We start from the raw sequence: 142,121 nt of genomic DNA, 5'->3' as shown, positions 1-142,121 counted from the left end.
TCTTCCTTTTAATCTGTAGGGACTCTCATGCTGCAGTATAACCCATTTTGTTGCTTGCTGTAACTTGTTTTAATTTGCCCTTTGCCCTCCTATAACTCTTATTGAATTCTTATATTCCGTAGTTGTACCACGCTTCAAAGAGTGGGTGTGGGGGTTTATGCGTGGTTTCTTTGGATTTTTTTGTTTAACTACTTGATTTATTTAACTTGCAGATGATCTGAATTTCTCGTTCTGACTAAAATGCTACCTAGTTGGAGTATTTTACCCTGGTGTCTGAAAACTGACAGTATTCTGCTTCTATTGAGCATAACGATGAATTTAGGAATTAACTTCAGCTTCTGGTGCTGTTTGGACCCTGATTATTCATTGTCTTTGTGCCCTATGGCCATACTTTGGTGGTTAGTGTCTGCCTCTCGGCGAGGATGACACACAGATATCCTGTCCAGCCTAATGCTGCCCTCTCAACGCAATAAAATGCTGCATGTCAGAAATGACTGATAGCCATCGATGATTACCATCCAGTTAGGAGTTCAAGAAACAAGGCAGCTTTAATCAACTACTTGTGAGTCTTCCTTTCCAGCCCACCCAACCCCGATTTTGTATTTTAATCTGTTCATTTCATATTTAAAGCTACCTTTTTTCTTTGATCCAACTTTTCAGCATAGCTGTACGAACTCAGCTCGTGTTGTTTGTGCTGAGTTGTGGTCATAGAGTTGCCCAGCCACTGAAATTAGGCAAAAAAAAATTAGGCCTTGCTTTTTCTGTTTTTCCTGTTGTAGGTCTTTGTCTTCAGTTATGTTTACATCTCTTGGGAGCACGAGGGGTGCCTTTCCAAACAGTCTGTGCTTTCTGGCTCTTCAGATCTTTGTTGACACTGTGTTGTCCAGCTGGTAATAGGAGAACAGAGGAACCTCTTGGCCTCTGATTTAGTTTTAGTAAGCTGAGTGTTTTGGGTTATTAATCAATTCGCTTTAAAATCATGGAGTTCTTGTGTCCCATTATATCTGGTATCTCACAGGATGATTTTTTCTCGTCTGTTTATATATTTTTCAATTACTTATCAAATTGCTCTGCAAAAGCTCAGTAAAGACATGACTGTATACGCGTACACTGAGGTGGATGTTGGACTTCTTTCTATTTTAACCTACCTGAATTTTCAAAATAGCTAAGCATAGCCTAGATGCTGTAATAGAAGCCTGCTCAAAATGGTTTGTTTTTTTTTCAGAAACGAAGTTCATTTTGTTGTAAGAAGAACACTTTCAAGAGCCCAATTCAGAGGGCTTTTTTTCCCTTCATTAAAAGCCTAAAATACACTATATGGAAGTCATTAATACTGTTTTTATGTGCATTGAAAAATACTTAGACAGTACAAGATGTTCAGATTTAATATTTGCGTGAGATGGATGCACTGTCATTCTGTTAATCCTTGAATTAGACAAACTCTTTTACCTGAATCTGTGGCAGGTGGTAGGAGTCAGGAATTACAGGCATTCCTGCTTTGGGCTGTGCTTGTTTTAAAAGGCACCCTGCTTCTGGCTGAAAAATACTTCTTGCTGAGTTAAAGTAAATGAATTAACCAAGGGGCAAAACTCAAAGTTTAGTTAAAAAGGAGAACAATTGCAGCTGGGGGGAACGACATGACTCTAAAGCTTGCAGCCTTTTGGGCAGACGGAAACTTGCCCTCATGCTGTTTTTTCATGAACCCGTGTTATTCTCCAGGCTTACAAATGCCTGCTTTTTCGGGCTTTTACTCAATGAGAAGTTCTGTTGAGGTCAACAGAGCTGTGTCTGAGTGGAAACGCGCACAGCTGGCAGTCTTGCTAGGTATGGCTCTTAAAGCTGTGCTGTGTGTGTTAACCTGAATGGTACAGGCATTGCGTAACATGCACACTGGAGTAGCTAATTCCAGTGAAAACTGCCCAGCCTTTCCTCCTTCTCCCCGGTATACAACACTTTCATGCATGATGGTGTGTTTTTTGCAAATCTCTGTGCGCTGCCTTTTGTTCAGTGCGTGCAGCATTGCCTACCGAGCTGGCTGCTGTCAAAGGGCTGATTGGCGCCCCTGAAAGGGAAGGGGCGCTTCAAGTATGCGCAGCAGGCAGTTCTTCAAGCTTGCATATCTGAACTTTAAACAAGGTTGCATGGCTTCAGTTGGTTGCTTATGTTTGCTTGTTTTCTTAGTATTTTTTTATATCTGGGTGAAATGAAGGACTGAGTTTTCTTTAGGTTGTGCTTGCATGTTTGGTGTTGGAAATTGTCTAGGTGACCAGTTGGGATTGTCTTACTGCTTAACATGAAATACTTGTGCAGGAATATATTGGATATATTAAACTTTCCTTTGGAAGCAGTGTGTGTCTTTTTTCATTAACATTCTTGCATTTAGCTTCTTATAATTGCCATGGTTATACTTAATGCATAGCCCAATAAATGCCCTTCTGAATAATTCAGGAGGCAGTATGCAGAAATACTTATGCTTCTTGCTGCAGGTGGGATTGAGCTGAGATGTTAAACCTCTGGTTTTGCTGTGGCTGGTCAGAGAGCCAGGAGGGGAGCTGCTGACTGCAGGGCCGCTTCTAGGCCAGCACACTCCATCATGCCAGGGGTCAGTAATGCTGCTGGGATGTGAAGGAGTCTCCTCCCTTTCTGGAATAAGCAATGACCCACCAGTAAGATTATTCAGGTTGATCTGATTTGCAGTAGTGCTAAAAGCCATGACCCATAGTAATTAGAGTTTAGGTTCTCAGGCCCTAAAGCTCATATCTTGGTAACTGTTGCTGTCTTTGGTTGAACCAAAGTTATTTGCTTGCTTGCTCTTCACATTGAGTATAAAGTACACGTTATCACTTCATCTGAGGGCTTCCGAACGTTTGTATTTAGCTGTACGGTAAGTCTGCAGGGAAATCTCTTCAAAGTAGACCTGCTGGCTTTGCTGGCATTTTAGAAATGGAGCTGGGGGGAGCACAGAGGCTGTGTGACCTGCAGCCAGCACCCAGGCTCTCAGCAGGCACCTAGGCCTGAGCTGGTGTGGAAGTGAGCATATACTTCTCCTACACGGCCGGGAGGCGGCCTGGGTGATGTCCACAGCGAGCCTGTTCCTCCCGAGAGGAGTGCCGGCCCGAGATCTTTCCCACAGATCTCTCTGCATCAGACTTTCCGCCAGTCCAGAAGGCCCTTTTAGTCTGTTTGATGAGAAAAGAGTTGAGAGATACAACCCAAATCACACCTCTTGTTATGATGAGTTAGATATCCTATTTCAGCTTCAGCCCTGATTTTAGCTGAGGGGCATGGGTGGATCCCTTAATTTCTTGGCACTTCTTCGTAATGGCACAAGCACTTCGCCTACATCACGTATTGTATCAGCTGCCTTCTGAGCAACTGGTGAAGCTGCACAGTTTTGCAGTCAGCATTATCTTGATTAATAATTATGATAGAAGCACTTCTGTTAAGCTTAAGTGCTTTATTTCCACCTACTAAATCCTCTTTTGGGAAGGTCTGAAAAACTAGGTTGATTTAAATCTTTTTTTGATACACTTAAGGCGTCTGTTTTGGATGAGCCTCAAGCACTCTGGAAAACAGACCTTCCACAAGCAGCAGGGCGAGTGTTCTCTAACAGAAATGTGAATCTTTGTCTTGTCCAGCACGGAAATATCACCGTAAGCTGGCTCCTACTACTGCAACTGCTAGCCTTGGTGTATCAGTTAGGGGCAAAGCACAGAAGCAGCAAAATGCTTTGCAAAATGTTCTTGTTGCTGATGTCCACGGTAGTTTACTATATTGATTTCATCATCTCATACCTTTGGAGAATAAGCACCAGTGGTGGTGTTTTGCAAGGCTTTCTGAGTAGCTGAACGCTGCTCTTAAGCCACGTAGATCCAGCAGTTACAAGCTAAGACTTTGTCAGTATGTGTGCACAGCGTAGATAAATGTTCCTTTGGAGATATGGAGACGGGTTTTGATAGCTAGGGTTGGAGACATCAAGGCTTTCTACACCTGAGGCTGGTAACTTTATTTTCAGGTAGAAAAAAATCAAAACTCTGAGATGTTGATAGCTGAGAGATTAAAAGCTGGAAGATGCTTTTTTGTTTTCTTCTGTGAAGTTTCCTTTAAGCTTTTCTTCACTTGTGTGACTCTCCTTCGTGCCTTAGTAGTGAGAGGGTCTCTTTGCAGGTGTATCCCATAGCCTTATCTCTTAACACATTGGACTGGAAAGTGGGCTGCAGCCAAAAAAAGGGGGGGGTACTTTTCCTGCAGAGGAGGTTCCCAGTTTGGGTCCTGTGCACTGGAGCATTTGCATTGCCCTCTTGTGGCAGGTGCCCCACAGCAGCTGGGACTGGGGATTAAACAACTGCAGTTTTCAGTCTGCTTTTTAATTCAGCAGTGTCTCTAGTGAAACCGTGGCTTTCCTAACCTAGAAGCGTGAGTTAGCATGAAAACTTGAAAGCAGAGCTGATGGGATGTAGGAAGTGAAACTGATAGCTCGAGATGCATTATCGAAATGATGTCCCAAAATACGTAGTCAGGATCTAATTGCATCTCTCTAATTATTTGCAGTTAAATTCGCCTGAAGGCTTTTGCAGTGCCTCAGTGATATTAATAGTTTCAGAAACCTGGTGTGGGGGGGAACAAAATAGAGAACAAAGGCTCTGAGAATTAGATAATCTGCGCTTTTTTCTATTAGCTAGCACTCTTGTTCTGCCAGGCATCAGTGATGGGACTAGATCCTGCAGTTGTTTCAAACCAATTCCCCACCAAAACCAGAGTTTGGGCAAAACTTTGGGCTTCCGGCCGGGCAAGGGTTGATGTCTGAATTCAACCACTTTCTGTAAATGGTGAGGGGAGGCTGTGTGTGTGCGTTATGTGTGTGCAAACACACGCCCCGCAGCCTTCCCTGGAGGGTGCTGCCTTGCAGACGTGCCCGCAGCCCTTGATGTCTTTGTTCTCGCCAGCGCTCGCCGTCCGCAGCCTGGCTGGGCCGCAGGAGTTTTATTGCGGCGGGAGCTGCTGCGCGGGTGAATTCCAGTGCGCGCCTTCCCCGGGCCTGCTGCCCCTCTAATTGTTGTGTTGTCAGAAGGCGTGTGCCTCCCAGAGCCTTATCTGATTCCTCCGGAGGCCTTGCAAGCAATTCAGATGTTGACCCCTTGAGCGCAAACAACTCCCTGCGCCGCCCGCTTCGGGGCATAGCTGGGAGGTTTAGCGCAAAGCCAGCCGCTCGCTGCGCTTTGTCACCGGGCTGGGGGGCACCTGCGAGGGGCCAGGGAAGGTGAAAGGCTGATGGGACTCGGAGGGAGACGAGGGGAGTCCGACAGCTGCTCGTGTCAGCGCTGGGATAAGTGCGAGGAGATTAATAGTTATTTAAGGAGCAAATGGGGACATGGCATTCGGCTGTGGCATGCGAGTGTATAAATGCGGTGGAATGGCTGCTCCGCTGGTAACATTTAGACAGATGGCCCCTGGACTGAGTGGAATGACAAGGATCTTTGATTCTCATAAGGATATCTTAAATTTTAATGGGGTACTTTATTTTTTTAATTGACGTCCGGGCAGCACCATCAGCATTTGCAGACTGCGCTGCCTCGTTAATGCTGACTGGCCCTTTGGTCATCTTTCCCCACAATCTTGAGCAGTCTGGGATTAGGAGAAACAGTCTTTAAGTGAAAGCTGAAACACTGTTGTTTTGCTGTCTGAGCTGGTTTAGGAGACTGTTTTCATCACAGTCGCCTTTTCATCATTCGGCTGGTTGGGGAGCGCGTCTGATGCTAATCTCCATGAGAAGTAAAACAACCGAGTGATACCTCGACGTTTTTTTTTTTTGAGGTGTCTTTAGGTGTTATTAGGGCTGGAGGTATGGGACCAATTTTGATTAAATGATCCAAAAATTTACTTTGTTTATTTGTATGATGGAGTAGAAGGGTGGAGAGGTTTTTTTTGACTACGCACGAAATTATTGACCAGCGAAAGTGTTCCTGGTGCTGCACATCAGCATCCCGGCACCTTCCTTACAGAACTAGCCTCCAGCAAAAACACGTCCCAGGTCCGTTAAATAAGTCATGGGTGGTTGAATAACCTGCAGGAGATGAGACATAACTGTCATCTGCACTGCCAAAGCTGCAATCTCCTCTCCATTTGGAGAAGGTGATCCCATACGGATCATTGTCCTGCAACAGCTACTTCGCATGCCTGGAGCCCAGCTGTGGGCTCTCTCCTCTAACAGAGGCTCTGGGACATGCAGCGTCTTCTCTGCTGCTGTGGATGGGGAAACTGAGGCAGAGAGGGTAAATGACTAACCTGAGGCAACACGGAGAGTCACTGGTTCATCCAGGATTAGGACTCAATATATAATTGCTTTTATTACTCCACTGCCTGGAGGCCTTAGCCAAAGCAGAGGCCCATTAAGCGCAGGGCTTTTTTACATAGCAAGGAGCAATCCTTGCCCTGGAGACCTTGCAGCCTCAAGTAGGCTGAGGGTGGAGGGGGAGGCAAGGTGGCTTGCCCAAGGACACGGCGTGCTGCTGGCAGAGCAAGGGAGCGAGCCAGCTGTCCCTCCTCTCTGCCTGTTCCCTCTGCAGACCATCCCAGCTCCCAAAATTAATTCCCCCACATCATTCCCCACAAGACCTTTTGCGTCTCAGCTTGTAATAGCAAGCCGCGCCATCTCTGCAAGATCCCTTTTGCCTCACTGAAGCCCCAATAGCACCAGCCTCACCTTGGGCTTTTGATTAAATGCTCCATAAAAATATCAGGCTTTTCCAGACAGAAGCAAAAAGAAGAGCCCAAGATGAGGCTGGTGCTATTGGGGCCTCAGCATGGCAAAGAGCCTTTGCTGCTTGGCTTATAATACAGGCTTGTCCTGGAGCCACTCTCTGGAAAAGGAGTGACTGTAGGAAAGAGGAGAGTCTTTCGCAGGCTGACTGAAGTACTGCGAGATACCCGAGCTTTATGGATTTGGGTGGGTTTGAAACTGTGGTATATGGAGGGAAATGGGGTGCCTGTCCCCTAAATGAAGGGAGGAGCCCAATTTCCATGTGCCATGTCCTCTGCTAGTGGCAGAACTAGGTGTGTTTGTCACTGCATGTTCCCTGGATGATCCCAGAGCCGATGGTGTGTGTGTGTGAACCACAAACATCTGTCCCTAAGATGGGCACAAACGATGCCCTTCAGATGAGCACAAGAACAAGACTACGTGTACCTGGCTGAGCCTCGTGTCCTGCTCACCTGCTGTCCTGTGTGTCTGCAGACAGTGCTTGCTCCTTTGGAGGAATAAAAGAATGGAGTAATTGTGTAACTCCTTCCCTAGAGTATTTTCCTAGCTCCCAATTATTTGCGGATCAGAATTTTGAAATCAGGTAGGTTGCCTTGATGGATTTTTCTCCATCAGAATTTGTCTGATGTCTTCTTGACCACATGTAGGCTTTCAGTATCCCCAGTATTGGAGTGGCCAGGTATAGGCGTGACTAAAGGCTCTGGGCCCCTTTGCCAGTGAGTCACACCAGTGCAGTTACTACCCAAGTTAGAGGTCCTAAGTGTCACCCTACATAGTATGGTCTGATCTGTGAGAAGAGGAATGGTCTTTGGGTAGAATACAAGACCATTGGATGATGTAGCCTTGTACAATATGGAGCCAGTTGCACTGTACTGAACCTGATGATTTTCATCAAGATATAGCAATCCCTGCAAAAGGTCTGGATCTGGGTGTTGGTAGACATGGGGAGCCTGCCTCCTTGTGATAGCTTGCTGCCCTGTGAATCATCTAGTATGCAATCTCTTTTCCCAGGTCGGTTACATGCTGTTGATCTACTGTGTGGCTGTGCAAAGCTTTACTTCTTTGTTTCAGTCACCGATGTAAAAGGGGGTATATTCTCTGCAAATACTCGTCCTCTTTGAGTAACACAGGTAGGGTGGTGCTGAGAGCATGCTGTACATCCTCCATCACAAAGGCCGTGCTGCTGCTAGCCAGACTGTGCTAATGTTGCTCCGTTAACGCTTCTGTGCATCTCTTTGCCTCTAGCCGCAGTACACGAACCTGGGGCTCCTGAACAGCATGGACCAGCAGATTCAGAATGGCTCCTCCTCCACCAGCCCCTACAACACGGAGCACACGCAGAACAGCGTCACGGCGCCCTCGCCTTATGCCCAGCCCAGCTCGACTTTTGATGCCCTCTCGCCCTCCCCAGCCATTCCTTCCAACACAGACTACCCGGGACCTCACAGCTTCGATGTATCATTTCAGCAGTCCAGCACAGCAAAGTCAGCAACGTGGACGGTAAGGATGCAGTGTAGCCTTGCTCCTTCACTGTCTTCAGCCCTGCAGCCCATAGCGACACTATTGGTCTGATACATATCCAGGCTTGTGCAAGAATGGAGTAACCTGTGTCCTCTTCAGTGCATGACATGTCACACACACACAGAAGGGAGAGATTTATCTTGGTTGCTCTGGGAGGGTGTGGTGGGAATTTAACCCTCAATAGCATTACTAAATCCCAGGTGAATAAAATGCCTTGCAAAAAGACAATTGCTTAAAGACCATGTGTGATGAAACAGTGGCTCTCTATTTGGGTCTAGCATATGCTGGAGTATAAACAGGAGATGGGCCTAGGGATAGCTTCAGTGCTTCCCTTGGCATTCTTCAGCATCCGTGGGTTTGCGTAAGGTTCAGGTTTAGTGTGCAGGGCTGTGCCAGCAGGATGGAGGTACGGGATGGAGATGTTGCTCCCTGATCTGACCCAGAGTGGGGCTTTTTCTCCACATCTTGTCCCCCTTGTAGGTGGTGTGAGAACCCCAGTGTCACCAGCTCTGGTCAGTCCTGCAGTATGTAGGTTAATTTTGTAACTTAATGTTTTCCTCTTGCTCTCAGAGTAGTGGCAGTGGTCTTTTGTTTGCTTTAGTTTATTAAATAGAAGTATAAAGCTTGAAATTTGAAGACTAGCTTTTGATTTCTGGAGCTGGCTTGGTTGTTCAAGCTCTTGGAACTTCATAACCTACAAGGCAGTAGTGCTGGAGCTGTGTGTCCTGGTGTGATTTAGGGCTCTGGAGGTGTTTAAGACAGCACTATTCTCCACTACAAAGATGATCAGTATTTGCCTTCCTCTACTTTGGGTACTCACGTTTGCTGCAGTGAATAATGCCCTATATGTGCTTCCCTGTGTAGTGAGTGAGGAGGGTTAGACAAGTGGAGCCTTAGTCCTGTGAATAATGCTAGAGTTAAGTGCCTAAATTGCGTGTTACCAGTAACCCCTGCTGTGCCTGATAATTAGGTAAACCAGATTTGAATCTGGTTTAAAGATTTAAAAAGATTTTTTTTAAATGCATACATTGATTCTTCAAGCATCAGCTCAAATCTCAGTGTTCAGCATATTATGAATTGTCTTCTATTTTTCTTCAATCAAAACTGTTTTGCTTTGAGTACTCTCATTTTATGGTATCTTTTTGTTTAATGGTATCGGGATTATCTAATGCTTTTTTTCCCCATCTTCTGAAGTCATTCTGGACAAAAGCAGTGACTTTTTAACAAAACAAAAAAGACTTCTTAATCAAAAGCTAAGAACAGTATTTTTTCCCCACTAAAGAACAACTTAAATCTCAAAACTAGTTACAGTTCCTGCTAGATTATATTTAACAAAAAGTCCTCAGCACTGCTGGTGATGAAGCAGTGGAACCTGTGTGCTCCTAATTTGCCAGATGGAAAGAGATGCCACATAACAGTAAGTCGGTGTAGTTTTGCATCCTTTGTAAATAAGTTTTTCAGAAAGTTTTTGTCTAAAGCTGCTAACAATAACCTTGGTTAAAAAATTGTTTCATGGGGTTAAAATGTATTATGTCTGCTTGAGAACAAATTTGTGATTGCTTATGTGTAAAAGGGTGGAAGCTTTTTTTAGTGTGAGGTTGAAATGCATCTTCTCTTTACCTGCACTGGGAGTGATGCCTCTTTCATGCTTGTTTTCATGCCCAGGTTTCTCCACTTACACTACACACTATTTATTTTGATATTTCCTTCCTTAAAGGGAAATAAGTCACGTCTCCTTTCCATTTCTCAGAGCAAGAAAACGCTGCCCTTGGATTTTTTGCAAGCTGCTCTGGAGAGGATCCTTTGAGGGAGATATGAAAAAGATGTTGCCTTTTGATACATATGTACAAAGAATTATCTAATGCAGCTGCAGGGAACCAATGTGTTTGCTGTCCTTTCAACTAGGAGAAGCAGTCTTTTGAAATGCATTTTGAACATACGTAGTAGGCTGTTCCAGCAGAGCTGAAGACAAGTGAGCTAATCCCAAGTGTAAAATGAAGCAAGCACTTGAGATGTTTCACTGTAGTGATAGTGGCTTTCTGGGGTCAGAAGTGAGGCTGAGATTTTAATGTGAATCTGTGTGGTAGTCAAAAATGCAGTTTCATGCTGGTCTTAAAAAGTACTCCTTGGTAACTGATCACCAAAAGTGCAACAGCCTGGGCACCAGCACACTTTGTTTTTTTTTGCCCCAACATGGGTGATGCTACAAACAGAAAATGTGCTGCCTGTGGCTGTTGCAATCTGCCTAGGGAAAAGTCTTTATTTTACTAAAGGGATAGACTCCTAAACAGCTCTCTGATCCTGGAGGAATGTCCGGGTGTCCCTGTGCTGAGTCAGGTAACCTGGATTTAGCTGCTTGTGCAGGAGCAGCATGCTGTGTGTTTGCAGTGGCTGATGACAGTCTTGTGGTGGCTGCTGGGGACCTTCAATCGATATGCATTTCACACTCAAGCATCTTTCCATCTTCGGAGCTCTGCCCTTGTGCTAATTAATCCACCAACTCATTTCACATGGGCTGTTGAGCAGTTGGTAATAGGTGTTCGACAGCTTTATCAGTGGGGTGGGCGGGGAGGGATGTGAAGGCTCTCTTTCCCGCTGCTGTCCTGAGAAATGTGGAAACATGCGCGAAATGTTGATGAAAGAAGGATTGCCCCATCCTCTCAGCAAGAGCAAGTTCTCTGAGTTGCTCATTCTTCCCCCCCCCCCCATGTGACTTCATGTGCTTTGATTAATGCCTGTTGACTTTTTTTAATGATGGATTAGGAACTTACCCAACTGGAAGAGTTTCTTCCACTGCAATGACCTATTAAAAGTTTAATTACTAGATGGCCCCACCCTTATTAAGAGTCCAAAACTTGAAAGCCTTGTTTCTTAGTTCTTTTTTTCCTCTTGTGTTCCCCAGGGCAATGGTATGAAGTAAGGAAACTCATTGTATCGCACTTTCCCCTGCTTGGGAGGGGATTAGCCAGGCTGACCCACCTTGCCCTGCTGGGAAGGCTCGGCGGTGGTGGTGGAGCTGGTGTCCTGGCTGGCAGGGCGCTTTGCCATAGCTCCTCTGAGCTTGTTCGGGGCTGAGTCATGTTAGATTAGGTCATGGGAGTGAAGGCTGTGGGCTTGGTGAGAGGACTGGGTTATTTATCCTGGAAAAGCAAAAGCTGCTTTGTGAGGGTTAGAGACATCTGAAGGTGCGTCAGACTTCTTGGTTACTTGTGTGCCTAGCTTTGGAGGGAATAATCTGAAGTCATACGTTAGATCTCCAGGTTGCTTCTAGAGGTGAGAGAAAGAAGGTACTACTAGCAAGTACCTAAATACCAGGCCTGTTCAAACAGCCCTAAATTCTACCGTCACCCCCCTAAAACCTGTTTTTCGTAGTGTTATTTTTCTCCAAGTTCTCTGGACTTCCTACAGGCAGGTTTACTTTCCTAGGACAGCACCAAAGTCAGCAGTATTGGTGTAGGATAAGCTGGTAAGGAGATGAATATAACATCAGGAGGACTGCTTCTCTGCTCAGGTTTGTGATGGGATCCTAATTAAAGGGGGGAGGGAACTAGCTAAAAACTGGAGAGAAACACCAGTTGCTGTGAGGTGAAAGAGAGATTTCATATGTATGAGCAGCTCACTTTGAAAATATTGCAAATTTTCTCTCTGAAGTCTTTCATGACCTTAAGTAGGAATTCCAGTAAAACATGCTGTCTAATCAGGTTAGCTCTTCATTTGTATGCAATGTTGAGCTAATTAATGATGACAAATTGAGATTGGATTGCAGAGGACTTTATAAGCATCCTTGATTATTTTTTTAATTAATGACCTGAGAACACAAGTAAGAATATAAGCAGGTTAATCAGTCTTTTCAGAAGGAAAACCTTTAACAATTGAAACTCTCTTGAGGTGTTTAAAAACAAAAGCCTTAGCAGTCTAAATTGAACGAAGTTTCTCACATGCATACTGGGGGCAAGCAGCTCATGTTAGAGCAAAACCATCTGGAAAGCTATGCTGCAAAGGATCAAGCAGTTATCGTTTTGTAATGCTGAGACGGTTGTTAAGGTTGAGAGAGAAGCCCCATGAATTGGGTGAAGTTGGGTGAAGCTTATCTGGAGCTGTCATTTATTGTGGGATACTTCCTCTGTGAGAATTCTCATATACCCAGGCTTGCAATATCTCCTCCCATTTCTGCAGCAGAAGCAAACAAGAGGTTTCAAAAGTGTGCCACCTCAGACTTTTTTTTATTAGTGGAAGTAACTTGTGTGCAGGTTTCCCCACCCACTCTGAGTGTAAGTAAATAAATAAATAACTGTACTGGCTTTTCCCCCTTAAAAAGGTTTGGCAATCACCTGTTGCCAGCAGAGCTTCTTACATGGGGAACAGCGTGGCTGCAGCAGGAAAGTAAAAATTAAAATTGTGTGTCAAGGTAAGTAAAAGTTAACATTACTGCCAAACTCAAGCTATCAAAAAAACAGATCGGATCCACCCATTCCCATAAGCAAGATACCACCGTATAAGTCATGAGACTTTTTAAAAGACAAACAGGTTCTTCATATTCTCCCCCAGGTTTTTGAGCCTTTAGGGTGCATCTACTAAATCTTCTAAAGCTTTTCTTGGTAGTCAAGAGGGTTAAGGATAGAGCAGAAATAGTTTTTCAGTTTTTATATGAAAACTGAAATTTATTTGCAATTTTTTGATTTTGCTGAAGACAGCTAGCCCTGGAAAACTTGCATAATTCAAATGTTGGCAATATCTGAGTGTAGCAGTTTATTCTCATGCCCTGCAGTAGTTTAGAAATGAGCAAGGTTGGTCCATGCTTTGTTATGAAACGTGGAGCTTTGCAAAGCTGCAGTCGACGTTCCAGTCGGGCACTGGTTCTCCTGTTCTCAATAAACTCAGCTGTACCTAAAGCTGTATGAAATATTCAGATTTCAGACTCTTAAATAGCAAAGCTGGTTAACAATTTGTGCAACATGCAAAAAAGCAACTAAATGTATTATGCTGGCTGGAGGTATTGGATTTGGAAAGGCTGTGTTTCTAAGGAGGGCAAAAAGAATGCACTCAAATTAGTCTGTGCTAGCAAGAACAGGTTTCCATGGTGGAGAGTGCAGATTCCTTGGCCGGTCCATCTCAGTCTTATTTCAATTTCATTCATTCCATTTTCATTTTAGACGTATTATCTTGAACCACCTGGTAAAATGAGATTTTTTTTCCCCCCTATAAATAAAATGAGTTAGAAGTTGGTGCATGGGGACACTGCAGCAGAGAGAGGGTGTTGCCTTGACTCTAATTGTTCAGTGTTCTCTTAATCTGCTCAAGTAATGAGTTGTTTCAGTAACACCGGTAATGTCAAGTATTGCTCCTACTGCTGATCAGCTTTCTGCATCATAAGTGACAACTCTCTGAAGGCTGGTGACTCTTCCAGTGAACTTGCACATGGTGCTGTACTAGGTGTTCGTGTGAAATCGTAGCTTTGTTATTCTTCAACAGCGTGCCACTCGCACAAGCTAGGTGTCTTCTGGTCAGTGTGATTTGAGTTTTCCCAATTTTACCCTTGAATATTCTTTAAAGCTGTTAGGAAATTGAGAATGGAAGCAGTCGTGTTTCAGGATTTTGAATTTCCCTTTCTTTGGAGACTCTGAGTCAGCAGTGGTGAGTGCTTTAGCTGTTAGCATAGGGTGGTTGGGAAGGGTCTCTGTAAAAGAGGCTTGTTTGTGCAGACAGTCTGCAGATGTCTCCAAGCACTGAAATTGGCCATCTTCTGGACACGTTTTGCTAATGTTTTCATGGCTTTAAATGTAGGTTTTCTCTTCAGCCCATCTGCTTGTTGATGCATACGCTGTAGACTGTTAAGAGAACTGATGCAATGGTGTGAGCTCAGGGCTTGGCTCTGCACTGATCTCAGCAAAGCGGGAGCATTGCCTTATTTGGGCATTTGTCTTGGGCAAGAAGTGGTAAGAATTGGCTTCCTAAACTTCCTTGCAGCTGTACCTGCCTAAAGAGGCTGTTTTCTGGTGCATGCACCTCTTCCCTGCTTAGAGCAGACAGGATGGGGTTTGGTTGTAGTGATGGCTCTCGTGCATGAAGAGGTGTTGACCACGCTTTCCTGTTTGAATAACTTGGAGTGTTTCCCTCTCTGATATTACAGAGCCTAATATTAAGGCTGTTAAGGCATATGAAACTTGTCCTAGGTCACCTACCTGGAAAGAGGGCAGCTAGGCTTGTTGTCTTTGAAGGAGGTGCCTTTCTCACGGCAGGGACGTGTTTTCAAGCTAGCAGAGCTGGGAAGAACCAGTTTCCCTGTGAGAACCAGTCCAGGAGGGGCCTGCTGGAGTCTGTTTTGCTTTTTGTGCTTGAGTAAAAGGAGATCTGAGTGCATTAGGTTCCCATTAAAATGTAATTGTTCCTTTTCCCCCTAGTCTCATTGTCATGTATATTTTGTTTGTGTTAGCAGTTATCTTTTTCTGTTACTCCTTGCAAGCAGCTGTACAGCTCCTTGTAATAGTTACCAGAAAAAGTCTTGATGTGAGTTGGCTCTTTTTTTTCCTTTATTGTTTTTTAAATCCTGTTAAGGCCATGCAGTCAGCCCATATGAGCTGCTCTTGCAGTGATAGGTTTTGAAGGATGCTCCCTTTTAGACGAGTCCCCTTTATGATGGTAGACCTTTATTGTCATATAACTGACTTCAGGAGCCTGAACGGGGCTCTTAGTGCCCAGGGATGCTTCCTCTACAGACATTTGGACACAAGGAAGGCATCTAAATTGATGGTGTGAATGTCCTTTTCTTTCAGCCAGGATTTAGTCTTCTGGCAGCTGTGCCCGTGCTGACTCTCCCAATTTAACAGGAGACCAGTTAGAGCTCACTACAGGTCTCCCAGGATCCGCAAGTGCAAAACCCTGAGACATTAGGGACAGGCATAGTAGGATGGAGAAAGTAATTGTGGGAAGGGCTTGTGTCTTCCTTAGGATCCGCAGGGGCAGCAGATCTGTCTGCTGCTTTGCACAAGCAATTTCTAGCTCTACCGGCATCGCGCTTGGTTTTTTTTGTTTCTTTTCTCAAGGATTTGGCAAAAGTTGTCTTAAAGTTTGTCCTTTCTGAAGAGAAAATTCAGAGGGAGAGAATTAAGTGCAAGAATTCTTTTTGTTTCTTAATGGGAACTTTTTCTGTCTATGTGGAGAGAAAAAGTTAATTAAACATAATTTTCATCAATGCAACTTGCACAAAAAAGCCCCACCTACTTTCATGAGAAAGGAATAAAGAGAATCGTAATCCTGGATTAGGTATCTTTCACTACACACATATAAAAACAACACCGTGTGAAAAGGGGGAAAATATATATGTATACACACACACACACTAAACATACCAATGTGCCTCCAGCAGTATTACCAAAGGAATTAACTTTACAAGAAACAGCCACAGCCTGGAAGGAAGCCACTTTTCAAATAAAAGCTGAATGAGACTTGTGGTTTCTGAGAACTCTGAGAAGGAAGGGTTAAAAAAACATCTTACAGATAAGAATAGCTGGTGTTGGGAGATGAGTGAACATCTACAAGTAGGGGAGGGTCACTGTTTAAATCCTCTTTTCTTTTTTTTCCCCTCCTCTTAGTTAAAAATTGGCTTCTGCTGAGAACAACATGTAGGATTAATGTAGTACTTTAAATCTTCAAAGTGCTGCACAAACATTACTTCCCTAATCAGCAAACACCTTAGCTCGGTAGGCAAATCAGGCGTGTAGTCGCCATCTTAGGGAGGGGAAACCAAGGTGCTAGGAGTCTGCAATATTTCCAACTAGTAGTCTTTTGGAGTGTGTTGGGCTTTTTTGATGCTTTAGGGTCTCTTGTACTGTTCAGCATGGGGGATGCCTCTCTAAAACCTGCTGAGCTCTCCTGGATTTCATAAGCACGAAGCATGCAAACTGCAGTGTGGCTCAAGCAAGACATCTGATGAGTTGCCACCTTACCTTGCCAAACATCACTGCAAGCTGGACCAGAAGGGAGGCAGCCCACTCTGGGGCACAGAGTTTCATAAAGTTTTCTTTTAAAAAATAAAATAAAATAGCCAGTTCCCCCATGCCCTTGAGTTGTATTACTTAAGTTGTCTCAGTTGAACACTGTTTCACGGTACTTCAACCAGAAAAACACCCCCAAACCCAAAGGTTAGGAAAAAAATATTTGAGTGACTTAAGTTACTTTTGATGTAAGGATTTTCAGGTCGGCTGGTGTAAGAGTTATTGCTCACCTTGCAAACAAAGACCAGCCTTGGATATGATCATTCCTTTCCCTAGGTTGGTTGAAATATTCCAGTCGATGTAGATCTTATTTCCTTGCTAACTTCATACAGAACAAGCAACAGATTGGCAGTGTGCTGAAGCAAGCATAATTTTTGTTTTATTTGTGGTGCTCTGTATACTGAGGGTTTAGCTCCAGTGCCTGGCAGACCATATGCTATGAAGAAGTCTTACTTTGTTTTATTTTTTGAAGTGTCCTGGGTAAGGATGGCTTCTGTATAGAAAGAGCATGAACTTTATTATGCAATGGAAATCTTTTCATGAGGTTTTGCTATGTGCAGGTGTGTCAGGCTTGTTATTGTAAACACAGTAGAATAGTTACCCAAATAAGAGCTTGGATCCTGTTACAAATAGACTGGAGTGGAGAAATTGCATCTCTGTATTGATACAAACTGATGCTTCCAGTTGTTTCAGATAACACTTGCACATTGGAGCAAAACTCGGTGCATTCTGAGAAGCAAAGTGCTGCTTCTCCCTCGTTTTATCAGATGTATTGTGATAGCTTTTTTCCCCCCAAGGAGAGCAGAATACTTGCTCGTCTGATAAAGGGAGTGTTTCATGATCTGCTGATAAGCATCAGCCACTGAAATAAGAGGGGGGAGGAATGGGGTTTAAGTTTTCTGACTTTTTTTTCCCTTTAGAAGCAATAGCCATGCTGCCTTGCAGGGCTGGAGGAGAGGGAATCTCCCTCCCCTTGAAGAGCAGAGGGAGTGTCCCTGCACGGGTCCTCTTCTCCTGCCCGTGTGTGCTGCCCTCATGCATGGGGCTCACCTTGCTTTCCTCCTGGGGAGAGAGGCTGCATCGCCTGGAGATGCTCGGGAAGGGAGCAGCACAGGCAAGCTGTGGATTTGGCTCCGAGCCCAGCCTCAGCACTGCTCCTGCCTTGTGATTTAGATGTAATCGGGGCGATGTTGTGCAAGTTGTTCCCTCTGCCTCCGTTTCTCCCCCTGCCTTTCCGTGTGCCCACCCTCCAAGTCAGGATGGTGTCAGCGTGATCCTGTGTTGTAAAGCACTTAGATCCCCCTTGGGAAATGCACAGGGGGATGGCTGGAGGCTGCTGCTTGCCGTGCATCTCATATCACTGGGCTTTGCTTTCAGGCCTCGTATTTTGACTTATTTACGGGACGCTAAAATCTTTTTGCAAACCAACTTCTGAACAAGTCAAAGCGTATCTCCAGGCTAAAGCTTGAAACTACCTAAGTCGTGGATGGGTTATTGCTTCCCTTCTTGAGAGCTCAATGTTTACCTGCATCAGGCACACCAGGTATAAGACTTGCTGATGTAGAGGCTGCTTGAAGGCCATGGTGCGAAGGGAAGCCTCTTCCTGTTTATGTAGCTGTACTGCTACAATGTGCGAGTGCTGCTGTGGTGCTGAGCTGGGGCAAACACACCCTGCCGCTGTCGGGGCTTATCAGCTCACCCATGTGAGCTGTGGCTGGGAGCTTCTGCCAGCAGGCTGCCTTGCTCCTGACCTCCTTGGAAGGGGGACAGAGCTGAGCCCATACTTCCTACCAAACCAGAGCACCCAGAACTCCTCTCTTAAAAGATGGGGCTGGAAAAGCAAAGGGATGGGAGCGGTGCTGTTAGGCTCGGTGTCTAGCCCAAGGGTGGCAGCAGGGCAGCTTGCCTGCTCTGTTCGTCCTTTGAGCATCAGCATTGCCATGGGTGGGAGAGAAAGTGTTCTCATGAGATGTTTGTCAGGTGGCTGAGCACTAAATGACAGCTGTTCATTAATCAGTGAGGTGGTGACTGGTTTTGTGATGAGTTCCTTGTTGCCTGTCTCTTCTGCTGCACACTGCTCACGTTATTCATTCTTAGTCATTTTCTTGACTGGTTCTTTGTGAACAAAGGGGACTCTGACAAAAATCAGTCTGCAATTCTAGGTCTGTTACTGAAGTTTTCTATGGTACTGATACCCACAAAGGAGGTGGCCAGGTGCCTAGGAAAAGCTTCAGAAGAACCGTCATTAGTTCTGTAAAGATTCAAGTTTCTCAAAGGCAGCACAGAGACTGACTGCTTTAAAATACAGTTCCTATAAGAAATGAATAAACTTAACCGTCATCTGGTAACCCTTCAGTGTGCTGACCTCTCTGAGTCACTCGTTGGTTTCCTTTGCCCTGCTTCTCATAGAGGCTGCGGAGGTAGGATTCTTTGTTCCTGGGTTCACTTTTTCAGCTGATCTGTGCAATACACAGATGGAGAGAACTGGTTTGTGCTCGTGCTACCGGTGTGCAGAGGACGCTGCAGTGTTGTGTTCCCTGGCTGACGGGAAGAGCAGCTCCACGGGTGACCTGATTCAAGGTTGCATTTGCAGGGACACGCGCTGGAAGCAAACCATTTCCATGCTGCACGTCTGATGTTGCGAGCACAAAACGCTCCAATGCTGTTAGTCACACCGCTGATTTCAATCTGTTTAATGGGGCTGTTTTGTTCTAATACGTTGATATTCTGATGTGTGTTCTGAAATGAATTTCAGGGAAGCTTCCGAAGCAAAGAACTTGTAGGGTCTTTCTCTTAAGTGGGCGTGCTTGGTAGTGTTTTAAGGGCTGATGAAGCGCATGGCCAAGATTGACTCTGTTGGTTAGTGGCTGGGTATCGACCACCTTGTGACTGCTTCCATCTCTACCACACAGGTCTGAGCTATTGCCATCCACCCTCCTGGCTCTGAAGGCTAAATTTCTGGGGTGCACCTTGCCCTGAACCCCCTGGATCGTGCCGTGCCTGTGATGTGACCCCAGCATAACCTGCTCGCTGGGGAAACCTGCACTTAGCTCCCGGGAGGAGCAGGACTGAGCATGCAGGCAGGCGCTGGCTGCCGGTTAGTGGGGCAGGATGGCCGTTCCTGTGTGCCGGGGGATCTCTGACTCCCTGCTGCCTTCAGCCTGCCTGGCACGGATCACTAAGGGTGTAGCAGTTCACTCATTTTTTTTTCTTTTCTTTTCTTTCCACTGGCCATACCAATCTGATTACACCTTCGAGGGATCATCTGCCTCTAAACCTTAATTAAGGAGCTCTTGTCTGACTCGTCACTGACTCACCTGCCACTGTATGAGCTCATGTCTGACTTGTCCTAGGAAGATAGTGAAATATGTCAGGCTTCTCTGAAATATAGCAGCTTTCTTGTTTTATTGCACCCCTGACATTGCTGTTGGCTGCTGCATAGGTGAACAGAAAGATGACTGCCTCAACTTGGTCACATTTATCTAAACTTAGTCGTTCACCTCTTTGTGCCTTGAAAAACCAGATGGGGTTTTGCTTGCACAGCTGTAGGTATGTTAGAGTTAATAAAAAATTTAAAAATTAAATAACCTTTGAGTTTTGGCTTCAGGCAAAGTAGGTGAAATGATGTGTTTTGGAGATGAATGCTCTTGCAGAAGGCAAGATGTAGCTTGCAGGAGAACATCTGCAACCAATCCATTCTGTATGAGATGGGGCCAAGACTTGTTTGTATCTCAGTACCTGTTCAAACATGTTGTAGCACAGCAAAAAGTGGTTTTGAATGTATTGAGGAAGGGTGGGTAAGAAGGGAAAGACATCAAGCTGAATGTTTGCTTAATAGCTTTGATTTCTTCATTAAACTTTTAAGCACTTTAATAATTTGATTAGCTGTTTTCAGAGCACAACAGAATTTTTTTTAAAGAAAAAAAGAAAATCCTACACATCTCAGTGCTGCAGGATGAACTTGATTTCTGGCCTGGAGTGAATCCGGTAACCGTTTACAACCTTTGCACACCATGAGGACTGTCAGCAGAGAGATGCTTGCTAATGCATTGATCAAAGAGCGTGCAGAGACTGGGCTACCAGGCTGGCTGCCTGGACGCCAGAAGGCAGCTTCCTGATCAAATGGTCCTTGCCAGCTACTCCTGTCCTCGGTGTTCTGTAAGAACCAAATGTAGAACGAGCATTTAGCAGCTGCATTTAGCAGAGCTTGTTTGCCTGCCTGTAATTGTGCACTTGAAATGCCTCTTTGTCAAGGCCTGTGGCAGTGTAGAACAGTTATATGACTCAGGAGCAGCTGAAATGGTGAGGCTGGTAATAGAGGTTCTCGTGTTCAGCTTAAACACTGAGCTCTGCATGACTTTTTTCTTAGCAGACCCCTGAGATGTGCATGCAGCCATAGCTTGTGCATACAGCTAATGTGAGTTTTGTAGACACTTGCTATGGGGTCTGCTGTCAGTGGGGTGCAGCAACTGTTGCTCAGATCTTTCTCCGTATCATGTGGGCTGGATTCCTTGCTAGGGAGCTGGAGGGACTGATTTGGACTGAGTATGGTAGAGAACGTGAACGTACTGCCTCTAAACTCCTGCCAGAGGAGATGGGCATTTAAAGCACTCTGTTCTGCATGGTCAGAGTTGTCAGACTACCTGGGTAGCATTTGGGCAGTGCTCAGCATCAGCAGGCTGCAAATGAGGGAGTTTTCCAACTAGAATGAGAAGTGTGAACTCCAGATTTTTTTTTCTTGCCTAGCACTGAATGTCGTTGCCAAAAGTGCTTGCTGAAGCAAGGCACTTATGGTCATGTGCTGATGCTCTTCAAGGACCTAGTGCACAAGCAAACTAAGGAACTGCAAGATGTAGAATTGCCTGTCCTCTACCTTTGATGTAGACAGGGCTTTTCCACTGTGCATTTGCTCGTCAGAGTGAGGACACGCTCACCCCTGCATTTGCATGCGTTTGTCAACTCCCTGGTGCCTCTCGGTGCTGCCGTTCACCTGTACTCCCTGGCTGGCCACCAGCACAGCCTCCTGTGGCTTGTCTGTGTCCAGCAGGTGGACACCCAGCCTGGGGCGAGCCTTAGGCTTCATGCCATGCTGTGTGGACTTGCCAGGCTGCGGCTAGAGGAAGAAAAGCCATGTCTGGGTAGTTGTGCAGCAACAGGCTGGGTTTGTTACCCCTGGCATGATCCAATTTGGGCATGCCAGTCTGGGGGCTGTGCAGAGAGAGCTTTGCAGTGTCTAAAGCCCTTTCCCCGGTGTGTCACACACGGAGTTAGCATGTGTCAAGCCAGCCATTGCTGCAGCTGTGCTATGGGCATGCCTTTAGCAGGCTGTGAGCAAGCACTGGTTGCTTTTGCCATGCTCTGTAGGGAGCATCCTGACCTTGGGAAGCCTTTAGGGTTGTATTCAGGAGAACACTGTACCTCACACCCCGTGCTTAGGGCTTCAGCTAAGAGGATTTTAGCTGCTCATCTCATCCTTCAGAGAGGAGTGGGGTTCAGTTTGTTCTGCTGGATTGCAGGAAAAGCCTGATGTGTAATTCAAGCTGCCTGAATGGAGCTCAAATTGCCTGAATGGGGCTCTTTCCTGATGTGCTGGTGACTCATGCGGTCTTCCTTTTGAGCAGTAGCGGAGCTCATCTCTGCAGAAATCTTCATTCAGACAGAGCCTCCAAAGCAGTTGGCTGTCCAGGGGTTGGCTTGCTTACTTTGAGGCTCCCAACCCAAAATCATCAAGGGAGGTGGCTAAAGCTACATGGCAGGAATGATGCTGTCTTACTCAAATGTTGTGTTAACTTTAGGGTTTTATCCTTTTCCTGTGTAAGCACTGCCCTGTCCCTGGATTCTTCCAGCCCCCCTGTGGTACACATCAAAATCTCTGCTTGCTCTGTCTCTGGATTTCATGATGTAATTAGGTCTCCTAGCCCATTAGGGCAAAGTGAAAATGGGTCCCCCTTGCTCTTGCAAAGGACTTCTCTGAAGAGCAAGCTCCTTGAAAGGCAGCATGGAGAGGAACATACATCAGCCTGTGTGGGAATGGGGTGAGGGCTGTTTTGTTTTTTCCCCTTGGCTACATGAGCAGCTAAAACCTGTAACCTACAGGAGTTGGAAGCTCCATGCAGAAAATTAGCTTAGGTTGGGGAAAGAGTTGAGATCGCATTTTTGTTGGCTAATTAAAGGATTAAAGGTGCAGAGATTTAGAGTGAACTGTCAGTGTGCTACAGAAGAGAGCCTTTGATGGTTGAATCCGACTTGAGATTAAACAAATTGCATTTAAATAAGAAATATGCGGCAACAGTTACAGTCTAGCTGGGCCTCTATCATTTATTGTCCTCCCAGGTCAGGTAGCTGTTGTGCTGTGACTAGGGCTTCTCCCTTGTCAGCTTGTTCCTTCCCAAGTGTTTCCCTCTGGATTGGGTATATCTGTCACCTCCAAGCTTTGTAAAACTGGGATTACTTCTCTGCTCAAGGCACTGGGGGAGAGGTTTTGTATGCTGCCTTAGTTAGTGATGATCCTGGCCATCATGGCAATAGCAGAGCTGCATCCTCATAGTGTGTTTTGTCATATCTCTTGTTCTATTTAGGGCTTGTTATTAGGGTTGCCATCTGCAACTGTAGATCTAAATACTTCTTTTCTTGTGAACTCTTTTTTCTGTTGTTCAGCTGTGAAGTTGGTGGATGGCAAGTCGTCTGGGTTATGCTGGTGGTTTAACGGTGTCTTCATCTGCACAGCAGTAGCTGGTAAAATTCTGAGGGGAGAGTTAGGTGTCGTGGATCTGCTCCTGCTGGTAAAAAGGCCCTGCTTTGTTTGAAAATCGTGACACCAACAGGATACCCTTCTATTGCAAACAGCTTGCCAGTGTTGGGTCCAACCCTCACCCCCAGCCTTCTAGCTTGGATAGTATTAAGTTCAGAGCTGCTAAGGGGCTGTTCCTAAGTCTTGTCCTTAATAGCACTTGCAGTGGTGCCAGCTCAAGAGATTCACGACAGCTACCTCAGAGCTGCCTTTCTGCAAGGGTAGTAATTCATCTGTGCAGCATTGTGCAGAGCAACAGCACATTCTGTCCGGGGAGGCTTTGCGCCTTTCTCTTATGCATCATGTATGAGCTGTAAGGAAAACAGGAGTGCCGGACAGCGTGAGCCAATAACTTGCTCTGATGTTGAAACTCCGTCTTGTTTTGCTCCATTTTGTTTTATTTCTTTTTAGAGAGGGAAGGAGTTAGCCTCTAGTCGCCCTCAACCTATTTAAGATTTGGAGGGTGTCGAGGTTGTCTTCTGGGAGGGTGGGAGTGGGGAGGTAGGGGGGAATTGCAGAACTTCAACTAGTGAAAAATCTGCTGGGATTCCAAAATTACTCAAAAATATGGCATCACTTACTAATTGGGTGTGGTTAGTTAGGAAATCTGACTTTAAAATGATGTTTCCCAGGGAACTGTTCCTGTTCTCTTTGTTATCCAGTAACAAAGACTGTCTTTTTGTTTGGGAAAGCAGTCTTGCTTTGAATGAGGTGTCTTCTCACAAAATGTCTGTGGCTTGGGGTCTTCAGAACCTGCTGCTTTCAAATGAAACGGTGCAGGGGTAGTGAAGTCTGCACGGACAAAGAGCTGTCTGGTGTTTTCTTGGAAAGCCATCTTCAGACTGTGGTCATGAGGATTTGCATCTAAATCAGCACTCATTGCTGTTATGTTTTTAGTTAGGTCATGCAGATGACATGATTATCTTGCAATTACTAAATGAAATCAACTGCTAGGTATTGACAGACAACTTGCCATAATCTGTTTCCAATAACTTATAGATCTGTAACTGTCACATAGTATTTGGGAGATTATTCCTGTCGAGTTTACCTAGCAGGCTTGTAGATTTGCCTTCAAAGGGCATCCAGGTCCATGCAAGCTTGCTTTATGCACTTGTGCATTCTTGCTGAAATTATAAAAATAACCAAAGAATCTACCAGAACATTTCGTCTATGCTGTGCTGAAGCCTTCCGTTTCTCATGCAGACTGTTACTGCATCTCTTTCTTTGGCTTGCATGTCAACTGGGATGTAGTTTTCCCTCCTTTTAGAGGTATGAGATGCAAAACAGAAGGCTGTGATTTTTTTAGAAGAAGGGCAGCCAGTAACATTTCCTACGCTCATTGTAAACTCTTCCTCCCTGTGTGCATGTTGCTCTGCAGAACGGCTGTCTTCCCATAGCCACTGCAGTTGCGTAGCTTCAGGGCTGCTGGCAAGAAAAAGCTGGAGGAATACCCCAAGCCTGGGATGGGCTCGTTGATCTTCCTAGCAGAGAAGATGCCACAGCGTTAGCCTCACTCGCCAGCTGCCTGGGGCTGAGGTGCAGTGTTCTGGAGCTGGGGACATCTGGATGGCTGCAGCAGTGACACTGTGTTCCTTGGCGTGGTTCTTGACAAACCATTTCCCACGGTACGTAGGAAAATTGAGGTCCCAGTTCAGTAAGGCACTTGAGGGAGTGCATAACCTCTAGCACGTGAATATTCCCTGTGAAATCTATGGGGTTCTGTTGGAGTCAGCAAGGCTGCTCCCATCCTTAAAGGTAGGCATCTGCTTAAACACCTTGCTGAGTCATGTCTTGACTTTGAAAGCAGGCTCAAGAGAAACCACATCAGTTGACTGGAGGACTGTGCTTAGTTAGGTCATTGGGTATGGAAGGAGAGGGCTGGGAGAGAGGAGGGCCTGGATGAAATACAGATCCCAGAACCCTGCAAATGGTCATAAATAGCTTGTGACTGTATTCTCGTCTGATTTTCTTGCTGTTCATCCCCAAACTTAATTGTATGAATAAAAGGTATAAAGGTGTGATTTAGTCAGTATTCATCCTGAGTATGCTGGAGCTGCTGTCATGGTTTATTGATCTAACGTAGATCTGAGACAGTTACATGCTTTTCTAATGTTCTCAGCAAAACTGAGTTAGGTGTGACTTTTTTTGGTCTTTCCCAATCCTTGTTTTCTCTGTGACTCAGAACGAGAATATGGCCTTGTTAGATTGGCATATCCAGAAAACAGAAGACTCTGTAGAAATGGTTTAGGTTCAGCTTGGATTTCCTGTCCTTTAGGAGGAGGAGAGGGTCTTAATCAGACCGTCTTCACATGGAGGAAGAAAAGTTAGCCCTGTTTATTACCTATGCACTAGTTTGTTGCATTGCTCACCACCTTGTCTGTCCTGGCCAGAAAAGCTTTGCTGGCTCTTTGCTTTAATTATCAATGAACTGCTCTGCAAGCAGGAGAACAATATTTGCATAGATGTAATTCTGGAAATTGAGTGTAATGTGATCAGGAAATGGGACAGGCCCTGGCTGTTATCATGGAAGAGACTTGCTGGTACCTGTACCTTGTTTCAAAAGTAATAAGATCTGACTCAGGAAAGTTTCCTGGACGTTAACAGAGAAAACTCAATGCCTTTTTGGCAAGGGACTCACCCTAGCCTTTCTGCAAAGGAACAGAAGAGATCTCTTGTAAATTCACAAACGTGTTCTGAAAGGGCTGCCCTACAATATGCCGAGGATTTAGAAGAAAATGCTCTACCTCAAAGTAGAAAAGCAGGGGTGTGTATGTGTTCAGGACTTTCTTTTTTCTGAAATAGAAGCCAAGGAACAAGGCACTTGTGTGCGCTGCCAGTGAAATCTCAGCGGGAAGACATGATGCTACTTGCAAGGTATGCACAAGACAAGACCAGAGGCGCCGCAGTGCTTGATTACTGTCAAGGGCTCAGTTGGAACTTGCCTTTGCTCTTTGGCCTGCAGCATTTATGTAGAAATTGGGGACGCTGCTGCTTGCTTCCAAGCTTTGCCTTGATGGGTCCTGCCCACATCTTAGGCGGGGAGGAATGGGGGGGGGGGGAGAACTGGGGGGGTCAGAGCCTATGAAGTAAACAGGAAAATTGCTCACCTTAATGATGCATTTCACTGGCATTGCTGCTTTGAGAGCCTGTCAGATTTAATACTTTCTGTCTTTCCTCCCATCGCCTCCCATAGGTGTGATTAATACTTCGGTTTATTAGAAGGATGGAGTGGAGAAATATCCGTACTTTCCCTCCGGTGGAATAAACCGGGGGGGAAAAGGGCAGTAAACAGGGGAGAAAGGGGATCACCTTTCCTCATCAGAGCTGTTAAATCATTTTCAAGAACGCAAATTGACTTTAGAGGTAGCCTCTTATTCCATCCATTAATGTTTGCAGTTGAGACCCCCAGCATGCTGGCTGGCTGTCAGCCCTGCGCCGTGGGGTGTGGTAGCCAGATCCCCCACTCAGGAGCTTCTGAGGGAGCCCTTCAGCAGGTGGTCACAGCGTGACATTGAGGGAGGCATGCCCACCCTAGTCAAGAGAATACCTGCAGTCATTGACCTGTTCTAACTGCTCAGGCCACTGTAGAAGCAGAGAGTATCTTTGCTCTGTGCTCAGGAAGGACCTCGTGTTTGGCTGTGGATTCTACTACAGGTATTAAGACCCATGTTTCCCGGGGGATGGTCTCAGATGTATCCGTTTCCATTTTTTGTCTGGTCTGTGGTGTCCCAGAGCTCTCAGTGGCTCTGTCTGATTTGGGTTTTAGGACAAACGTTGGATGAAGAAAAGAGCTAGAGAGCCATGCTGGGATAGCTCTGAGCTGTCTCATGCACAAGTTCGGGATCTGAAGGTGTGATTCACTGTCTGAGGAGATAGAAGTGCTCAGCCAGACCTGTCAGCTTTTTTTCTGGATGAATGTTGCTGAAAACATCTCTCTTTTGAAGTAAATCTAGCATCTGTTGCTTCCATTGAATCACACTGCCTATGTGAACTTCTTCAGGGGTTACTTTTCTCTAAGTCTCTAAGTAGAGCACATTGAATCTAGAGCTGAAGTCAAGAAAAAGTGTAAAGGAAAGAAAATGTATCTGGAGGAAGTATGCAGTATGAGAGGTCAGAAGGCGCTAAACCTGCTTTTAGCTTTGAGTCATTTGAGTTTTCTCTCTGGTAGCTACCCATCAGGATGAAGGTTTGCAAAGATGAGTTGCATTTCTCCTGAGCCTGTCAGTGCCCCAGCTGGGATAATGGGTCCGTGTTTGACACACTAACTCTTTCTTCTGTAACATGCTGACCCTGTAGTATTTTGCAAGTAGGTCAGCCCTTTGGCATGAGCCAGAATTTGGGTGGAAATCTGTCACCATTTAGCAAAGTGTCCTGCTTTGCAGGGTGTTGAATGGCTGGTACATTGTGTGGCAGGGTGCCTGATACCTCTGGGCCTGACTGTGAAAATTGCAGGCTTGGGATGTTGCTGATTGAAAAGACTATGTTGCCAGAACAACTTCAGTATTTTTTTCACTTGTTCTCTCATCCAGCTTGGTTTCCCTCTGCTGTAACAGATATTGTACTAACGACTTGTTTACCTTCTGCTGGGTTACCTATGAAATCCCCTTATTTGCAGATGAGGGAACTAATAAGTGCATTAGAGTTAGTTCTTCAGTCTGAAATTTCCTTGTACGCTGCTTCACCCCCTTGATCTTCAGCTTGGTGTGGAGTTGTTTGAACCTGTGGCTGTATGCCATGCTGAGGTGCTTTTGCTGAGGACCCAAAGCATAAGTGTACTCTGTAGAGGGCTGCAAGGCTTGATCTGCTTATATAAGGCTCTTGCAGCTGATCCATGTTGATGGAACCAGGCTTAGTTTGGAGAGCTTCAGGGCTTTTGCTTTGCCATTTGCTGCTTGCTTAAGCATTGGTAGTAAGGGGATAGTTGGACCAGATGATTTTGGAGGCCTTTTCCAACCTTAATGTACCGAAAGAGTCAATAGGGACAACATGTATGTTCAGCTGTTGTTCTTCCCTCCTCATGATTGAGTTCCTCACCCTTTCTCTTTAAGCAGAGGACAAAAGTGACTGGGAGATGCACTGAAAGCTGGTGTCTGATTACTCCAGACAACATTTCCTCTGGCTGGTTAGAGGGTTTTGGAGTTTGTCTGGTAGGATGGAATGTGCTGAAACATGTAGACGTGATATGAGTGAGATCTGGGAGTCTGAAAGGAAGCAAACAGCAGCTTTCCTCTTTGGCCAAACCTGAGACAGATGGTTATAAGAAGGTTTAATCCCCCACTCCAAACTGGGAGGAGGTCTGGAATGGCCAGCCTGGGCTTTACTTCAAGTTTACTTAACGCAGTCCATGAGCAGAACGGGTTCTGGTGCTCAGTGTTTGAGGCTGATGTGCATGGGATTCAGCAGTGGTATATGGTGGGGTGGGTTTGCTGTGGGGAGCCTGGATATGCTCTTTCCAGTTGTTTTCTGGAGTCCTTTATTTAAAAAAAAAAAAAAGTTGTCTAAGACCTTTAAGTCCTGGTTCAGCTTCATGAATGTTCCTATATAGACATATGCCTGCTTAGCAGGCAGTGGTTAACAGCACTGCCAAAAGTTAAGCATATGGTGAGGTTTTTGTTAAATCACTTCTGAGTTTTCAGCTTCAGCTTTGAATAATTTCTGATATAACGAGTAGAATTACCTGGAAGGCCTGTTGCTGGTTATGTCACCATTACAGCCTCTAGCTGGTGTGATATGTGGTGGTATGCTGATCAGCTTAAAGTTTTATGTAAACAAACACGTGGCCATGTATGTACAGATGCTTGCATTACCTGCAAGCAGGTGTATGTGTTGTATAGATGCAAATCCTGGTATCACAGCATAGCACTTCATTTGCCCCTCCTGTGAGGAGGATGTGAAGCAGCTGAGTGTCCCTGAGGATGGTGGAGCTGCAAAAGGAGGGAAGAGATGCAATTAAGTTGTTACAGTGAGTGCAGAAGGAGCTCGGTTAACGATTAAAATCTTGTGGTCAGGCTTTATCGGCTTTCTTCTTTTTTTAATTGAAGCTGATGCTTTTCAATTCCAATCGTAACTAATTCTTTAGCCCATCTTTGTTCACTCACTCACTCTGCCAAATGTTAATGTGTTAATCTTTAAGTGAGTTTAGGCTGTGTGAGAGCGAGCTTTCTACCCTGTATGTTTGTTAGCATCCTGTTTAATAGTCAGACTGCTTATGCTGTTTTGTACTTGTAGTACAGAAGTCACCAGGAGATGTAAAGACATCAGCTTGAGAGGCTAAGAGTTGAACAGAATAAAAAGAGCTTGTGTCCAGCCCCACGCCTCAAAAAACAGAGAAGAAAAATAATGCTTTAAGTATAGCAACGCAGCATGAGACCCCATGGGAGAACTTACTTACAAAATGATCCTAGAGAAACATCCTTCAAAGAATGAGGTATAACAGATGTAATGTTTTATTGATGGCCTGTAAATTGGCTGTATTGTTCTCAGTTAATTGGCAGAGCCTGTGAATGTAGCATCACAGGGATGTGCAGAATAGCACGCTGGGAGACGCTCTGATCCTGTGGGAATCGGTGCAGTGTTGAAAGCCTGGGAAGTTTGTACAGCACGGTTGCTTTGTCCTGTTATATTGCATTAGAGCAGCTTTGCTACTGTCGGCATAATTCTTGGGTGGTTTTTTATATACATGTAAACTTCTTTTTGCAGAAAGGTATGACTGTACCTCTGTTTTTGGGTTATAATATAAGTTGTCCTTGTGGAAGCCACTTCATCCAGTGTGGAAATTCCTGTGCATTTTGTGATGTGGGATCCCCCAGTCACTGAGCACTTACTCTGTAGGGAAGGATGTATGGCATTGGTGCTCGTTTCTTTCAGCATGCTCACTATGAATTCTTTCGTTTCATGATTTCACCTCACTTGCAGAATTTCCTGTGTGAAGTAGCCTATCGGAAATGCAAATTGCTAGACATTATTAGCCTCTGAAACTTATTTGGTCCGGCTAAAGTTTCAGTTTAGAAACAGGCTGAGAAACTGGATACGATACGCAAGCAGAGTGTGAGCTGGGTACATCAGATAGGTCATTTCACTACAGCGTTATGGGTTTGGTTTTAAAAAATTAATTTTAAAAGTTACAAAAGTAGCAAAGAAAGAACTCTAATAAAATCCAGTCATAAAGACTTCCTTTATAGCCATTGCTTTGTATCAAAAGACAGGCACAAGATTTCCGACTTGCATCTGTAGTTTCCTATCAGGGCTTTTCCGCTTGAAATAGGATACTTTTCAGTTCATTGTTTTTTATTTAAAAAAGTCTTCAAGCCAAACCTTGAGAGGTCTTCACTTGTTGGTGAAGTAAAGCTGTAGGTGTGAAAACGAAATGCAAAAGCCATCAAGCTTTCAAATTTACAACTGTTTCACAGAGCAATAGAGAATAATATCAGTATTTATTTCTGTTGTGGTTTTGATGGTGATTTTAGGTAGAAATATTCTTGAAGCAGAGAATACATCCTGATCAAGGTAATTTTGCATGAAAATCTCTGGGGAACCTGAAGTGAGGTGCTAAAGCAGTCACATGAATGAGTGGTCTACTTTACATAATGGTGTGAGAGTTTAGCTGATACTCCAGACTGAACATTTTGGGGAATTTCAGAGGTTCTCTACAGCGTGATCACTTGTGAATGATCCCATGAATGATTTTCTCAGCCTACTTCATCAGTTTCTTCCAGGAGTGGTGTGTTGCTGGGGGAGGTATTTGCTGGATGGTAATGGGGGGCTGGATGTGAGTGCAGTGTAGAGAAAATTGGGGGGGTGAGTGAGGAGCTGGCTCTCTCTGCCAAGGCAAATAGGTGGTCAGGCACAGCTGCTGGGGTTGGGAAAGCAGCTCTGCATCAACCAGAAGGGAGTTATTTGGGCCTTTCTCCTTTTGTTATGTATCTGTGGTGCAGGGGGCCGGGGCAGAGCAGCCTCCTGCCAGAGGTGCAGGTACCAGACTGGGTCAGGTCTGACCAGGCACCACGGTGCCTTCCCCCAGCTGTGCTTCTCCCAAACCCCTGCCCGCAGGAGGGGGAGCCAGGCACCATCCTGCTGAATCCTCATCCGGAGGCTATGTTTCTCCATCCTCCTCCTCCCAGCCACCCCTCCCTGCTCCCATTTACCTAAGCAGGTCAACAAAGATATTATAATTTTTTTTAACTACGGCTTCCAAGCCGCCCTCAAGTGTCCAGTCCAGCGCTGGGTGCACAGCGTGCCCTGGGGCAGCACAGAGCTGCACCGACACGCTCCTTGACGCTTTTCCTTCTCCCAGTTTTCTGTGTTTTTTGTAGCACAGCTGCTGCCTGTCCCCACCGAGCTCGTGGATCGTGTCCCCCCCCTCCGTCCCCTCCACGCTGCTGGCCGGGGGACGCGGGGCCCACCTGCCTGATGTCAACATCTCGCAGGGCGAGGCTGGGGAGGAATGTGCCGCTCCCAGCCCGGCGCAGGTAATTAATCCCCAGGACTGACAGGTGGCAACAGGCGGCCTTTGGCTGCGGCTCCTGGGGAAAAGCGCTCGGAGGAAGGATTTTAATAGCTCATCAGCACAATTCGTGCGCGCCTGGCGAGGCGCGGGCCGTGCAGCGGCAGGGCCAGGGAAGGGGCAGAGGAGCTCAAGGGGAAGGTGAAGTTTGCCTCTGCGAAGGCAGTCTCTCGTGGGTGAGGCTCTGCCCCTCCCCAAGGGGAAAATGAGGGTGGTTTATTTCCTTCGCCTGCAGCAGAGAAATTTGGTAAATGTCTTCAGAGAGCTCCTGGTGCCGTCAGCATCCCTTCCTGCTGCAGTCCTCCCTGGTTGTTGCACGGTGGTTTTCTACTCGGGTGGGGATTGCTCACAGGTGCTTCTAGCTGCCGTGATGCTAACATGAACATAAAGGATCTGGAGGCACATGAGGCTGATGACTGTGGAACCCATTTGTTGTGTCCGTGGTTTGAATGCCTGCTACATCTGCTAGCAGCAAACTGCTGCTCTCTGGAGCCTGGTGAGCTGGAGGACCTCAGAGCTGCAACAAGAGCTAGCAGGCGATGGGGTGAAGGTTCTGCTGAACTGAGGGTTACATCTGGCAGGAGGTGTCACCGTCCCCAGTGCTCCTGGGAAAGGTCCCTGGGGACTTCCCTGCTGAGTGTGTTGTGAACACAAATCTCCTAAGAGCGTGAATGTGCACGCATACTGCCCCCCCCAACTCCCAACAATTTCTGTGAATGAAAAGGTTTGTCAAAACAAAATATTTAAGGTATATGCATAAATACTGTTCTTTCTTCCTAAAAGGTACTTTTTTTCCCCTACTTCTTTTTTGTTTTATCCTAAATTAATTAACCTTGCCCTGACTTAGGTTATTTTCTGTTTTTCATGGCTCTTTGTTCTCATCTGTGAATACGTCAGCATGAGTAAATGTTGCTTTCTTGTTCTTCTAACCCATTCTTTTTTCCTTTCTTGAAGCTAGTTTGTTAGTGGAGAAATCACAGCTGTCCGGTAGCTTTGAGGCTTTGAAAATGTCAGGTAAAATGACTCTAGTGTTTAACTGAGTTGAACTGAAACGTGACTTCTTGAAAGAAGTTTGCAAGAGATTTGAAAGACCCGTTGATCTGAGCAGAAGGGGCTCAGGGCTGTCACACCGTAAGCCAGCCTCTGGGATCACCTTCAAGCTGACATTTGTCAGCCTTTGCAGAGATGCTTGAACCCCACTCCTTTTAAAGACTTAGGGGCTGTAATCCCTTGGCTAGATCAGATGGTAAGACGGATTCTAGAGGTAGCTTTCCAAAGCAGTGTTTGGGGGATTTTGCTACATCAGAGTTTTGCAGGGGAATTGAATGCTCAGTGAAAAGCCATTTCAGTTTGTGTTGCACAAAGCACTCACTTCCAGGAGACGTCTGTCGCTGTAGTGAAAATTCTCCATTTGAAAAGTGAAGTGTTTTGTTTTCTCCCTTAAACCCTTTGACACACCTTCCAGAGAAGGGGCTTGCTGAAAAATCAGACAGGTGTTGCCTGATGGTAGCTGGCGTGTGTGCATTGTGATACTGAATTACCAGCCGGGGTGCCAAGAGTGGGTAATACAGTATGTCTGCACAGGCAGGTGGGGAGGGCAGGGCTGCAGGCGCTGGAATGTTTTCTTCTTTCCTTTTAAAACATATTATTAAGCAAAAAGCTAAATTCACTGTTGTTCTTAGCAATCTCTTGAAGTCTGCTTATTTGGGCATGACTTGCAGCAATTGAACCCCAAGGAAGAGTCAGAGCCAAACCTTCCCCCCCCTCGCCTGAGCAGATAATGTGGTGCCAGGCTCCGTTCTTTTGTTTTGAAATAACTTTTTGCTCTGTATGTCTTGTAGAAGTGGTGTTCATGCTCCCCAGGCTTTTGGCACAGCCTTTCTTCCTGCTGCTACATAATGACTGTCATCTCCATAAATGACAGGCTTGTTGATTTAGGTCAGGCTTTTTAGTAGTTTTCCTCCGAATTAATTTCCCTACTCAGGCAAGTAACAGAAGTCTGTTGGTTAATAGTCATACTCTGGATTTGTTAACTGCCTTAATTTCAAGTATTTACACCCGAAAGTTACCGATGGAGAGTAATTCAGTTCTTGACAATTCTCTCTGGATTAGTACAAAATGTTGGTTCTGCTTTGATTTTTCTGACATGTCTTTCAAAGAACGATCTTCTCCCTCCTCCCCCACTGCTGGCATAAAGATACTGAATCTGTCTCGTGATCCTTGCTGGGAGTTGCTGATCTTGTGCTCTTATCCCCCATACGGTGAGCATCCGTCAGTTCCTGTAGCAAGATGGTGGGCAGGGTGACTGTCACCTCCTGCCAGGTGGGGCGTTTTGGGGTCCCCTGCTCGCAGGCATTCTCTGAATGCACAGACGGCTCCTGCCTCGGGGGTTTTCTCTTGCTTATTTGCTTTGAAATCTATATACAATATCCTGTCTTACTCTGTGGATATAGCGATTATCACTGATCCAGTACCAAGTCGCTGTGACCTAGTTGTTGGCATCTATTTATGCCAGTAGATGACTGGGCATCAGGTTACCCATGGTCAAAGCAGAGTTGGCAGGATGGGAAACTCAAGCCCTTTACTGTCTGACAGCAGGTACCCCGTGGACAGATTTACACCGGTGTTAAATGACCGGCCTCTTGAGGACTACATGCTTGTGGGCCGCTGTGCTGGGGTAGAGGTGGAGTCCTTGCCAAGTCGCAGTGTGCCACGGCCCCGAGCCCCGTGCAACGCCCAGGAGACATGAACTCCTCCTGCAGTTGTGTAACGAAGGTGGCTTCTCACCTCCTGCCTTGTCTTTCTGTGTGGGTTGCTGCTGGTTGCCTCCCAGTGCCCAGCTGTGTCCCAAAGCGGAGGTGAGCAGCACAAGGTTTGGTGGCCTTCTGGTTACCCTCCTGTGATGTGCCTAGCTCAAGTTGGTGTTAGCCAGAGCTCTGGGGTCTGAAGGCTTACAAGCCCTGTGGTTTGGGAACATATCTCTCTTCTGTTATCAGAGAGGCCTGTTCTTTCTAGCCCATTAGCCCTTGGCTGTTTTCTGTCCGTAAATTTAAGCTGCAGGCCCTGTGCTTCCCTTCTGGTTGCTGTTGAAGGGCAGATGGAGGGGGAGCAGATCCCCTTCTTTGCTGGCAGAGGGGTAACGCTGTTTGACCTGGAGCCTGTGTGTTTTTGCTGGTGTTGGGCACCTCTCCTGTCCTTCCAGAAGCAGTGATTTCCCCCTCTTTTGTAATGCTGGTGAAGATATTAGATGTAAAATTATAGTCAACACCACTACTTCTGGTCCCTGACCAGGGCTTACGAGAGGGGTGTATCTCCTTCCATTTGTTCAATTCTCTGAATGCTTGTAGACACCAGACACGTTCCCTCCTGGTGTGTGCTGTGCCCTTGCCAAGCCATCACACTTCCATATTTATGCTTTCATTTCAGCCCACTGCGTTTGGGTGCACGGTTTCTTTACACTTCAATGACAGTAAGACATCCAAGCAGTTAGGTGGCTTTTTCAGGCTTTCCACGTATGCTTTCTAAACTTTCCTCCTCTTTCAAATGTGATTCTTTTCCTACTCAGGAGATGAAAAGACAACATAGTGAGCTCACTCTTACCTTTAGTAAGGAATTGCTTTTTAATTAAAAAACAATAAGGAATTTCAGGTTAAAAAGATGTCTGATATAAATCACCATCTAGATGTGTTTCGCAACTTTTTTTGTAATTGTTTGGCATGTTCCCCATTTCCGCGGGCTGGGTAAATCCTTTGTGGGCTTAATCTCTAGCCTGCAGGCACATAAAATACATTGCACAACTTGGCCTTTGCATTTTAGAGATTTTTTTTTCCTTGACTTAAATACCTGTAGCATCTCCTCTGCCATGTGGCAGGATGGCATTGAGCGAGCAGGGAAGGGACCAGCCTGTCTTATTTTTAATCCCCCTCTCCTCCCCAGTGTCTCTACCAGCTTTGGTTTTCCTGTGTTAGCAATGTGTACACTTTGAAATGCAAATAATCTCTGAATATCGCTAGCTAATCCTTCTGTTGCCACGTCACCCACCACCCACCCATGCATGCGCCAGCTCTTCCCATCCCAGCAGGGTGGATGGCCAACTTGTGCTCTCGACCTGTATGAACCTGTTGGTGCTCTGTTTGAACAGTTGGGACCAGGGCTGTATCAGCCACAGCTGCTGGAGACGTTTTCAATAAAAACCACCTTGGGGCTTTCACTTTTCTTCTTTCTCTGCAGGAACCAAAGAGATGGAAGTAGGGAGATGCCAGCAATTCCTGTGGGTTACATGCTTTAGTTATTGGGAGAGCTCTGCACTTGCAAGTGTCTGAACACCAAGAAAAAAATAATGAATGGCTCTGTAGTGGGGTATCAGTAAAAACTGTCTTATTTTGGATCAGCAGAGGGGGGTGGAGAGTCCTTTTCACGGGGACATTCAGAAGAATGGATTGGGGTTGGGGTATACTGAACCACTTAAGGGTTTCATAGGGTCACAGAACGGCTTGATTTGGAAGGGACCTTAAAGCCCATCTAGTTCCAACCCCCCTGCCATGGGCCAGGTTGCCCAGGGCCTCATCCAACCTGGCCTTGAATACCTTTGGGAATGGGGCATCCACAACTTCTCTGGGCAAACTGTTCCAGTGCCTCACTACCCTCTGAGAGAAGAATTTCCTCCTAACCTCTAATATAAATCTCCCTTCTTTTAGTTTAAAACCATTCCCACTTGTGCTATCGCTACCCACCTGTGCCCAAAGTGTCCGCGACTATTCCTGCTGAATGCATATTCGTATTTCAGAGAGGGCTTTTAAAAAAGAAACCAATGACTTTAGCCCATGCCGTGACGTTTTGCTGAGTAAAGGTTTCCAGATGTGAACACAGTTCAGGGAAATGCTGTGCCAGCACACTGGAGCAGAATGTCCTAGAAGAGGGAACCTAATATGCTCTGAAGTAGCACAGTGAATAGGAGCTTCTTGCTCTGTTCCAGGTGTCTATTGCACACACCAGGATGGTGGCTGCGTCCGTTTTGAAGCCAACTCCTGGATTGTGCTCCAGGTTCCATTGTAGACCAGCTTTTTGGGTTGTTTTACTATTCAGAGCTTTGATATATTTTTGTTTTTCCCCCTGCTACTTTGTGGATACAGTGCTCAGAGTTTAAAAGTGGGGATACTGATATAGAGATGATCAGCAGAGGTATGAGAGACTTTTTAAAAAAAAGATAGCAAATATCAGATCTGGCACAACTCTCAGGTTGGGCAGGGTGTTGCTTTCAAATACTGTTCACTTCCAAGGCTCATGGTTTTTACTGTTATCAAAAACGAGGTTTTTTTCTTACAAAACAGGATGAAACACTTTACATTATGTGGTTTTCAGCCTTTCCAGGATTACAGGCTGTTGTGAAAAGAATGTCTTCCACTTTGTTAGGTGGGTAATGTGTGCACACACCCCTCTTTCAAGGGATGCACAAGAGAAATAAAGATTGTATTTGATCACATAATAGCAGTGCTCTTGCTGAATATTTTTGCCTTTGGGAAAAACTAGGTGTCAGTCTTACATTCCACTATTCTAAAGCAAGTAAAGGTCTGGTTTTGCCACTTGTCTGGCTGTGTGGCTCTTCTCTGAACAAATGCAGTGCCTCTATGGAATAGCTGGTACATTCAGCTGTGTGCATAAACCCGTCTTCATTTCTCTGGCATGCCTCCACCTCTAGCTGAATGTCCTGACTTTCTCTTTTCCCCCATTCAGTACTCCACTGAACTGAAAAAGCTGTACTGCCAGATCGCCAAGACATGTCCCATTCAGATCAAAGTGCTGACCCCACCGCCGCAGGGAGCCGTCATCCGGGCTATGCCAGTCTACAAGAAAGCTGAACACGTCACTGAAGTGGTCAAACGCTGCCCGAACCACGAGCTGAGCCGGGAGTTCAACGAGGGTAAGGAGGGCAATGCTTTGTAGAAGGACTGCCAGCAAAGCTGCTTGGGTGTTGAGTTGCCAGTACAGGGTTTTGCAGTAGTGTCGCTGCCAGTCTGTTGGCAGCAGACCTCCTTGCAGTGTTTCTTGTAGCTTTTTTGCTGCTGTGCTTAACAGGAAGCTTTGTGCTGTGCTTTAGCTATTCCTGTGTGAGCACGTACTTGGGAAGAAAATACAGAAATAAACCTCATGCCTGCCCAGGTTGGATGGATGTCTGTCCCCATGGCAGCCAGTGCCCTTCTGGCAGCTTTTCCCCCACTCTGCTTGGGCTCCTTTGAGAAGCAGCTGTTTTTGTGCTCAGGAATGAGCTTCCATGTCGCTGGGGCAGGGATCTAGTAACAGGATGCAATATCATCTCCAGTCCTTAATCCGCACCTCAAAGACGGAGGGGCTGTTTATCTCTAGTAGGATAGCATTAAGTGCCAGCATCAGCCACAGGCAACCTTCCTGTACGCTTAACACTATCAGTTCAGTATTAATGTTCTAATCTTTTACTTGCTGCTTCTCATATTAGTGAAGTAGCAGCTGTTTTGAAAATGTCTTGGGATTTTCTGCAAACTCATGGGCTGGGCTCCATTTTGCCTTGGCTGCTGAAGTTCACGTAAGTTCAGATGAGCATCTGTTTTATTCTACATGCATTATTTGTCTCCTACTGTAAAAAAAAAAGTGTTAGCAGCATGTCTTGGGAGCCTAGCTCCCTTGGCTAGTTACAGTGCAGTCAGCTAAACAAATCCCAAAACAAGCAAGGACTTGGGATCTGAAAATCAGCATGAAGTGAGACAGTTTTTTGAAATACGCTTTTTCTGTTAGAAAGTGCTTTTCCAACAGAACTGGATTTTATTTTTTTTTAGTTTATACTTGGTGAAGCGACAGAGTTTTAAAGAAGGGGGGCGGAAATTAAAACTATGAATTCTTATTTTGAAAAAAATACTTCTGAATATGCTGTATTTTGAGTAAGGAATAAACAGTTAAAACACAAAATCATTTAGATGAACCCAAAACAGGCTTCATTCTTCAGAATTTGTGTTGTAGAAACACTAAAGTAAACTTGCAGGAAGGAAACTTTTTTGAACTATTGGAAAGGGGCCTACAAACAAAGATGATCGTGTTCCTTGCCCTCTACTGCTGTGAGCAAGCATGACTTTTCAAGCTGACCTTTAGTTAAAGGAATTTTTTTTGCTGCTTCAATCTTTTTATCTCGTTAGGATTGATAGTGATGGGCAGGAACGGAAGAGGGTTAACTGTTTGGAAAGAACTAGGAGTTGAGACCCAAAGGAATTGGTGTCATGTACCACTTTGGGGTTGGGGAGGAGAAGACTTTCAGATGCTGCAAAAATCCAGTTATCTGCTGGAAGAGCTGCTGTGAGCTGCCATTCAGTTGACGTTTGGGTTTGTTTAGTTTGAGATCTTGGGAAATCCATGTTAAAGTTTGCTCACAGGTATCCAGTGTGAGCTTGAGGAAGTCTACATTGCCTTTGTCTGGCAGTCGGAACCTTGGAAATAGATGCTATAAGGGCTGGGAGGCACACGTGCTCTGATAGACCTGAGACCAGGCGTGGGGGTTCCCCTTGGTTGGAAGATCCTGCTGCCCTGCACTTGAGCCTGCATCACCAAACAATGTCTTGCTTTTGTCTCCTTGTCCTTGTAGGGCAGATTGCGCCTCCCAGCCACCTGATCAGGGTGGAAGGGAACAGCCATGCCCAGTACGTAGAAGACCCCATCACTGGGAGACAGAGCGTGCTGGTCCCATATGAGCCACCTCAGGTATGTTGTGAGCTCAGGGTGGGGGCATCCTGGCATGTGATAAGGTTGGGGTTTTAACAGTAGTCAAAGGAGACAAAGTCATGCGCTTGCCCTATCCTCATCACGTTGAATTCCTCTTTATCAGAAATGGTATTTTAAATGCCTCTTCATTCCCTGAGAGACTGAGTTCTTCTGTTTTATTTAAGGAAGTCTTGTGGTGGGGAAAATTTCATGATAGCCTGGTTGTAGCACAGCCATGGGAGTGGAAAGGATTTTCAGAGGGACAGCTTGCAAAAAGCAGAGCTTTCCATCCACCATCTCTTCTGCTCATCCCCTCTGTCTCATCCAGGTTGGTACAGAGTTCACAACAGTCTTGTACAACTTCATGTGTAACAGTAGCTGCGTAGGAGGGATGAACCGTCGCCCAATCCTCATCATCGTCACGCTGGAAACTAGAGAGTAAGTACTGTGTCACAAATGTAGCCCTTTGCTTGTGAGGTGGTCTTCTGGCTCCTCTTCTGCTCAGGACAGCATTGCCAGATTCTTAGGGGACAGTTTGATGCCAGGGGCTATGGGATGTTTCTTTTCAGGCAGGAATTGCCCAACACCTAGGACATTCTGAGTGGGGAGTGGGAAGTTTGGGTCTGTTTGTTTGTCTGGTCTGAATCATTCAGACTCTGTCCTTACTACACTATCACATGGAGTAAATGATGAGTGTTTTTGCAGTTGAAAAGTTTTGATGCACAGTTTTGAAGTCTTATGAGTATGCCTAGTCCACTTAACCCACCTGTGAATAGCTAGATACCCTGCTTCCACGTCTGTTGAGCAGAGTGCTTTTGTGCCCTTGCTCTAATGCGGCAAATCTCTCAAACTGTAAGGAAGAAGATGCAAACTGTGAGGAAGATGGAGACCAATGGTCAGACTTAGAGGGGGGAAAAAAAAAAGGCAGGTAGTAACTATTCTGGTTGATCGTGTTAGATTTAGGTCAGGTAGATGATTGGATTTGATGATCTTGAAGGTATTTTCCAGCCTAAATGATTCTGATTCCTCCACGTCTCTGACTGAGGTGTCACCCTTCCCCTGCGTGCATAAGTACAATTTAAGAAGATCAGAGTAGTAGTCTGAGTTAACAGCCGGATCAGTGTGAATAGATGTGAATTTCTGCTTATTTTTTTCTATGACTTGTAGTCAATCTACGTAGTATTTACTGAACACGTGTAAGATGAGCTGTCAGTGATTGGGACACGTTAGTTCTGGGGTGGAAGGATAAAGCAGGTGTAGGTAACTAGCTTGTGAGTTTGGCCTGTTGTCAGGGTGTGAGGGATGCTGCTGGACAGTGTCTGAGCCATCAGTTGATGTTTCTTCTTTCACCTGTCTTCACAGTGGGCAAGTCTTGGGCCGTCGATGTTTTGAAGCCCGCATTTGCGCTTGCCCAGGCAGAGATCGCAAAGCAGACGAGGACAGCATCCGCAAGCAGCAAGTCTCTGACAGCACAAAGAATGGTGATGGTACGAAGCGCCGTAAGTAGCTGGCAGAGCTGGGCAGATTGCAGATCGTGCTGTCACCAGGTGCAGGTGCAACCCCGGCACTTGTGCCATGGGGACAGAGCACTCCTGTGCATGGACTCGGAGGCAGGAGGGTATTAGATGTCTGTCAGATGTGCACAGCATCTGTGCATATTTGACAGTCTGGGTTTATGGGATCCCTCGCAGTGCTGCCTGTAGTAGTTACCTGTTCCAGTCAGCAAAACCAGTGTTGGGGATGTGTTTATCTGATAGTCTCAAGGTACTTGGATGGGCCTGCAACTGCTGTTGAACCTTTACTGCTCACTTGGGACTGTGCTGTCATTCCCTGCTCATTCTAGACAGCGTCTCCTGCTGTAGCATGTCTTCCAGCTACAGGGATCTATACAAAGGCTCTGTATAAATCCTGCTGTGTGATTAAGGTGCTTTGGCATCTCTCTGCTCTATGGAATACAACTCATCAGATGCACAAAGGGTAGAAACTCAACTTTGGTTTTCCACATATGCTCAGTGATGGCACTTGGCTGCGTAGCAAAGAGGCAGACTTTAACAGGAGGCAAATTGGAGGTCTTAATTTCTGCAGTGGGTTTTTTGTGCTCATTTTGTTTTGCTGTGCTGTCATGGATCACCAATCCACTGACAGCTCATAAGCGCTAGCCCTACACTTGATGTCTTCTTTTCCTTTTTTCCTTTTTTCCTTTTTTTCTTTGTTTAATGGGATGCTTTTTGTGTTCCTTTCAGCTTTTCGACAAGGCACTCATGGCATACAGATGACATCTATCAAAAAAAGACGTTCTCCAGATGATGAGCTCTTATACTTACCGGTGAGTTCTCTCCATCTTTGCTTTTGTTCTGTTTAGTATCTTCCTTAGTGATTTGAGGCAAGTCGGCTGCTCACCTAGATCTTAGAGAATTATGTTCAGCATCTAGAACTGGTATGTAGAATACTTCTTTTTCCCCAGAGATATCTATTTTAAGTGCATGTTCTAAACAAAAAAATGTGGAAGGAAATTTCATTGTTTGACCTGAGTTTGGTTTGTGCAATGTATATAAGAATATCCCAAGGGATTTGTCTGTCCTGGTAGGATCATTGTCTTGGAGGTGTGACTGAGTTTTGAGGCTTTTTTGAATCTGTGGTTCCTGAGCTTTCTATAGGAATTATGTGCTGAATTCTGCTTTTTTACTGACAAAGATGGATGCTACTGTGCCTTTTATATGTGCTGCCATTGTACTGCAGTGATAGAGGTGAAATACTCTGTATTAATTGTAGGAACAGAAAGGGCAAGTATGATCTCTAACTTTCTGTTGAACTGCTTTGCCCATAGACCACGTTTAGGTGAGTTAAATTGGAAACCTTACCTTGGTGTCCTTAGGAAGAAGGGAGAACCAAACCTACCAGCCAAACTCCTTACTCTTTTTCTGTAAGGCACGTAAGGTTTATCACCAGATATGAGGCAGGTAAATACATATTTTGTCTAATGGATTGGACCAAAGTAATGCTTTTGGTTAGTGTAGGTTTACATCAAGCTAGATGATAACCCCAAGATGTTCACTAGCCTGAGGTGTCAGATTATCAGCTCTTCAACATTTATCTGCTGTACCTCTAGCACCAGGCTTAGCGGGTTTACTGTTTATGCATTGAGTATAAACAGTATTTGCATCCTGCGCTGGTTGTTTACTTAATCTACAACTCACAAAGATGGCTGTCACTCTAGATGCAGTCCTTTAAGGTCTTTCTTTTCACTCTTTTCCCTGTGATTCAGGTGAGGGGACGAGAAACATATGAAATGCTACTAAAGATCAAAGAGTCCCTGGAACTTATGCAGTACCTTCCCCAGCACACGATTGAGACTTACCGGCAGCAGCAGCAACAGCAGCACCAGCACTTGCTCCAGAAGCAGTGAGTATGGGTGTGTTTGCAGTGACCTCTGCAGTAAGGATGATGGGGAAGGGAGAGAGAGGAGAGAGACACAGAAGGCTTCTGTGCAGTTGTTTATGGGGATAAGGTGCTTAACCAAGGGCTAAGCACTCGTAGCATACTACCCTGGAAAAATCCTTTCCAACGGTATGGAACTGCTTGTTAACCCTGTGTTCAGAGCTGATAGAAATCAATGCCAGGAATTGGGACAAAGCCAAATTTCTGGACCAGAACTTGAGAGATTGAGTTTGAAATCCAGGTTTTGCAACCTGCCTGTCTGTGCAGTGGGGCAAAGCACTCCTTCCCCAAGTGCAGGTCCTGACTGATTGCAGGTCCCTCTCTACCCACTACATGTGCATGACCAAGCAGGGAAGCATAGGGTGGGCTGTGCTGTTCTCCCATCTTCTTTGTGAGAGCTGGCAAGGAATGTGGAAGTCTCTTCTATGTCTCCTCAGGGGAATTCACAAGGCATTTTGTAGAAGCACACAGAGCTGGGACTGCGAGCACCAGCCTGGCCAAGCGCTCAGACCCTACTGCTGCACTTCTGATTTTGGAGGGCTGGTGTCTGTGTCTGTCTTTTGGTGGAATGTAAATATTGTAGGTTCCTGAGCTATAACAGTGGAAGCTGAAAATCACGATTGAGGGTAAAACATTTAACAAGTTGCCTTCTAGACAACAAGCACTTCAAAAAAGGTTCTTTGTATGCACTTTTGAAGTGTTTTTTAAACAAAAAAATGTACTTTGTCACTGACTCTCCACATTGTGTGTAAGAAACTTTGCATTCAGGCAGACATAGTCCCTGTCTGAACTTGGCTGGCAGGGCTACACAAGGATTACTTTGGGTGGTGTAAGTGGCAGGAGGATGGGGAGAAGAAGGGCCAGATAAGTGTCTGGTTTCTGTTTCGCCCTACTCCTAATGCTTTACAGTTACAGAGACTGGTTCAGAGAGTGACTTCCCAGACAGACCGTAAGCAGTGTCATTCATGGGCCTTGCTTCACCTGCTGTATCGGGTGACAGCAAGTAGCCGTCCCGGCTGTAGGTAGCCGCCAGCGGTAGTGCTTAGCATCTCATGCGTTCCTGCTGGTAAGCTCACGCGTCAAGAGGCTGCGGGTATAACTCATTCCTTTGCAGAGGTTAGCACAAGGCCAAGGCACCACATAAGTCCCATTTGAGCCTGTAGGGATTTATTTCGGTGCCTTGGCCTTGTCTCAGGGCTTCTGCAATACCACGGCTTTGTGCCAGATCTCTGCATATGTTCACATTTTGACCTGTGTGTTCTTAGTGTCAGCTGTAGTCTCGTAGAGATGTTAAAGCTTTGTGCTGAAATGGCTGGAGCATCCAGGGGCTCTTGGCAATTTTTGAGATGCTTTTTTAAAATAATAAAATAAAATTCAGTTGTCTGAGCTGTTTGTATATACTATAACTTGTATTTACTAGCTGCTAGGCGTTGTGGCCTTTGTGCACTCAGCTGCATGTCTTCAAAGCTCCACCTGAACTACAGCCATTTCAGTTGAGAAATGGTTCTGTAAGCAGAAATGGATGGCAGCAGATGACAGCTTTCATTTGGTGGTGACAGTTGCTTTGCCATAATTACTGTTTTCATTCTTTTTATATCAATAGGATGGGTTCCTGGCAACTGAAGTTGGTATTTGCGTTACCTTTAAGACCAGCATGCATGAGTCCAGCCATTTAATTTAATGAAACTTCTTTTGGCATGTCTCCTGGCACTTGTCCAGTTATATACTCATTTTTCTCAGCTGCTGAGTGTGCTGGGATACTGGGGAGAAAGATTAAGAGCTTTTAAGGATGCTGGGAGTGGGGTGAAAAAATCTTTCACTGTCTGTCCAAGGGTATAGTAGTTGTCTCTGCTGACAGCTTACCATCAAGTAGGGTCCTCCATGCTGAAATGCACATTCAAGCATCAGCACGTGGGTTCTGGTGCCTTTACCTTGATAATCCAGGGTATATATTTAGTTCTGAAGGAATGCGTTGAGGGCAAAGGCAAATTTGGCTGGAGAAACTTAATAGATATGATGGCACTCCCCCCCCCCCCCCCCCCAAAAATAATTTAAGAGTTTGAGATCTTGCTGTAAGAATGGGGAGAGAAAAGTACTTTGTAGGAACTGGCTTGCATAAGAGCAATCGTGTGCAAGCAGGTTTAGCTAACCACATATGCATTTTTCTTTTTTTGAAGAGTAGAAAAAGAAAGGATGATGATATCATGGTGAAAGGTAATTTATTTCCCCCAAACCAGATTTTTTTAAAAGTATAATAGCTCTAAGGCACATACAGACCAGCATTGTGTTTGACAGGCCAACAGATAAAGCTGTCTTGCAGTTCTGGAATACAAAGGACAAATCTGGTGATAATCCACGTCCCACAAGACGATCAAAAACACTGCAGTGCTCCACATTGCTCCAGACCACATCTTTCTCTGTCTCATCTCCTCTCTGTTTGCTTTTTTGTGCATGGTTTTCTCTTATTTACTGTTAAGCCAAATACCTTCATGATCATAGGTGGGAAGGTGTTTTGCTGTTTTTTCTGCAGTTTCTGTTCTTCCTTTTTCACTGCCAAATCCTGGGGCCCATATTTGAAGAACAGCACATTTATTTAGAAGGCTTCCTTTTCAAGGTCTGCCACTGGCAAATACTTGACAGAAAGGTTTTAAACACCAGAAAATTCCTGTTTTCAGAGATACCAGAGGTGGCCCACACTTTCATGGGGAAGGGAAGTTTCTTCAATCTTCTACTGTGAAATACATTAACTGTCAATATTCTCAAGGAATAACTACCCAGTCTCCAAGGTTTTATTGGAAAACTCTACTTCATATTCAACAAAAGAGGGTTTTACCCTTTTGAGCACTGTTTTCAGAACAGCCTGTATTTGAATGTGTAATAACATAGGAGTTTGCGAAGTCTTCCAATGCCTACCAAGAACAACTCCTATATCCCAGCGGGCTCTTACAGCCCAGTAAATATTTCTTCCGTGTTAGTGGGGCTGCAGCTACCAACCTACTGGCTGCCTTTCAATCTAGTGAGCAGCACAGCTCATTCCCCAGATGAGAGGGGATTAACCTCATAAGTGAGGTGTGACAAAGCAGAGCTATCCAGTGCCTCCTGTGCTCCAGCTGAGACAGGAACTGCAAAGAGTCTGGTGCTTACCACGGCAGGGAGGAGGCCAGCAGGGAAGGTATTCCTCATGCCTCCACCTAGTTGTTCTGTCTTGGTGTGGAAGCTCTAGTGGATTTTTGCATGGCTTGGTTTGTTTTTGTAGTGCTGTGTTTGCATGTGTTGTGAACTCGAGGCACTTGGATAGCGTTCTCACTAGAGAATTAGCAAGATGAAAGTAAGCTAGAAAAAAGTGTGGGATTAGGTCCATGAAGACATGCTGTGCTCGCTTTGCTGGCTCTGAGGGTGCACTGCCTTTGTGTCAGCTGGCAGCCCCAGGGACCCTTCAGCTTCAGTGCAGAGTCCCTTGGCTTTGAAAGAGGGAGTACTGGAGAAATAATCACTACAGCCCTTTCACAGTAGGCACAATCCTCTCTTCCTAGCACCAGCTTCTGTTTTTTCAGTAACTGAAGTTTGAAATGAACCTGGTGGAAGCTGCTTGTCTCTTCTTCCTATTTGGCTGAGTGCTTTTTTCCTCTCATATTTCTTCAGCCTATCAAGAGCTGCTGGGAACAGTATCAGAGCACTGTTTGCACCCATGAGACTGGGACACAGAAATCTGATTTCCATATCAAATGGTTGTTTTCTTTCTTGCCAAGCACTCACTTGTATTTGGGGCTTTCCAGCTTTCTAAATCTGCCTGTTGCATACCCTCACTGTAGGTGCAAAGACATCTACTTATTCCCTCTGTCAAGTCCATACTGTGATCATGAAGGTTGGAAGGTGGCTGTTTCTTTCTTGGTGTCTGATGAAGGGTCCTGTAAATTCATCTCTTCTTTTCTCTGGTTCCTTCTCTACAGTCTCCTTTCGGCCTGCTTCAGGAGTGAACTCATGGACTCAAGGAGAGACTCTCCCAAACAAACCGATACCATCCTAAAACATTCCAGCCCCCCAAAACCATCAGTATATCCATAAACCGAGCTGGCAGGGTGGCTTTGCCCAGCTCGCAGGACTAGGAGCAGTGGGGCAAATACGCAGCCTGATAGCAAGGGAGTACATAGAGTAATCTCCTGAAGGGACTCAAAGTTTGCCAAAACAACAGACACTTCTACAGATCTCTTAGCTGTTGCCGGTGGCATCGGGAGGTCTGGAACCACAATGTTGTCTTTCCTGGTGTAACTTTTTCTTGTTTTTGTAATCTGTTAATACTCTTTCCTGTTAACTTCTGTATTTGTGAAACTCGGCAGGGTTTCTCTGAGCAGGTCTCAATTTTTAAATGCCTCGTCTTGTTTAAATTAAAGTATTCGTGGGCTGGGGGGATGGAAGAGGGTGGGGTGTTTAAAGTCTGTGGTATTCAGTTGGGCCTGTTTTAATGCCAGTTATGCAGTAATAGTGCAAGTAGCTGAAGTATTTGTACTGCTGGACAGAGGGAGGTAGTAATTATATTGGCACTAGATATAAGATCAATTTTTTCTGTAGAAATACCCACTAATTTGGTGTCATGAATTGTTTCCCTTTATTTCTAATCATAAAAGGTTTGATCTAAAATGCATCCAAATTGTAGGGAAGACTGAATGACACTGTCCAACTTTGCACCATGTTGCTTTGGAGCACGCATTAAGCCTATTACAATTTACCCAGTCACTGCAGACCTCGGTTCAAAGGAAAGCAGTGCCAGCATATGTTGCAGTTGATTCAGCCAAGTGGCCTTAAGCCATGCCCATCTTGTCCATTAATCTTGCAGTCAGTGGCCATTGTTCTTGCTTTTTGTGTCCATAAATAGACTGGCTTAGCAATTCCTGTGCAGGAGACTTTCTCAGCAAGGGCTTGTAGATCCTCGCACTGCTTGTGTCAAACTCTACCTCTGAAAGCTGTTTGTATGGGGCTTGACAAGGTGGATTTGTATCCCTTAGAAGCTTCATCTCTTAAGTGTCAACCCCAGATCAGCATGAAGGAAGAATGATGAACAGGCAAGTAACATGCTGTGGAATTATACTGGCATTGCTGATGGTGGCTCTAGGAGCATATACTGGAGATAAGGGAGGAGCTGCTGAGATGATGCTTGCTGTGGCTTGTCTTCACATGAAAACCAGCCGCTAATGCTGGTAGAGAAGTGTACTTTGACTTATGTTCTCAGGCAGTGGCATCTTTCCTGGGGGAACCTGCTGCTGTTCATGGCTGCGGGAGATAGAAATATGAAGAACTTACTGAAAGGTGCTCCCTGCATGCTGGTGTTTGCCCAGGTCAGCGGTGACTGGGGAAACAGAGCTCAGACACAAATGCCAGTGATCAGTAGCCCATGAGAATGGCAAGTCCGTGGCTGAATCGATGCTAATGGGGGCCTGTATGCCTGCAGCTCGACTGATGCTGGATTTATTTGGAGCAGGTGTATACCAAGCACTGACACACTTGTGGTTAGGCACAGCCTGAAGAGAAGGCGCCTTCCAGTGCAGAGCGGGCCTCCTGGCCACCCACCAAGGAAAGAATGCCTGATGCAGTGGGAGAAGACTCTTATCTCTGAACATCGCATCATCTGCTTCCAGGCAGCAGAGCTGTGATCTGAGCAGGTGATGACTCGCACTGAAATCTCTTGAGAGCCGTATTCCATCTCTGGATATCTCCTTCATTGTCTTAACAAGACTTGTTCTACTGTAGAAGCGTAGGGGAGGGCTGATGCAGAAGAGCCCCCCAGAAATATGATTAAATATAAATAATGAAGTAAATGCTAGCAGTGACTATTCATAGAGTTGCAGTTCTACCATTGTTCCTCGTGTAAAGTTAGACAAATCAAGTGCCTCTTTACTTTGTCTGGAAACTCTAGGAAGAGTTTCAAGATCACAGAAAAGATCATGTTGTGCCTTTTTATTTGGGAGAAGAAAGGCAATACTCCTCCTTTCCATATGAGGGCTGGGAATCTGAACCTCAACTGCAACGCAAATGTGGGATTATGTTTGGCAATATCAGTCTGTCTTTCCAAACAGGTTTATTTCTGGATCTTGGTTTTGTCTGCTTGTGGATGCCAATATGGAAATACTGGGATGGGGTACGCTAATGTCTATCAGAACTCTACTTCAGGGCCTACCCACTAGAGAGTTTGGGGAGGCGAAACCTCAGAAGGTCTGAGGCACCCACAGCCCCTCATCAGGAGATCGTAGCTCGTGCTCTAGTTGTCCTGTGGTCTGACCTGTGGGAAATCTTGTGTACCATCGTGGGCAATGCAACACCTGGGACTTCCAAACAAGCAGTTGGTTTATTTGGATCCCACTGTCCTCTGGGATGTCTTTCCTACTTGTATTCTTTACTTTTAAGTGTTTATGAAAATGGTCTTAATGGTGACTCGGTTTCCTCTCCAGCTACTAGGTGATTATCTGAAAGTGTAACTTTTTCCATCAAATAACCTGGAGCTGAAAGAGTTAGAGTTGCGTTTTAGTCTGTCCTCTGCAGCTGGGGGGGAAAAAAACGCCACCAACCCTCAACTGTCTTTTGATTCTTCATCTCTGGTGCTTCAGAAAAGTAAGCTTTTTTCTTTTGAGGAATAACCAAGTGGGTTAAGTGGTCCTTAGCAGTCACCCAGGCTATATCAGTCTTTATCAACTAGTTGATGTATGTCTGTTCCCTATACTATAGCTTCATTCCCTGAAGGGTAAGCTTGATTCACTGTTTGCCTTGGGAAATTCCCATACCTGAAATGTAAAGGGAATTGTTTCTACCCATGTCCCTGTGTTGTAGCTGCTGCCTGCCTAGTGACCGTCAGAGCTCCTCCTTTCCATGCTCCCAGCTGGCTACCAAGCATGCAGATCGCTTGTGTGATTGAGAAGATGCACTGTTGGTAGCTATGTAACTGCAGCTTTTTGAGATGTGGAGAGCAAGGGCATCTCTCTGCTTTTTAGTGTCCTGTTTCATGAGCTCTAAGTGATGAGTGCAGCTGAGCATCGTCTGTGTCCCTTGTGTGCCATTACTAGAGTACATCAGTGACATCCCAGGGTTATGCAATGCAGTAGGCAACCTTACTTGAAAAAGGGTTGCCACTGGGCATATAGACCATGTATGAACTTGTCATGTAATCCTTGATGCACTTGCTCTGGCCACTGTAAGGAAAAGCAGGCCCAGAACTGAGCGGCTTCAATTCTTCCTGGGTCTTTGCATTGCAACTAGCTCTTAAGTTTTCAGGGATAGCAAGCCACAAGCACAGGGGCTTGGGTGAGATCTCGAACTCTCCAACCCTGAGCTGCTCTACTCCTGCACTTACTGAACCTTCGTCATTTGCATTAAGACTGCTTACATGATGGTGTGCTCATCTAATGTGAATGAGGACTCAAGGACTTTTCTACTGAATCAGGTAATTGGTCTATCCAAGCAGTTTTCTACCTCTGGTGCAGGGCTGGTATCCAGTGAGCTGGGAAAGCACAGATTTATATAAGGTAACCCGTGAACTGAACTGTGCTTCGTATGTGGGAGAGAGTAAGTTTCTTCCTGACCTCTTGAGATGATCAGTATATGCCTTGAAGCATGAGAGTTGATTGCCCTCATATGAGCTTGCATAACTACAAATGTTATTGGCTAAATAATTACATAGCCTCTTGAAGAGAGAAAAATCAGTTGCAGAATGTGACTCAGTGCCTTTTGTATCAGACTGTTCCAAGAAGCATAATAGTCTCTTAATTGAAGTCCTTATACCTTGATATTAAAATGTGTTTCGCTGGCATTGATATCAAAGAAATGTTAATGCTCCTACTTCTAATCTTTCTTGAGATATAGTAAGTATAATTTTAATGAAAATCACTGTGCATGACATTCTTATAATACCTGTTTAAAAAAAAAATGAGAAAAAAGCAATATATTTTAAATGAATCCTCAAAACACCATGTAGTCTGTGTGTTTAATACCAAAAACATTTTCTTGTGTTTCTGAGGCTGTTGCTATATTGATGTGTGACATTAATTTTGAATAAAATTTTGCATCTTGGTTTATCTTGGGACTTTTCTTTGGCTAAATGGCGTTCTCTAGACCTTTCATGTCTGCTTATGTGACTGAATAGTTCAGTATAAAAGATTATGGGTATAAAGAAAAATGCTCGTTTCTTTCCTGTTTCATTGACTTGAGTTTAATTGTCTTAATAGAGCTAATCTTGATTCTTATGAGTATGAAAGAGATGAGAATGGAGTCCTTAAGCTGTAAGTGAAAGTATGTATTCTTTTTTGTCTATCATAGGGTGCTTTTGGCTTTTGTTCACTTTTTTTCCACAGTGTTCTGCACGAGCATAACTAGTTTTGTTGAGGTCACTCTTGGTGGCATTGAGAGCAAAGTTAGGCCCCCTACTGACCTCCTTGCAGAACCTTGTTTTGTACCAACAGGTATCCAAAAAAAGTGTTCAGAGCCATGAGCTCTATAAAATAAAACCTTCCCTGAGCTTAAATATTGAAAATAAATCTCTTTTGGGGAGTCTCTGTTGGTTTCATTTGGAATTTCACTGTGGAGGCTTTTGTACACGGTGACCTCCTCGCTTGCATGGCATTCAGATTTTGCCCTAAGGGACTCCTCAGGTGTGTATAAATTTCAGCTGAAGCTCAGTTAGTCTAGGTTCCTGAACTTGCAAAGCAGAAATATTAATTCTAGTCCGAAATCTAGAGGTCTCTTAAGTTAAGGGTAGTGTCCGTCTGACTCGAATCTTACGGCTGGCCTCAACATTTATAATTGCTGAAGTGAAACCTCCGATCTGAATAATTCCCTTCGCTCTGAAAAGCTGGGCCTGAACTTCGTGGCTCGGTTTCACTTCCCCCTGGGAGTTGCTGCCATCATTAATATTAATTTGCGAAGCTGCTTCTGCTTTCCACTTCCTTGAGTCTAAGAAGTTTGCTGGATCTTGTCCTGCATCTTCACTGCCAAAGGACAGTTCACACCCTTCTGCACCTCCTGTAATTGTGTAATTAAGTAACATTTCTTCAGGGCCTTAGATATTCAAGCCTGTTAGCATAGATATTTCTCCACCCACCGTTGCAAGTTTTAAAAAGCGCAGGAAGCTGGAGACGATGTAATTGTATGGAACTTGACCTTGAGTGCTGAAGGTTTTAATAAATTACCCAAGAATAAGCCTTTTCTTTCCTTTACACTTTGCTTATTTTAATAACTATTCCCTTTGCATAGAAGGAGAGCCAGTTCCCAGGAATTGGCGTAGCCAGTTAGACCCAGACGAACGAGTTTCTCAATGGGGAATCAGATGGGAATGTGCCCTTTCTCACTCGCCATGGGGTCACTCTGGTATGGCCAGATGGGCGCTGGGCTCCTTGCAAGCCCAGCAAGTAGGCTTGTGTGAGGGTATGTCGTGTCTGGGAAGCGTGCCCGCTTCCTGAGTGTCTTTGCCCGGTCTTGTGAGCTCCCTTGGTGTGCAAAGAGAGAACCTGCTCTCCTGTGTCCCAGCAGCACCCTGCCAAGCGTGCTGTTGGGCCTGCTCTAATGGTCGTGTTCCGCATATTCCAACTAAGACCCCACTCCAAATGGGATGCCGCAGCTGTAACTTGAGCTCGGAGCTGGGCTGCTGTTCAGAAGCAGCCCAGTTTTCATGCTCCAGATCGCTTACGAGGTGGGATTGCAGCTGGGACCATCGGGGCTGGGGAGGGACGAGCTTGCCAGCAAGCCTCTGGCCCAGTTTGGAGATATGTGGGATGGAGCTGGGGGCTGTCTGGACTTGAGGGAGGTCAGTGCTGTTGGACGGTTACAGGAATCTGATACTCTTTGCAAGCAGCCTGTGGGGTCTGGATACAAGGTTTCGTAATGCCAACAAAAGTTGCATCTAGGTGCCTATTCCCTAAGGTGTGTGGAGCCTGTCTTATGCAAAGACCCTCTGGTTTTATACAGACATGGTAATAGCCTGCTTATATGAATAACTATGAATTTTGGAGAAACCAAGGTGATCAGTGTGTCCTGATCTGAAAACTACTGCTGCCATCAGATTTAGGGGTAGTTAAGATGATTTGAGATGGCTCTCTCAGTTCTTGTTCTTAGGGAAAAAGCATTTGACCACAAAGAGAGCTTACTTGAAAAATATTTTTCCAAGTTCTGGCAGCTGTGTGGTGGCTTTGGGTATGTTCTCTTCAACTGAAAAAGTAATGTAGAAACTTTTCTTTAAATAAAAAATCTGAGCCAAAAGCAAAGCTGCCCTTTTTCTTTCGTATTTTTTTCTTTAAATCCCTAGAATATGTGGAGAAAATGCTTAGTTCATGTTGACTCCCTCCGATGATCTTTAGCTGCAGCACTCCCACAGTGTCAGTGACTTTAGTAGCGGGACCTCACCATGCTACAAACAAAATGTGTATCCCCTTGGATGTGCACTCTTAATCAAATGCTGTGATTCCTGTTGTAACATCTCCTTGCTTTGCAGGACCTCCATGCAGTCACAGTCGTCCTATGGCTCCAACTCGCCGCCGCTCAGCAAAATGAACAGCATGAACAAGCTGCCCTCGGTCAGCCAGCTAATTAACCCCCAGCAGCGCAATGCCCTGACCCCAACCACCATCCCTGACGGCATGGGAACCAACAGTAAGAAACCCTTGCTCCTCCTCCTGTTCCGTGTGCGCTCCTTGCTGGTCTGGGGAAGGAGACTGGACATTTCTGAGGTGCTGTTGTGCCACAGGGCAAGTCACCTGCCTTCTCCGGGCTTCAGCATCCTTCTGTGAGCCTCACAGGGGTGAACAGAGCTCCTTCATGCTGCAAATCTGGCTGGCTGCACAGTTGTCTGTCTTTAAAGACCTTCCCAGCAGAGGAGATGGAAACATTGGCAAACTTTCTTTCATTTCAATTAAGACGCTCCTTAGTTTCAAAGGAAATGTCTGCAGCTCCCAGCTCTGTAACCTGTTTCCTCCTGGCTGCTGAAGAGTGCCCAGCAGCCCTGTAAATCCAGGATGACAGACATGGTTCTGGGGGCTAAGAAGCGCTGCTTTTTTTTTAATTTCAAAAGCGCTGGGCTCTCGCCCACACCTGTTGCTGATCCCCTTTGGGTGCTCAGTGTCTCTGAAAACAAAGCTGTTTGGCTTCTGTATTGGGTTACTCTGCTGGCTCAGTCCTGCTCCTTTCCTGCAGCAGGGAAAGATGAGATGCCCACAGCTTGCTTAGGTTTCTACGCAGCCAGTTTGTAAGGGAAGGTGATGCAGAGGCAGGGCTGCCAGCAGCGGCTTCGGCAAGGGGAGAGCTCCTGCAGAACTGTCTGTCATCTGGTCCTTGTGCAGTCATGGGGGCCCTGCCTTAAATTCCTCGTGAGCTGCTTCTGTGTGAGTTTAAGGCTGCTTGGGTTGCGGGCTGCTCTGTGCTGGGGGTGAGGTGAGGTGCAGGGATGCCTCGGTAACAATGTGCTCCTCCTTCTCTCCTCCAGTTCCCATGATGGGCACCCACATGGCCATGACCGGCGACATGAATGGCCTCAGCCCCACGCAGGCGCTGCCTCCTCCCCTCTCCATGCCTTCAACGTCCCACTGCACTCCCCCTCCTCCATACCCCACAGACTGCAGCATTGTCAGGTGAGCAGGAGCAGGCTGCCCAGCACATTTCCTACCCACAGGGAGCAGAGGCCTCGTGCCAGGAGCCTGAGTGGCCCCTGCCAGGTCCCTCACCCTGTTTTCCTGGAGTTCTGGATCCAGTGGGCTTTGGCAGGCCTGAGGCTGGGCCACCCTCAGGGCCCTGAGCCTCAAAACCCCACCTGTGAGCAGCTGAGAGAAACAGGGACAGTAGGACTGCAAGAAAGCCAAGGGATGCAGCATCTGCTGGACTGGTGGAGCAGAGGGCACCCTGAAGTAAGCCAGGGAGTCTTACAGAGTTTTTTTATTGACACTTGTATTTCTTTTCTTCTGTGGCCATGCAGTAAGCTATGGCTGGGGTCAGAAGTACAACCGGCCTCCCTAGAGATGCAGCTCGTCTGCCCTCCATGAAGTCAAACAGGTTGAAAAATGCTCCCCATGACCCTTTATGCTTAGAGAGGAACGTGATGATTTCAAGTACTGTGGGTGCATGATGTGTCTGAGCCCCAGACCAACCGCCTTGGTGAAGCCCTCTATCTATGTGGCGTGCTGCCATGGGCTCAGCTGCATTCCAGGTGAAGTGGCCTGGCAGAGGAAGGTCCTTGGGAGCCTTCCTGCCCTGACGTCTGGAATGCAACACCAGCTTTCGGCTAAGGCATGGTGCTGCCATGAGGGTTGTCTACTAGGAGCCAAGATTGAAGGACTCCCTCATTTGTTTGGTGTGGCAGCGATGTGGCTTGCTGGCCTGGGATGTCTTGGAGAAGGTCAAGCCAAGGGTAAAAGCTTCATTTCCTGTTGCTGCAGGTTGGCTTAGTGTTTGGTTTTTCTGTGGTTTGGGCTGTTGCAGCCAGGGTGATCCTTTTTTCTCTCTCCTTCCTTCCTTCCTCCTCTGCAGCTTCTTAGCGAGGTTGGGCTGCTCATCCTGTGTGGATTATTTCACGACCCAGGGGCTGACCACCATCTATCAGATTGAGCATTACTCCATGGATGTAAGTAACTCCTCACCATTTCCTTTGTTTGCAGTCTTGGCCCTGCTGTAGAAACAGGTCAAATCCAGACTCAGTATTTTTTTTATGTGATTAGTTTGATTTAAGGCTGTTGCACACCACAGAAAACTTACTGGGAGGTATAGAGGCTGGACTCAGTGCCAGTTGGTGGTTGTAACTACCTTGCCTGGCACAGAGAAAGTGCCTCTCCCCCTCCCCACTGCTGTCCTTTTTAGTCCCCAAAGTGGCCCCAGCCCACACGCCTGTTAAATCTGCAAGGCTTGGTTTCAGTTTACACTCCTCTGAAACACCTCACTCGCCTGCAGACAAGTAGGCTATCTCGAAGTGGTCTGCATTTTTCCCCTCCCTGCTTCTGTTTTCTGGCCTTACCTTAACAATCTTCCCTTGCCACTGACATCTCGGCCCAGCTGCCTTTTCTCTTGCATGGCTCTTGCTGCAGGGTTGCTTCCTCCTATCCTATGCCGCTGCTCTCCAGAGAGATGGCCCTCCCTTTTCTGCCCCAAGACTTTGCAAGGCTGTGATGCTTCCTAGGCTGGGCTGCCTTCCTTCTGCTGATGCTCTAATTAGAAAAGCTGACCCAAATTAACCAAAGCTGGTTGCTAACTTGTTTTCAAAAGCCAATGTCACATTTCCCAGAGTTAGGTAAGGCTGCCCTCAAGTACAGTACCTGCAGAGGCGATGGGGCCTCGAAGTCCAAATGTTTTAAGCTTAGGTTTCTGCCTTAAGCTTTGTTCAAGTCATTTAGGCAGTTTCTACAGAGTCAGACACAGAGCTTTGAATACTGGAGCCCAAACTTTAATTCTAAAATCCTTTTGCAGGCTTTGAAATGAACAGTGAACTTTTCAAAGCTGTTGAACTTCTGCAGTCCAGCATCCCCCACCACAGACAACCAGCAGAACTCTCCACAGGAGTTTTGGAGGCCTTGCAGTCCAGTTAAACTTCTAGCTTTAGGTCATCATATCTTATGCATGACTGTGTCACTTCAAAAGGGACCTTGTGTCATCAGTCCTTGCTGCCTCTCAGCTACGCATACTTGTTCAGGAGTGGTGAGCCAGTGAACCACCACCTTCAGGATCAGTGGCTTGTCTTCTGTAGCGCATCGCAGCCACCGTGTGTTAATAATTAAGCACTTGCAGGGTGGCCCAGAGGCTGCTTTTCCTGGAGCCCAGACCCCCTGGATTGCCCAGGGATTGCCCTGTTAAGCCCTGCTCCTTGCCTTGCAGGATCTGGTGAGCCTCAAGATCCCGGAGCAGTTCCGCCACGCCATCTGGAAGGGCATCCTGGACCACCGGCAGCTCCATGACTTCTCCTCCCCTCCCCACCTCCTGCGTACCCCCAGCGGCGCCTCCACTGTCAGCGTGGGCTCCAGTGAAACCCGGGGGGAGCGGGTCATCGACGCGGTCCGCTTCACGCTCCGGCAGACCATTTCCTTCCCACCCCGCGACGAGTGGAACGACTTCAACTTCGACATGGATGCCCGGCGCAACAAACAGCAACGCATCAAGGAGGAAGGGGAGTGAGCTCCGCAGACCCCGCCCCGCCTCAGCCACAAACTGCTCAGCCCTTCATTTGTCTTCCCTTCTGCTTGGTACTGCACCCCCGGACGAAGGGCGGAGGGAGCCTCCTTGCTCGCTCACGCTAGTTATGCCCTTGATGCTGTCTAGGCCATGCTCCTGGACCGCAACCTCCACCCCAGCTCTTGCAAGAGGAGGAGCTGAGCGAAGGGGGAAGGCGGGTGGCGTTTCCTTGAAAGCTGTTGGCCTTCTCGAGAAGGCGTTGTCCTTGTTTCGTGTTTTCCTTTGGGGAGAGGGCTTCTTTTCTTGACTTTTTGAATCCTCTCACGCCTTGCGGGTGTCCTGACCTGCAAACTCTCTCTGTCATCCAGCAATCCCACTTTGAAAAGCAGGAAGGTTAAAACTTTTTTTTAAAAAAAGCTAAAAACAAAAAAGTAAAAATCAACACCCAAAGCCACTAAATCCCAAACCGGCAGTTCATCTGAAAAACAAATGGGAATTGGTCTGCTGAATGTTGCACTTAAACAGCCTCTTCCCCCAGAGCTGAGCACTCTGTTCATGTATACTATTCTCCAGCGGAGACAGCACATGCACTTTGCTGGACAGGCCAGAGCTTATGGCCACCTGCAACCCTCCTTTTCCTTTTCCTTTGCATTCTATAGGGGAAAAACAAACCTGGTATCTCTTCTCATTTTGAATGTACGCTCTACTTGTATATCCTGGTTTGCTTCGGTCAGGATATAAATACAGATACAGCTGTCAGTAATTCTGACTTTTGTCCCCCACCCAACATTAGCCACTCTGTACTACTACTGAAACTTAAGCTAGAGAATTAGGCTTTGCCACATATGCTGCCTGGTTAGTTTAGCACAAGGATTTGCCTGCCTGTCCTCTGACCAGAGGACCTACTGGGAGCTGCACACTGATTTGTAGGGCTTCAGCTACCCAGAACCCAGGCAGTTCTTTATTTAGACTGTTAGATTGGTTAATTAGAGCTGTCTTTAGACATGCCTGTAGTAGCCTGGAATCTGTTATTTTGTTGCTGCGGACTATAGACTAAGTAATGAGCAACTAGAAGTGCAGAGTAAAAATTATATATGATACGTATTTTCCAGCAGCCTCGGAACAAGTACCAGTTCCGTGGTAGTATGAGTGTTGCTACTGCAGAAGTCCTGTTTACATGAAAAAAATGATTTTTCTGTTTTTTCTTCATTGGTTGAACAGCAGCTGTGCTCTGAGGCATTTCCTCTGACTGCCAGTGATACTCTGGACAAGTAACTGAACACTTTGACGTTTATATTGGCCAAGGTAGTGAGACTGATGTATGGAGAAACTAAAGCAAGGGGCTCGGCTCAGGACAGCTGCTTTCAGGTTGGCTTTTGCTGTTAACAGTAAGCCTGACTTTGTTTTTTACTGGAGAAAGATGAGAAAAGCAGCTTTTAAAGGACTTGTCATCCTACCTTGCTACAACCAAATAATCTTGTTTCAATGCAGTGGCTGTTTTCTGGGCCCTGCTGTGTGCCTCTTATTTCACGTAATTAACATTGTTAGCATCCTCCTCCATCTGTCCATTGTGCCAGGTTGCATTCAAAGACTGCCTTTTGGTAACTGTGCAAGCCTATTTTGGATAGCTCTGAGCGGTAATATAAGATGGTTACCTTGTAAAGTGTGTATATATATTTTTTGTATGTGTAATTTTTGTTTCCTACAGCATAACATGCCAATTTTTATTTCTTCTTGGGCTACTGGGTCTGACAGAACCACAATAAAATGTTTTTTGTTTTTCTGTTTTTTAATTATTATTTTTATGCAGAATGCTTACAGTATACAGTGTAACAAATGGCGTCGTCACTGGACAAATATATTTGTATTTTTTCATACTGAGATTCCTGTGTTACTTTGCAGTTGAGGGGAGGGGGCAGGTACCGAAAACCTGTTTTATCATTTTGTTTTGTAACACTTCAAAGAGCAGCGTCCTAGATTTCAAAGTATTTAACATGCTCAGTGTGAAAACTTACTATGTCTTTTTTTATTCTAGTATGCTACAAAAGAAGCGAGTCAGCCTGCTCTTGACTCAATGCAAGAATTCATTCAGCAGGGCAGTGATAGTGTGGGGAAAGTGTTAGTGCGGGTACTCTGCAAGGTCCTGGGGGTGAGCTGGGTTATGCCCTTCTCACCTCCGTGGTTTTGCATCTCCATTGTGTAATCCTTCTGAGCTGCTTCAGTACTGTACAAATATTGATGCCTTCATTACCTTCCTTCATTACCTTCGTTCTAGGAACTAGGAAGCTTCTGACTACCAAGGTTAATGCAGTTAATGCTGTGCCCAGAGTCTGGGCACAAGAACATTAGTATCTGCTTTTCAACTCAGCAGTAAGATGGAGCTTTTCTGCTACATCACTAGTGACTAAAATATATGCTGTGAAAACCTTTCCACTGTATACCACTACGGAGTGCACTTATGTGTAACTGGGATCTTCATGTGAGTTTGAACAGCTGTAGCTTTTACCCTCCCCTGTAGAGCTGTGATTATTTTTGTTGTTGTTGTTTTGTTTTGATACATCAAAGCCCATGGGATCTACCAATGCTTGTAGCAATGACAGTGTTGCCTGCACCAGGACTTGTGTGTGTTTTGGAACACCTTGTTGTTGAAGTCAATGAAAATAAAAGCCGGACTGAAAATGATGCTGAATTTCCGAACATCTTCCTTTCTTGCCTGTGCGCCGCCTTGGAAATGAGCAGGAGCCTTTGCTGCTGCTTACTCCTCTGAGCAGCGGGGCCTAGCGTCACCTCTGCATACGTGTGTTTGTCTAATCCCCTTAGATGCTCCCTGGTCACTCCTTTTGCAGCTGTACCTTGACCCAGTGCAGGGGCCGAGGAGGTGGTGGTTTGGCTGCTGTGACCTGCAGCTGATCCTGTGGCTGTTAAATTTCATGCAGTCCCACGTTAGGTCCATTAAGTTGCACTCTTGGTCTGTCTGCCAGAAAGGTGTCTGTCTTTCTGCCAAGACTGGGGAGAGGGAAAATCCCCTCTCTGTGTACTTCCCTTGAGACCTGGCTTCATGTTCACCATTAAAATTGAGAATGTCTGAATTTCTTGCTTCAGCTTCTGCTTTTTGTTTATTAAAAAGCCTTTCCTATTCAACAGGGAGACCTTTCATATTTCCATATCATCCATGTTGATTGGGTGTGTTATGAGGTGTCACCACATCCACATCTGTCATCTTTCTGGCACATCTCATGGGTTGACCCCTGTAAGCCTTTCACTGAAATGTGAAGGCTTCTGGCTTGTGGATTGTTTGCATAGTTCCTTTTTTGCCCTTTCATCCTTTATTCTGTTTTTGAGCAGGGTATGGGGAAATGCTTTATATTCAAAATCCTGCTCAAACAGTGCAATGGTGTGGATGCTGCGTGTGCCTGGGGTGGGGGAGAATTTGGGCTTTGGGCAAGCAGGGGCAGTACTATGCTACCCCTTTTCCCCTCCTCCACATTTGTGAAACAGCCTTGCACAGCCACATCTACCACCACCCTTGGAGTTTGGGGATACTTGTCCTCCATACCTAGCTTACATCAAAGACCCTGCTCATCATGCATCTTCTCTTCTAGCTTTTGCCTTTGTCTTTGTATGTTGGTTCCTCCTGGCTGTACTGCTTCAGTCTGATGGGCCATCACATTAATGGCCCAGCTTTGTCAGTGGTTTCTGTATAAAACCAACGTCTGCCTCCTACAGCTTTCCTGAGGTTATGGTTGGGGGAAAGGGCGCAGGAAGGCACCAAAAGGTCAGGGAAAAAAATCACAAAGATCTTAAAAGAGGAAAATGCCATCGCTTCTCTTGAGAGTTACTTTCACATTAACCATTAGGGCAGGGAATGCTTGCCTGATTTTTTTTTTGTTCTGGTCACTGCTGCTTTTCCCTTTAGCCAAAGGCTTAGAGAAGCTCTTGTCTCTGGATATCGCTAGCTGGAGGCATCATTCCCCTGGTTCCAGTCAGATAGGCAGGGATTGCTTGAATGTGCTATTAAAAACTAATATGCTGCTCTCAGAGAAGTGCTGCTACAGTGACTGCCAGAACTTGCTGTTTCAGCTGATGGGCTCCTTGCCTCTAGATGAGCAAACTGAATCAGGTAAAATAAGATTTCAGTTTCCATTAACCAGATAGGCTTGAAATACGTTTGCTGACGATTGCAATAGCTGTCTGCTCTGAACCGTTGCTGGATCAGAAACTTTTACATTGCTTATGTGACAGCAATGGTTTTGGTGCAGAGGAATCCCAAGCTAGTGCTCTCCCTTTCATCCTCCACATGGTCCTGTTGGAATTCTGTCTTTGGATAATGAGATAACTCGTGTGAAGTTTTCAGGGTAGGGATCCATCATAAGCTTCCTGCTATTTTGTATACCTCTCAAGACCTGCATGCCCTCCTATGCTGTTTCCTAAGCACACTGAAGCTAGCAGTCCCCTATGACAAAACTTATTCAGACAAAGCAAAATTTGGCAAATGTCTGAGTGGAGTCTGTGAAGGATGTCCTGCTCAACGTGGTCATCCTGTCCTGTGCAGAATCTCCTTCCCTCCTGATGGCAAAGCTGCCAGTGGGGGGATTTCAGGATCTGGCTTCCCCCACTGCCTCTTTCCTCAGTGGGAAAACCATGGTCAGCCAGCCCTAGCACCAAGTGCGACCTCGGGTTGTTTGGCCTTCTGATGTGCTGAGCTATGAAATGTGGAGCTCGTACCAACTGCTGCATGGAGCTGAGCGCCAGGCCAGTGCTTTAGTCCTGCTCAGCTCCCCTGCGCACTCTGGTGAGCGTGGCCACCTGGGCGAGGGCTGTGCCTGTGCTGAGCCCTCGGCAGCCAGTTTGGGCACTACAGGAGCTGGTGGGGTCTGGGGCCTGAGATGTTCTGGCTCTCTGTGACCCAAGAGAGCAGTGAATTGACTTCCTGAGCACACAGCAGAGGGAGGAGGCCGGAGTTTTGGAGCCTTTTTGTAGATGCTCGGATACATTGGCTGTGAAGGTCAGATGAACATGAAGGAAACTTACCTATATACTCTGTCAGCAAGGACTAGCTGCAGCCTTCTCCCAGCTTACTTCCTTAGGAACGAAATGCCAATATTTTACTTAGGGGTATATGGGAGTAGCCCTTTGCTGCAACTTTGCTGTCCCATTCAGGGCCCCATATGCTGGTCCCTCTCCTTTATACGCTCATGTTCTCTGGATTAGATAGGTTATCCCTTGAGCACAAGGTGTTAATATCAGCTCTGTGGGCCTGAGTGGTTTTGGCTTTGTGCACCTATGTGTTTACTTGCATGTGTCTCTTGTAGTGGGGTCTGGATCCTCTCCACAGCCCCCTCTTCCTGCCTTTGGGGGCTGCCCATCGCGCCGTGCCCGGCTGCTGGGTGAGCACAGCTGGGTGCTGCCCTGGCTCAGCCGTCAGGATCCCCACAGACATGCTGGTCTGATTCCTTTTTGGGAGGGGGAAGAGGCAGCTGGTTTTGTTAAAATGCTTTGACTTCCTTGTAAACACTCCCACAGACTCGTGTGTTGTGTTTCAGGAGCCATCAGCTCTGCCTGCGTGAAGCAAGCCAGATGCCTGCGACGGGGGAAGAGTAAAGGAAAAGCTGCTGGGGGGTAGAAGGGGAGGGGGCAGGAGACACACAGCTTGCGGGGTGGGGGGCTGCATCTGCCTGCCCCTGGGCTCTGGGTGAGCACCAAGTGGCAGCCTGGGGCCAGCGTGCGGCGACCGGGTGCCTGCAGCACCAAAGCCAAGGGGCATCACTCCGCTCCCCCAGCAACACCCGACACAGCCCACAGGCATCTGGATATCGGCCCGATAGCTCTAAGTGTTTGGGGAGGGTCTTCATGCAGCATTCAGATGATTTTTCTCACTTCCACTGTGGTGCACAGCTCTTTGCATTCAGCACCAACATTAAGCACCGCAGCCAGTGGCTTTTTTGGCTGTGCCACTTCCCCCAACGGTGGGGATGCATGCTCCAACATGAGGTGGGTGCCTTCTGGCGTGCTCAGCAATTACTCACCGGCAGCTGGGCTGATACCAACCATTACAGCATACAAGGGAGATGCTTACATTGTCTCTCCCAACTGCCTAGGGTAGGAGATTAGGCTCCCTGCACCATCAGTGGCAAGAAAGTCCCTGGGGAGCCGTTCAGAGCATATTAGCTTCCCACTCTGAATCATGCCCTGGAAGATGTGGTCTCATTATTGCCTGAATAAAGGTCAAGGGAAGACGAAGTTTGTTTGTTAATATTAAGCAGGACGGCTCTGTCCCTGTAATCAGCTTTGCTGAGGTCCTGAGGCTCGGGGCTGCCGTGCGAGAGAAGCTCCCACGGCAGAGCCGTGTGCCAGGCAGGCAGCTGGCTGCGGGGCTCCGCGTGCAGGGGCTGAAAAGGGAAAAATAGAGAAAAAAAATAAAAAGAAAAAAAAATTGGGAGACCTGGGGAAGAGCTGGTGCTTTTCCTATTCGATCTTTACAGCCAATACTCTCGAAATGAATATCTAGCAGCAGAAGGGAAAAGAAAATTCTTTTTTTTTTTTTTTTTTTAATTAAACAAATAAAAAAAGAGCGACGAGGGGAGATCGCTCCCGCATTCCTCGGCTCCTTTTGTCGCTGGGGCTTCCTCCGAGAGCAGCGGAGCGCAGCGGGCGGGCACCACTGCCCTCTGCCGGGGCTGCGCTCCGGGCTCCCCGGAGCCCCAGCAGCACGGACGGGGCTGCCCGGGCCGCTCCTCTCCGAGCACCGTGGCCGTGTTTTCCAGAACCGGCTTTTTTTTTTTTTTTTTTTTTTTTTTTTTTTGACACAGACACACAAAACCCATCCCACGCGCAGGAGCTGTTTCGGTGCCTCTTGGGTATTCATTTTGCATGGCTTGGATAAACAAGTGACCTATGGGGGTTTTGGAGGAGTATGTGTTGTAGCTGCACCTGGGGAAAGGTGCTGCTCTCCTGCCCTTTGCTGTGCACCCAGGGATCCCCCAGAGCTGTGCCCGTGCCAGGCAGCACCGGCACCAATGGGAAAGGCAGAAGGCAAAGCCGTGAAGCTGTCACCTGCCAAAGCAGCAGGGCTGATTGCCCTCACCCCGGGCAGATCTTGGGTGCCAAAAGGCTGAAGCTATGCCCTGGCTTGACAAAAGCTGCCTCAGGAACCAGAGCTCACCCACCCCAGGAGGCTGGCTGGAGGCAAGCAGCCCCGTGTAGCTCCCCGGTGCAGCATCACCCCATAGCCCCAGCCAGCCTGCAGCAGCACCCCACGTGCCCAGCCCGAGGGCAAGACGCGCTCCACCTTCCCTCCAAGCACGCAGCACCTCGGCTGCAAAAAGGTCCTCGCTGCCCCAGCGATACGCATCTCTTCCAGCTGAGAAAACACCACCAGGTATTTTGCAGGGAGCACACGCCGCAGCCAGGAACTCCCACTGCAGCACCTGGCTGGAGCACCGGCGGCCGGCTCGGGGCTCCCAAGCCACCGCAGGAGCAAGCTGAGCCAGTCTGGGTGGGGAGCCCGGCACCCCGCCAGGGCCCACCCGCCCGCGGCACCCAGTACCCCGCTGTGCACCTGCACGGCTCCGTGGGGTGCTGCCTCCCCCCCCCGGGGCTCCCCTCTGGGGCTGCTGGCTCCGGCTCAGTTTGCTGGCGCGTGCTTTAAAAGCTCACCTTGCCTGTTTTGGAACCACGTGCGATTTTTGGGAGGGCTGGGGGCAAACGTGAGCGCAGCCCCCAGCAGCGGGCAGGTTCCCACCGCAGCGCAGGGCTTTGCCATGGGGGTGTTTTACAAGGAGATGGAGAGGCTGAGCAGTGAGGATGTTATGCTGGCAGTGCTCCTGCAGGATCCAGTCTCCAGGGTCATGCTAAGCCCACATGGGCTCCCTGCTCACACCGAGGTGCTCCCGTTGCTCAACCCAGCCCTGGCCTCCAGGTCCCCGCTGTGGCCCACAGGGAGACCTGAGGGAAGGGCGCCCAAACCGCTCCGGTGCGCACAGCGGTGTGAGCTGGCTGCTCAGCTGCAAGGTGAGGACATGCAGATGTCAGGCGTTTCTTTTCAGCTTCAGTCTGAGCATTTCCTAGCTCTGTCGTACCTGGCCATGTCCTGGCCGTAGCTGCACTTCTCAGTGCCCTGCCAGCAGCTGCAAGATGAGCAGCATCAGAAGATGCTGGGGAGGCCCCTTGGAAGGAGTTTGAGATGTGCCCTGGAGCAGTGTTTTCCAATTTTCCAGGAGAGCCTCTGATTTCCTCCAGTTTTTCCCGGCCTTCCTCAACAGCACCCCAGGACATCTGCTGACTTCTTTCCGTTTTCCTCCTGAAGTTGCTTTTGTCTGATTTTTTTTTTCTGTTTGGTTGTTTTTTGTTTTTATGTTTTTGTTGTGTTCCCCCCACCCCCCCCCCAATCCTTCTGTGAGCTTCTGATTCATTTGGCTTCTGATTCCTTGGAAATCGCCTCTGGAGACAATGCTGAAGATTTCTACACATGTGATCCAACGTCTTGGCTGCATAGCCCTCAGCGCTGCAATTGGGTAAGAAATGTTACAACAGATCCCAGTCCTCTGTAGCAGGGCTGTTAGGAAACAAAATATTGCACAGCACTATGTGAAGAAGAAAAAAAAAAACTCTGATTAATTAAAGGTGTGGGTGGATGCACTGTTGCATCAAATTATCCATGCGTCATGGTGAAATGCAAGATAAATGCATCCACCCGTTGTGCCAAGGACGTGGTCAAGCAGCCGGCGCTGAGCCTGGGGAGGAGATGCCAACCTGAAGGTGCTCGCCAGTGTTGTGGGGGTGTCCTTCACCCAAACAGGAGCTGGAGGGTCACGTCCAACACACGGCGAGGGGCCCGTGGCGCAGAGCCCAGCCCCTCTCCCTGTGTTTGGCCCTGTGAAGGTGATGCAGGGCTCCTGCACACCAACAAGCGAGCCGCCCTGAGCGCTGCTGAGCACGAGCCGATCCCTTCCCTGCTGGTGTTTTGGCTCTGGCCTCAGCCCCAACGCCACAACCTCCTTGCTAAGCCCAGAGCAGGGCTTAGTTTGGGTGGGAGCAGCCTGTGGCTGTGCCTGCCTGTCGCTGAGGGCACAGCGACCTTACTGCGCCCTCCCTGCAGGAAAGCTCCCGTCCAGCATGAAGTGCTGCGGGCAGCAAGACCGTTACTGCTATTATAATTTATACTCCCCCCTTTATGTCTGCTTAATTATTCACTTGACACTGCTGTTTTAGGGGCACGGGGAAGCCAGTGTTTAGCTGCTCCCGGCTGGCTGGGCTGTGCCCTGCACTGAAGGCTGAGGGCTTATGGTAAAATCCCACGCACCGAACCCCCACGCGCTGGGGTTGCTCAGCTCTGGCAGCGGTGACTCGGCCAGCCCCAGCGAGGGGATGGGGCAACGCCTTCCACCCAGCCTTATTGTCTCACCTTAGGGAAAGCTATTAGCAAGGAATAATTAGGACAAGTCAGGGACGGTCTGGCCATGGGCAGTGGTTGTCTGGGGTTATTTCAGACTTGCCTGGGGGGTGAGGAAATTGGATGCCACCGAAAGCCCTGCCGGGGATGCCAGCAGGTAGATGGAGGTGGGCAGGTGGGGCGGTGGAAGTGAAGGCACTTTGTGGCCCCCTCAGGAGCAGCGAGAACTGATGGAAAGTTCATTTTTTAACTTTTTTTTTTTTTTTTTTGGTGGTTTTGTAGTGGTGTTCCCCTGGCCAGGAAGCAGCACAGGGCTGCTGGCATTTTGCAGGGGACGAAGCCCAGCTAGAGACTGGGGCTGGGAAGGCACCAAGCACACGCTGCAGGACTCTCAGCTCTGCTTCACACCTCCAAGAGGAGAAGAGCTGAGCCTTCCTCCTGCCCCCTGTGCAGTGATGCTTGGCCCCACGAGCACCTTGGTCAACCCCTGCCTGCCTGGTTAAGCCAGGGCATCTGCAATACCTCCGAGAAGGCTCTCAGCAGGTTGAGACAGGCAAATCAGACCCGGTGAGGCTGAGCTACAGAAAATGGTCTATACTCATACAGGCAGATATCCTGGGATGGATTTTTCTTCTGTTCATGCTGCTTTGGCTGGCTGTGAGCGAGAGAGGAGCAATGCTGGCTGGGGTTGCCAGGTGGGACAGGACGAAGGTCTGGGTGATGCTCCAGAGCTGGCCCATGCTCCCATGCAGCACCCTGCCCTTTTTCCCCTCCCATGGGTAGTGCAGATGGGCCCTGCACCTGACCCCTCTGGCCATCAATCCCATTAGCCCATGACGGCCTGATTATCACGGCTACCGTGTCCCAGCAGCATGGTGACTGATGCACAGCTGCCGAGGGGGGGGGAAGCAGCGTCCTCTTGTATTTTTCCTTAAAACCCTAAGATATTTTGAAGAAAGCACCAGCAGCAGTGCCGGCTCCTGGGCAGGTGGACGTACCAGCAGCAAGCTGCACTTTGCACTCCGAAGGCAGCAGGGGAGAGCCCAAGGCAGCAGGCAGCAGCACCCTGTGCTGGCATTGCTGTTAGGTGGTGCTCACAGCCGGTCCAAAGAGGTGCTGAGGGCTGGTAGCTCCGCCACACCGCCTCGGGCATGGGCTGCCCAGCAGCAGCTTCTGACCTGGAAATTTTCTTTTGCTGCTGGGCCCATCAGGAGAGCAGGAGATGTTTGTTATCATTTGTCTTGTGGCGCCGGTGGTTGAGCAAGAGCTCCCACCTAATCCTGCTGGGTGGAGGACTCGCTGCCTGGGTAACGCTCGTGGCACTGCACGCCCCGCCTTTGTTTCAGCGTAATTAACGTGGAAAGGGAGAAAGGATGCAGCGCCTTGCACCTCAAGGGGAACCCTTACGGATTCGTTGGGCTCCCAGAGCAATGTGATTTGTGGCTTTGTGCTCGTTCCTCCCAAGTAGTGCTGCTACAGCTCCAGGCCATGTCAAGGCACTGGGAGAGTGGAGTCACGGGCTACAGGGCTAATGCTGCAGCTCCCGGTGCAGAAACTCGAGCAAGCAGAGGAGGAACGTGATGGTGGAGTTGCTGCAAGAGCTGGGTTCAATACTTGGGGAAGCACAGGGCACAGCAAGGCAACGGTCCCTGTATGCTTTTTCCCACCCCTAATTGTCCATGAGAACCATGTTTGGGTGTGGGGATGGCTGTTGTAAAGGTGTTAGCTCAGAGCTCCTCAGGGCAAAAGTGACATTTGGTGACAAAGTCCTTCCCTGCAGCTGTGGAAACACATCTGGCAGAGCAAGGAGTGATGGGCTCACACTAGAGCTGCTTTCAGAGCTCTTGAGAGGGGGAGAAAAAAGGGAAAAAAAAGGGGAAAAAGTGCCATGTGGAGTGGCTGAGGGCTTTCCCTGCCTGGCCCTGCACCCAGCCTGTGCGCTCGGAGGAGCTGTAGGCAGGTAACTGTCACGGAGCAGATAGACATGAAACCACTCAGCTCCTCCTGCCTCACCCAGGGCCAGAAGGGTTTTTTGAAAACAAAAATAAAGGGAAAATTCAGTCTCCACCCATCCACCCCATTTGGCCGGCAAATCAAATGAAACAATCTGAGCGCTGGCACCATCAGAGCGGTGAAATGCCAGCGCCCAGCCTCGCACATGAGGTGTCGAAACAAAACGAGGTGAACAAACAACCCCCGGGAGCCTGGGGGTACCGACCTGCTTTTAAGACGCTGGTGGGTTGTTTTCCCTTGTGTGGCAGTGGCGGCAGCCCCTGTGCCCCCCCCCCCGGGACCAGGCTCCTGTCCCTGTGGTGCCTGGGCCCAGGCTGATGGGGCTTGGTGGCATAGGGCCATGCAGGAGCGCCCGTCACTGCTGGTGGTTTTTGGGGACATCCCGATGCGGCCAGCTCCGTGCTCAGCTCCTGCATCGGGGCTGGGGCACAACCCAAAGGGGACTCATTGTCCTCTTTTAAAAGCCATGAGTGGGATCCTAAAAAAATTTCTTCCCGGCCTTTGCTACAGCACGCTTAAAGCACTGGGGGTGCTTCTCCAGCTCTTTCCACCTCCTGCCTCATTGCCGTCAGAGCGATTGCTTTCATTTCTGGGACTTGGGAGGGCTGGAGCTGCCAAACCACCTTGGTGGCCCCATCTCCAGCAGGGCCCGGCCTTCAGATGATGCTTCCAGCAGGAGCACTGTGAGGAGGCAGCAGTGGCACTGGGCAGTGCTGGGAGGCCACCATGCAGCTGGGCCAGCACAATGCTACATGTTTCCCCCCAAATCTGGGAGCGAAGCCACCTTACAGCCATTTTGAAGCCAAGAAAATGTGGTGGTTTTTTTTTCCTGGTGTTTTTCCCTGGGAGCAGAGCCATTGGACTTGCACGCGAGGCAGCGCAGAGGCTGCTTATCAGCTCACCCCATCGCGGCTGCAGCCCGGTGGTGCCGCTGCCATCTCCGCCGTTAATCTCATTACAAATAAAGGAGGGGTAGAAGCTAAACTGAGCTCATGTTAATTCCCCCTGCCCTGCCCTGCTCAACCTCAGGAAATACCTCCTGGAACTGCCATGCTCGTTACCCAAACCAGCCCTGGAAGTGATCATTAATGTCCTGCTCCCTTGCCAAGCCTGCCCGCTCGCCAGCCCAGCTTTGGTCACCCCTGGGACCCCTGCATCCCCCAGCTCCTCAGAGGGCCCCTGCTCTCTGCCCTGCCCCTGAGACCAATGCAAGAGGGGCCAGGCAGCTCTCCCAGTTGCCTATTTTGCTTTCCCAAGTTCCCATCTTGTGCTGGGTATATTTTCATAAGGATTGGACAGTGGCCGGGACATTTACATTTTTTTTTCATATAATAAATATTTACAAAAGGACAAGGAAAAAAATCCTGTGCCAGCTTTCACCATATGTTTAAAACAAGATAAAAGTAATGCCGGGCTGGACATGGCATCCACCAGACCTGCCAAGACAGCAGTTTGTTGGTGTGCTGTGTGCTCTAGGGGTGGAGGAGCTGTGCTCCAGGAGGCCGTGGGGGCCCTGCCATCCTCAGTGTTATCTATATACATGCAGATACAGACGTACATGCACCCATCTGCACTTGGGCAAGAGCACGATGTTGAGGGTCATACCCTGATGCACAGACAAGCTGCAACATTTCCTCCAGGAAAAGGTGGCTCTTGCGGGTAGGTGGTGGGGTGTGGGCGTAGGACCAGTTGCAGAAACAAAAGACGTGCATGTTTCTTTCCTTTTTTTTTTAAATAAAGTTCTTCCCCAAAGCGTGACTAGCCCATTTTTATCTCACTGCCAGCACTATTAGAGCCAGCTGTTTTGTTCCCCCCTCCCCCCCCTCAGGTTGGGCAAGGGTGTGGACAGGAGGAAACATCCTTTTTTTTTTTTTTTTTTTAATGATAGATTTTCATGGGAAGAAGACGTTGGGCTGCCTGTGAGAGCTTGGGCTGGCTCTACCCTGGTTTAACCAGGAGGGAATGAGCAGGGCTCAGTGCAAACTCCATCTCCTGGCCAAGTCTCTGCTGCTCGCAGGCACTCGGCAGCTGTAATTCCACCTGGCAAATGTGTCCAGGCTCTGCTGCCTCCCACCAGCAGCACCTTGGGCTGGGAGGACCCTTGGTTGGAGACTGGGCGGCCTTTAATGTTGGTGGGGAAACGGTGCCACCTGAATTGCCCATCACCAGAGCAGAGAAGAGAACGCAGCAAGAGGGATGCTGCCGCAAGGTGGGATGGAGCTGGGGGGGTCTTCAGCTGAGCTGGCTGCTGGCAGGGCTTGTGCCTGGGTCTCCAGTAGGCAGCAAAGCTGCTGTACGCTGCTGTACGCCTCTGGGCCGTCAGCCTGGCTCCTGGAAATAAAGGGCACATACAAAAGGTCCGACTACATGGTGGTTTATAAGCCTATCACGCCCCGGGTTGGAACTGATGGGGGTTAGTCACCACCCAGCAGGGCTGCTGCAGACTGACATGTCCGCATGGCCCTGAGCCTCCGCAGCAACATCGGGGAGGTTCAGCGGCTTAAAATTAGCACCACAAAGCCTGCCTGGCTAATGCCCATGGGCACACCCAGGTTTTATTAGCCTCTGTAGCCACTGGTACACCACCAGCTCTAGGCGTTTCAGCCTTGACTGTGAATTCAGGAATTTGTAAATACCCGAAGGCATCCCTTTTGCCCGCAGCTTCCTCATGCTGCCGATGCCCAGCTGCCTGCATGGAGCAGCCCAGGTAAGGGGTGACCACCTTGGGCTCGGGGACACATGGCTGTCAAAGCAAACCCCAAATCCTCACTAACGAGGAGCACCTGCACCGAGGAGCACCTCGCTTTGCAGCACTTCCAGAGCGAGTGCCGCACCCAAGCGCGCACACAGCCTCTTACATTGTTTTCAAACGCTTCTGAAATCTATTATGTTGTTTCCTTTATGAGCTTTCCTCCCCCCCTTTTTTTTTTTTTCACTGTCATAAATCAACGTTGCTAATCCAGCCTGCATATATTGCTAGGACTAGGAGGGGTACGCTGCCGTTAACAAGAAACCCAGACATTGTTCGTGCATCTCCGTTTTCCAACCACACCTACTGTGGGTGATAGATCTGGGGCACATCTAACAAAGGGCCAGGGATCCTTTCGGAGGCTCAGCCAAGGCTGGAGGAGCTCAGAGCTGGCCATGGAGCTGCCAGGCTTGCTCTGAAATGCACATCAGCTTCATTGCAGTGCCTCGGTATAGGTCATTTCTCAGTGGCCAGGCCACTCTGACACAAAAGAGACACAAAACCTACATTGCATTTCTGGTGCGTGGCCCAGCCTCGCTCCCACCAGGCTACGGTGTATGAATAAACCTGCCGCCCACTTCTGCTGTTGCCACAGAAATAGAAATCCTCTTCTGAGCGAGACTTGGCTGGAGCACAGAGCTGGCTAAGCAGCAAACAGGAAAAGTGCCTTTGAGTTGCTGCTTTCCTGCTTCCTGCAGCCCAACACCGACTGCAGGCAGCTCTTGGTGGCACAGAGAGGGACAAGTGCCACAGCCCAGGCTGCCTGGGGTCCTGCCCTTCCTTGGGATTTAGGGCTGGTGTCGCTCGTGTTTGCAGTCAAGTCCCCAAAAGTTGCACCCTCTAATGCTCCCCCAGCACATGGGATGTGTGTTTCTGGGGCCAGGAACCCCAAAGGGAGAAGCACCATCACGAGACACCCAGCGCATACCCCAATCTCCCCTTCTCCTGCTTGGATAAAGAAAGACAAAGACAGGCCTGACGTTGTGTTTAGTTTAGTTTAGTTTATTTCCCCTGGATTTAGACACAGCTCTGGCTAACCACCGCAGCAGCAAACCAACCCCAGCCTGCAAGGGGAGCAGCACAAACTGGGGCCAAGGGTGCAGCAAGCAGGAGCCAAGCCTGGGAGGCAATAGTGTGGTGGGGACAGAGGACACCACCTGATTTAAGTCCTGGAAATGCCAGAGCTGGCAGAGGGGAGCAGAAAAGGACTGAGAAAACACCAAGCCAATGCAGCAGGGATCTAAGCAAAGCTGCCTGGGGAGGTGAGCTCCAGCCAAGCCCCCTGGCGTGCTTTCTGCCGAGGACAGCAGCCTTGCAGGAAATGCAACAGCAAGGATTGCTGCAGCCTGCTTCTTCGGAACTGCTTTCTAGCAGCTGTTGGGTCAAAATGAAAGCTGTCCCTGGGTCTGGGGTGCAGGCAGTTCTGAGACTTCCGTGCTTGTTGTGACTCAGGTGGGGGCTGCTCTGGTCCCGTGCACAGGAGTTAATTTAATGGTGGGTGAGACATGATTTACTAGGCCAGCAGCAGGTGCTGGCAGGGTAAATTTCTTGTGCTAAGCAGCGTGTGCTTTCACAGCAACACCCTCAGACTGTGTCAGAAATACTCTGAGCAAGTAGATGCTACCATGCCATAAACAGCTGCAGCTTCTGCACCGTCAGGATGGGAAGATGCAGACAGGGCACCCAGCATACAAAGCAGCATCGTGACCATCCAACACCATGGCACTGTAACATCCCTGAGACTTGCAGCTGCTTTTAAACATGCACCTGGAGACCATGAAGTTTAACCTTGGGTTTTAGCAGCAGGGGCTGGCAGCTCACAGGATGGGTGTGGAGCAGTTTCCAGGATGGGAAGAACAGCCACAACTGGTGATCCAGTTTCTCCCAGGGCAGCACTGATGAGTCTTCAGCCAGCTCTTGGCAGGGACAGGGAGAGGGGTCCGTCAGCACACCTGTGACATTTCTCTAGCAGAGGCTAAAGAGAAGCAGCATCTTCTGGCTGAGGAATTAAAAAAGGGGGTGCAGTGGGCCTGAATGGATCCTGAGCATTGCTAGGGAAGGACAGGGAACCTCAGCAGCAGAGTCAGTCCCAGCAGGAGATGCTGGCACAGGGATGAGGGGTCCCAGCAAGAGCTGTGCTAAACACAGAAGAGGCACTCCTGAAAACTCCACAATCATATTAACCTGTTAATTTATACAGCATCTCTGTACAAAAATAGAAAGGTTCTAATAAGATTAACAATATTAAATAAATATTTAATAGAAAAAGTCTTTGGCCTAGTTCATAGCTCATCCTTTGGGTTGATGTTCATTTCACTGGGTCCTAGATGCTCCTGGTCCAACATCGCGATCACTTCATCTGCCTGGATTCGCTCCTGCAAGAGGACAAGGAAAGAAATCACAATAGCAGCGCTTCAGCGCCTGCCCTCAGCTCATTCAGCATCTCAGCCTGTTGGCAGCATCCACAGCAAACAGTTCATCTGAGGACCAGCAGTGCAGCCAGGAGGGCAGGACACAGCCTGGGACTTGTCCTGGGGATTTGCTGGACAGAAGGAACCCAATCACTTTGCTCCTCGATACCTCATTCCCAAATGGATGGGGTAGAGCTGATGCACTGCAGGTCCCTTCTCACACTTCATTAGTGGCCACAGGCAACCATCTCCTCCGTGCCTACCAAGATATCCAGCTCCCCGGGCAAGGCTGATCACCTACCACACATGCACCAAGCACAGAAGAGCTGCAGCTGGCACCAAAATGCACAGACAGCAAGGTGCATGTCTAAAATAAGCTTCTCCCAAAATTTCATAGCCCACCAGCTAGCCCAACATGGGGCGCTCACAAGGCAAAGGCACAAGGGTTTGGTTTGGTCTTTTATCGCAGAAGGTGCTCCCGTTCATCAGGATGTTGGCCACTAGGTGTCAGAAATGGCCAGCCCCAGCCTTGCACACAGCCCTCCTGCACTCTGCTCAGCATCCCGCTCAGCACCCCGCTCAGCATCCCAGCCCTGCGCTGCGTGGGCCACAGCAGGGGCACAGGGCCAGCATATAAAACTTCTCTGGGGTCTCCTAACAGCTCCTCCCTCCTCATGTCCTGGGGTGCCACTGATGGGAATGCTGCTGTGGGGAGTTTGATGGGAGGAAAAGAGATGTGGTGGGACTGGAGACTAGGGATGTTCTGGGTCTCTCAGGGATGCTGGGTTCCCCCCGGCTCCCTTCACGTGATGCTGGAGGGACTCACCAGCTCTCTGTAAAGTGGGTCCAGGGTAAACCAGAGAGCCACGGCACACCGCTGCCCTTTGGTAACTGCCTTCACCCCGTGGGGGTTCTCGCCGCCCGATGAGAAGCTGATCATTCGCCCGCACTTTGGCTTGATGGATGCCTGCAGGAAAATAGGCAATGACAGGATGGTAAAGGGCGGCACGGCTGCGTGGACTGGCTGTGTCTGGGCTCCCTGTGGGCCTGTGACCAGCTGGGTGTCTCTGCATCACCCCAGGACCCCGTGAGCTGCTCAGGAGGACATGAGGAGCTTTGGGCACAGCTCACAGTGTGTCAGTAACGCTCCCTTTTCTCCTGAGGGTCCACAGCAGGGATCCTGCAGGAGCTCAGGGACAGACGTGTCAACAAAACCAACCCTTGGGCACTGGTCTTGGGTAGACTCAATGTGCTCTCCAGCACCTTCCAGACTCCAGAGCCTCAGCACAGTGCCTAGACCCGATGCCCAAGCACCGAGGGGGCACCTGGCCTCCCAGATGGCCCCATGCAGAAATGGGGGCTTGTGCCTGAGCCACATCCCTCTTGGGGACTGGTGGTCCACAGCTGTGACCCGCTCTGGAGCAAGGCCTGGGCCAGGCCAGGCTTTTGCAGTGTGTCCCACAGCGCCAGGGCCACTGCTTCATGCAGGACAGGACTAGCCAAGGACAGAGGCACTGTGCATGCACTGAGGCATCGGCATCACCTCATGTTTGGCCACGAGATGGGGTGGGAGCTCAGCGGTCCTCCAGGCAGGGACAATTCTCAGCCTGCACCAGCAGCTTCTCCCTGCCGGTTGTCTCAGCCATCCCTCTGCCCGATGGAGGTGGTGCAAGCCCCACATCGGCAGCTTGCCTGCAAGGTACAGCCCCTGGGCTGACCAGGAAGGACACAGGAGCTGCCTCCGAAATTACCTCCCACCTTCAGTTCGCAGCAGCTCGGCCAGGAAAACAAACCAACTTACCGTCACGGTTTTGGCATCCATCTCGGTGAAGATGAACTCGCCGCCTTCAAAATCTGCATTCATGTAGAGGAGGGCACTGGGGGAAGAAGCAGGAGAGCCCTGTGGAGGTGGCTCCTCTGGGGCTATCGTTCTGAGAGGGTGGATAAGCCTCTCTACTTGCTCTCCCATCAGCCAGAGCAATTTTGCCCAAACTGCCCCTGTGTTGGAGCCACAGCTGAGAACCAGCAGATAGCTCCTTGACTAGGGGACAATTCTCAAAATGGTGGGACATTTGGGTCACACCAGCTTTCACCCTTCTGTTTTGCACCCAAAAACCTCACAGAGGTACAGTACTGTAGGCCACAGCTGGGCCCTACAATATTGCAGAGCCTTTAGAGTTAAAGCTGGCTCGAAGCTTAGCTGTGATGCCTGCTACCACCCGAAACGACCTGCTGGGATGTACCCGCTTTAGCGTTTACAGCCTTGGAGCAGCGTGCCCAGCCTTGGGGAGGGCACTGGGGACAGCACTGTCCTTCCTACCTGTAATCCCGAAACGTGTAGGCAGGAGGCTCCTTCCAGCACTCGTTGGCCTCGGGGTCCAGCAGGCAGTTGTCAGCATGGATGGGGTGGCTCAAATCGTTCCTCCTCTCCTGCTGGCCTAGGCAGGACCATGAGGAAGAAGGGGGAAGGAGATGGGGTGGATGAGATGGCAGTGCCACACTCTGTGGGCTCTGGTGTGGGATGGGGAGCTTGCCCGGCCCCACTCCAGGTGTTCACAGGTGAGAGGAGGAAAGGAAATGCTGGAGAGAAAAAGCCAGATCTGAGGGGTGAGACCTGCACAGCTTTGTTTGTTCGTTACTGTTGGGAGGAGAGATGGAGAGCTGGGGGAATGGAAAGGAGAAGGAACAATGAGAGGGGGAAAGAGAAGAGAGGAGAAAAGAGGGAGAGTTGGAGACACGAACAGCAAGAGACACTCCAGAAGAGAGCTGTCTGGGACAGCAGTGCCCACCTTTTGCAGCTGATGGGACAGTGACTTTGCCCAGCCCTTGGCCACCAGTTCAAGCATCAGACAAAACAGCCAAACTCCCCAACTTGTGTCCCCTCTCACCACACCGTCACCCCCCAAGGGGGACTGAAACCCTCCCACCCGGCCTGGTGCCACCCCCGAGCCTCACCGGAGAGAGCGGTGCGGCACACCAGGTGCGTGTAGGAGAAGTAGAGCGTGGAGTTCAGCATGAAGTAGGACTCGACGATCCTGCGGGCCTTCTCGCTGATGTCGTAGAAGAGCCGGGCGCTCTTCAGCGGGACGCGGCCCTCGTAGCCGTACTGGGCAGGGACAAGGGGCGAGGGGGTCAGCGCCATGCTGGCCGCGGAGGAGGGCATGGATTTGAGGGGGAGGGAGCTCTACCTTGAGGGCTTTGAGGACAGTGGCTCCTTCAAATCTCTCGTTTGGGGTGTGGGGGGAGGTTTTGCCCCGGTAACCATCTCCAGCCAACATGATCCCCTGCAAGGAAAGACATGAACACGAGTGAGGGGTGAGCTGGTTCCCCAGGGGAGAAGGAGCTGCAATGGCAGCAGTTGGGACCTTCTTCCTAAAATACCCCAGGGCTGCATTCTCCGGGACAGGTAAGAGGGGTGGGAAGGTGCTGCAGCTCTCCATGAACACGATCTACTGTGAAATGCTGGAAAACAGCTGCCCACCTGCAGACTGGGGAAGTTTGGGCATCCTCTGTTCTGCCCCAGGCCCAGTCACCAACAGATCAGAAAGCTCCACCAGCCTTGTGGATGCACATCCACATCCTCTGGCGTTGTGTACAATGCTTTTTGGGGCAAAAAGCTCTCTCTGCATGCTCTCTGTCTTGCGGCATCCTTGCTGCACCATGTAAGGTGGACCAGCAGCTTCTTTGCTGGAGTTACTGGTGCCTTAAGTGTCTGACCACTCACCACTGGCATCACAGCATCATTTGCAATGCCCAGGAGCAAGGAACAAGCCCAGAGCCTCCCCATGAGCAGATAAAATTCAGGTCTGACTAGCAGAAATGCTGGTGAGGGCATCAAAGACTCATCCCATGGGGCAGTCACGTCCCTCCCGGGGGCATTGCCACTCACACTGGCCACCCTGTGAAGCTCTCGGCACTGCTCCTCCGAGATGACATTGTCCAGCAGCACTCGCTGGGTGCCATTAAGCTGCTGCGAGTTGTAGACAAACTTCACGTCACTGTAGAGAAGTGGGCCCCCTGACGGAAAGAGAGACACAAAACAACCCTGCTGAACATGACCTGGCCTCATGGACATCTTGTACCATGGCCAAGGGCCAGCTGGAGTCACCCGGGTGCACTTCCAGGGAAACGACTTCACAGCAGAGAGCAGAGTTTGGCTTCACATCAACAACAAAAGAAACAGAAGCAATGGAAACACTCAAAGGTGAAATCAATTTGCTGCAAGAGCATCTGAGTTTTCCACTTTCTCGTTAGCTGCGCCTTGCAAATGCAGGGACTGCATCCCGAGAGCACCAGACCCCGACAGGACACGATGACAGACGCAGACACCAGCTAACCTGGCTCTCCTGCCTGGCAGCCAGGGTAAGCAGAGGCTCTGAGTTGCCATTGCATTGGCTTTGTGTGGCTCTCACTGACTTGGCATGCAAAGCCACTCTCTGCAAGTGTCACCAGGGAGGATTTTTGTCTTTTACCCTTGTAGAAAAACTGAGATGTGGGGAAGTTTGCATCAAGCTTTGCTTGTGCTCATTCCCACTGGTGGCTGCTCTTGCATGCTGCTGGGCTCCTGAATGAGCCTCACCATGTGCAGGGTGAATGGGCAAAAGGCAGAGGGAGGTTAGCTCCTTGCAACAAGCTTTGGATTGATCCCCATCAAATTTGCTTGATCAGAAGAACATGGTGAGGCCACTAACTCACCACCTTCTGAAGCCTCTTCCTCTCATTTCCCCTAAGACAGTTGATGAAAGAATTGGCAATATCAATAAAAACCTAAACCAGGTGTTTCTCCAGAAGGAAGGTGAAGTCATGGGAAAAATTATCTGTTGTCACAGAGGACCGTAAAACAGAGGAAGCGGAGGCACTGAGCTCCTCTCACCATGTGGCACAATTAAGCTTCTCACAGGTCTGAGAGCAGAGCTCCGCCACCAGCCCACGGCTTCATTTCTAAAGAGTTCCTTGGAAACGGAAGAGATGGGATGTCCCTCACGTCCACTTTGTTGCACGATAATAGCCTTTATTATAAACGCAGCTGGATCAGAAACAGAGTGCTGCAATCCAAACTTCTGGCACACCCCAGCCCAGGGCTGAGTTTTCCAGCTGAGATGTTGCACGTAAAGATACAGACATAGAATATAGACATCGGCCCCCAGGACCAGGCTATCAGAAGAAGATTTGAATATGTCCAGCAGGTTTATGAGCTCCTGCTGACTGTGCTACAGAGCAGCCTAGGGGAGACACCTGCTCCCTGCAGCGTTTCTGCCTCTTGTCCATCAGATGAACCAAGCTCTGCTATCTTGCATCAGGGCATGGACACTCTGGTAAGTCACAGCAGCCAGTAAACCTCACCTGGGTCAGTCTACACACAAAGAGAGGGGTGCTGCTTTTTTTGCAAGGTGCCTAGACTCTTTTTGCACACAATGATTTGTGCTAAGGAACTGTGGCTGACTCAAACCTCCTCAAGCTGTGTGTCCGTCTGCCCCAAAGCACTGCTCTGAGGGCTGCAGCATCGTTTTTCTTTCTCGATTGCTGGGCAGACTCAGGTACAGAAGACTAATAAAGCTTTGGAAATTGGAACCAGGTGTACGGGCTCTCGTACCACGGTTTATTTAGTCTCTCATTTTCACAGTTCTATAATGAGTTTGTCTTGGTCAATGTCCTGTCACTTAATTCTTCAGTTTTAAAAACAACACAATAATAACAATATTTCATGGTAATATTTCCTGACCCTGACTACCAGGTGAGCCATGAGGCCAGCACCAGGACTAGTCAGAGATCCTTTACCCTCCCACAACCATGTTCCTTTGTGCTCTGCCCTGATTCAGAGCATATGACACATTAACCCATTGAACAATCCTTGGCCAACGTATTCTTGCTGTCCTTTTGACCCAGCAGGGATGGGTAGGGATTATTTAAAACCAATGCCTATGCTCTGGGCTCTCTGGTACATCACGGCCTGCTGGGTTTGCACAGTTCCCAAAGTTAAAATGGCAATGGGGGCAAGATTATTTTGGAAGAGAGCCCCAGGATCCAAAACTGACATCAAAAGATGAGACACACATGAAAAACACCCCAAAGAAACTGGGGAATTCTTCAGACTTTTGGGAGTGAGGGGAAGGGACAAAAGAGCTAAGTATAGAAGAGGAGCACAAAATTAAAATGTACCATTCTTTTTCTCTTTTGACCTTTTCTCTTCTTTTTCCAAATGAAAAGAGAGGGAAACAAAAAGAAACAAAGCAGCTGGGCAGACAAAAATCCATTTCTTGAAGGGTTTCAGTTTTCTTTGTAAACTTGAAAACATTCTGCAACTAAACCAGCAAGCATAAAAGCACAGCACCAAGAAAGACATACTCTGAAATTATTTGGTTACAAAGGCAAACAAACCAACTAATATAAATCAGACAGCTCTTGGCTTATGAAGCTCTTCAAGATCTTCCTCTGGTATTTTCCTTTTTTATCTGTATGGTTAAAGAAGAGGTAACAAAACTCTGAACAAGGTACTGAGCAGCTGGGGACAATTTGGACAACAAAAGCTGTGAAATTCCCCCAAAACCATGACCACCCCTTGCATTACAAGGAGGTTTAATTGCTTGCTACTGTGAAGCTGTCCCACCAGAAACACAAGATACCTTCTGGCTTGAGATCCCGTTGTTTTGCAGTAAGGAGCATGCATTGGTATTTGGCCGCAATCTTCTAAACTGTTACGGGGCAAATCTTGTCTGTTAGTAAATGTTATGGTATTTTCTGTGGCTGTCAAGAATGTGCTGAAATCAGCTGAAAATTCTACCAACAGACCTTAAAACCAAGTTATTTGGTATTAGCCAAAACATGATATCACAAGCCAGGCTGCAAACAAAAAACGTTTGTGAAAATTGTGTGATCCAGCACATTAGCAAAGCCAGAGTTCCCCAAACCTAAGGCCTACAGCATCCATCCTACAGCAGCCTGGACAACATGGAACATCTCTTAAAAGCATCTGGAGGAAAAATTACTGTTTTGGGGTGCCACATCCCCATGGGGAGGTCCCAGCCTCCCAAATCTGCATCTCAGGGCTCTGTGCTAAGCAACTCAGCAGGCAGCAAAGCAGGTCCAAGAGCAGAGTGCTGCTGGGATCCACAGAGCTACCAGTGCTATGGCACCATCAAGGCCTTCTTGTCTCTTATAAAAAGCTTCAGCCCCCCTGGTAGGACTGGCCATCATTGCTCATCTGCCAGCCTTTGCAGTCTGTAGCCTCTAGCAATAGAAAAAAAACTTCTGATTTTGTTGGAAAAAAACTTCATTAGACTTACCCTCCTTCAGCTCTCGGTCTGGTTTCGGTGTGGGTTTCTTTGCTAGGGACAGCCGGGGCCCTTCCTCTGGTTCATTGCTAATACTTGATGGGACACTGAGGAGCAAGAGAGAAGGGGAACATCATGACTTCTGCCACAGGTCTCCAGTTCTGGGAATTATGCTGTTATGCATCTCTTGGAAACCAACACATGAAAAAAATGGGCAAGCTGGTACTTTGTACAAATGCCACAAATAGAAGACCTCACCCTGTCCTGTGGAAAAACATGTAATTTTTCGGTAGTGGGAACACCTGCTTCCACCAGCAAAGCACAGCTACCAACAGGCCCTGAAGAGCAGTGGTGGCTTACCTGTGCTCGTCCTGGCGGGCGCCATACCTCTTCCAGTAGTTCTGTGAGAAAAGGGAGAGGGCGAGTTTTTTAGTTTGATGGTCAGACTGAAGCCACTCAGCTCTGCTTCACTCCTTCACTCAGGCCCTCTGGTGTGGACTCATCCCATGCCACCTTGGACAATTGCTTGGAGTGACCAAATGGAAAATTCAACCCAAACCTGAACGGGCATCGTAGCACGAGTACTGTGGGAGCCCAGCCTTCCCCATCCAACCCCACGGAGGAGGTCTCAGGACTGAAGGCTGAGACACAGCTGGACACGAGGCAGGAGATGGACCTGGCTGCTCCTGCTCCTCCTTCACCAGCCCCCTCGCCTAGCCAACAGCATTTTTCCTTAGGGGACAAACCAGCCCAAGTCCCAGCTCCTGAGTCACCTACATGGGACTGGCTTTACAAGAGGGAGAGGGGCAAGGAGACCCTACAGCTGTGAACTCCTAAAGGCCCTCCCACCAGCAGACCCAGGCATTACCGGCTCCGTGTAGGTAAATCCCAGCCCGGCCGCAGCCACCTGCAGGAGGTGAGACTCCAGCTTATGGCGCCGCAGCAGCGCTTTTGCTTCCTGAAAGGCAGAGCAGAAAGGGAGATGTTGTACATGGAGCTTTCACCAGACACCTCTGCTTCAGCAGGGGTTTGCTTTTTGTGCAATGCTGCAGACTCCTACAAGGTGGGGGATGCTTAGGTCATGCCTCAGAGCAACCCCAGGAAGCCTGAATCCCCCCAAAACATGCGTGCAGTTGAAACCCCGGAGAACCTCTAAATATCTGGTGACTTGGGGAGCTCTGGATGCAGAGGTGAGTCCAGGCTGTTGGAGCAAGGTCCTTGGCTGGGCTGTGCCTCAGTTTCCCTGTCCACAAGGCAGGGCTGGGAGCCCCGTCCTGTCCTAAAGGAGCGGTGGGTGGACTGCAGCACCACAGCCTGGGGTACTGGATGGGGACCATAAAGCACAGCTAGCTGGAAATCATCCACCAAAGGGTGTTTCTTTTAAATGAAAAAATATGTAAACAAATCACTGGGCTTTCTCCTAGAAAATTACTTTACAAAGCAAAAATCAGTGTGTTTTTTTCCACAGCAAATTTCACAACACTGGAAACATTGAAATTATTTTCTCAGCTTCATTTTTTTCCTGGATGTGCTGTTTCAGAGGAGATTACAATTGTTCTTAATTTCTTCTTTACCATTTCTTTTTTACCATTTCACCAAATTCCATAGGGAATGGAAAATCCATCTCCTTCCCACCTCTGCCAGGGGAACGAGCCTCAGCAGGGCTGTGGTGGGACAAGGAACTTCTCTTCTGCATCGTGAGAAAGGCAGCCCCAGGGCTGCAAACAAAGATGCCCTGAACGGAGGAGAGGAAGCCTGGCCCGCTGGGTGACTGAACAAACACTGTTTGGTTGCTTGACCCCAGCCTCACCCTGCGATAGCAAAGCTGCTCCCTGCCGAACAGGCTAAACACAACCCCAAGCCAGCTGCCGGCGACTTGAGAGTAACACTGACATCCCCAGCTTCCCCTGGGAAAATATTTCCCAGCCTGCTCTTAACAGAAGTTGCCCTCTGCTCTTCATTGCATTCCTCCTCCACACGTCCTCCAGAGCACCAAGAGAAGAGGGGTTATGTCACTGAGGCACGTGGTCATCACCCTCCCTGCCCTCGCTCGGGCTTTTTAAAGCTGAAATCCCCATTTAAAGACGTTTCTCCCTCGTGCTCTGGACTTGCACCTTTACAAGCAGCGCTGCCAGATAGCCCAGCACCTCCACGTTTGCTTTCGGTGTGGGGAAGCTGCCAAGCTGCTGTTGTTTCCAGCTGATGCTTTTCTTAAAACCTTGCACCATGGGCCCGTATGTGACGCTCACTCTCACCTTTCTGGGTTTGATGGTGCCTGGATCCAGAGTGCCTTCCAGAAGGCCCTCGTAGTAGCTTGCGTTCTCCAAGACATCTTCATCGTCCGGGTGGAAGAGGAGGTAGGACCTGGCACACTCCAGGGCTTTCACGTAGTCACCGACTGGGAGGCAACACAACAGTTTTTAGGAGGCCTTTCTCATGTGCAGCACCTCTCAGGGCTCTGGGGGTTTTCACCACCACATTAAACCTCTGATTTGGCAGAATACAAAATTTTTAAAAAGCCTGCACACCGTGCACAAAACTGCTGCCTCCTCCAGCCTTCTTCCCACTGCACTGGTGAATGAAGAAGTGTTTGGTTTGAACAGTAATTCTGACCCTCACCCATCCTGCCCTCTTCAGGAAGGAGCTCTTACCACGTGCCTGAGATACCAGAGTTCTGCCTAGATTTTCTTTCTTCCAACAGAACGTAATAAAATACCACACAGGACCACACAGCTGGCAACTTTTCATAATGCTGCCAACTCCTGATATCTTGCCGTGTTGCCAGTTCCTGTAATTTTACTGTTAATCTTAAAATATTTGGTAACTGGCAGAAATTGGCATCTGGGGATAAACTTGGGCTAACTTGTATATGTTATGTATCAACCTATAAAATGTAGTCATATGTTTCAGAAAACTAGAAATATAGAGATCCCCAACATTTTAATATCCAAATCCAAATGAAAGGATCCCCCCAAAGCATGATTTTTTTAAAGAATAATAATGTTTTAGCTACATTTTGGGCTTTTAAAACCTGACTGGTGATTTAGAATACTTTTATAAAAATACTCAACCATGCATTTCAGTCAACCTGAAAGGAAAAGGACTTTTGAACAGGTAGTTTCTCATGTCAGATATTCTGATTTCCCCATGAAACAACTCATAACTGAACAAAAAAATCAGCAAGAGCTGTAAGGAACAGAAGGACGGGCTTTACCTCTGTAATAGGCAAATTGTAAGTAGTCATAATGGAGGGGAAGGAAATTTTCGATGGGTGAGATGCGGCCTGAACGCGTGGCGAGTTCCCGGACACAGTCATGTTTGCAGGCCAGGACTTGCATGTAGTGATCTGCCGGGAAAAGAAGGAAAAGAACTGAGAAGGGTGGTGATGGTGCTGAGCCCAGGACAAGCAGAGATTATTTCTCCCCAGCTGAACGACATTCAACTCATGGTCCAGCAGGTGATGGAGCACCTAGAGAAAAACCTCAGGCTCCTTCCCAAAGCTGAGAGCTGCAGTCATATTTTTGGCCCCCTTGAGAAATGCCATTCTCTTGTCAACTGCAGAGGGAGCCTGAGCATCTCTGTCGCATCCCAGGAGCTGCCACCCACCTCTGCCCAGGAACACCGGACCAGCCAGGGACCTGCTGTTGGCAGGCAGGTGCTCAACCCCAAGAACCAAACCCAAGGCAAGGACAACCACAAAGCAAGTTGTAGGTGTGAAGATAGCGTGGCCACCTCCATAGCATACCCTTCTGCTCATCTTTAACCCTCACCTTTTTCCAGCAAGAAAGCTCCCAAGGGCAAGGGGAGGTGAAGACAAGAGGGTCTAGGGATAGAGCAGCTTTGTGAGCATGGCCGAGCAAAGCAGCGCCGCTGCTGGTCTGAAAGGTCTAAGGTGCAAGTACTGGCAGCAAAATCCCTGTGTTCATTGCTTCTTGACAATGAGGTATCTCCTGGGTAATGAAAGCATGCGGTAAACATCTGCCATCAGCACGTTTTCTAATCAGTGGGAGTACACAATGCAGGCCTTGTATCAGCTGTGCGATGCCGAAGCCAAAGCTGACATCTGATTCCCGTTTGGAGCCTTTGCTGCAATGTACTTACAAATCTACTTTGCTCGCTCTGTCTCTGTACACCATTAAAAACTTTAAGAAACAAACACAGGCTTGAAAAAAAACACGTGCTCAGCTACCAAAGTACTTCTTGGAGCTGCCAAAAAAACAGCCAGAGGAATTTGTGCTGAAATCAAGTGGAAACTTGAAACAGTCCCCATTTTCTCCGAGCAGGTAGCTTGAGTAGTTGTCTGATATACCATCTACATCCAGGGTATTTTATTATGGAAAGCAAGAAGGAAAAGGACATAAATAATTTTGCTGTATTTTAAACCTCTTTAAGCATCCTAGCCATGGAGTAATCCATCACTGACAAGCCCTGCTTTCACTTGGTACTCTCAGGATGCCTTAGAAACAGTCTGCATGTACTGGAATCAATGCACTGAAATGCATCTGTCCCTGGGGTGAGGAGGCGAGAGCATTTCCACTCTGTGTAGTGGTACAGCAAATTAGCTTGGGACTGAAAAGAGAACGGGGCTCTGGAGAACTAAACTCTCATTTTGTGGTGTGTGTGAGCCCTCAGTCCCTGCTGGGAGCCTTGGACACTGGTAAACTCTGGGTTGTGCTGTCCTGTAATGACCACACCATTTCCTATGGGGAACTCTTTTACCTCCTTTGCTCCCTCCCTTCCCTGTTTCTTTGGGTGTCTGAGCAGCCCTGGGGCTTGGAGTGGTTATTCCCAGGCAGATCTGACCAAGCAAAGCCACAGTGCTTGCTGTGACCTTTGGCTTCTCATCTCCAGGAGATGTACTGGTCCACACCATGGTCACTGGGTGGCCACATTGACGCACCTGCTCTGCTCACTGGGGCTGCACTCGACTTGCACAGCACAGAAACGATCTAACAGAGACCAAAACCTGTTTTGAACCTGAAAGCACCAGCTTTCTCACTAAGAAGGAAGGTGGCTTTTCTTTCCCACCAAAAACTCTCCTCCTGGAGGGCTTGATACGGCCCTTGGTTTCCTGGTCATGGTTTTGAAAGCAGGCATGACCAGCTGACAGTTACATTGGCACCAACTTAGTCCTTACAGCAGTCTCACATTTTTGCCTGAGTAACTAAGCCCAGCAGAGGCTGCTTCCCATCCTGTATCACATAATAAACCCGTAGGTGTAAGTTGGAAGGGACCTTTAAAGATCATCTAATCCAACCCGCCTGCCATGGGCAGGGACATCTCCCACTTGATCGGGCTGTCCAAAGCCCCATCCAACCCGGCCTTGAACACCTCCGGGAAGAGTGCATGTTCATTGGCTGGTGGTTTCATCTTGTTAGGTTCAGTTAGGTCTCTAGGTAAGCAGAATTATGCAAAACCAAAAAACAGTCTGCATTTCTGCATTTTCTACCATCTGTATTTTCCACGGAAGAAGCAAAATTCCGGAGCATGATGTAACTCCAAGACCAAGAGCAGATAAATAAGATTTCTGTCAGCAAACAAACCTTAATTTATTGTTTTTCTTTTACTTACAACTAATTACATGTAAACTTATTTCTACTGAGAACAAACCATTTTAATCCCCTCTGGCTCAGAGCCACACATGCAAATCTGAAGAGTGCGTAGCAATGTTCAGTTCTCTCCAAAGACTTCAGACAGGACCATAACTAGGTGGGCCTCCACTAATGACAAACCCATCCCTTTGGATGGGGAGGAAATCTGTGTCCCAAGTCTTTTTGGCAACTTTCCTGGTCAGCTGGAGCAGGGCCAAGAGGACTCTGCTGCTCTCTTCAATATACACAGAAAATCAGAGAAAACATAAACAGGGCCAGTAACATCTAGATATACACAGCAGTGAGACTGCGTACAGGGGGAAACTGAGGCAGTTTTTGTTAAAGCACCTTCCAGCTTTACTGAAAGCTGCAGATACTTCACACACCTGGAAACGCCATTCTTATAATTCAGTTTCTATTTAGGATCTAAATGAGATGTCCTGGTTCCCTGTCCTCTGTATTTGCATTTTCTGGCCTCACAAGCACCTCCTGCAGCATCACTCACCAGCACCAAACCCACCCAAACTCAATAATTAAAATTATTTCCAGGCCAGGGGTGAGAACCCATAAGATGCAAAAAGACCCCACCTGCAACAGCTTCATAGAGGCTGGCCTTGTAATCCAGGTACTCGTGCTCCTCAAATCTCTGCGGTCCCTCGCACATGATCTGGCAGTCTTCATCCTCAGAGTAGTACCCCACCAAGGCGCGCTCCAAGAAGTCAATGGCTAGCCCGTACTCCTCCCTGTCGTAGTGCCTTACCCCAGCACTGTAGTCCTCCTGCAAAGCCGGCAGGCAGAGAAGTCTGTAAGCAGGCTAAAGATTATGCATTTAGGTGACAAAAACACTTCTTTTCTCTGTTTTCACTCTCCTACCCAACAACGATGCTGAACGCCAAGGGAAAAGCCTGCAGCTGGCCCAGGCAGATCTGTCTTAGGATGGTCCCTAATGAGCAGCTCCATTAACTACACCGAATGGCCACGCCAGCTTCCTTGCATCTTGTGAAATCAGGGAGTGGGGCTGGCTCTGGTATTCCTGCTGGCCTTTCACCTTGGGGAGGTGGATACATTTGTCTGTTTCTCTGTCACCCTGCACTGCCACCAGCGCAGTCACTCATTTGGATGCTCCCTGGCCAGGTGGAAGAATCCAGCTTGGAATAAACGCACGTGAGCCAAGATCTGCCCATCGGAGCACACCAAGGCATCCATCGGAGCTGCCTGACAGTGTGTGACCACAGCCACGGATGACCCAAGAGTCCCTGAATGGAGAGACCGTGGTGGGGACACAGCCATCAAACAAACAACAGGGTGCCTGGGAAAAGCAGGAGCTGGCTGGGCTTAAAGGAGAGCTGTGAAAGGGAGTTTGTTTTGCTGCACTGTGACATGGACCTTGGCAAGCGTTTCCCCATTCACAGAGGATGCTCTCTTGGCCTCCTAACTCTCTTCTCTGCAGGCTGTCTGACACTTAACCCAGGCACCTCTTCAGCTCAGACTCACCATGTGTGGCTTGGCCTCCCGGTCAATCAAGTTGACCTTCCCTGACGTGGTCTTGTAGTTCTCAATGTCCTGCTGTATCTCCATGTGCTCGGGGTTTGCCATGAAGAAAGTGTGAGCTGCATTTGCCGCCTCCTCCAGCTGGTTCAGCTGCAACAAGATAAGAAAGACTGAGTTGGTTGACACCACCGGTTGGGCAGTGATGGGATGACCAAGGAAAACCTGACTGTAGAGTTTATGGAAAATGGCTGAAATGAGAGGGAAGCCCAGTGAAAGGGGAGCTGGAATTGCTGGAGCTCCCTACAGCCTGGCAGGTCACTTATGTGCCTCTGATGGGGCCAACCCGTGATGGGGTCCAGCCTCTTTTCCAGCTGCACATCCTCTGAACTCAGCTGCTCCAACCCCCTGCACAGTCTCAGGTGGAGAAATGTGAGGTGTGACGGAGACAGGAGGGAAAAGCAGCTGCCGAAGCCACTCGCTCTGTAAGCCTTGGAGGCAAAGCTGTGTCCAGGCTCAGAGCCCCTGCTTGTAACTGGGGACTTGGCACCATTTATTGAGCTCATCTGGGTACAGCTGCAACAGACCAGACTCTGCTGATAGGGGCGGAGAGATAAAACGTTTACCTTTGATATATTAAGTTACTTTGGGTTTGTAGATTCATAATTGAGACCAGACATCAGTTTCGCCCCAGAGAAAGCCTCCTAAGCAAACACAAACACCAGGGCTAAACACAGCCGTGGAGCTGCCCGGAGCTGGGGGAGCAGGACAGATGTTTGGGTGCAACACCTGCCTGACCCAGTGGGATGGGGGCCACTTCCACGGCCAATGCACTTGCTCCTGAAAGCAAGCCAACGCAGCCTAACAGCAAGGGGCAGAGTCAGGCCCCTGGCAGGCTCACCCTGCTTGAGACCTGCATGCATACCCACCTGACACCCAAAATGACAGCAGGACGGTCTCCTGCCAGCCCAGGGCAGAGCCACAGCATGGCACAGCCCGGGTGATGGCAAACCACGCTGCCCTGCTTGCTCTGCACCATCCTGCTGTCCCCTCCAGCCAGCCACAGCGCCAAGCCCAGCTGCTGCAGGCTCAGCATCCCTCTGCTGCAGCCCAGGATGTGGTCCAGAGGAGGGATTCCCCAAACTGCCCAGCCAGAGCGAAAACCTTCCAGGAGCCGCGATTTAATTCCGGCTGTTGGCTGTGCTCTATGTTAAGGTTCAGCTGTAAACACTGAGTTAAGACTCGGATGCTCTTAATGAGCATCAACTCTATCTCCCGTGGCTTGATAAATTGCTGCCTTTCAGCCGAGCCGTGAGAAATGCTTTTACAGAGACAGGGAAAAGGTTTGGGCACAGCTGCACGAGTTCCTCTTCCCACAGCCAGGATTAAGCCCCGACGGTGCTGTGCTCTGCCCACATTGCTCCGGGCACCCAGCTACACAGGGGATTTGCTCAGAGCACTTGACTGCAGCACCAGCATGGCAAAAAAGTCCTTTTTTTATCTGCTCTGACCAAGAATAGCTGGAGCAGGGTAAGAGCCACAGGTCTGATTCAGCTACGCAGTCCCTCTGGAAGCAGCGAGCCCACAGCAGATCACTTGGCTAACCTGTTCCAACTTGGAAAGGGTCTGCCAGGGTTAATAAAACACCCCGCTTGTTTAACTGCCATAAGGATGCCTCCTTTCCTACTGCATGTCAAACTTGGCAAGACCTGGGAAAATGCAGCATGAAGACATGGCTTATGGCTGCGAGGCCGCGTTCCTGACCGGCGCAGGGGGACGTGTTTTGGCTGCAAAGGGAGCAGCCGGTGCCATTAGAATCTCCGCTCCCAAACAAAATTTCCAAGTGGCAAATATTAAAAAATTACTGTAATAGGTTTCCTTTGGCTTTTTCCCAACACAAGGTGAAATTTGAAAGTGAAGGAGCGGTTTTTGCTTTAAAAAATGAAATGGGAAGACTTGGGAGCAGGCACCCAAACAGACCAGGGGGCTTTGAAACCAGCACTTTTATCTCAAATGAGCAGTGCTGTCACACTGTCTCATGTCTCCCCAGGGTGTGGAGATGGTGGGACAAATATTTAGTGGTAGCATCTGTCTCAAAGAGCAGTTTATGCCCCTTTACAGGCCCATCGCTTTCACAGGGGATCCTGTCCCAGTGACCACGGACAGAAACCTCCCAGGCAGAGGGAGCAGGCGCTGGATCTGGCCAGCAGTTTGAAAGCAGATGATCAGGAACATGAAAACCTACTGGAGAAACAGCTCAGCCACCTGATGAGCTGTGCTGCTGCTCAAACACAGCCAAAATTGCTCGTCTGGTTCCCAGCAAGGCCGGGGCAGGGCTGGCGGAGGAGGCACGCGTGAATACCTCCGAAAAGGGGATGAAAGCCGCAGTCAGACATCACATCTCAGCCCGCTCCCCAGAGCCGCCCTTTGAACACCAAAGCACCACCGCGATGCACTGCCCATGGAAATGCAAACAATTTGCCTTGTGCAAACTTCAGAAGATGTGCAGGATTAGCGCTGTACTGACAATGGGTGCAGGGAAGCCAGCTTTTACTGCCAGGAGAGATCTGCTCTGGACCTTCGCTTGGCATTTCCCACCAGCAGTTCCGTTTCTGCTGTCTCACAGGTGCGTTGGGTGATTTCCCCAGCATCGGAGCAGAAATCGGAGCAAAGCTGAGAACCAAGTTCAGGGACCTGACTCCAGATTTCTCTCAAGCTGTAACTCTTGATTCCTTGATTTCCCAAAGTCAAGAAACTCTTTTAATGATGCATTATATATCCAGGTTCTGAGTTTGGGCTTTCTTTAAATTGTAAACTCTAGAACACTTGCATTTAGCTCCTTCCTAGGAGTCTTATCAAGGATCCCACTCTCCAGAACAAGCCTTTGGTTTCCCAGCAGGTGAGCAAAATGACTGCAAGAATTTTTGAGCTGAGACGGCATGAAAGCTGCTGACCTGATCCAGAGGGTGCTAGCATTTGAGCCATTATTTGAGCTGCTTGGAGAAATCACACTCTTCCATGCCACGGCGCGTATCTCTCTCCTGGCAGCATCCCGCACATGCAGCCTTAAAAGGGAGCAGATACATCCCAGCAAGGGAAGAGGTCCCCTGAGAAGCGGTCCCCTGAGAAGCGAGCTGTGATAGTCTCTCGTGGGCTACACTGTCCTTGTCTTTGCTTCTAGCTCCTTTTCAGAAAGCTGTTGAAAACTGTCACAGATCCTAGGAGGGGCTTAGCTTTTCCTGGATTAAATCCACCCCCATGAGATAGGCGAAGGCTGACTTCTAGACACAACAGAAAATCCCTTTCCCTCAAAACAAGGCTCATACTGTGTCTAGTCCTGCTGGCTCTTTAGAGGACAGATGACCTTTCAATTTTGCTAAGTGGACTCAAAGCAGAACATTTCAAATCAACACTTCTCAATTTATCATGTCCCTTTCTCGCCTCAGAAATGCTCCAGTAACGTGAAGAAGCCAACAGCTGCTAAGTTTGGGGGAGTTTTTAAGGGGATGTGTGTATATAAAAGCAAATTCCTAACTGGTAAGACATTCAGAGACTTGCACTGACATTAATTATGAAACACTTCAGGGAAAGCTTTGCCAAAACACTGAATTCACTAGGCACAGAAGGATATTTTGGTGTTTAAAGGTCTGGGCTGGGACTCAGGACACCTGGACTCAGTTCCTGGCCCTGTCGCAATTTCATTGTGCAGCCACTGGAAAAAAATACTTTGTTTTCTTTGTGCCTGATTTTCCATTGTTTTAAAGGATTAACAATAAAAAATAGTATTTCTCCTGCAGGGGAATTATGTTGTTTATTTAGATGGCAAGCAACTCAGGGACTATAAGAAAATGCAAGCACGTAACACAAGTGGATTTTGATCTTTGTAGGGCTCTCAAAAAGTAATATAAATGTAATATAAATAAATGTAATAAAAAGTAATATAACTAACACAGCATAACAATTAACAATGAAGCAAAATAAGCAGGGAAAAATGATAACTGTCAAACCACAACCTTAATATGTGCTCTAAGGTCTCCTCATTCACATTATTGGGATGAGATTTCTGGAATGTTGCTGCACCTTTGCACCAAGCCCTGGGTACTTCAGCCAAGGCAGACACAAAATCAGCACAGCAGCACCAGGCAGATCCTGGAGCACCCTGTCCTTGTTGACTTTACCATGACAACGGCTAGAGCCAAGAAGAAGAAAACATAATTTTTACGTGCTTCTGGGTTTTAATGCTGAAAAATATTTTTTTTCCTGATTCATTGTCATCGTGGTACGTGTCAAGCTACGTATCAGGCAGCACAGTCTGTGCTAAGCAATCTGCTGCGTACCCCCAACGCCACCGTCACTGAGCTGCCGTGCTTAGGAAACGAATGCTGCCTGTCTCCTGAGCACCCCCACCTTGCTGTTTGATCTTACCACCGTTTTGGCTGCTGTGTCCTGCACAGAGAAGCACAGACGGGTGCCCTAACCACTGCCCGCCCGAGAGCGGCCCCAACTGCTCAGTGCCAAAAATCACCGACACAGTGCCACTGACAAGGGGAAGCGGCCATATCCAAAACACCTATGGGTATGCAGGTGCTCATAGCTCACCCTGCAGTTTTCACAGTGAAAATGAGGCTAAAAGAGATGCAAAAAGAGTCTGCAAGACGCAAAATAGGATTTTAGAAAGAAAGTAGCCAATGCACTATTGATTCTGCCTGCCTGAGACAAGGGTGATGGTACACCATATTACCAAGACCTCATACAACTTTTGGCAATGAAGTCCCATTTCACTGAACATATCATCAGTTATTGGCAGTTACCATAACCCAACTTGTTTCTGTATTAAGGTATCTTCAACACGTAAGACACAATTGGAATTTAAACTTTTTTGGGGGGAGCGAAGAAGTCTTATACCTTGGAAAAAGTGGTAGAACCCTCAAAACCCTGAAGTTTCTTACATGCGCCTGCTTGCATGTCACCTCAGGGAACTGCTGAATGCATGAGCCTGGTACAGAGCTGGTGAGAACAAATTTTAAACTATTCTCCTGACCTAGAAACCGAAGCCTCAAACCTCCCAGCCAACTCCTGGGTTGCTGAACTGATATTGTTTTTTAAAACTTTTTCCACAGTCCCACTGCTGCTGTGTTTTATCAAAGGCTTAGCGCACCAGGCCCTGCAGAGGAGGGGGGGCTCAGCCGTGGGTAAGCACAGATAGCAAGGGGAATGGAAAGTTTGGTGTCATGAAGGATTAATCTTGCTGTGTCTATGCAGAGATTACTGCCTGGGCGAGTAGAAACAAGTAGCGTGAGATGGCTATAAATAGCAATTGACCTCGTCTCAACTGTTTTACTATTACAAATGGAAGAGGAGGAGTTAATTAGGAAATTCTCCATCTGCTGATGGGATCCAAGGTTGGCAGGAAGGTGCTCCCAAATCCAAAACACAACCAATTTGGAGAGCTGGCACAGGGAAAGCTTCTCATGAGAAACCTAGGAAGGGTTTGGGGTTTTTTGTTATTCCAACAGGCAGTTTTTCAGCACACAAACATGCGGATTGGTAGGTACATGGTCAGAAGAGCTGACTAGACATTGAGTAAGTCTGCAGAAAGTGGCAGATGCTTGGAAATTTAAAACTCAACTAAACAAACTATTTCAACATTGTTCATGGAACAATTTTATTATTATTATTTTTTTTTTTTCTGCAACTAACCAAGAGAGGAATCAGACATCCTAATGAATCTCTCACCTGGGCCATGCTGGTACTATTTTTCATAAGCTTTCTGTCCTGGTTTCAGTTAGGACAGAGTTAATTTTCCTCCTAGTAGCGAACGGTTGTGTGGTGTTTAGCTGCCGGTCGTGTTAAACCACAACACTTTCACGTGTACGTTCAGAGCGGATGAGCTGCATCCCCCAGGTGTGCTGGGAATGCACCGTGCAGCACAAATACTCTCATCTGCCAGAGGTTCGGGTTAAGACCGCTACGTGGGTGCTCTTAAATTACAGTGAGACAAACTAATTTTGAAGCTGAGAGCCAGCAAGCTCCTTGGTCCCTCCCCTCCAACACATCCTTCCCTCCCTCTCTGATAAACTCCTCTTAAACTCTTCACAGGCATTAGGTTGAATGAAGATTTTCACAGGTCTGTGCCCCTGCATTATACGCTTAAATGCACCCCGGTATAATAAACAACACACAAGGAGCAAGCGACTTCTTGTTAAACCTCTCCCCAGCAGGAGAGACCCTTCCCACATAAATCTCAAACACATTGATGCATTGCAGGATTCATCCGGGGAGCAATCAGTGGGAAATGTGTTTATGTTTACTGAACCTTCAGTCTGACCCATTGTGAAAAACACTCCCAGGCAGTTTCTGTCCTACATAAACACTTAGCTGCGTTTAACAGACCCTGATGACAGCCGTGTTGTGTGTAAAACAACAGTTTTAATGAGGAAAAATTCCTAGAATATGCAGTTGGGGCTGTCCTAGCAGAAAGAAGATGAAAGAAAACAATCAAAACCCTTTAAAGCTTGGGCACAAAACCCCTTGTTTCCTCCCCAGCCCTGTTTAAAACGTCCCTGCTGCAAACACCCGACCACACCACCAACACCCCGCAGCCACACCGCACCAGTGGGGTGAAGCATCCTGCTCACGGGGCCATGGGTGGGCTCTGAGCAGCTCCTCAACAACAACTGTGTCTGGCTACAAATGGGCTCCTGCTCCCTTTTTAAGGATGCTAGCATAACCTGAAAGCTAAGTAAGGGCTTCCTGCGTAAAATTCCTTGGAACAGGCGGGATGCATTCAGCCCTCATGAATCTGTGCAGGTGGCTACCCATGAGATTCCTTTACCCCAGGGTTTTCCTCGGTCAGGTAATCAGAGGTGAGCTGGTGGTCCTCGGAGATTAGCGGCATGCGAGAAGCCACACACTTAAAGACTAATGGCAACAAGCAGTGCTAGATACTAAAAGGGAGTTACAGAACCAGCCAGGCTTTCCGGAGTGGAGGATTTCCCATGCATATCCTTCCTCCCGTGTTAGAGTATCCCTGTGGCAACCCCAGTCACTGCACTCCTGGGAAGGCATCACTCAAAGATCAGCCCGTGCATTTTAAGCTAATGAAACTGCGCAGCTGGAAACACACACTGCGCGATTATCCCCTCCTCAAAGACCACCAAGAGTCCCGTGGGCCCCAGCTTGGCAGACAAGCCATGAGCTTTCATCCGACACGCCAAGTGCCAGGAGATGCAGGTGGTCCCCAGCAGAAAGCCTAGGAAATACCTGGGAGGAGAGATGGAGATCGTGTGAAATGCACTGGAAGGAGCAAGGGAGCCCTTTGCGCATGAAGGGAGGAAGGTCAAGGCTGGAATGCTTCCATCTGATTAGGGCTAAAATTGATTGCATGCTTTTAGGGGGAAAAACAAAGCAAACAAACTTGGCAGGCAGATGAAAGGCTGGGGGACATTGTGGGAGCGCGAGTCATGGGAGGAGGCAGACGGGGCACTGGCCCCAGCAGCAGGGATGCCACAGGAACATAACAATATCCTGCATTTCCACACAGCCTTCCAGCCTCAGGAACCCGAAGGCATTTGGCATTTGATCTGGACCAGAAACAAAGCAAACTCATCTGTGATGAAAGAGCTGGAGAGAAGTGATGACACAGAGATGGAACAGGAGGCACTTGGGAGGGGATCAGTGGACAGCGCGTTCGCAGACAGCCTCACGGTGCCTGAGATCCAAACACAAGTGTCATCCACAACACAGCCATCCACATGGAAACAAACTGAAGTGTTTATTCTAATGAGGAGGGAGGCCAAAGCACGCTGAGGCATGTCTCTCTACCAAAAGAGAGACCCATCAGGAAAGGACTGCGTTATAACACTGGCCACCTCCTCTCCGTACAAGGGGATGGGTTACTCTCCCATGACCGAATTGATGAACAAAACCTGCACAAGCAACGGTGGATCACAAGGAGCTGTGCATGACAGGCTGACACCAACCACATGCCTAGAATAAGGCTAGCAGCTTATTCGGGCACACTTCTGGACAACAGCACTTCTGCCTGCAGAGCACCAAACCACACTTCCCTGGTATGTTTGCAAGAACACGGCAACACGAGTCGGAGACCAGATCCAAAATTAGCAGAACTGCCACGGACTCTGTTTCGAGATCCTGAGTTTTTCCTGCTTTTATGTATCTTCCTTCTTTGGGGACCTTAAAACAACAGCTTTCCAGTTCAGATGTGAATTTTCTCTAGCATCCTGCCTCCCTGGCAGGAACCTGGGGCACTGCAACCAGTCAAGCTGCTCTGGCTGATCATATCAGGCACTGGAACAGACTCCTAACCAAGCTGTTTCCATGTCACTATCTCTATAGAAATAATAGCTGAAAAGCTTCAGAAAAACACAACAGAAAAATCTGAGACAAACAGAAAAATTCTTACAGCAGAAATTTCCTCCTTTTCCAGGCCTTAGCGATGGCTCAGCACCTTTTAAAAGACTCTGACATGATGAGCTGTTGAATGTCCATCAGCGGCCAAAGTTTCTTGTGAAAATGCATCTGCTTCTCTGCTGTTACTCAACATCATCCAAACAGCTTTGCATAGCCCTAGAAAATACCTTTTCATGAAGATGCGGGGATTACTCACGACCATCTTGGAGCCAGAAAGCCACACGGATGCGGTGATAAAATAATACCTCTTTTAGCTGCCCTGTTCTGATGTCAATAGAGTTTTGTCAAATGGCTTATCCAAGCCCTGTCCTGAGCCCGAAGTCTGCCTCTCCCTGCTTTTCCTTTTCAAAATAGAAAGATCATCTCCTACAGAAATAAACAAATACCAGAGCATTTGTTTGAAAAGCAGTGTTTAGCCCTGGGGATGGGCTGCAAACAGGACTGTGCTACCTGAGAAAGAGGTTGTTATCTCCCTCTGCCCCCAGCCACCATGGGACAGCAAAGGGAGAAGGAAAACAACTAATTCCCAAAATAAAAACAGACTCACAGAATATCTGTGCATCTCCCTCTCACCCCAAACCTTTCCAGTCTTTAATGGGTTTGATTACCATGTTTTTTTCCCAACACAGTAATTCCAGAATACCTTTTCCAGGGCTGGAGCTATAAACCAATAGATCATGACTCCCAGCTGCTGAATGCTTGGAAACCATCGTGATGGTGACGGACATTATGGCACTGCAGACCTGACCAAATAAATCATCAGATCATCATGCCAATTAAACAACCATTCTGCAAAGACTAAAGATCTACAAACCAGGGATGGAGTCTGCTCACCGTCAGGCGAAGTGGCTGAGGCCAAGGGGAAGCAAACGGAGCTCATGCCTTAGGTGGTTTTGGAGACAACTGCTGGCTTTGCAAAGAAACTTCTCTGCTGATCTGATAGACTCACCAATTGCTGGGCCAGCATCCAGGTACTGCATTTACTGTCCGCGAGGAAGCAAAGCTTGCAGAGAAAGGGCAAAGGTACAAGGAGGGAAATGAAAATATATCCACAGTTCTGCAGTACACTCTCGGTTGTTCTGGAAAGCAAAGGAAAGGTCTTGCAAAGGACATTACGTGTACAAGCTGCCAAGGTAGATCAGGCTGATCCCAGGAGCCTTCCCCCAACAGTGGCCAGTGGAGGACTCCTGTGGGCAGAGCATAAGGACGTGGCAATAACACGGAGACCCTTGCACACAGGGTTTTGTCAGTGAAAGCAGCAGCTTACAGGTTTCCCAAATCGTGATTTGCCTCTGGACCACTGTGCTTAAAAGCCACCCTTACACCTATCCTTCGTGGAGCCGTGTAATCCTTTCTGGAAGACATTTATATAAGCTGCAATAAATAAGGGATTTGGGAGATTTTTAGACATCAGTATATTATTTTCACCAGAGCAGATGTACAGCTGAGAAAGCCTTGCTGCTAGGCTACGTTAGAGTTTTCAGAGGACATGGGGGTTGTTGCAAAACCTACCTGCACACACATTTGTGTGCCTGGAAGGCAGGAGTCATTGCAGCAGGACTGCAAGCTTCCTCAGAGTCCTCCAATGTCACACCAAAACTCCAGCCCATCTGAGAAAATCAGAGATGGATTTTCCCACAACAAGGCATCACTCTGAAATGGAGGCAGACGAAATGGGGCAGGGGTAGGGGGCTGCAACCCACCCCCTCAGCAACACGTCAGATCTCAAGGGTGCTCCAGGCTGGCAGGATGAGTATGCTGACATGAAATGGCCTGTGACAATTGCACAGACTGCCAGACATGTTCACAGCCAAATTTGACTCTACAAATGCTGGAGGAGAGGTCTTTTGTGAAAGCTTCTGACTGCTGCAGCTGAGGTTGGCTTATGAACAAAAACACAATGGTGAAGCCAAACGTATGCACTTTCAGCATCAATTTATCCAACACCACTGAAGAAACAGGTATTTCATTTGGAGAGGATCTAATTCTATTCTTGCAAATATCACTCACCCTGTGCCAGCTCCACAAGCGTTGATGAACACTGTTACTAATTTGAGAATAACACCACTGGTCCCAGAATGACACTTCCAGCCCTCAGCCCAGGGGCAAGTTACAGACAGCACACACAGCTCAGCCCCGTGGTGTAACCCTGGTGTCTCTTGTGGAACTACTCCAGGGTGAATTTGGCTCGTGCTTCAGCCAGCAAGGCCACATACCACTTGGACAATTGCCTCCATACATGATAGACACCACAAGTCTCAGCTGGATTTGCTGCTTCTGAAATGAAAACACTTTGCTCGCTTTCCCCAGCCATAGCTTGGTAATCATTACTAAACACTTATCAAGTAGACGGCCTTCATTTCCTGAGAGCCTGGACCTAATTACTCCAGGAAACGCTCAGCTTTTTATTCAGACACTGAGAAATGTTGCTTTCTGAGCCCTCCTCTTACAAAGTCAAACTTTGCTCTGATTAGTAGAGGGTAAGGGAGGGGAAAAAAATGCAGCCAAATCTCCGCAGGCAAACCGGAGCGATTATTCACAGAGATGCCCTGGCTTCGCTCTACATCATTAATAATAAAAATAAAATGTCACAGCTATTTCATCTCCCCTCCCACCCTTATTAATCTTAACTGAGCCCTGGAGGCCCCTGGCAGAGGTATCACTTTCCCCAGCTTGCAGGTAAGGAGTACAACGTCTCCCACAAATCACAGCCAGATCCCGGGGTTGCTGGTTCCTAAAGCCGTTCCTGGAAGGAGTGAAACAAACCCTCTCAGCTCCATCTCCTTATCAGGACATTTGATCCAAGGGTGGGATGAGGGAGGCTTTGCCAAGTGCCCTGCACACAGAGCAGCACTTTCAAAGCCTCTCCGTTGCACCGCGGAGCTGGCCGGGATGCCGAGCTACAATCGGCTCTTTGTAACAGAGCACAGCGTATCGACATCAAATCAAACCGTTGGCTAATTACCGTATAAAAAAACCCTCAAATGCACAGTAATGGGGTTAGAATGCCAGTAGGGCCAAACTATAAAATCTGCTGCTGTGGCAGCACAGGTTTTACTGTGTGAGCTGCCGATTATCCCGGTGGGTGCTCCCGAGGGGAGCGACCTACAGCAAACCTGCCTGGGGAAGAGCTGGGAGGGAGACGTGCTATGGGGCTGTGCTTCCTCTGACCAAGGTCCCCAGGCAGTCTTACTCATCGCATTATCCCAGTTTGGGATAATGGGATGAGTAACAGACAGGCAGAGCAGGGCTGTGGATGCTCCCAAGAGCTCCTCCTTGGGAGCAGTTGAGAGTTGTATCCTCTGCTCAGGGCTGATCAGCAGCAGATCCCACGTTTCTGACCCTGGGGTGCTCTCTGACAGGTATGTACCTTCACCTTTCTTCTTCCTCCCAGCCAAAAGCTGGAAATAAGACACAGCCCCATCACCCTGCACAAGAGCACTCCAAGGCCTTGTGTAACCCAGCAGGGAGGCCAGAGCAGCAGAGCCAGCACCTCCCATCCACCTCCCCAGCACTGGTGGCCAAGCACCAAACATCCTGAATGAAACAGAACCGAGTACTTTGTATCCCCAGCCCTCCTGGCCTCTCTCACAAACACATTGTCAGTGATGCAATTTATTTATAACCCAAGGTACGCAGCGCTCATGGCTTGGAGATTGCAAGCACGTGCTTGCATTCCCCTGCCATGCCTGCCCGGACTCACCCTATCAAGCTGCCAGCTGATTTGTAGCTTTTCCCATTCCATTTTTTTTGGAGCAAATCTGTAGCCCAGCAGCAGGAAAGCTCTTCCTCAAGCAGCTCAGAGAGCAGGGCAGACCTCTGGTGTCACCTGTGCCCCCTGCGGTGCCATGCTGGGCACTAGGGCAGCGTGGCTCTGCCCATCTCAGCCCACCAGACAACATCTCCGTGGGTTTTGTGGTGAGCTCGCAGCTCAGTCCTGGGGCAGGAAGGCTGCCAAGCCCTGGCACGGGGACATCTGTACTGGTTGCTTGCAGGACAGGATGTCAGAGGGGAGAGCTCTGCGTTCGCTGTTGGAACGCACACAGAGGAAACGTACCGCTATCTGCTGCTGTGGATAAACGCTTGGTCTGCACAGATTCCTTCACTGGGGACAGATAAGGATGGAGCCAGGCTGGATGCCAGCCACGACCCAGACAAACTTTGACACAGACAATTTCCAGTTCCAGCTGCTGACTCCTAGTGCCCTGCTCCCAGAGATCCGGTGGCAGCACACGCCTCCAGTGCCCGCTTCACACCAAAAGCACCCACACTAGCAGATGATCCTCGCGGGTCTCCCAAGCCGGTGCTGCCTCCTTAGCTTCTCATCTCTCATTGCCACAATGTCCTAAAGGACACGTGTATGCCTTGTAGGAATAAAACAGGTGTTTATTCCATTATTGCTGCTCCATTCTGCTGGCCTGAGACAGGAGAAGGCGGCCACGAGGGTCAGCCCCGCTGCCTGCCCTCACTGAGGACACGGCTGAAGCCAGGCTCCTGCAAGAAGCCAGAGTTTTCTGAGCACAGCCCAGGGGCCGGGCAGTCTGGGTCTCTGCTGCTAATTCCTGGCTCAGGTTCTGACTTGCTGGGAATCCTTCAATAAGTCACTCAGCAGCTCCATGACTCAGTTTCCCTGTTGAACGGCAGCACTAAGCTTCTGACCCTGGTAGCTGGGAGGCTGAATGACAGCATTTAAATACCTCAGATGACATTTCAGGCCTTGAAGACATTGCAAGATTTTTCTGTTGATCTTAAAATTATGCGCCGGCCTCCTGTAAGAGCTCACTCAATCCTCATAAGTGGCTCTTTGTCACTGTTCCCATCCACACCCTGCTTCCTCTTTGAGAGGCAAATGCCATAAAAGGCTGTTTATAGAGACCGGGATCCATAAAGGAGAAGTCAAATAGGGTCAGGCTCTGCTGCCCTGAACTGCAGCCAGGGAGGGGTGGCTGCCCGGCCCCACACCCCCCCACACAGCAGTCTGTCTGTCCAAGGAGCCTCTGCCGTGGGTGGGTGGCTCCTGCCCCTCCGCAGAGAACCGCTTCACCTCCGGTGGAAACAGCTAAGACGGAAAAGGAGGATGATGCCAAGCTTAAGTAAGAGAATTAGGAAAAGAGCGAGTGTCCCTAATCAATCATGCTCAGACGGCGAGGGGTTTTTATTTGCACAAAGACTTCGCTTAAATTTCTGTGCAATTATCCACAAAGAGAAAAGAATCCGGTGGCTGAGGAAATTGCCAGATGTCGATTCACCCTCGCTTTCTGCAAGTGTTTCCATTTTGTTGAAAACCAAATTTGCAAACCCAGGAACCCTCAAAAAAAGTATTTATTTCTTTTAGAAAAAAAATAAAACAAAACTGCAAACAGCTCCAGTGACAGCACATGACGTGAATGAAGTCAGAGGAACTGCCTCTCTTACTGGTACCAGGTCTGGATTTTCCCTAGTATGGAGGAGAAAATGCTTAAAAAGGCAGAAACTTCAATGCAGGGATTTTGACAGAAAACAGTATTAATTATATTAATAAATGGTGGTGAACCCAATCATCATTTGGTTCACAAAGTTCCTGTAACGTGCTTAAAGATGATCCAGGGCTGCAGCTGAGAGGGACAGAGGATGAAATCGAAGTCACAGAAGCCAGCAAGGTAGCCAGGATGTAACGACACCCATGGGACTCACCCCAAACAGCTGAGCTAATTGCAATATCATATTTAATTTTTTTGTTGTTGTTGTTGTTAGCTTTTTGCCCCCCTTTTTATTTCTTAAGAATCACTTTGGACATACTTTTCACAATGCCTTTTTGTTCAATTCAGTGAATAACAGCTGTTCATTTCAAGAAGCCACTGGAAACACATTTATCTGCTCCCAGCCTAGACTACTGTTAAAAAAGCAGGGCATACTTCATTTGAAAAAAAAAATAAGAAAAAAAGAAAAATGCCTTTAAAAAGTACAAATATGGAAGAATTTTTGACAAATGTGCTTTGGTTGTTGCTGGGGCTAATTCAAAACATAAATCTCCGCAGGTGTAGCTTCACTGGAAACACGTGGCTTTCCATCCAAAATAAATCTGAGCCACAGAATAAAACCCACAAGACCTAAACAGCGACTCGATTGGCAACGTGGATGTATGGGCAGACTTGCATAACCGGCACCAGCTTGGCATTTGGCGCTCCGGGTTATTATTTGCAGACGCTCGCAGTGATGGCAGCATCCCCCCTCTCCCTGGCACTGCTCTTTGCGAGCGCATCCCTGGCTGGATCATGCCATGTTTGTGGAGCACAGGGTGTTCCCGATCATGGTAACATGGGGATGGGAAGCTGAGGTTTAAGTGCTGTCAGGACATCCTAGTGCATAGGTCCCCTCCTGGGGCTCCCTGGCCACGCTGCCCACCTGTGCTGAGCAGCCCCAGAGCCCTCGGGGTCTGCAGATCGCAGCCAGCTGATGCTGCTGAGCTCCAGCACCAGCACACACACCAGAAACATCTCAAGAATGAGGGAAATATTAAAAAAAAAAAAAATAAGGTTTCCAGTGACAGCAGCAGAAAGCTCTCTTGCTGCCAGACCACAAACAAGCTGGAGACGTTTCCATCCCTCGTTCTACTTGACATAAGACCTGAGCCAAGCTCCTTCTTCAGCAGCTCTCCAAAGAGGTTCAGCAAGAGACCGCCCATATCTCTGATCCCCAGCTGCACAGAGACCTGTCCTCGTGCCGACATGGTGAAAAAGCTCTGACTTAAGGGGTCACAGAGCAGCAAGAGTACTGGCTTGTGACAGGTCAGGAGGGACATCATCAACCCCCAGCCTTTCAGGAACCCCAGGCTGGATTTTACACCACACCAAAACCAATAGTGACAGCTTTTGGCCCCTAAGGAAAACAACAGAGAGGATTTGAAATGCCAGGAAAAGAACAGAGCCCCAGCTGAGCTGCTGAGTAGCCTTCACACATGGGTTTACCTGGGCACAGACAGGAGAGGGCGAGCATCTCAGCGCAGCTGAGGTTCAACCTGCCCTTTAGACACAGGCTGAGGGCTGTCCGGTCATGCCTGGCACCTCAAACGAGGGTTTCAAGGCAATCACCACATCTCACTTGTGTGCCATGTCACTAATTTTGCTCTTCTGCCCAACAGGTCAGCTGGCTCACAAGCACTTTCAGCCCTACGTTATTCAGAGAAAGTGGCCAGACTTACACGTCCATTAACTGCACAAGAAAATAGGAGTCCTCATGAACCCTCCGATGGAAAGGCTGTTATTTATTTACCTGATGGCAGAGGTCCAAAGACGCAGCTCAGCTCAGGGCCCTCAGTGCCAGGCAGCCAGCACAGCCCCAGCACACACCTTCTCCCATGGCCAAGCCGACTGAAGGCTTTAGGGAGCCCTCACCCAGGGGAGTTCATGAACACAGCCAGAGGAAGGCTCCAGAGACCATCTGGAAGAGGACAGCAAGAACAAGAGGGATCCAATAAAGCTTTGCTTTTGGAAAGCAGATGAGCCCAAATCAATGCAAAAAGACCTTATGATTCCTCAGGCAGGAAATAAGTGATGACACGCTGCCATGTTCCCGTGTCAGCAGCTCACACGTCACAGCAGGATATTCCACAGACTCCCATGGTATTGGAAAAGCTCTCGCTGAAACTGCAGAGCAAGGAGAGAGGACTCACTACAGGGGCTGCTGAGCGATGGCTCTGCAGAAGAGCTGTCACTGTGGTCACCTCAGTCCCCAGGAACCAGCCTGGGCACGCTGTCTGCAGAAAGCATCTGGGGCTTCCTACAGACAGCTGCTGATACAAGAGCAGAGCATCTGCACTTCTCTTTCTCCCTCCAAGAAAACTCTGTCCCAAAATGTGCTCAAAGGGTCCATTGTTGTCTGTCTGGCACATGCCACGCTCCATGCTAGCCTGGAAGTCCTCAAGATTGTGGCCAAAGCCCTGCATAGCTCAAGGCTACAGCACTTCTGAGAGTCTCCCTTCTTGTTAGGAGGGGCTTTTTGTTTGCTTTTAGCATTACGCACCAGAAATATAAAGCACTCCTCCCGCCTGCTGCTCTTCCACACCATGAGGGGAGCAACATGTGGAACCTCACTCCTGACCTGGACAGCAAGGGACCATCGCTGTGATGCACCTTCCCCCCTGGGCAGGGCAGGTCTCACCGCAGGAGCACAGCAAGGAGAGCCCCTGTACAGATCAGCTGGTAGCTTGAAAAGCTTTGCCAGAGGGGACAAGTATTTGACTTCAAAGCTGGCACACATGAGCCATGAAACCTCTGTGTTTCTTATCAGAAGCAGGCACTTGCATTTTAGCTGGCAAAATCGCCAGGCTGTTCTTTCAAGGGTCTGCTTGTTTACTTTCTCTGCTCTCTTTCAGCAGTGAGATGCAGAAGCCAAATCTTTGGGGAATGACCCACAGGGCCCTGCCTTGCTGGAAAGCAAGAGGGACATCTCCAGGAACCCCAGGATTTCATGGCTCTGCCAAATGGAATTGTGTTTCGACTTCCAGTAGCAGGTTTGGCACAAAGTACGTACTCAGATATCAGCAGAGAGAACAAAACCCGTGTTCTCCGTGAACCTTAGGGAAAGGATGCCTGTGTTCAGCACAAACTCTGCAGAACGCATCCAATCTCTAAGGAATGGCTTTGTTTACAATGTGGTTTCATTTTTCAGCCCATGATGCTGGAGACAGCCTTTGCGCAGATGCATCTCCCACGTGGTTTTGCTTTTAGGAGTGGTCCTTCCTTCGGGAGACGTTTGCTGGGGTTACCGAGCGAGTGCACACAACCCTCTCCTTGGAAAGCAACATGTTAGGAAGCAGCGTGAACTTATACATCAGAACAGGCATCTTTCTCGTTAACATACTCATTTACTTGCACCAAGAAAGCCTCCCCTGTCCCTCTCCCAGCTGGGGCACTCGAGCACCTCCAGCGGGTTTGCTCTGGCCCAGAGGCAGCGCCGCCGTCCAAAGCGGGAGGCAGGATCTCGGGCCACGGCCATGACTCACCCTCCTGGCCTGCCAAAGAAGTAGTTCTGGAGCGAGGAGATGAGAAGGAGACTTAAATTAGAAAGCTGGTGAAAGAAAACAAAAGAAAATCCTGCTCTGAGTGGGAAGGTGCTCTCCTCACTCCAGAGCAGCGAGGGTCTGGCAGGGAAGGGGAGAAGGGGTGTGCAGGGAGTTTCAGAGCGGAGCCTCACTGCGCCCACATGGGGCCAGGTTCTGGGCAAGTGGCCTTTGTTTCTGCACGACTAAAACACCCTTTTCACCAAACCTGCTCAAGGGGAGCCATGGCTGTCCCCACATGGCCATTCTGCACAGCGCATGGGAGCTGATGTACAGGCACGTCAGCATGCTCCATGGGGTGCTGCCTCCCATGCTGGTGCTGGGCTGGTTTCCTTCACCACCTGCTGCTGTAGAGCATTAGGAAGAGTAAAATACTCCCTGAATATTTCCCCTACAATTGCATATAATGCTGAATGTTCCTGAGTCACATACAGATGCAAGGAAGCATCAGGACATGGAACCAGTACAGCCAGTGGCAGATCTCCAAACTCCAAGGGGGGGGCTCAAAATATAGCCTCAGGTAAAATGGCCCAAAACCAGATGCTCCAGGTGTGCCTATCCTTCAAAACCTCTCCCCACGCCCACTCTCAGTTTGGCGGATTAAACCCAGTTTATTCTTAAACATTGTTGTCACAGGTAACTGCTGTGCCAGCGTGGCTGACCACCCCACGGCAGCGGAGATGTGCGTGCAGAAGCAGCCGTGGTGGTGCTCAGCGGATGGCACCGCTCCCCTCCAGCTCCTGAGAAAGGGACCCCAGCCTCTGAGCATCACCATGGACAGACAGGATCACAGGGGTCCCCCCACACCTTCTGTCCTCTGGGGTAAGGCCTGATTCCACAGCTTACTTAGACAGTTCCAGGCAGAAGTCCTTATTTCTCTTACTTTACTCTGAGCATCGAGACAAATGATGCTAACAAGAATGAGCCACTCTTTTAGCTGGCAAGAAGGAGCTGGAGGTACAGTAGATCAGCAGGAAGCACAGCCCACAAACACCGAGAGAAGAAATATGAAACTAGGACGAGGGCCTGCCCATAAATCACATCGCTGTGAAGAAAGCCAGAGGCACGGTGACGACGGTTCAGGCTGGCATTAGACTTGTAAGATAATTTCCTGCTTTGCATTGCTTTAAGGCAGACATCATTCTTCTGGTCCCTCAGGTCAATGTCTGCTTAGGCAAATTAAACATAGAAGGTGCTACTGATAAAATTAGAAAAAGATAAAAGTGGCGGTGACTTGGACTTGCGAGCACCACACTGATCCCAGGGACCACAGTGCTAGGAGCCAGCCCAGCCCCGCTCAGGGAAGTGCCACATCTCTTCCCCTGCCCCAGCTCCCAGCAGAAACCCAGCTGCTGCAGCTCCAGCATTTGCCAATGTAACTTCCAGGTTAACACGCAAAATAACCCCCAGCAAGCTAACTGCACCTCTAACCTTCAGCAGCCAGAGGTTCCAGCTCAAAACCTCTCCTGCAGACTCTCCCAGCTAATTTTTAAGGTAAAAAGATGCCATTGGGACTGCTGGGAAGCAGAGATGAGTCACTAGGGTTGAGTCTGTAAGCCAAGGAGATATCGGGCTGATGGAGTAAGCAGCCCCTTGCTTTTGGGGCTCACAGCCATTGCAGGATGCACATCCCTGAGCAGTCACAGCTAATGCAAACCCAAAGCCTCTCCTGTGTGTACGTCCCCATTCCAGGACACTTCCCATAGGAAAAAAAAGCACTGTAGTCTGCCCCCTCCAACACGCCTCAGCCTTTGCCAAGTTTCAGCCCACAGCAGAGGTCTGATAGCCCAGTGAGCAATATGGGGAGATGTCAGGTCAGGGCAAGGAGGCTCACAAAGTTAGGTTCCCTTGTTCCCACAGCCCTTGGGGACTGGGAAGTGGGGCAAGCGTCAGGAGCGGGAGGAGGATGCCGTGCCACGGCCCTTGGGCAGTCCCTGCCCGACTGGCCAGGCGGGCTGGATCGGTTCCCAGGCTGGCAGCGCAGATATTGTCAAGGAGAGAAAAGGTCTGATTAGGCCTTTCTACCACTAATAGTATCAAACCAGCATATTGCATTCATTAGCAGCCAAGCAGAAAATGAAGTGGTGCAAAGAGGAGAAGCCCCAGGTGAAATGGGCTGGAATAATGCGGTGTCTCCAGGAAATACAGCCTCCACGTACCCTCAGCGCTCGAGTTTTCTCTCCTCCATGGGGAGGTCTGTGAGATACGGGCTATTACCTCCTACCCACTGCCCCACAGGAATCCTCCCACGCTCCAGCCTTTGCACTGCTGGCGAACTGGCCAAGTGCCTCCTCCGAGCTACAGCGAGCCCCCGGGAGCCCCGAGCCGGACGCTGCTCTCCCCACACTGCCCCGCCAGAGGAAGGACATCTGCACTGACAGCACCCACCTCCGAGAGCCACGAAATGCACCTTCAGCTGCTGCCAGGCAGCATGCAGCTCGGTGACTGACCCAATCCCCATGGCTGGACCCAAAAGTATCCCCAGGGGAGATGGCGCCTGGACCTCCAGCCTCAGGAGGCAACTCACAGCCCCTCCGAGGGACGTGGTCCACAGCTGCCCACAGTCCCTCTGTACCCACCGTCGTGGGCTGCTGAGCATGTATCCAACAGCCCCCGAGGGATGCTCTTGGAAAAGACAGACACTTCTCAATATAGAGCTGTGCAGGATCTGTTTATAACAGATCTTGCTGGCATTGGTGCCACCAAGAAAGCTACTGAGTCCAGGGAGCCCAACCTAACCCACCTCTCTATCAGGAGTTGCCAAAGAGAAGCAAAAATGTTTTTGGCTGGCATTCGTGTCCCATGCTGAGTTGTGGCTCAAGAGTGTGATACTCAGGCTCCAAACCTGCAGCAAACATCTCCCCGCTGCTACACAGAGTGACAACTTAGACTTTACTCCAGATCTCGATGCCTGTCCCATGATGAGCCAAGTGCAGCCCACCTGCCCCGCAGCCCTGGGCTCCCTGGGGCTGGGAGGGTTTTGTAACACGCCTGCACGCTGACCAACAAATAAAGCACTGACCTTCTGTGACTCCCAGCTGCTATGGCAGCAAAAAAATAAATAAAAGCAGGAGCACCAAAGAATTAATTAAAGCAACTTATTGAAACTCTCCAGAATCTTCTTAAAATAGTTTGTTTTTTTTTTCTTGCAGATCCTATGCAAAGCATAGAGCACATGATGGGGGGGAAGCAGTGTGCATACAAGAGCACACACCTACCAGGTACCCTGCAGTGGTGATAAAGGCACTGTAAGTCTTTGGGAGGATGCTCCTGCTCCAAAGCTTCCTGAAGGCTGTAGAGCACTTATTATCCAAACCCACAAACAACTTCATAGCCAGCAGCAGGCACGTTGCAGCAGCACGCAAACTGTATGGTGTTTGTACAGACTTGCATGCACTTTTATAAAAAATGTATATCATAACATGGACTAGCTGCATGCCTAGACTCAAAGCTAGGCAAAAAGGATCATTTTAGAGCTGTGCGATGCATCTCAGCTCCAGAATTCAAAGAACTAAGCAGGAAAAATGCCTTTGGACTCTATTTCCGCTCTGCTGAATGTCTCTTCCATCAGCACCCTTACCCCCACAGAAGGCTGAATGAGAGTTGTCAGTTAATTCGCAAGAATAACTGAACAAATCAGGCAGCTGCAGCCCCTAAAGAAGACCCCAGTGCTGGAGTGGACCTGCTGTAGACCCACTTGCTGTGGATACTGCTCCCACCAAGTCCTCAACACGCTCAGACACCGGTGCCAGGACCATGTCCTGAAGGACAAAGCCAGGCACCTGGCACACCCTGGGAGTCTGGCCGGGCTGCAGCACGGCTCAGCAAGCTCTGATCTCAGCTGCCCTTCGACCCCAAACTGCCTAAGCACCAGCAGGGCTCACAAAGGTGACTGGAAACCCCAGGTTGCACGGCTCAAACTTCAGCAGCTCAAAGCTCGGATGTAAGCCGCAGGGAGCAGGAAGGTGGGAGAAGGCTCAGGGCATGAATGATATTGGACTGACAGCCTTTGCAGGGGGTTGCTGAGGAGCTACAAATGGTTAACTTGGTGGCTGTTCAGAATGACAGAGCTGGAAAAAACCCCAAGCCCTTTCCCAGGACACCAGGACTGGATGGCTTTTGCTGCTGAATAGGCTGTGCAGAGAACAGACACCTTCTCCATACAGAAAACAAATTATTTCCTTGCTCTCAGTGAGACACTTCCCTCCCACACATCCACCTACTTAATGTACACTTACAACTCCTCGAGGGGAGGGAAAGACCGGGGACCTCCACCCCATCTCAGCCCCACTGGGCATTTTGTTTCCTACCAGGACGCAGCCCCAGTGCTGCCAGAGGGCATGCAGCAGAGCGGGGTCCCCAGCAGGGGAAGGGCAGCAATCAGGACTTGGGTCGAGCTGGCTGCTGGCAGCGCTTCAGCTGGCCGTGCCAGAGAAAAAAATAATAATAAAATTAAAAAGAAAAAAAATAAGGGGCTGGGGAGTTAATGTCTTTAAGTATCTGACAGCTGGAAAATGTGAGCAGCCATTGTTTGCAGCCCCCTCCTGCTCCTCCTGCCAAACAAGGCTGCTGAAAACAGCAGTAATAAGGCATAAAAGCCAAGGCTGGAAATACTGACTCCCCTCTCTACCCTGCTGCTCCCAGCACGGGAACAGGATGGCTCTGACCTTGTCCCACTCCAGCTTGGGGCCCACGGGCTCCCGGCACTCCTGTCCCCCCAGTGAGGTCCAGGAGAGGTGCTGGGAGGCCACGGCAGGAGCTTTCTCATCGCTCACATGTCCTGAGCAGCTGCTCTCCATCTCCTCACGCAGCCCTGATGTTGCCGCTGTCACCACGGGGGTGAGCAAAACGATTCCAGCGCGGCTGCTGCCCCCGCTGAGCTGCCAGGGGGTGGGAAGGAGCGAGCCAGCTACACCCCCATCACCAAAGGCAGGAGAACATTGCTCCTGCTCCTTCACCCAGCAGCACTGCCGGGAGATGCTAGAGAGCCCAGGGGGTGCTGGCTGCTGCCTGGAACAACAGTGGTCCCCAGCAGCCAGGGACGTGACCCTTATGCTGCTGCTTCAGCGTGCGTGAGTCTTTTAGGGTTGGCTGCAGGAGAACAGAAAGAAACGCAGAGCCTAAGACACATGCATCCGCTTCCACCAGCCAGCAGTGGTCACGGCAGATTTTCCTCTTTCCCGCAAATCTGCTAACAGCTGGGTTCTTGGAAAAGAACAGGGTGGGATCATGCCTCCTCCTTTTGCTCAGACACAGGTGCAGACTTCACCTAAGCAATAATCCATTTTTGTATGCACCAACGAACACAAATTAAATATACCCCTCCGACTTGCAGGCTCAGATATTCCTTAAGTAGAATCATAAATAAATAAAAATAAAAATAAAAATAAAAAATAAAATAAATAAATAAAATAATGAGGTCAGGAAATAATTGGGAAAAGACTGACTTTTGACTCAGTATTTTTATCTCCTTGTGTCTCTGTGACCTGGCAGTGTCCTTTAGGGGTTTGGTGACTATGCTGCACAAGCAATTGGCGTCCTGGAATTTGGGGCGGGAAAGTGATAACACACACCTCATCGACTTACTTGTGTCAAATCCAGCAGAAAACTGAGTGACTCCAACACCAATGACCTTAAGAGCTCCTTGTGCAGTGCCTCAACAGATCATACAACTGCAGCAGGTCCACAGCAATAGAAGGACACACACACATGTAACAGAAATAACTGGGATCCCAGACGTTCATTTTTCTCACCACATCCCCTGCCGAGTCCCACACATTTCCGCAAAGAACAGGAGGATTCTGATCAAGACAATTCACATGAGGACAAACCACATTTTCCCTGGCATCCTCCTCGCTGGACACTCACTAACTCTAAAACGAGGATCAGAGCACCTCCCAGCAGTTTTAAAGCCTTTGTGGCTCTTTCCAGGCCAGCTGCCTTCCTCCCTCTACCTCGCCTTTGTCCAACTGGGCAAGACGCATTTAATTACATTCATTTATGTTCAAACAGGCCACTGAAAAATAAGTGGATTAAAAGCTGGTCTGGAAAAGGAATAAAACCCTGTTGCTGCATGGCTGAGCAGTGATGTAACGCAGGCAATGGGAATTCTCCCTGACGAGAGACACTGGGAACGGTGGAGTGGCAGCACAGCCAGCCCTGCTACCTGTGATGCATTCAGCAGATGGCAGACGCATAGCCTCAACCATTTACCTTTGATTTTATATCCGATATCACATCCGAGCCCTTCCTTCCAAGTCTAAACATCCATATAACAAGTGCAGAGGCTGGGTGCGTTTCTGCAGATGGATCTGACTGCTCTCCGGGCTCACAAGGATCTAGCTGCATGTATCAGTCTCCAGAAAGCAAAAGAGCCACCCCCTCATTCACACCCTCACTCACTCCCCAGCCATCCAAGAGGCACAATGTAGATGTTCTGCTTGAGAACAGCCTTTCCACTGCAGCAGCTACCGCTGTAAGCCAGGCTGCTGGGTGGCTTCTGAGTCAGGAATTCAGCACCCTCCTGTTGCACTTCCCACCACAGACTGCAGCAGGGCAGGGCTGCTCAGCCCCCAGCCTCCCAGGAGCAGACCCCTCTGCAGACTAGACCAGGCCTACACAAGCCTCTCCTGCCTCTAGATCTCCAAGTCAAGTAGCACAAGTTAGGAAAATGCTACCAAAAAGAAATAAAATTAGTGCAAAACTGGTCTGGAGAGCCAAAGGGACAGAAAGGTGAAGTGCCAGGCACGTCCACACTGTGGGTGCAGCCATCTGCCTGCTTACCCCATGCCGAGCAGAGACCTGGAAGCAGCAGGACCACAGAGCCCAGTTTCAGGGGAAACGAGCACATTCAGAGGATGCTGTGCGGCAGCCAGCGGGTCCTGCCTGGAGTGCTTCTCAGCAGCCAGGGGGATGGCTGGCAAGAGACTCCAGGATTTGCTAAGCCCAGCACCTACCCTTCCAATTTACAACAGCTCTCCCAATCTACTCTGTGTGGGGAAGAAAAGGCAGCACAGGAAACAGAAAACTTCGCATCCCAGTGAACTTCAGCAGCATTCAGCAGACCATTAAGACCCACACAAAGCCACTTTGCTCCAGGCTTCCCAAGCCTCCCAGCTTTGCTTGCCCCCCATCCGCAGCACAGCCAGGAAGCGGAGCTGGCACGCTCCTTCTTCTAATTAAGCAAGAGCAATTAGGCAACACATTTTTAAGCGTTCCTCTCACAGCTGAGATTGCCGTTCCTTGGGAAAAGGATGGCTTCAGCATTAAACCAGCAGCTGTGTTCGAGTGCCAGATACACTGGGTCAGAAAGAGGGAGTTCGATATGTAAACAGCCTTGTCACTAATTACCCTTTGCCTCCCAGGGAATTGCTGTGGCTTCACTCCCTTAGAGCCTCTGCTCCCATACGGCAGGACAAGCAGGGATGCTGCAAGGAGTCTGATGATTAAACCAGAGCCTGGGAGATGTAACAGGAACACCATCACTGAAGACTGTGTTGCACAAACCCAGATGCACGCAGCGGTCCCTGCCTGCACAGGCTGGGAGGATTTCCCCCTCTGTCCCAAGGCCGATGTGTATTACAGCAGATTGCAGAGCAGAGAGGCTTTCCCTGGCCCTGCAGAGCTGAATTCAGCATTGCCATCGCCTCCCCACAAACTCCTCGTAAGGGACAGATCCAGGGGAAGGGGAGGACTCCTGGTGCTGGCAGGGAACAGCACACAGCTTTCCTCCTCGCTCCAGAGGGACTTTATGTGATGCACGTGGTGCCAAAAACATACTCCAAAATCCCTGGGAAAAACACCGAGCGAATCTCCCACAGGCAGCGTTCAGAAGCTGCAAACCAGTGGCGGCAGGGGGACAGTGGCACCGGTGGCAAGGCTCAGGCTGGTGATGCTTGGCTGCAGAGATTTCATGCTTTAAAAACCCAAAAGAACACAGACGTGAAGGCTGTTCCTCCTCTGCTTCAACGAGGGTGAACATTGCCAAGGACACCCAGTAAATCTATCATGCATTCATGCTCCACTTCTCTCTCGGCTGAATATTTACACGTTTCCAAAGTGCCGAACCTCTTCAAACCATTCAGCTTCTGCTTTTATCTGCCATATCTACAGAGCTTCTGAGATTTTCCTGCAGCTTTCCTAAATAAATGGGGAGCGGAAACGAGGCCTCATCTGTAACCCTGGAGGTCAGTCACGTCATTTTGCTTCAGCATGCCAAACAGGCAAGAGGAAAACAAACATACGGAGTTTCCCCAAGGAATATGAGCGAAGAGAACTGTCCCAAAGAGAAGCAAAAGCCCTCAACTAAGAAGGACAATTTAAAATAGCCATTCCTGTCTGTCTAGATAGTAGCAACACATGCAACACCTGGTGATAGCAAGATACAGGGAAAATCCACGTCGTTTGAGGAATTTCCAAAACCAGGCAAAAAATTCCTTGCTATTTTGGGAGAATGCTACCAGAAAAATCTTACATTTGAAATTAAATCCAGTTTTGCACATTTGAAGGGAGTTCTGCAGCCCCAGGACAGCATCAGGCGGCTTCTCCCCATTCCTGTGCAAAACCCCCATGTTACAGCCTGAAATCACTGTAATACCAAGCAGCAGGTTCTACTGTTGGGTGGGATTGTTGCATCTGGTACTGCTTCTTGGGTCATGTTCCCAAAAAGGCCAGAGTGCTGGGAAGACAGAAGATCTGCCTCAGATGGTGTGCAGTCTCCTTGCTGTCCCACCATGCACATTTTAAGGATGCCATCACAAGGGGAATGCAGAGACATCTCCTCCAGCTACGAGACCTGCTAGTCCTGCCCTTGCCACCTGTCACACTCCAAAGGAGATGTCAAAAGATGAAGTGAAAAAATAAAATAACATAAGATCACCAACAGTTTGTGTTATGCACATAAGCTGTGGGGCTGGAGGATAAAGCACGTCAAAATGAGCGATGGTGGACTGAGGGATGCAGCTGCAAAGCTGTTTTCTTGTTCCTGCCAAGGCAGAAAATAATCCAGCATTCCCTGGTAGCTCCCAGTTTTTTTTTTCTTTAAAAAGTCTTTAAAAAGAGCCTCTTTTTAAAACCATCCCATCTCCACCTACGGGTGGCCAGGGAGGAGAAGTGGCTGTGTCACCACTCGCAGCCCATACCCAGCACCTACTCCCTTGCTCCAAACCCTGCTTAGAGACACAACTGCCATCCACACAGGCATTGTCCAGGCTCTCAGTGCAAGACACAAAACCATGTTCCAGGTGAAAGCAAACTGTGGATTACAATTACAAGTTTGCAAGTCCTGTTTTCCTGGCAGTAGAACATAATCAAATGCAAAGAAGCATCACGAAAGCTTCTCCAGGGACATCACTTCCTAGCTGCTCTTCGGCTTTCTTCCTGCAACTGCTGGCAGCAGGGACTTCAGTGGCAGCTGGGACACAGCACACTGATCCCAGTTCATTCCCACCAGCACTGCCACAGGACAGTGACAACCCTACCAACATGCTGAATAAAACTAAATATTTCAAAGTAACCCCCCTCGTTTCTAATCCACGTACTGTTTCACTGCCTTTAATAGCACTTTTCCCCAAATCTGCACTCTCTCTTCTGTCTAAAACACTAATTTCCATTACCTCAAGAGGTATCGAATTCCAAACTTTTGCTGCAGCTTCAGGTTTTCACACTCTGGTTGCAGACACCTCATTAGCTGCCCCACATCTGGTCCGGGATACAAGGTGTTTGTTCTGCAACATGCCAGAATCAGTCAACAGGACTGTCTGATTACACACAGGCTCCAAAATGTCTCATGTATTAAAAAGAAGGAAAAAAAAAAAAAGAAAAAGGAAGAAGAAGAAATTAAGCAGATGGCCTGCAGAGCACTGAGATTTGCAGTTTTCTTCCTGGAAAACTTATGGTAACCCCAGTTCCAAAAATAACACTAGGAATAGCCCTCCATGTGGGAAGGAAGCATTTTCTAAAGATCTTTGATCTCCCTGTTTCAGAGGAGGGAACTGACACATTAATTACAACATATTGCTAACTGGGGTTGCTGTGTCACACCATAGGGCAAAACCATAGCTGGTATTTAAATGTTGGTGGCCAGCTCCTGACAGAAATGTACTGTGTTGTTTCTCACTGGGAGCTTTTTTCAATTAACAAAGCAGGAGTATATCAATTCAGCTCTTCCCTAAGCCCCACTGTCATCTCTCCAGTAAATCACGGCTTGTCTTTTACTAAAACTTTGTTGCAACTGTTCTCACCCAGAATTTTATGCAGGTTTGTATCTGCCTTTTTTTTTTTTTTTTTTAATATGGGCGTATTATGAGATTTTCCAAATATAATGAATTTATTCACAGCTATGGGCCTTATTTTACAGGTAAAACACTGAGACAGTACAGAGCACAGGCATGCTTCAGGGTGGAGACATCTACAGAAGATGCCCATTCCTATCTATCTTCCTGTCCAACTCCTCCCAAAATTTTATCTAATCAGTGTGAAGGGCCTCTCACATCTAATCCCTCTTCACGAGAGGGTTTCCTCACTTTGGAAGCAGCATCCTCCAGTTATCCCTGGCCCCTTCTCCCCGTACCCAAGCAGCAGCAGAGCTGCAGCCCCGGGCACATGAGCACGTTGCAGAGCTCACGTCCTCCTAAGGGATCACCCCGTGTGTAGAGGCCACAAGCTGACAGCACTTGTTTGGATTCCTTTCTTGGATTAAAACTTGCTTGAAACACTGCATTTTCTCTACTTCTTCCACTTTCCTTCTGTAACATGAAGCAATATTTTTTTCCCCTATAAAAACTGAAATTGGGAGCGTACAACCTTAATTTCAAGGTATTTATAATTTTTGGCTTACGCAGTCTCAGCATCACCCTGCCAAGCACTACTTGCTGCTTGGAAGGCTGACAAAATGTGCTCAGCCATAAACAAACGAACTTTAACTCCCCCCCATCATCCCAAAGAGAAGGGAAGAGAAAGGGAAAAAAAAAAAAAAAGAGAGAGAGAAGTGAGTAAGGAAAAGAAAGGAAAAGAAAAGAAGGACGGTTAAAATTCTGTCCTTTTTATCTTGAACTCTGACTCTAGCAACAGCTAACGCACACAGAATAAAAAGGGCATACATAAAGCTGTCTGAAATCATAACGACAGGGTGGCAGATGTATTAAGAGCGAAGGACATCAGATTTGCTCTCTTGCACAGGTGAAGGACGGTGGCCCTCCTGCAGTGACAGCGCACTCACGGACTGGTCTCTGCTCTTGTGTATCAGCAGCTCACGCTAAGTATGAAACCAAGATGTGGTGAGGACAGGTTATCAGCTCTCTTTGGACTCACAGATAACAAAGTGAGAGAGAAAGGTGGAAAACACACCTCCATTTTTTTAAGAAGAGCTCATCTAAGAGCTTCAACCTGAAGGAGAATGTCTTCCCTGTGGCTTTTTCCACAGATGATTATAACAGGGATGCACGGGTCGTGCAGCTTAGTGATGCTTACATCTGAGAGGGGATCTAGGAAAGCATAAAGTCAGCTATCCAGTTTGGATAGCTGGAATTTGGCACAGCAACCTGACCTATATTAAGTTTCCATCTGCTTGAGTGCTATTTGGAGCAGATTTTTAACCACTGTTCTTGTATCCTGCGCTTTCAGTTTGTAAAACAAGATAATTTACAAAGAATACGAGTTACCTCAGAGGAGGAGAACGATGAGAGACTTCCTCTGTCTGGATCTGATAAACCATTACCCAGCAGAAGGGAATTTGCTTGTCAGGGTGACCACAGGCAGCTCCCTAAAGCAGTAAGGCACTCGGCACAAGCTGTGCAGCCTTTGCCTGCAGCTAGCTCAGAGCTGGTGCTACCATCTTAGCCCCTAAGCCAGAGCTCAGCAAGGCAGGGATCTGCCTGCCAAGCAATTCCCCACAGCTCTGCCCCCGCTCTCGACTCCTCCTAATGAATTCAGCTGTTTTCCGACTTGACTGAGCAGGCATCAGCATCCCTTCCTGTGTCCACAGAGCGGTCATTGCCCTGCACACCACCAAACGGGGGCTCAGCACCATGAACTCTCTTGCCCTGGGGATGGGAAAATCCCACTGCAACACTGAACAACAGGAAGCATTAAATCAGCAGCATCTCTGGAAAAGGACCACAAGAAACCACCCGTGGGACTCTTCTGCTCTTGCTTTTTTGGCCCTGAATAAAACTTTCTCAGCAAAGGGGCCATCTCCAGCAGGAAGTGCTGCCTTTGTCCCGTGGCCTCCCAAACATCTGCGCATTTGCACATGCTGTAACACGCACGGGCAGGCATCATTGCCCCTTGGTCTGTAGCTGCAGCAGGTCCCTCAGTAGGAAGAGTCCTTCCTGCAAGCTCTCGCCTCCAGTAGAAGTTATATCTTTAGCCCTACCTATTTTGAAGCCAGCCTTAGATTTACAATCTCAGAGGATACACCTGCATGGCAAATTATCTGATTTCTGCAGGAATGCAAGCACGAGAACTTGAGGAGTGTGGGCTGCCCTAGTCAACAGCGTACCTCAAGGGAACCTACCATAAGACCTAACAGTCCCACTAGAGGACACAAGCACAAGAAATGCAATGTCTATGCCTTGGGAAAAGTGAACACAATCAAAAGAGAGTCCAGCAGAATGCCAAAACAAAAACAGCAACAACAACAACAAACTTCCTTGAATGCCCACTGCTGACCACTCCTAGAGACCTTCAGTCTAACTGGATACAGCTACTCTTGGGTCAGTTGCTTAAAAACAAAAACAAAGCTCTCCCCCTACTCCTCCATACCATTAATCATCTGTTTTCCAGCGCACACAACGTTACTAGGAGTAACAGCAGCAATAACAAAAAGCCTGGGACAAATAGGTTTTCTCACCAGAAAACCCAAATGTGGTTTCTGCGCTGCATGGCAATAGCCTGCTATTGCGAGGAGCTTCAAAGGAGAAGGACTGCGGGGAAGGGTTTATGACACATCTGGAATGTGACTTGGGTTTATCTGGAAGGCATCTTAATTGAAACAGAGAATTCCCAATTAAGATCGGAATCCCTAACAAGCTTCCCACCACCCAAACAGGAAATTCCAGGTGGGAAACTGATTCCCTTCCAACCCTGACTCCTGAAAGCAGAAGTCAAAGGAGCCCTGCGCTGGCCGGGCAGTGCGACCTCTGATTTCATGCTGTTCCTGGGCACCCTATTGAACCCAGTGGTGTGGAGCTGGGAAAGAGATAGACCAAAAAAAGTTGCTTAGCTGATATGACGGGTATCTCTGAAGGATAAGAAAATCGATCAGTAGTGCAAGGTCAGTGCCTCGAGCTTCTTGTTTCCTCACCACGTCACGCAGCAGAAGTGTCTGTTGTGTGAGCAGCACCAGTTAACTCGCCTGGTGAAATTCAGATTAGCACTTTACACCTCTTAGGATAAAAATAACCAAAGGAAACTGGGATTCGTCCCAAAACACACTAGAAAACCCACATTAATCAGGGGCTGATATACCTGTCTCTGTTCCAGTCCTTCACTTCCAATTCTCCAGCAAGATAAATGGCAAAGAAAATCAACCAACACCCTCTACATTTTTCTTCTGTAAGGATCCAGTTTCCATGAGACTAGACTTCCCTGGCTGCGAGCTGGAAAATAAACCAGAGCTCTGCTCTTTCTCAAGGGGCCAAAGCCCAGATGAAGAGACTGTGCATGACCTAGGATGAAAAAGCCCATGACTCTCTACATTTTCCAGGCTCCGTTCCAGGCTGGTTGCCTATAAGCGAAGTTGTGAAAGAAGTATAAATATTATTTTCTGAAAAGGTATCTTCTGGACAACAATCACAATATACGTATCTTCCACCATCTTCCCCACCTTCCCTTCTGTACCAGGACCACAGTAATTCCCAGCCCAGACGGGTTTCCCAGCTAGTGCTTCAGCAGCCAGCATCGCAACCAGAAACATCGCGTCCCAAAACTGTCCTTACTCCCCAGTGTAAGGGGTAAAAGCCAGAGAGGGCACCATCAGCATTTGCCTCTAGAATGCCAGGGTGGGGTTCATGGCAGCTGTCAGTGCTCAGGGCTTCCAAAAACTTACTTGGCGGCTCTCCTGTGGGATGAGATGCCAAACTTCAGGCTCCTGTTTGCAGAACACTGTGGACAAATGGTCCTCAGCACAAGTTGGGTCCATTCTGCAACTTTTTATAGAAAGCCATGCTGGTATTTCTACTCTGACCTATTCAGCATCACTTCCTTTGACACGGTGCCAGCAACAGCAATCCCCACATCCCAGCGAAGGGCTTAGAGCTAGGAGCAGTTCCCAGATCCCATACCTTGCAAGGCTACACGCCAGAGCTTCAGGTGATGAGCTCCTGAAGAAATAGGATCAAGCCTGCTTCCTGCGCAGAAAATACTTGAAAATCCAGGACCCTCCTCTGCTCCTTCCCTATAGGAAATACCCAGGGATGAATCAAGTCCCTTAAATTCTATTTCTGGCTGAAACCACAATGACCAACTGGGAGGTCTGCAAGGGTGGAAAACCCTGAGAAGTCTGAGATGCAACCTACATCATCCCTGGGCTGCGTCTGCTTGGCTCAGCAAGCTATAAGGGGGTAAGACGGCATCTGCGGTAACCCAGAGCCTCCTCCTCCCTCTGCAGAAATGTGCAGTTGTGGCACAAGCTGCATAACAGGAGGTGAAAGGGAGGTGAAATAAAAATATTTTCCTTATCTAGGAGATTACAGCAAGATTTTCTCTGTAGGAAGTGTGAAATCTCAGCTGTCTTAGGGGAAGCAGCTCTGGTGCCACAGCTTTTATGGCAATGTGGTTTCGTTGCCCTGTCACCTGCATGCAGAGAGGGACCCAGTGACAACGTCTGCTGCCACCAAAAGAAGTAACAAACCTCTGTCTTGCTGATATTAAGGAAAGAGCAGGAGCTGTGCCCCTCTTACACCCTACCTGTGGATTTGGTTCGGTCACACCAGAACCACAGGCTGGAAACAGGCGGCTGTGCTGATTAACCTGAGACCAGCCAGCATGGGAAGGAGATTGCTGGTGGCAATTCCCACTTGCTGCTCCACAACAAGGTTAGATCAAACACTCACAGCTTCCTAGTAAAGAGCTAACTCCTGTCTGCCTGCCGAGGCACACAGCTCAGCGTGATCCCCAGGGCACGGTGAGGCCTTCTTCTTCATGCAGTTATCTGCATGTAGAGCAAAACCTCCCACCTGCACAAGAGCTGGAGCACAGAACATACATGACTGAAATTAACTCATTGAGGAGAAAAAGGGATGGGCTGCAGGTCCTTTGGAGAGACCCACGCCAACTGGAACAGGGCACAGAGTAGCCCTGCTGGTCCATTTGCTGTTGCTACCCTTCTGTCACTCATTGTTTTATTTATTTATTTATTTTATATTCTCTGGGAGGCAGTTTACTAGGGCCTTTGAGTATTTTCTTTTAAGTTGTATAATTCTAACAAGCGTGATGCGATTCATAGCAAAGCACACGATCAAATTTCTAGCTTCTTCATATTTTTTCACTTTATTGGGTGAAGGCAGATTCTGCCCATGGTCACAAAGCGAGGCTCATTCCTCAACTCACCTCTCAGTAATTTATCTGCCACATCAGTCCAAGCACTGCAGGCTCTGAGTCCACAAACTCCAGAAGTCTGTAAGCCTGTTATTAGCCCTGCCACAGAGCAGAACCACACACTGGCTCTGCACAGATTACACACGAAAAAAAAAAAAAATTAGCTGAGGAGAAAAAGAAAAAAGACATCACCAGTGTGAAACAGGAAAGCTGTTAGATGAACTTTGTGTGCTTATTTGCTCAGCTTAGGTAAGCTTCTTGCCTTGGACCCCCTACAGCAAATACAGTAGTAGCAGCTTTTTTTTTCCCAGTACTGAGGCATCTTCTCATCTTTTCATACTTCAACAACTTTGCATCGGATATGAGCAAACAGCATCAATCATTTCCGTCTGATTGCTACCTTGCTGCTTAAGCAACAAACAATGTGATTAATGACCCTCAGAAAGCAGAGGCTTTGATAAGCACAAAACGCTAGCTAAGCACCATGAATTTTTGTTAAATTCCTAAAAATGGAGAGCAGCTGCCTGGCACCGATTCCCCCAGCAGCAATAACTACAGCATTTGGAGCAGCTCTGGGTGCTTCTGAAAATAGGAATGATCATGTGCCAAAAATAATAATCCCTGAATTTTATAGGTGTCTGAATTAAAAAAAAAAAAAAGAAAAAAATGAAAATGAGAAACTGAGGAGACAAATATAGTGCACTGCCTGGTGCCTAAAAAGCGCTTTTTCTTTGCTTCCCTCCAGCACGGCCAAGTGGAACTTGATCATATCTAAATAGAGAGTTCAAGAGGTTCAGTGCAAAAACTTTTTCACTTGGTGATCATTTTTGCAATTGATTTCATTGTTTAGGGTCAGATCAGAAGGCATTCACGGTTCAAAAAAAAAAAAAAAAGGCAAAAATTAAAATCTTTCCTAATGCAAAAAAGTCCTGGCAGTATCCCACAGAAAGACAAAACCTTCAGCAGCTCAATGCATTGGCTGCTGGCAGAGGTTTGCCCAAATTTTTCAAGAGGAGATTTTAGGTTCTCTAAGTGACAGCGGCATATGCTGTCATTGTCTCCTGGTGCGAAACCAGCCAAGGTGAAAGGTTGGGCAAAAAAATATATATACATACATACATACATACATATGTATGTATATATATTTTTTTTTCCTGGGTAGCTCTTCTGGTCTATGTTACCAGCAGCAGGAAGAGTCAGTTTGCAGGCAGCCTCGATGGGGTTGGTGGTGAAAGCAGGAAGGGGTCGCTCATGCTGAGAAGGACACACGCTGCTCTGGGTAGGGCTGAAGTCCCTTTGCAGGGAAACCCCTACCCTAAAGAAGGAGCAATACAGAAATCCTGTGACCCCCCCAAACCATAATCCCCCACAGACCCCGTGATGAACCCCTGAAGCAACGCTCGAGTTTCTGGCAGTCTGCAGGGAGGACTTCTGGAGAAAAGATGGGGAAGGTGTGAAGCAAAAGCTCCCACCAGAGCACAAGCTGAAGCTCTGGGGCTATTCAAAGCATGGAAAATACCAAGAATTGCCCATGAAATGGCAGCTGTTAGGGCCTGGCTTTTATAAGCCACTCTAAAGAAAGCACTGAATATCCTATTTATGCTGAAAATTATACAGGTCATCTTCCATTAGTGGAATTAGTAGTCTTCAATCCCAAATTTAGTGCAAAGTTGCCCAGACATAGCCTGGGGATGAGACATATTCATACCCCACCTTTAGCACGACTGCCACCCAGATCCATATGTGAGCTTCGCCTTCTACTCTGTATTTAGACTACAATAAGCTGTGCTCTACATTTAAGGGAAAAAAAAAAAAAGAAGAAATCTATGAATCCAGACCTTTGTGGGGAAGGTTTCAGCAAAAAGGCAGGCTGCTTTTCTGTGGTTACTGAGGTAATGAAACCTCAACAGGGGCTTACACAATGTCAGAGTGGAAGAAATGTTAAGCATCTACTAGAAAGGTTTTAAGTTACTCAAAAGCCTTACTGATAGCATTTCAGAGCCAGCTACTCCATTCGGACACCAATGTGCAAGCGAACACGTCTTTCAAAACCACATGTGGCCAGACTATTCATACTCGCAGCCTTGTTCCCTACCATTCATGAGCCTGAGTGCGAGGCAGCAGGGCAAATCAAATAAATGACTTCATTCCTCTGGGGATATGAGGAAATGCGAACAAAGAAGCAAACATTTACAAATTCGGGATGCCATAATTTTTTGCCAAGTTTTCTTCCAGTGGGAAACTCTGAAGGATTCAAGGAATACAACTGGTATTTTCTTTCCTAAAACCCTGCACCCATGATTGCGTGTGAGCTCCTAAGCACAAGCAAGCTCCAAGATGTCCCAAATCAACAGGACTCCTTGCCAAGCTCTGCAAAAGGCCTAACGGAGCAGTTTGATACATCGATACTTCTGTAATTGGTTTGGAAGATGTATGTCCCAGGCAAAGCAGAGCTTTGGGCACTGAGTCACACATCCCTTTTGCTAAAGTAAAGGCCAGAAGCCCCTGGAAATCCTCACTTTGTAGCAGAAGGGGTGTTTATGAACAGGCTAAGATGCTCTTTCCCAGCAGCAGCAGAGCTGCTCAGCTCCCAGCACGAACCATTGCTCCAATTTTTCTCCACAAAGTTCAAATCCAGCCTTTTAGCAAGTTCCTCTTTCCAGGACAAATTGACCCCATGCTACTTATCCTCCTCAAAACTTGCTACAGGTGAGTGCCCCTCCATGGGGCTGCACCCCCACGACCTCGTCCTTGTTCGGCACAGGGACCTGCCAAGCTCACGCAATGCTGCGGCTCCTCCCCCCGTGGATCCTCTGCAGTTTCTGTTCCCTCCTCCACTTCCCTCACTTACATTTCTCTTTTGGCTCTCCTGTGGGAGGAAGACAAACTGAGACATGCTGCAGAGCTGAAATTACAGTTTATGGTGCCATAGATGTGAAATAAAGCAGGATATCTACTTTCCAAAAAAAAAAAACCAAAACCTCTCAATGGATGTTGAAATAAGCTTTTTTCCAGCAGTGATTTTTTTTCTTTTCAAGCAAAGGTAAATGAAAAATAAATAAGTTTTGCTGCAAAGGGAGAAGCACCTGCAGCGACCTTTGCCAAGCAGCACAGCTCCGGATGGCGCTGTCCCCCCTGCTCAGCCCCGCGGAGGGGATGGCTCTGTCCCTCCTCACACCACCTCCTGCTGACAGTAGGGTTTTTGTTGATGAGGTTCAGCAGAAAGAAATACAGAGGTGTGCAGAGGAGATTCTCAGAGCAATTTGTGGTGTGATGATGGGACAGGATTTATGGCATGGTGCGGTGATGTGATAGAGGGATTGGGCTGGGTTAAGGACATTGAGTAGACCCCCCTTCACCTCTCATCCCAGGCCAGACACATCCTGCTCTGCGAAATGAAAGCTGTTGCTCCTGGACAAGCCAGCTGGCTTTCCAGATTCAGTCCAGGTCCCCACCAGAAAGCATTTGTAACTCAGAAACCACTCCAAAAAAATCCCCTTGGGTCACATTTCCTACATTGATCCTATCAGGTTTTAAAGGCCCCAGACAAGGAGCACTGTTATTCTAAAACCTGGCAATGATTTAGGGCTCCCACTTATCTGAGATGCTCTATTTCCCCCCAACTCTTAGGGACGTCATTGGGTTTTGAGCAGCAGCAGCTCAGGGCAGGACATCTGGAATAAAATAAAAGGTGCCAAGGTCAAAGAGATCTCTGTAAAGGTAATCAGGGCTGCCTAACAAGAAATGTCTGCTGTACAGCATCCTTATGTTTGTAAGGATGATGGTGGGAACTGGTCACACTGCTCCATGACCCGTTGCAACCGGGAGAACGGTTAGCTCATGTTTTCCTAATAAGCCAGGCAGCGCTACTGACTGAGCAAACTGCTCCCATAATTGGACTTGTCTCTGGCAGGGCAGGACATTTTTAATTAATCTGCTACTGTTTATGCATGCTGTTCCCCTTGGAGCTCACTCGCAGCATGCGCAGACATCATGCAGTGCATCTGAGGCTCTCCAAACAAGCAATGTTGGTTATGTCTTACGGTGCCAACTGTGTGGTGTGTAATTCCTGCACATCAAATTCATTTCACTGATGAGTAAGTGAGGGCACGGAGCACTGCTTCCCTTTCTGCCTCTACCCTGACAAAAGCTGGGCTGCACTGGACCACTCCCAGACTTTTCCATCCTGCCTTAATAAGTGTTGCAAGTGGCCACAGCAGCACCTCTCTGAGTCACTTGCTCCCAAATAAAGCACTGTAAACATCGCAAACTCACTGCAACAGAGAGGTGTCTTCCTACATTTGCGAAGAACCTGCCGAGCATGAGGTGTTTGGCCTATTTAATCATAAGCAGCTCAGCTGCAACAAGAAGCACAGTGTCCACACATCTGTGCCAGTCTTACGCTCCGTATAGGCAGCCCAGCACCAGCTGTGTATGGGGCTGAGCAGAAGAACTCCAGTACAGAACGAAAGCCAGCTTGGTTTTATTGGGCCATTTATTCCCTTTCTCCAAGGAAAAGGCTGATTTGTACCAATTCTTCCTACAACTACCAAATCACACCCCCATCACCTAAGGGGAAATCAGCCACTCGCATCTCCCTCATTCTGCAGTCAGCTGCCCGGCATCCTCAGTCAAAATCTCTGTCTCGAGGGACACCCAGGTGACCAAAGCGACCTCCCCATCAGCTAAGGTTTTCTGAACCAAGAACAAGCACAGCAGATGGTGGTGGGAAAAGATGCAGAATGAAAATCCAGCATTCGGGGCTGAAAATCCACAGCTCAACACACAACGCAGCCTTTGTGCTTCAGCACGGCATCAGCGTGATCCGTCATCACTGACGCAAGTCCCCAGTAAGTAAAGGTACCGGCTCAGCTCCATCTTTCTGCTTTCCAGGCTTGTGACACTCTTGCCCCGGTGCAGGAATCCCTCACTGGCCAGGGACAAGCACTGCTGCCCCTCACACCTGAGCAAACCCCTCCTGTCTCAGCTGTGCAGCACAGGCAAACACAAGCAGGGTTTTCCTACACATCACCCCAGCTCCACGCATGTCTGTGCACACGGAAAGAGCCCACAGATGCACACCCAGAGAGTGTAAGAGCACAACTGTCAACCCTACTTAGCGAGATTTTGCTGTTCAGCACAGGCTGGCTGCAACACCAGAGACGGCTCCATTGTCTGGCTGCGCTGACAATTCCACCGCGGAGCTGAACTGTAACATCCAACACATAAAATAACAGCAAAGCAACAGGAATGTAAACAGAAAGCCTGAAGTATGCAAACTTTTCCTATCTAATACTTCTCAAAGGAATCATAAAGGACAGGACAGTTTCTACGCTGTGCCTTCCAAGACCACTGAGCGCACTGATTGCTGGCAGGTCTGTGACAGCTCCGAGTGCTGTAACTTTCAGAGAAAAAAAATCCAGGCAAATGGTTATTAAGGTCCCTCTACCTGGTTTCTTTGGATTTAGAAAACACTCAAAGCTAAAATGGTGTATTTATGATGCTATCATCGAGTGTGATTTCAAAGCAAGCATCCAAAAATAGATATAGAAAACCAGAAGTGTGCTGATTAAAATAACAGTGATCTGAAGCTACAAACATCCCTGCAGGAAGCCTTGTACTGCAGTACAAAAGTCATTTTGCAAGGATTGTTTTCCTGCACATCCAAAACCTAAACAGCAATCCGGCTGGAAGGAGCTCCTCACGATGGGGAACTTTCTTCTGTTAACCTCGGAGCTGAGCTTGGGCACCTGGTTCCCAGAGCTTTGGTTGCAGCACTGGAGAGCCCAGCTTCTGCGAGCAGAGCTCCCTGCACATCCAGGGGAGCTACCAGCCTCGTCCTCCATGCCCCACACATGGCAAGGCTGCTTCCCCCCGACGAACCTCCTTTCACTCCGCTTCCCATCGCCCAGTAGCACTAGGGAGCAACTGGGCTCTGGTGGGCACGTGTTTTGCCTCAGCAAACCTTTACTGATAACTTTGCAAACCCAAGTCAATGAGACTACCGGAACAAGACCCTCACCGTGCATTAAAGCATGGTGGGGGACAGAAAATCCGAGCAGCAGGAAGCATGGCTGGAAAAGCACGACACAGAAATAGCAACTGCAAGGGAGCGTTTCCAGCTGGAAAGGTGCCGAGCTCACAGCGGCGAGCACCCAGAAGCCTGCAGCACGGCCGGGGCTGCACAAAAGGGACGCGCAGTTGACAAACATCGCTTCCTAAAGCCACGCGCTGCTCTTTTATTTGCTGTTTGCTTTCCTCGTAAAAGGATCCCGTCTGAGATTGAGTTTTTATTAGCAGTAACCGAGCGAGCCAAGGTGGCTGGAGGAAGAGACATGCTTGGATGGGCCAGCACAGCCGGCGAGCTCACGGCTGACCCCGCAGAGCCGGCTCCGGGGAAGCAGCAGAGCCACTGACATCTGGACAGAGGGATGCAATGCTTACGTTAAGGGAAATAGAGTAAAGCTGCCAACCGAGAGATGAGGGGAACAACTGGCTGCCAAAAGATATTGGCATTTAAACCAAGGGGAACAGAAGTGACTGAATGCAGGAGCGATTCCATTCTTTTCATTCCTTTTTTTCACCCTACTCCTTCCCCCTAGCATGATGGACAACTGGAGGAGTTGAGACAACTGGGGAAGCTTCTCCAGGTTCACGGTGCACAGAGCTGGGTGACATGGTGCCTGCTCCAGCGGTGGCAGTGCTGGAGCCCTGTGAGGCTCAGACCAGCCTTCCCAGCAGGGATTTGCAGTCGCTGCAGCACCCCAGCGTGTCCGTGCACAGCCTGGGGTGCACAGCAAGGCACTGCACCACATGCCCCAGCATCACCTGCTCAGGCTGCTCCAACCCCCTGCCCTCACAAGGGATCAACAGACATGGGGACACCACCAAGAAGCAGAAGCCTTTCCCAAAAGCGATGTGACTCCCCTCTGAGCAATCCCTAATCACCCACTTACTCCAAAAGCCCTTTCATCATTTTTATCCCGAGAAAGATTCTTGAGAACAAAATGAAACATACAGTTCAATGAAGTACTTCAGGAATACCAGTGCATTAAAAAAATAAAATAAAACACATATTACGCAGCTCTATAAGGAGAATGAGGAAGACACCAGGCTCTTTCCTGCCCACCCCTCCAGCATTTTGCTCGATCGCAGAGCTCTGTGTGACACTGGCAGCCCTGCACAGGGCCGTCCTCCAGCAGCAGCGCAGCATACGGCGTGTCAGTGCTCTTCTTTTCACGCTGCTTCGCTGAAGCTTTGCGGACTCTCATCTGCTTCCAAATAGACAGAGTAACTCAGGACACGGATGCCCCAGAATATAAGCCTCAGAACAGGCAGTGCCTTGGCAAAAACCACTTGAAAAACAGAACTTTCTAAGCAAGGGAGTCAACAGACTCCGGCTCAGTCCCTGGGCAGTCACAGCAACACCTTCAGCAAATATTTTCAAGCATATTTTCCAAGCTCCTTCTCTCTGTACCACACTGATCTTTTCTGGGAAGGGACATGGCTGGCTCCATCTTCAAAAGACACTGTATCCCCCGCCCCACCGCAGTCCTGGGCTATGAACTTCAGCACATCTCCACATCATGCCTGCAGGAGACCTCAAGGACCTGTGGGTTTAGGCAGTGCCCTGCCTGCAATATGTTCACGCAGGATTTGCCCACTCTGCTTTTGCAACAAAGCTGCAGGCAGAAGGACGCCAGGGCTCCTTCCACTAATCTTGACAGGACACAGCATGGTCTTAGGCTCCTGTTGCTGCAGGGACACAATGTGAGATCACAGCCACAAATGCAGATGGTTTGGGAAAACCATGATGAAAAGCAGCAAGTTGGCGTACAACTTTTTTTTTCTTCATTTTTTATTCCATTAGAAACCCCTCCTATGTTGGGAGGGAGAGGAGGATGTGCAAGACCCAGGGCAGCTTTGCACCAAAGAGGAGCAGAGGGCTTGGCAATGCATCTCCATGCTGAGGAAGGAGTGATGCTACTTGGAACAGCAGCAGCTATTCCTGACATGAATAGCAGCGTCCAAGCCCAGTTACACCAGCTCTGTGCGGTGGTACCTGTGCTCACAACGTTGGAGGATGCTCAGGCACACACGTCCCACAGGCATCATGGTACAAAAACCAGCACAGCACCTTGCGCTGGTCCCTGCGGCCAACAAACATCCCCAGAACACGCATCTGATCCGCGACCGGATTTTAACTCCTAAGGATGCAATCTGCTATGCTGGAAACAGGATTTTTACAAGGCATGACCGCAGAGCCAGCATTCACGTGGGGCAGTGGCAGCTGCCAGCACACAGCCCACCTCTCAATGGCCATCCTGTCCCCTCCGCGCTGCGGGGGACGTGCTCCTCGATGCAGCAGCACGCTGTCCCGCACCCTACCTGCTTCCCATCTCAGCATGAGCACAGACCCAGCCTTTCATCCCAACTTGAAAGAACGTGTTTTTCTCCCCCTCCTCAGCATTTTATTTTATTTTTTTTTTTTAAGTGAACAAGAAGCTACAAGCGAGTATTTGGCCTTCAGAACTGATGGGCTGCAGCCAACCTCTGCCATATGTTCCAGCTAATACATGTGGGTTTTGCTTCCTATCCAAGAATGGGGGGGGAAAAAAGGACATTTATGAGCCGGGATTCAGAAGGAGCGTGTGGGAAGGAAGGGGTGGAGAGGGGATGCTATTTTTGTTGCTGTAATTATTCAGTGGCCAAATCCCTGACACTTGACGTCAGCTCTCAGGGTCTGTTTGACTGCCCAGTTGTCATGGGAAGGAGGAGGGCTGGTCCAGAGGCACAGGCTGACGAGGAACAGCTCGTTGCTGCTTGAACCCACACACAGGCAGAACCCCTGCCGTCACCAGTCATCACCCACCACAGCTAAGAAATAAAAATGTCAATACCTTATTGCCAATACGTAGGCTCGAAATGAAAGCATCCAGGGAACCTCGCGCCCTTCTTCCTGCCATGGGTTACTGCTAAAAACACAGGCCAAATTCTGACCTCAGTTTCCCCTGTGTAAATGGAGAGAAACTCCGCAGCCATCAGCTGGGTCACTGCAGGTTCACGTGGATGGAACTAAAGCCAGCCCGGCCTCGGTCCAGACTACAGGCATGAAAATACATTACGTGCGAAGTGCAGGGGTCCCTGCTCCTCGGGAGCAAACCCAATCGGCATGACTAATACCTACCACCTCCAAGAAAAAAAAAATAAATATTAAAAGGATAAACAGACCCCAAAGCCCTCGCTCCAGATGTCAGGCACTGCCTCCAGCCCAGGGTCCCTCCAGCAAGGCTCCTGCAGCGCTCAGCAGGTTGGCAGCAGACAGCTCGGTTACTGCCACCATGGTTTCCCCTTACTGCCCACGCCATCCACAATGAAATCACCGCTCGTATGAGGAAATGGGAATAATCCTCGCTGAAACTTCAGGCACGGCTCGTAAGTACTGGGCACTGAGTTTGCTTAGCAAAGCTAAATGGCATCGCTCGTTCACATGCAGCTCATTATCAGCTGCTGTTAGTTAGTGCTGCAGCCAAGGACAACAGGAGGGCTCGGCAGAAGCCAGAGCAGGGCTCACTAGGATGTATGAATGAGGATTAACAGGCAACACAAAAAGCCATTTAACAAAGCCCAGCGCAACGCAGTGCATGGAAGGGGAAGCTCAGCAGTGAGACGAGTGAAGGGCAAGGTACAGAAACTTTGGGGAACAGGGAAGGGCTGGGTCCCAGGTGACAACAGCCAGCCTCACATAGCACCAGGAGCCTGCCCTCTAAAGGCAAAGGGCCCTTGGGTGCTATCGAAGCCCAGCTTTGCCCAAGCTGGGACGTGGGCCCAGCCCCAAGCTCTGGGATGCCTTCAGGTCAAGGCCTCCGAAGATCCAGCGAAGCTGTGTGAGTCACAGCACTGTCTTCTCCATCACCCAAGCCCGAGCACCAGGGATTACTGAGAAATAAGGAGGAATCCAGACTTACCTTTTTTTCTCTCCAAAAGACAGAAATTTTGCAGGCGAGGCCCTGCCGCCAGTTATTTTGGAGCCTTGGCATTGCTGCATAGCGATGAGGTGAGAAAGAGGAACTTGGCAAGACAAAAAAAAAAGTAGCTCTGGCCATCAAATGGCTCGTTACCAGGCTGTATGAAATGAGCTTCGTGGGTGTAAGAGCAGTTTGCACTAACTGCTGGTGTCCTTCCCTGCCAAACTCAAGCTACTTCAGCTCTAATTTGCAGCGGGGCTGAGTGAGGCTGAGCTAATTTACCATCAGTTAAAATGATGCGGAAATCGCAAACACCAATGTTTTGCTTTAGATTTTCTGTAATTAAAAATAAAAAAAATTAAAAAATAAATTAAAAAAAAAAAGCAGCCAATACAATCATCTCATCTAACTTTTAGTACAGCACCAACCTGGAGCTGGCTGGAAGCAGGTTCTGTCAGACCTAGAGCAGAATTGATCTGAGAATGAAAGACCGAGTCTCCTGTGCAGTGAGCTAGCCCCAAGTAATTCTTGTTAATTAGTTCAGTCGTTTGCTCACCTTCATCACAAAAACCTGTCTTACTGCCTGCCTTTGCTCAGCTCCAGCACCCAGCCACTATGTCACTGCCCTCCCCGTCTGACAATACTTTCAACCCAAAATGAAACAATATGAAATTTCACTTTAAATGGGAGCTTTTTGTCTTTTTTTCCTTAAAAATGATACGGAGTCCAAAGAAAGACCATTTTCTCATTAAAAAAATAAATTAATTAAAATCCAGTTAAGCTACCAACATTAAACTTTTTTCTTCTTCTTCTTTTCGGAAAATAATTTCAAGATGCAAATGCAGCAAAACACAGACTGAGGCATTGTGGAGCTGCCCCCAGCCCTCAGTGTGGGATGGGTGCTCACTGGATATGAAAATCCAGAGCACAAGGGACCTCTTGGACTTCCCAGGCTCCATCCCATACCTCTCTTGAGATGTGCTGTTCATTTAGCAAGGGAAAGGGGCTGTTTTACCCTGTACTGCTCACCCTAAAACTGCTCCATGGGACAGTACCTGGAGGTTTCAGAAATGGGCGTCCTGCACATTGACTTCACACGTACATCCCTAGGATTTCACTGCTGGGTCATTGTTTTTAGAATTTAATCAGCCCACTGAGAAGCAGCAGTAATTTTAAAGAAGGAAAAGCCCTGTCAAATACAGAGACCCTTCTCTTCCAAAAGGATGCTAACCCCATGCATTCATGGAGAGGACAACTTTGTATCTGGTCTCTCTTGTATTTACAGCAAGACTCCCATATGGGGTTTGCTCTACTAAGACATCATGCAACGACACCCAGGATCTCCTGGTGCAAAGAGAGTTAAGGAAGGCATCATTATCTGCTTTGAATAGAAGCAGAGCACTGGAAAGCAGACCACCTCAAGCCATGAGCCTCCTCCTTTTGGAGAGCCCCTCCTTCTAAGCATCTTAAGACTGCCCCAGCTCTGGAGAATTCAGGTTTTCAGTTTCACCATGAACTCGCTGTAAGGAGGAATTTACCTAGAGCTCCCACAAATTCAAAGCAACCAGCATGGCACACCACAAGCAACACCACTGCAGTCAGCAGCTCCGTTTACAGCAGGTTGATGCAGGTCGGCAAGAACAGGGATACTCAGTCCTGCCCTACACCCAGGACGCTGACCCAACCATCAGGAGTTTTCCATCCCATAAACCAAGTTTATTTTTGTCCACATCATTTTAAATGCCTGAGCACTAACATTTACCCTCTGGTGAGGACCAGGAATGCTATCTCAGAGAAGCTAAATAAAGAGACGTTCCAAGAGATTAATTCCAGGATCTATTTATTTATCCAGTATCTGAGTAATACCAACTCTCAAGACATAAGATAAGCAAACACCTCTAATAGTAATAATCCTAATAATAATGATTATCAGCCAGATCTACTATAGGTCATTGTCTGGGATGTGATGTTTCATTTGGATCCAATGAAAACAAGGCTGACCAAATGGGGAGACCGCAGAGGACAGGTGGTGGGTGTGATGAGAAACAGCTTCAAGAGGCTGCTCCTGCGGAAACTTCTCAGTACTGGCATTTTGCACATAATTCTGGCACTACCTGCAAGTGAAATCACTGCCTTCCCCCCAGAGGATGCAGTTCACCCCAGCACAGGACCTTTGAAGTCCATGCAGAATTGCAGCATACAGAAAAACTGAACAAACTTTCAGGGAAAACATCACTTCTTGAGTGAAACAAGCCAAATTAGCAAAGCAACTACATCGGTGTGAATACGGACTTACTCCACAATTCCTGGGCAGATACTCCATATTCTTATCAAAGGGCTCTGGCCTAGTGCAACAGTGCAGAGACAGGCAGTGAGGAGCTGCTTGAGATGGAAAGAATTTAGTAGGGAAATCTTAACAAACATCCTGAGGCTTGCTGCAAGTGCCCAGAGACAGATGCCCAAGCACGGCTGGCTGCAAGTCTCCCACGAGCACTGACTCCCACGAGTCAGCGTGGAGCAGTTAGAGCCCGATTTTGTGCATGCAAGTCTCCTCCCTTGAGTTTGGATTCCCATAAATAGAAAGTTTTCAAAGGCAGAAGGTGGAGCAGGGCAATAACCCGTACCGCAAAGCTTTCTGAGGGTTGGGGCAGCCGTTTCGTTTCTCCCTTGCCCCATGGTCTCTGCCCAGCCCATTGCTGTGTCTGTGTTGTATCTCAGAAATCTCCCAGGGATAGGAGTGGGCAGGAGAGCACAGTGTGACCCAGGACACGCTCCTGGCCGTGCCTTCAGTGCTGCCCCTAAACCGTACAGCTGGGGACCCAGCCAAGAGGGCGACAACGCGCAGTCGGCGTCCTCCCCACACAAGACTATCAGAAAGATTAAGCTGCTTGTATGAAGTTCACATGAACAGGAAAAGACTTTTAGAAAAAAAAAAAAAAACAACAACTTGAACAAATAAACAGCCTCTCCTATGGCACAGAAAATCCAAATATTGTTTGCTGCTTGCAGCATGTGAAATCCTGATGATAACATTGTCTAGGAACTGAAACAACTCAGACGTGACAAGGGGGAACTCAGCACAAAGACAGAACAAGCAAGACAGGGTCAGACTCTTGCACCTTTTGCTCCACCTGTGACCAGACACCACTAGGAGAGGAGCAAGGCCCTGTGCCCTGGAGACTTGCTTTGCTTACTGCTTTAGACAAGCACAGACCCAAGGCTGGTGGTCACAGACTACGTACATACGATTCCTGCCCTGCTTCACTGATGTGCAACAGGGCATGCAGGCGAGTGGTAAGATGAGACCACTAAAAGTCAGCGTTTACGAGGAGAATAAGTGCTCACCAATACACAGAGAAAATAAAAACAGGCTGTATCACAGAATCATCTAGGTTGGAAGAGACCTCCAAGATCACCTAGTCCAACCTCTGAAGCAACCAGCTAGCAACCAGGCCAGGGGATGCTGCAGCTGGGAACAAGATGAGGCGAGGGAAAGAGACCTCGAGGGAAGCGTGTGTGGGATAAAAGAGAAGCAAGACCTAGTTTTGTAATTGATACAGTGATCAGGATTTTGAGGTTACTTGCTTTTGGACCAGGCTGGCCTGCAGAAGTCAGCACTGGGACCAGACACGAGGCTGGCACAGGGTGCGCAGCAGGCCACCTGCAGCAAGCTCCAGCACGGCTCCCAAGTCAGCAGCCACGGCCAGGAGGTGTCACGGTGTGCGTGGTTTCCTCCTCCTCTGCTCACCTTCAGAGCTAGAAATCCCCCAGAAAGGGGGTGGGCAGAAACATCGTGGCCTGCAGGCTAGGTTTGAACAGGAACAAGATGACTCAGGCAGCAAAGTGAGCAGGATGTGATTAATAAAAAAATATTTCAGAGAGCAAAGACATCCCCCTACACCCATCTGCCAAGCCTAGAGGGCTTTTCACTGAATACCACCAAAAGGAAACCACTGGCATCAGGCAAAATGTCTGTCTGCCCATGGGACATGACATCAGAAGCCCACTGAAGGATGACTTCTGTCTCTGGGGGCAGCAGTGCCTGCCACCTGCGCTACAGGAGTTAAATCCCATGTTCTCACCACCTCCTCCCTTTTCACCTCTTCTCAAAACCCACCTCACTCACTGCTCCAGCCAGCTGCACCTAGTACATTTCTAAATCACCCAAGAACATCAGCAACTTCAGGGAAAATCCTGCCCGAGAGTTTTCCTACTTGTGCATTTGGAAGCTGCAATGAGACGTGAGAACACTTTTGGACTTGGGCTGCTAGTTCAGAGGAGTTTGTCTTAAGTCTCTGTAGAGACTGCAATCAGCCTCACAGGCCTGATCCAGAGTGGAAAACCCACAGACACTTTCAGCTGTCATGCAGTGCACCACAACCTCCCCTCACTTCATCCTGCAGTCACCAGGAAGATCGTGTCTGTGAGAGAGAGCAGAGGTCTTCCTTTTTACTTCAGGAAAATATATATATAAAAAAAAATAATTAGAAAATAATTTTGGGAGCTGACAGGGTGACAGATTCAGGGACTGATGGGTCATGTTCTTACACAGGGGTACCATCAGCATTTAACCTAACAACGCTTGCACACTGCAGGACAATACTCAGCCTGTGCATCTGGCCAGCAGGCATAAAAACCTCTGCTTTTCACACCCCACAGGAGTGTCGCAAGGATTAGCTCATGTTTATTCAGCACCATTTTTCAAAGTGCAACATGAATGCCAACTCCCCCTCCTTTTTTTTTTCTTTTTTAAATCTACTCCTTGCTCTGTCCCAAAGGGAGGTGTTTCTCCCCTCCTTAGAAGCAAACAACCCTGGTCCCCAGCAGCAGGAGGTGGGCAGCACAACCCAGGCTGCTCCTCCTCCTCCTCCCCAGAGCTGCCGATGCCATCATCCCCCGCAGGTACCCAGCGGCCAGCCCAGGGAGGGGCTGGACAGGATACACCGCAGGATGTTGAACTTCATCTCATTTCCTTGTTGGTTTCAAGGAGCAAAACAGGGGTCAAGCAGCCAGAGAGAGGTACCGCTGCCCGGAGTCGCACAGCTCTGCACGAGCCCCTCGTCGCAGCTGACAAAAAGCCCAGCGGATGCTGCAGCCAAGGTCTCCCAGATGGTGTAAGTGTGGATGCATCCCAACCCTTGGGGAATTGCCAAGGCATTCACTCAGCCTTGGCACGGGGAGATTGTTCGCATCCGAGCGCGTGCTAGTGCCAGGCATCAGACCTCGTGTTTTGTGCAAGCACAGGCAAATCCGGCACGGGACGTTTCTTCTGCACATGGAGTTGTTGGGGCAGACCGAAAGAGCAATCCGGGAAGGCAGCAGTGGGGTGAGAGTGTAAGAAAGCATTATGGCTTCCTCAGCAGGACAAAGCTGGTCCCAGGGCTGCTCACAAAGCTGGCCAGAACCAAGGAGCAGCCAGCTTAGAGAAAGGGTTAAAGAAGAGGTATTAAAACCAGAAGCAGCTCAATTCAATTCAGACTGTACCTGACCTTGGCTACAGCGCCCAGCACCTGGGCATCCGTGCAGATAGCATTAATATCTGCTACTCCATCAGAGAGTGAGAAAATCCAAGTGTTAGAACGGATATAAGATCTCCAGATGCCGCAAAAGCAAATTAATATGGCTCGCACATAATAAAAAAGTCTGGTTTTGACACATTGCTTTGATAAGGCACATTTTAAAATGAGCAAACAAAAATCTCAGACCCATAAGAAGTGTTGTTCGTAGGTCAACAAAAATTATCTGGACTTCTGCATACTGATTTTATTGAAGTGGGAGAAAAATTAGCCAATCTCATTCCCTAGTTCAGAGGAAAGTTTGCTGGTGAGCTTGATGTGAGTCAACCTTTGTGATTCTGGGAAAGGCTTTGAAATCAGAAGAAATTACTTAACTTTTAGCATGGCAAATTTAGGATGATTTCCTGCACCTAGCGACACTACACAGTCAGAGCATCTTTCAGGGTAAGAACCTCAGGAAAATTCCACCAGCTTCACTAGGATTAATATATATTGAATTATAGTCTTGGTTCTCTCCCAGGGTTCCTTTCAGGAGCATTATACTACACACATACACTAAAATTTAAGCCAAGACATTTCCAGCCTCTGACTTGTAAAAATGACATTAAGGCAATGACAGAAAAGGAACTACGGTAAATAAAAAAAAATGCAGTAGCTCTTTGCCTCCTTGTCCAGCTGCTGTGCAGTCTCTGCACCACCAGCCCTAGTGCTGCCTAGGACGGACGTTTCCTTCTCCAGCTGGAAATGGATTTCAGCGGAGTCACCCTCTCCATGCTCTGCTGTGCAGGTCTTCACCTACTAAGTTGCCTGTAGCAACTACAAGATTATGACTGTGTTCAAATAAAGCAGAAATCCAGGGGGAAATGTTCCAGAAATGTTTTAAACACTTTCAGCTTGGCATGAAATAAAATTCCCACAGTTTCTGTCCTTACAAGTCATGGACAGGAAGAGTTGCTACAGGTACCTGCCTTGATGGAGCACAGGTCTTGAACTAAAAGAAAAATCCCCTTAACTACCCTGGTGTAGGTGGATTTTGGTGTTTTTTTTGTTTGTTTGTTTTTGTTTTTTCTTTTTGGCAAAGAAGTTCCCAAAGAGTAACACCATATCCCTGTGGAAGGTAACAGCTGCAAGGCAGCAGTACTGGGACTACGGAAAGATGCTGAAGACATCAGTGGCTGCTAACAGTGACCTTATAGCATCACAGAAAGGATTTTGTATCTCAGGGCAGGTTGAAGACCATCAGATCCCAGAAGCAGCTGTACATCCCCCAGCTTCATGCCCACTCCCGGAGCTCAGCACCAGCTCAGCTCCCATCAAGGGGAAGCAGCATCCTTTGCGTGGAGCCCCGGGGTGTTAGCGGGAGGCTCCGGGGGGCTCTTCCCTGCCAAGCGCCCAAAGGCATAAGTTTCAGAAGGGTACCACGCCACTCCGAAAGCCAAACACAAGCACCCCACGGGAAAACAAACAACCAGCGCACCAAGCAAGCAGAAGCACGAAGCTGGACCAAGCCGAGCCTGGGTGTGCAGCAGCAGGGGGGCGGCTGGGTGGGCACCGCGCCTGGGATGCTCGGGTAGGGCGGGCAGAGGGGGGGGGATGCAGCGGGTGCCTACCTGGATGTAGGCTCGCTGCAGGTAGCTGTAGGGCACCCTGCGCTGAAAATCGGCTCGCACCTCCTCGGCGGCTCGGTGCCGGGACGCTGCTCCCAGCCGCGCCTCCTCGCAGCTCCGCAGGCAGCCGGCTCGCCGCAGCAAGGCCCCCCAGAAGGGCAGCTCGCCTCCGGCCCCCGACCCCAGCTCCTCCAGCCGCACCTGCCCCCGGCAGCTCCTCCTGCACCGCAGCCTCGCCTCCCGCAGCTCCCTCCGGCTGCGCAGCGCCCGCTCCAGGCACCGCGCCGCCGCCGCGAAGTCGCCGCCGTAGTACGCCTCCACGCCGCCGGCGTACAGCGAGTCGAAGGGCTCCAGGGGGGAGCCTTCCCCCCCGCACCCCCCGGCCGCCTGGCACGCCGCGTGCTGCAGCAGCACGACCAGCAGCAGGGCCCCCCCCGGCCGGCTCCCCCCCGTAGCCATGCTGGGAGCCGGGCGGTTCTGCCCCTGGGCTCCGCTCCCTGCTCGCCCGCCCGCACCGCCCCCGGCCCCGCACCGCCCTCCCGCACCTCTTAAAGGGCTCCCGGCCGCCGGCCCGCCCCCCCCGCCCCGCCCAGGCCCCCCCGCAAGGAGGGCGGCGGAGCGGGAGGGGGGCGCGCAGGCACGGCCCCGGATCGCGCGGAGCATCCCCGCGCCGCCGCTCTTTGTAAATCGCGGCGGTACTTCTCCTTCAGCAGCATCATTATCTTCATCATCTTCTTCTTCATCATCATCATCTTCATCATCTTATTTTTCACCATCTTATTCTTATTAATCATCTTCATCATCGTCTTCATCATCTTCATCTTCTTCTTCCTCTTTTTCATCATCTTATTATTCTTCACCATCTTAATCATCTTCATCTTTTTCATCATCTTAGTCTTCATTATCTTTTTTGTCATCATATTTTTCATCATCTTCAACTTTTTCATCTTCTTTTTCGTCATCTTATTTTTCATCTTCATCTTTTTCATTGTCATCTTATTTCTTCATCTTCTTTTTTGTCATCTTATTTTTCATCATCTTCTTCATCTTTTTCATCATCATCTTCATCATCTTCATCATTATCTTCTTATTATTCTTCTTCATTATTATGATGATCATCATTATTATTACCATTATTAATATTATCACCATTACTATTATTATCATTTTTAAATGACTTTGGGAAATTTAAGTCACACACACACACATAGGGCAGCCCTTCCTCCTCCTCCCGCTTTGCCCTTCCGTGCCCTTCCCCACACCTCCTCCCCTGCTTCCCCACATCCCCCCAGCTTGCACTGTGCCTTTCCCGCGACTGCTTGGATCATTTCTTGCTGGGTTCTCCACCCTTGGCCCCTCTTGCCCCAACAGCCTCCCGCCGCTGGGAATTCTGCGAATAAATCATCAGGGATGGGCACAGTGAGTGGCTGTTGAAGCCTTTTCGGCTCCCAGCTGTGTGCATGTCTCGCTTCCTCCGGGGTTTCTCCGTTCCAGTGCTGCAAAGCCCTGCCCTGCCAAAATGTTACTCATTTTTGCATGAATTTGAAGGCATTCTTGTGACGAGACGTTTGGCAGTGTGGCCCAGTGACACACGCACACAAAAAGTCTTACTTGGCATTTTAAACAATCTCAGCGTTGAACACCTGTCAGCGAGAGGTCTTTAATATTAACACAGTTAATTTGGTTGAAATCAGTTTTTCCTGAGTGAGAGCGAATGGGCAAAGGCTGGATTTCATTAGATGCTTTCCTGTGAGCTGTTCCAAGCCTGAGTACTCCAAAGGCTGCACATACAGCGCTGTGCTCAGTAGGGTTTCTCACCAGGGACTGTGGCCATAGTTACTGCAGACATTTCAGAAATATCTCTATAACTGTTGTCTATCTTTTAACAGCTTGAAATAGCAGCAAACGGGAGATGTTTGAAACCCATTTGGTGCAGATTTTCTTACTGCATCAAGCCAGATGTTCCTCGCGGTCATGCTAGGCTTCCCCCCTCTACTGATCTGGTGACTTTGATCATGTTGTTCCTGGTTTATGCTGCTGTGTCCCGGATCAGAAACGGGGCTCAACACCCTTGTTTTGGGCAATCCATCAGATTACGGAGCCTGGTTCACAACAGCATCACGTAAGGGAAGGTTTTTTCCCATGTGGCTTGAGATTTTTTGGATTCCTGGGAAAGGGCTTTCCCATCTGGCAAAGATTTCATAGCGATCTTCCTTGTTGCTTTCTTGCACATTGGCACAAAATGTTTGGAAGTTTTGGGTGTCCCTCCTTCCTTCTGGAACCAAACACACTGAAGGTAGATCTCTAATGGAAAAGGTACATGCTGTAACCACTTGCCCGTGCAATATGAGCTCTCAGGTCCAGATAAAGCCCTTCCAGAGGGAAGGCTTATCAGCACTCCTGGGGAATGGGGACGAGGTTGTGAGGTGGCTACTTCAACCTTCTCAAGGGTCCCTTGAGGATTTGCAGCTGAGACACAACACAGAAGTGTCACCGGTGACCACACAAGTTTAGATTGGGTGTGATCTGTCCCCCAAAACACAGACAAAGCATATGGCTCCCTGGCTGCTCTTTCTGAAGGATGCACCTCAAATGATTTGTCTGCAGAAGTGCCGTATGTAATTCCATGTCCTTTCCACATCAGCGACGTCTCTTTGTGCAGTGATAACATTGAAGCCCTGGATAGGAAGGAATGCAGAAAGGGGATGATTGACTGGAGAGAGAATGAAGTGAAACAAAACATTTTATTTCAGCTTGCTGCGTTTTCTGATCTGGATGTTTCTTTCTTTAAAAAAAATCCTTTTGGAAACAGCAAAGAAAAATTTTTAGTTCTGACATCCTACAGCTCAATTCTGCATCACTCCCTTGAGGGGTTTCTCCGTAGGCTCCTATTCACTCTGGCACCAGTCTGCCACTATCCTCGCTTTGTGGTCTTCCTTCCTAAGGTCATGCTTTCTTTGTTCACAATAGTTTTTGCTTTTTCTCACCTTGACGCTTCATTGCTACCTAATTGCAGCTACCAGCTTGGCAAGAGTTGGCACACACAAGGCACGCAACCCAGGGCATCTCCAGGGCATTTCAGTGCGGTTGCTTGAACAACCACCCTTTTTTCTCTGCCTCTGTTCACTGCATAAACGAAAAGGCAGGCACCAGGTGGAACGAGTTTGGTGGTCCTCTGACCGGGGATCATCTTCTTGCAGATGTGAACCACAGCAATTCAGCGTGGTAGACACGATGGGTTTGTCTTCTTTAGAGCCCTGAGTGGCAGCAATGGTGTGGAAAGGAGTTGGACTCAGAAACCTTGCACGTACGAAGGCAGGATTTCACCCAGCTGAGCAGTTACTGGTTCAGGATGTTATAACTCTGAATCAGTCCCCAAGATGCCTGAGATAGCCCTCATGCCTCTAATGAAAGGAATAATTCTAAATATGTAACAACTCAGCCCGTGTTCAGATGTTGATCCTGGCCCCTGTGCAGTTGTTTTGAAAGACCTTTTCCTACGTAAATAAATTCATCTGAAGCTTTTTTTTTTTTTTCCAGTAAACTCTGATATGTGGGTCAAACCACTGATTATTTGGCAAGAAGATAAGAGCAGATTTTAGAATACCTTTCAAAATGGCCTTTCAACATGCATTTTACAAGCAGAGCTCTGTTTCAAGTCCTCCCTGTTTCTTTTGTAGGCTTGCCTTCCTAGTTAATACATGAACAAACTTTATAATTCCCAAATCAAACACAGGTGACCTCTTCAGCCTTGTACCTGAGTGAGAGAGAGAGTTTTGAATCAGATGGAAAAGTACAACGTAGCCTCACTGAAGGGCTTTGATCCTTGCCTCGTGTATATAAGTACAGGTTTATTGAATACATCAGAACCATTACTGAAGTACTTCATGATTTAGACCTGAATCCAGACCTGAATTCTGTAGAATATCTCCCTCTGCCCATCTCTTTTGTTACTCAAGAAGGGGTGGTAGTGATTGTGAATGTCAGTGGATGACAGGAAATGAATAGCAGATAGATTTGCTGCAATAATCATTGTGCACCACATTTTGGAACTGTTTTTATAGGAAAAATCCACCATCAGAGTCACATAAAGCTAGCCTAGTTTTGGGAGGGGTGAAAGGATGAGTGACCAAGGAGGAATTTTCTCTTCTTGCATACGGAGACCATGCAAAATGCATGCTGGGGAGGCCACTCCACCTCCTCCGGGTTGTACCTGTTGTTTCTTTGCTGCCAGCTTTTACAGACCTGCTTCCCCAC

General features: G+C 48.3%; 2 protein-coding genes across 9 annotated transcripts in view; one reads left to right on the top strand and one right to left on the bottom strand.

The window, feature by feature from the left end:
• TP63 (tumor protein p63) overlaps window positions 1-59,531 on the top strand; it is a 154,257-nt gene extending 94,726 nt beyond the window's left edge. For 5 of the 8 annotated variants that reach the window (XM_013195003.3, XM_013195007.3, XM_013195006.3 and 2 more), the window contains 11 exons: window positions 8,006-8,260; window positions 37,302-37,488; window positions 39,175-39,290; window positions 39,619-39,728; window positions 40,653-40,789; window positions 41,534-41,616; window positions 42,556-42,692; window positions 53,197-53,354; window positions 54,184-54,328; window positions 55,221-55,314; window positions 56,556-59,531. In XM_013195003.3, the coding sequence (XP_013050457.1) occupies window positions 8,006-8,260; window positions 37,302-37,488; window positions 39,175-39,290; window positions 39,619-39,728; window positions 40,653-40,789; window positions 41,534-41,616; window positions 42,556-42,692; window positions 53,197-53,354; window positions 54,184-54,328; window positions 55,221-55,314; window positions 56,556-56,852 (1,719 nt within the window). In that variant the 3' untranslated portion in view covers window positions 56,853-59,531. Of the gene's footprint in view, window positions 1-8,005; window positions 8,261-37,301; window positions 37,489-39,174; window positions 39,291-39,618; window positions 39,729-40,652; window positions 40,790-41,533; window positions 41,617-42,555; window positions 42,693-46,678; window positions 50,787-53,196; window positions 53,355-54,183; window positions 54,329-55,220; window positions 55,315-56,555 lie in introns of those variants that run through there. The other 3 variants (XM_013195002.3, XM_067001985.1, XM_013195010.3) reach the window with 3 other exon arrangements.
• Window positions 59,532-71,983: 12,452 nt separating this feature from the next.
• Window positions 71,984-138,378, bottom strand: P3H2 (prolyl 3-hydroxylase 2). The gene is made up of 15 exons (XM_048076726.2): window positions 137,868-138,378; window positions 87,770-87,916; window positions 86,864-87,053; window positions 83,899-84,030; window positions 82,940-83,082; window positions 81,553-81,642; window positions 81,045-81,085; window positions 80,697-80,791; window positions 77,303-77,430; window positions 76,602-76,697; window positions 76,369-76,519; window positions 75,734-75,851; window positions 75,215-75,290; window positions 74,240-74,380; window positions 71,984-73,377 (listed from the first exon to the last, which is right to left on the bottom strand). Exons 1-15 carry the CDS (start codon window positions 138,321-138,323, stop codon window positions 73,285-73,287), a joined length of 2,097 nt encoding a protein of 698 aa, XP_047932683.1. The 5' UTR covers window positions 138,324-138,378; the 3' UTR covers window positions 71,984-73,284.
• Between the last annotated feature and the right edge of the window lie 3,743 nt (window positions 138,379-142,121).

The sequence above is a fragment of the Anser cygnoides genome, chromosome 9 (genome assembly GCF_040182565.1).
Source record: "Anser cygnoides isolate HZ-2024a breed goose chromosome 9, Taihu_goose_T2T_genome, whole genome shotgun sequence".
Taxonomy (NCBI): domain Eukaryota; kingdom Metazoa; phylum Chordata; class Aves; order Anseriformes; family Anatidae; genus Anser; species Anser cygnoides.
Note: the sequence above shows the minus strand (reverse complement) of the source record. Positions and strands in the feature narration are given on the sequence as shown.

Coding starts and splice junctions, on each gene's coding strand:
- P3H2 (XM_048076726.2), bottom strand. CDS start 138,323: ATGGCTACGGGGGGGAGCCGGCCGGGGGGGGCCCTGCTGCTGGTCGTG. Junction 87,917..137,867: donor TGCAGCGAGCCTACATCCAG/GTAGGCACCCGC, acceptor ATCTTGTTGCAG/CTGAACCAGCTGGAGGAGGC. Junction 73,378..74,239: donor ACCCACTTTACAGAGAGCTG/GTGAGTCCCTCC, acceptor GTCCTCTTGCAG/GAGCGAATCCAGGCAGATGA.